We start from the raw sequence: 144,179 nt of genomic DNA on the forward strand, positions 1-144,179 counted from the left end.
CTCCTCCTTTATCTACAAAAGCCCTGTTTCCATTTTATCCTTCCATTCTTTTTCTTTCTTGTTCCCCTTTTCCTTTCCCCCTTTCCCCTCCCTTATTCCCCTTCTCATGTGAATAGTTTCTTCCTATTTCCCAACATCTATTATAAATTTTGGTCCTTATTTATACTTTTGGTTTCTCATACCAGAGAAACCATGTGATATTTACAGATGTGTGTCCGATTTATTTCACTTAAGAGTATGGTCTCAAAAAAAATTAGTCTCAAGGTGCATCCATTTAGCTAGAAATGTCGTGAGGTTATCCTTTCCATGGCAGAATAGTACTCCATTATATAAAAAAACCCACATCTTCTTTATCTATTTGTCAGTTGATGGGCATTTGGGATGTTTCCATGATTTAGCTATTACACACTGTCCTTATATAAACATGGATGTTCATATATTGCTGTGGTATGATGCTTTTAAGTCTTTTGGGAAGATACCAAGAACAGGTATGGCTGGGTCAAATGGAACCTCTAGTTTTAGTTTTTTGAGAAATCTCTACACTGATTTCCACAGTGCTTGCACCAGTCTACACTCCCACTAACATTGGAGAAGGATTTCTTTTTCCCCACAGCCCCACCAGAATTTCTTATTGGTTGACTTCTTGGTAGCAGCCATTCTTTTTGGAGTGAGATGGAACCTCAGTGTTGTTTTAATTTGCATTTCACAAATGACCAGTGATGTTGAACATTTTTTCATATGTTTATTTGCCATTTCTAATTCTTCATCTGAGAAATGTCTGTTCATTTCAGATGCCCATCTTTGCATTGGGTCTTTAAATTTGGGGGGGGGGCTCTGATTTTTTTGAGTTCTTTATATATGCTAGATAGTAGGCCTTTATCTGAATAGCTGGTAAATATATTTTCCTACTCTGTAGATTGTCTCTTCTCTCAGTTGGTGGTTTCTCCTTATTGAAGCACTTCTGAGCTCTAATGCCCACAATCTGCAGTCTCTGGGTTGGGGAGCCATGCTAGCTAGAAAACAGAAGTAATAATATGTCTAAGTTCAGCATAGGTCACAGGTGAATTCCTAAGTGAGCTAATTATCTTCTGAAAATGGAAATACACTTTTAGGAGGCTGAGGGTATAGCCTGCAAAACCAGTCATTTATCGGTTTTGGAAAGGAGAATGCCAAAGTGAACAATGAGGGGGCTGAAACCAACAGCAGGAAAAGGTAACACCCCAGAGGGAGTCAGGCTTGCTGCCCCTTGCTGACCGAGCAGTAATGCTCACTTGGATCCTCCATGGGGTAGACGCTCTCCTTGATGGTGTAGATGTTCTCCTCTGAGCAAATCCCCTCTGCTCCTGCATTTGCTGATCCTGAGGGAGGAAGGTTGGCCAGACTGACGAAGCTGTGAAAACAAAATGCTGAGGTGGAGTTAAGCATTTCTTAAGTGCTATACTGCAGAATAGGGCTAGAAGAACAGACCTTCTGAGAAGGCAGCAACCAAAGGCAGTGAGCCTTGGTGGGACGCTGACTGGGGGAAATCCATAAAGTAATTTGGTGAACGGCTAAGGAAATTTGAACTAATCTTAATTTTCTTAGATATAAAAGCTGCATGTTTTCTCTTAGCAATCACTGGACAAAGAGTCCAGGTGGAGTGTCAAGATGTCTGTGCCTTCCTTAGATATGGTTCAGAAAAAATCATGGTGCATATCGGGAAACAGATAAAGCCAATGTGGCACAGGCGGAGTGAGGAGTCCAGGTGAAGGGTCACTGGGTCTTGTACTGTTATTGTTCTCTTACTGTTACTGCAATTCTTCCATGGCCATGAGCAATTTCAAAAGGAAAAAGAAAAAAAATGAATGGTATAGATCTACTCAGACTTGAGTTTGAATACTGACTTCTTTACCATTCTATGGCTAGGGGAAATGGAGTTATTTTCTATTTTCATTCAAGAAATATTTAGTATGTTACACACTGTTCTATATACCTAGAGGTACAGCAGTGAACAGAACACAAATATCCCATGAAGACTGTATATTAGTAAATTGTGTGTCTCAGCATCCTTATCTATAACATGGGAAAAATGAGAGACCTACCTCACAGATCTACTGTGAGAAATACTCACTCATTCATTCATATACTAATATTGGTTACTCTCAAGTTGGTGGTCCATGCTCCTAATTGCATCTGCTTGGGAGTTTGAGGTAGGAGGATCAAAAGTTTTGGCCCATCCTCAAAATTAAAAAAAAAGAAAGACTTAAAAGGACTGGGGTTGGAGCTCAGTGGTAGAGCTCTTGTCTAACATGTGCAAAGCCATGCGATCAATTCTCTCTCTCTCTCTCTCTATATATATGTATATGCATAATTTATATTATTAATAATATATATAATATGATATTTATATATAATTTATAGGTATACTGTTGTCAATAGAGCAAACAAATTCCTATTTGTATACAGAGTTTAAAAGTTACAGGTAGAGATGAACATAAACTACATAACTTTAAAAATGACAGATGAATGGATAGCTATCAATGTTACCTATGAATATTATCATATTTCCATGTTTCACCTCTGATAATACTGACAGTATAGTTCAGTATTTTATTTAACTTTGACTTTTTTGCTGCACATATTTTGTGTTTGTAATATACCATATTTTACTTAGTTTAAAATGTTTTATATAGGATTGAAGTTTCTTTTTTTCCAAAATATATTGCATTCTCATGTATTAAATTTCAGAAAAATGAAAAATATAGTGATTATTATGTAAGAGCTGCTTATTGGAAATGATTGTATGTGCAGAGGGGGAATGGAGATTAAGCCAAGAGATATAACAGACCTGTATTTCTCAGCCCTGATTGCATATTACCATCATCTGGACAGTCAGGCTCTGTGGCACATGTCTGTAATCCCAGCTACGCAGGAAGCTGAGGCAGGAGGATCACAAGTTCAAAGCTTCCCTGGGAAAATGAGTAGGATTTTATCTCAAAATAAAATTAAAAGAACTGAGGATGTAGCTTGGTGGCAAAACACTTGCTTAGCCACATGTAAAGCCCTAGGTTTAATCTCCAGTACCACACACACACACACACACACACACACACACAGACACACGAATCATCTGGAGAACTTCTAGAAAACTATTTGGTCAGGTCTTAGCCCACAGATTCTGATTCATTTGCTCTGGGTTGGTCCTGCATACTGTGTATAAATGCTCAGATGATCCCAATATTCATTCAGGGCAGAAATTAACTGAGGTAGGCATAAAAACCCTGAGAGTAGATTCTGGTATTCTTTTTTTGTTCACTTTGGTGACCCCAATGTACAGCCCAAACCTGGAAATAGTAGGCAATCAGTTCAAATTCAGTGAACCCCCCAAAAAGCATTAATATAGAGATAAAAATGATTTCTCACTAATAGGGAGATAATTATTATACCTTAAGAACTAAGGAAGGTGGACGCATAGAGAATAAACAGAGAAACATGCTGAATTTTCATTTCACAATTAGGCCGTTTTGGTCTGGATCTAGAACATCCCCTGAGAGCTCATGTGTGCAGAGGTCGGGCTGTTGGAAGGATCATGGGGGAGCCATAGCTGACTCTGTTGTAGGATGCAGAAGAGGGGTCCCTAGGGTGAGATCTGGGCAGGCATCTCCTTCCCGGCTCCCCCATTTGCTCCATTTCCTGGCAGGTGACCTGAGCAGCTTTCCTACACGAGTCAGATCTTTCCTCCTTTAAGTACCTGATGTAGGGTGTTGTGTATCAACAAGGACAAAAGTGACTAAGACACAGGCACAGTGATGGCGAACCTTTTAGACTTTTCAGCGATGCAAACAGCCCTCTGTGGCACATGTGCCACAGGTTTGCCACCACTGACCTAGGCACAAAGGAAGTGTAAGTTTAGTTCCCAAAGCCCAGGTCAGAGCTTCTCAGAGCAAACATCAGAGCCTTATTAGAACAGGGGCCTCTAAGACCTCCTCCTCCTCATCCCATCATTCTTACCTTGCATTCTGTAACTTCCGTTTCCTGTGAGAGTACCCTAGGGAAAAGGGGAAGAAAGGTTAATCAAAGTGCTTTTACAAAATAACCGAGAAATAAAATAGTAATGCTTCCAGTGATGGAAGCAAGAGCTTTGTAGAAAAGTACATCCCAAATTGAATTAAAGCACACTCTCAATATGCATCTTAGTTTATTATATGTCCTATACTTTTTAAAAAGGAATAAATATGTGTTGTTCTTATTTAACAAATACTATGGGGCACCTTCCATGTGTCTGACAGCTTCCTGCCTGGGGACACAAAGGTGAATTGTAAGACCTAACTTCATGAGCCTTACTTTTTACAGAGATTTTTTTTAAAAAGAAGAGAAAAAAGAACTGGGCAAGACGGTGCATGCTTGCAATCCAAGCACTGGAGAGGCTAAGAGGATGCAGAGTTTGAGGCCAAGCTGGGCAACTTAGCAAGACCTTATCGCAAAATAAAATAAAGCTGCAGTACTCCAATAAATAAATAAATGACAGAAATACAAGTGATAAATAGGGTGTAGGTCAGTAGGCAAATGAAATCATTTCAAATTGTGATGTGTCATGAAAGAAACAAATTCCACAATGAAACAGATAATATAGAAGGTGGCCAGGTAATTACTCAGAGACAACCTTTAACCTCATTTCTGAGACCTAGAATAAGTCAGCTATGTCCAGAGCCAGGGGCAGCAGGCCAAGAAGAGAGAAAGCCTGCCAAAGATCTTGACCGTTGCCTGAAACAAACAAACAAACAAACAAAAAGGCTAGAACAAGAGAGTGGCTCCAGTCTAAGAGATAAGCTGGGACCAAACCCTATATCAAGGGTCCCAGCCCATAGCCAGGCATGGTAAACCTTTTAGAGCTTTGAACAATAACAAACAGCCCATTGCAGCACATGTGCCATAGGTTCACCACCACTACTCCAGAACATGGAGCAGTACCAGCCAAGGGCTGCTAGGAACTGGGCCACAGAGCAGGAGCTGAGCAGCAGGCTGGAAGTGAAGCTTCATCTTTAGCCACAGCTGCTCCCCATCACTCAAATTACCACCTGAGCTGTGCCTCTTGTCAGGTCAGTAATGGTATTAGATTCTCACAGCACAAACACTACTGAGTGCTGTGCATGTGCGGGCTGTAGGTTGGAGCTCCTTAGGAGAATCTAACACCTGATGGTCTGAGGTGGAGCTGAGGCACCGATGGTAGCACTGGGAAGCAGTTGCAAATACAGATTAACTTCAGCAGACAAGTTTGACTGCAAAGAGACCATAAGAAATCAATTGCTTACAGATTTACATCAAAACTCTATCAGTAAATAGTGACTGTTAAACTGTGTCTGGTGTCAGGCTTTACAGTGGCAAGTGAGTTGATGTCCCATTGTTCTATTAACTACTTTATCAATATCTCTTTTCCACACTACACACTTGCCTCAGTCACAGTTGTGGTAAGCCCATAGTCAAACCCTAGTCAAAATGAGCAAACAACAAACATCACCAGACAGCTTCTTTGAAAGGGGGGAAAGACCCAATGATGAGACAACAGAAGACTCTAAAACTGCCAAAAAAGAAAATTGCATTTAAGGAAAATACCAAGGACCCTAATTAAATTATGAACATATTACAACAGATGATTCACATACTCCAAGCCTGTTTTGTATAATTTGTGGTGATCAGCTAACCACCAAAGCCATGAAATCTTCAAAACTGCTTCTCCACATAGACACCAAGCATCCTGATTCAGAAGTCATGCCTTTGAAGTTTTTCCAAAGAAAAGAGTGTAAACAGAAACAACGGAAGTGGTTATTGAAGGCCACCAATGCATCCGATGTGTCTGCACTGAGAGCAGCGTTCTCAATGCCACCCACGCGGCTAAAGCTAAGCCTCCACTGCTGGTGCAGAGTTGATCCTGCCTGCTGTGAAGAACACTCCTCATGAAGCCTTAGGAGAAGATTCGGTTCGCAGTGTGGCACATGTTCCTCTTTTGGTCAGCACCATAACTAGATGAATTAATGAAATACCAAGGACATCGAGGCACTGTTGAAGAGGAGTAATGAATCACTCTGGCACGGAGTCAGTTTGGACAAGTTCACTGATGCTGACAACAGGGCAGCAGTGCGTGTTCTGTGTGATCTCCTTTTCAGGCAGATGTGCATGAAGAAATGCTATACACATTTTTGTTCCCAACCAACGCTACAGCTTGTGAAACTATTCAAGTCTTTGAATGATTCCATATCAGGAAAACTGAATTGGTCATTTTATGTCTGTATATGTGCAGCAAAAGCAGCTGCCATGACTCGATGGCTTTCCGCTTTCACTACTGGGTCAAAGAGCTCACTTCTGTGTTAGTCTATACACTGTGTCATCCATCGAGAAATGCTGGCTAGCTTAAACTTAGTATCATTTTTCAGGATGTCATTAGGATCACCAACCACATTAAAGTACAGGCCCTTAACTCACACCTGTTTGTGCAACTCTGTGAGGAGATGGACACAGAGCACACAGGTCTTCTCTTATACACAGGAGTAAGGTGGCTTTCTAAAGGTAGGTGGATCAGTGGCCAGAGTTTTTGAAATACAAGATTTGCCCAGAGATTGCTTTTATAAATCAGCACCATTGGCTGCACGTTTCAGTGACACGGAATGGGTCACATAACATGCTTATTTATGAGATATATCCAACCTGCTCGATAAATTCAATCTGCCACTTGAGGGGAGAACAGCAGCAGATAAAGTGGATGCATTCAAAGCTAAACTGGAACTACTGGGGCAACCTTTGGGTCTTGGGATTTGGGGCATGTTTCAAACATTAGCAAAGATTTTGAAAGAGAATGGGCCAGGAACTTCTTTCTGCCAGCTGGTGCATGATCACCTATTGTAACCTTCAAAAGAGTTGAAGCATTACTTGCCAACCAAAAAATAACCCAAAATTGAGAAGGGATGGATCTGTGAGCCACATGTGAATTAACGAGGTCAGTGGACTTTGTCTGTGGTAGAAGAGCACAAACTGATCGAAATTGGAAATAACAGAAGCCTTAAAAGAAAGTTTGAGACAACTTCAAATCTCCATACATTCTGAATTAAATTCAAAGTGGAATATCCTGAGATTGTCACAAAAGCTCAGACAAGCCTGCTCCCATTTCTAACGCCCTATCTCTGTGAAGCAGGGTTTTCTGTGGTGACAGCAACCAAAACAAGACTGGGGAGCAGACTGGACAAGGGCCACACACAGGTGTCACATTTCCATTTCCTCCCCTTGGGACTATCTAGGTGCAGAGAAACAAGCTTAGGGCTCTCACTGATGGCTCATCGTGGTCAGTTGTATAATTACCTCACTGTATTTTATAATATATAATAATAGAAGGATTGAATAAATTCTTGAACCATCCCAGGTCCCCAAGCCATTAATTGTCCTCCAGGAAACTGGCCCCTGGTGCCAGAAAGGTTGGGGTCGTTGTCCTTTAGGACCTTCGCAGCCATCACTGAGAGTCTGGCTTTTATTCTAAGGACTGAAAGAAATGGAAGGACAGAAATATGATGATTTCAGTTTTAATTTCACTTCAGGTGCTAAGTGGAGAGCAGATTAGAAAGAGGAATAAGGAAATAAGGAGACAAATAAAGATGATGTTGCTTTGGAGAGAGATACGGAATAACGAAGGGATTTTAGATTTATTTTCTTTTATTTGTTTTGAGACAAGGACTCAATATGTAGCTCACACTGGCCTACAGAGCCCAGCTGGCCTCAAACCTGCAGTGACCCTCCTGTCTCAGCTTCCTGAATGCCGGGATTACAGGCGTGGACCACCAAGCCCAGCCAGGTTTTATATGTTCTCGAGAAAGATTGCGGGAATTAAAGTCAGACTGTGAATTAAGAGGAAGGAAAGAGGAGATGCAAGGATGGCTTCTGCAATTCTTGCTTAAGCAGTCAGAGAGCCAGTGCTGAGACCATGAGGGAGATGACCGGAGGGAAAGGTGGGGTTGCAGGAAGGAGGAATGTAGCCTTTCAGACGTGATAAATGTATTGAACATCAAAGACGAGCTCTCACCTGGAAAGTTACCCAAGGCGCCAATGCTTTAAGTGTTGAAGAAATGAATGGAAGACGGCATTGAAGTCCATGAAAGTGTATGCCGTTGTTTAGAGGGTTAGGGGACTGGAAAAGGCCCAGTCCTAAGGAATGTCCAGGCCGACCTAAAGGTCAGGCAGAAGAGGAAACAGCTACAGAACTGAACAGGAATTGCCAGTCAAGTAGGACAATGGGGTATAGAAGCCCAAAGAAAGAAGACTTCTCAGATCGGGGAATAAGGGCTCCTCCAAGTGGGAGAACACGGCAGGAGATCGGCCAGTGAGGACAGTGTCAGTGAGAGGCTGAAAAATGCAGGGCAGAGGGGAGCTTGACTAAAAGTATCTAAATAGAGCAGATGTTTGCAGAATAGAAGCAAGATGGTGTGGGTCAGAGTGCAGAGGGGAGGCGTAGGAACAACTCACTGAGGACTGTGGCTGTGAAGGAGAGCGAGAAATGGGAGTAGCTGGAGAAGAAGGTGTGGATCAATGAAAATAGCAAAAATAGAAAAGGAGAGGCAGATGATTCAGATAAGAAGGATTAAAGGAGAGATGAACTCTGGGCAAAGCCAAGGGGCTTTTGCTGTGTCATCAGTCGGGAGAGAGGCGGAGCTGGTTTGAGTAGCACTGAGGGAGGTCCGGATGTCAGTGACTATAACACAGAATTGTTCCCGTGATCGAGCCAGTTTGCCACTGTGAGATCGTGACTTAAAATCCTACCACCTTGCTCGTAAGATTTTCTCCAGAAACTTTAGGGAAAAATTACCAATCAGGACTTTCTTATTTGTTCTTCTAATTAGCCATGTGTGGGAATTACTTACAGTTGGCCTTTTGTATCCAGCATTATGGGTTCCAGAAGCCCTCACGGATTCCACAATCTTAGAGTGCTCAAGTTCCTCAAGTTCCTTGTGACAAATGCCATTTGCACATAACCTAAGTACATGCTTCTATGTACTTTAAACCACCTCTGAATTACTTGCAATACATAATAAAATGGAAATGCTATATATAAATAATTGTTACATTGTATTTAGGGAATACCAAGGAAAAAAGTCTGTGCAATGTTATCTGCAGTTACTTCTGACCTGAGGTTGTTTGAATGCGTGGATGTGGAGGGTTCATGTATGCGTACAGGAAAAAAATGTCAGATTTTTCCCCTTCCTGATTACCCTTACATAAACTACAATAGGCCCTCACTTTTTAATTCAAAAAAGTAGTCGGTTTTATCGTTGTCCCTGAGTAGCCTTTAGATCTTACATTCATGTGATCCATTCCCAAACTTTACTTCTGTCTCTGGGTAAGCACAGGTAAGTGTGGTTGGTGTGGTTTCTTTCTCTGAACAATCCATTTACCAATAAGAGCAGAAGAGGTAGTGATGCGGAATGATAGATTTCCCTCCAATTTAGGGTAGCTGCTGTAGATAATAGCTACCTTCTTCCCAACAGCCCCCTACTCCCACCAAAAGACTAACTTAATACTTGCTCTCCTCCTAGCAACGAGTGACTTCACAGGCTCCTCCAGTCCCCAGCCACTACCTCACTTAACCCCACCCCAGATCCTGTAAGAAGCGCTCCCCAGCCTGGCCATTTTGCTTTTGTCCCTCCTTTATTCAGAGACAGCCCAGCAGATTGTCCCTACAATAAAGGTTTGTTGTGGCCTGGTCTGGTTTTGGTTTTCAGCTTTTTTACCTGACAGGGAACAGTGGAGCCCCTTTTCAACACCTAGATTCGTCAATTAATTTTGCAAATTTGGGCAAATTATTTAAGCTTTCAGCATCCTGGTTCTCCATTAGACTAATAGTAGTATATACTACGTAGGGTCATTACGAGGATTTAACCTGCTTAAAGTAGTTGGCACCTTCAGGCAACACTTAGGGTGAGCGAGCTACCCTGAATTTTCCCAGACTGCCCCAGTTTTGTCATCAGAAGTCCCATATCTTAGGGACCCTCTTCAATCCTGGTAATCCTGGGATGGTTGGCCACACTACACAGAGTCTATATTTTAAGAAATTCCATGTAGGAAGAAAAAAATGTTGTAATGTATTAAACTCTGAAGCATAAAACCTTGACCTCTTCCCTCAGAGAAGAAAGAATATATCACAATTATGAAAGTATATGAGACTTCTAGGGTGATGAGAATATGTGGATCTTCAGTGTAATGATGGTTTCTCAGTATAATCATCAAATTTGAGTACACTGTAAATATGCTGTATATTGTATGTCAACTATACTTTAAAAACTTGTAATTATTAAGGAATTATACTTTTAAAAAGTTCTTTTTTTAAGAGAAGACAAGTAACACAAAAAACTGTATATGCCAAGTGTCATAACAAAGGGGAAAGAATTCTGTGACCTTGGTCATGATCCATTGTTACACAGGGCCGGGAGGCGGGCCTGAGGCTGCCCCTTGTCTTTTCCCTACTCCCTTTCTCCTCCACAGAGTATTGTAGACCCTGGACGGCACAACACCGGAGACAGTGTTACCTTGTATCCTTCCCTGTTCCCTTCCTGGGCATGCCCAGATCACGAAACAGCCACGCTACGTTCTGCCTAGGCCACGTAGGCCACATAGTACTATTTGCCCCTCCTTCTCTTCCTGTTTGCCGTCTTCTATGAGTAAAGAGCGCCTAGTGCTCCAGGGGGCCATTAGCTCCTGACAAGCTCCCATTTAAGAGTAATCTTGGTCATCGCTTCCCAGCCTTTTGGCTAAGATCGAGTGAAGAGTAATCTTGGTCTTTGTCATCTTTCATCTCCCACCCCTTTCCCCAGCTTCAGACCCTTTGCTGTAGGGGTTGAGGCAACACAGTGGGGTGGTTTTTGTTCAGTGTGTTTTCTAATGAACCTAGGCATATTCATAAATTGGAAAGATGAGTTTTCTCAACCAAGGATATGGAGAACAGGCACTGGAATCAGCATGCCTGGATTTCAATGCTAGCTCTGCCTTTTGTTGATTCTGAAACCCAGGAAAGTGTCTGGCTGTCTCTAAGCTTTACTTTCCTCTACCATAGTATGGGGATAATAATACTACCTGTCTTTTAAGATGGTGATAAAAAAAAAAAAAGATGGTGATGAAAATCAAATGTATGTAGAACATTCAGTGCAGTGCCCGACTGACACAGGGAAACACTGATTATTAGCTAGTGTTAGTGTTAGGGTTTACAGGGACAAATGGGTATTCAGGTAATTCCCTTTAGGTATGATGATAAAGTGATATTTCTATCTAGGTGTGTACTGGTTCCTACAGTAACAGTTCCAGAAGGAGAGAGAAGCCAGAAACAATGACTTACACATGAGAATTAATGCACCAAAAATAAGCACAAGGGCCACACCAGCACAGACTCCTGCTCCGATGTAGACACGTATTCTGGTGGTTGCTCCAGAGTCTGGGACCTCATTAGCCAGGGGGAATGTCTGCTATGAAAACACAAACAGAATCGAGGCTGTGAATGTCCAGGAAAATCAGTCATGTGCTCAACCCACCTTACAGTTGGATTGGACCATGCACTGTGCAGCAGCACAGCATTGCATGGACCGGAAACCTTTCATCTGCCTCCTTCTAGACAAGACTCAAACCACCATAGAAATGGATTCGGTTCATCTTTGGATTTAGCAAAGAAATAAAATCTTTCCTTCTGTGCTGTGGATATAGAAGGAGCTCTTTGTAAAGGGCCTCCTCCCCAATCCTCTCTCCTTAAAATGGACGTAAGAGTTCATTTAGTACCCTTATATTCCTCAAGGCATTTCAGAGTGGTCTACATTTGAGGTCTTGCAGTGAATGCCTACTTTATTCTTTCCTACCTTCTGTTTTTAATTTTGCTCTTGAAGTCATTTGTTTTGGGGCTCTCTTATTAGAGCAACTGTGTGATACTTAACCTTCTCTGTCTGACTTATTTCACTTAGTATTATGGTTGCGAGATCCACCCATTTTCCTACAAATGACTCAGATTTATACTGCTTTATGGCTGAGAACTCCATTATGTATGCATACATTTTCTTTATCCATTCATCTGCTGACGGGCAGGTAGGTTCATTTGGCCCCAAAGTCCTGGTTCTAAATCACTGTCTTTCTATGAAAAGTGATTTAAGAGTCAGAGCTCTGCAGCCAGACAGTCCTGGGTTCAAATCTCCCTTCAATACCAAGAGCTCAGGGATGTAGTAGAGTTATTGGGAAATGATGTGACAAAAAAATATAAAATTCTTAGCACTAGGTGAGATGCATGGTATATACTTGCTCAATGGTGGTGATTATTGCTATTTCTCTAATTAATATGATTTTTTTTTTGTACCAGGATCAAACTTAGTACTTTGTGTTTGCAAGGCAGGTGGCTGAACCACTGAGCTAAATCCCCAGCCCTAATTAATATGAGTTTTGAAATGAGAGCTACCTAAAAAAGCTTTTTAGAATTTCAGTCCCTTGAAAAGCAGTAATAGTAAACACTTTTAAAACAAAGAAGTCAAGGAAGTTAAATCTTCCATTTATTCCTTACATGTTTACACTCTTACTGAACACACAATGCTCCCGCAGGGGCACGAGTCCTGTACGAGAGGCGTTGTGCACAAGGCACGGTGGGCACACGGAGGTACTAACCAGACAGTCCTTGGTCACAGAGAGGGGAGGGGCACACACAAGGTGCTGAGCACCAGTTTTCAGTACACAAGCAGGAGCCAGAGTCAAATGAGTGCAGACTCCTAGATATGACCTCAAGGAGTATTAGTCATTGCTGCAGCTCTGTTGTTCTGCTTTTGCTGTCAGACAATGCGGGACACTAAATCTGTGGTCAAATGAAGTATTACTTCATAGGTAAATGTATAAAGTCTTGGCTTGGAATATCACTCACTGATGTCTTGTCTTATATAAATAAATAAGTGTATACAAACAAATAACTTTTCCCCCTAGGATTGCGATGGAAACAAGGTGTGTCGGGGGACCCCTGTCCTAAAAAGACAAGAGTCTTTTAGTGATGCACAGTTGTGCTCAGTTGTGAGACTCAGGAAAGGAACAAGACCCAGAGCCTTCTGTTTGGTTTCCAGCATGCGCCAGGCCCTCTGCACTCCCACGCCCATTCCACTCCTGCAGCAGCCCGTGGGGCAGTCCTGTCATCATCTCCCAGCCCAAGACAGCAAGGGAGGTTAAGGCTCTTCCCCAAGGAAGGGTGGGCATGGAGGAAATCTGGGGCCAAGCTTTCTTTACTCTGAGTTGAGCGTGATGTTAGGGCACAAAACATACTTACTGTTTGATTTTTGTCACGCAGTGTCCTCAGGGTCTGTGTTTCTACCACACACACACACACACACACACACACACACACAGATACAAATGGAGGGAAAATGGACAATGGTTTAGAATTATTTTTTTACAATCTGAGTTAAAGAAAAAATAAAGTTTTCTGTAATTCTATTTAAAACTAATTCTCCATACTCTTCCCAATAATAGGAAGATCAACAAAATTCACTGAATGCTTATGAATCAACTTCAAGGTATCTACATTTTTCACCTAGATAATGATTCCCTCCTACCTATACTTTATGACCTAGAGACTTCTGCCAGTAAGACTTATGTTAAAAAAGTAGTTTGTTTTGTCTTCGGGATTTCAAAGACTGCTACAATAATCGAGTAACATGGTTAACACAGCCCTTGTATTCTAACCAGACTTTGAAAGACAACAAAAATTAATTGTCTTGGAAAAGTTTGCTATTTACTCAGTAAGAGGAAGACAGGGTATTTGGTTGCCTTCAAAGAAAATAATACTACAGCTACAATTCACCAGACATTGCGCCAAACTCTATTAAAGAAGGAACTATCTCATCTGTCATCCAAAATCACTGTCTTGAAGTGGGACTAGTGTTCCCCTAGACAGATGAAGACACAGAATTCAGCAAGTGACTTACACACGGTCACACGGGTTAGTGAGCAATAGAAATGGCCTCCAACTCGGGTCCACATGGCCCTGAACACACATTCTTACCCAGTCAAACTGAGCAACCTTCCCCTGGCACTGCCACCACTGTGAGGCGGGCACAGTGCTTGGCTGCTGGCTCACCAGCTTTCCCTGTGTTTATTTGTTTACTTCTTCACCTGCTTATTTAGCCAATGAGTATGGACTGCTCTACACCAGGTACATAGGGCAGAGCAGCGACCAAGATGCCCGCAGGCCCCGATCTCACGAACACGGCGTTGTGAACACAACCACCGTAGATCCCTTCCATCAGGAAGACCAAGCTGGCCGGCTCGTGTTTATGGCTGAGTCACACACTTTGAAACTCCTTAAATGTCACGGTCACCTTGTGGGAGCCTTAAAGTCTACACCTTGTAAGGTGCAGAAAAGGTTTACTGGCTAACAGTTTAATAGACTATGGTATAAATATTATCAAGTGGCAGGCTCAGCCTAGAATAATTTAAGAAAAAAAAGGGAAAGACATTATGTTTCACTTAGCTTTTATTACCTAAGCAGGAATTTAAGTATAAAAACCACAGTGGTGGAACTACTAAGTAAACATGAATCATAACCACGTGCAGGGTTTTCAAATGAAAATTCATTTTCCACTTCCCTATAATTATTACACTCTAAATGTTGAGACTGACGTTTTTCCTTTTTTTGTTTTTTTTTTAAATTTTTGTGCACTGAGGATTGAACTCAGGGCTTTTAAACTGAGCTATATGCTCAGCCTCATTTATTTATTTATTTATTCATTCATTCATTCATTCATTTCCGACATGGTCTTGCTAAGTTCCTCAGGCTGGGCTCAGACTTGGAATCTTACTGTTTTAGTCTTCCAGAGTGCTGGGATCACAGGTGTGTTTCATGAAACCCAACTGACTCTTTAACTTTTTTTTTTTTGTACCAGGGGTCAAACCCAGGACCTTGGTTTTGTGAGGCAGGCAGCAGCACCACTGAACTAAATCCCCAGCTCCTCTTTAACTTTATTTTGCTATGAAAATGATCAGTAAAATGAACACTGCTGCATTATCATAGCTTTCCTCACAAAGATTTTGCCATCGGCCAACATGGGTAGAACAGCTAGATGAAGTTGCAGTCTTATTCCTGGAAAACACAATGTGGCTGGGGTGGAGGTAGCAGTGGGGTGGAGTGAGATAGTCTTAAAAGTATATAAGTGCATGTATATATGCACATGATCCAGAAGACATCATGGTTAGTGCTATTACACACAATTTAATGCTGATGACAATAGATAGGTACCATTATTTCTCCCATTCTTCAGATGAAGAAATTAAGTCTTAGAGAGGTACTTTAAACATGATCACAAAGCAACTAATTGAGAAAGGTGGATTCAAACTAGGTCCCACCTCCTTAAGGAAGGAGAGATATTGCATTTGTTCTATATTCACTGTGGGTTAAGGAAGTTCCGCAGCTCTTGGAACTCATTATTTAAAGCTCTACTCCATTTTACATCAAATGTATTAAATGCAACTGCATTCACATTAAACAGAAGGTATGTATAACTGCATAAGAGTTAACTCAACAATGATTGGCATATATATTATAGACAAGCCATCTATTATACATTAATTTCACTTTTTTAAAAAAAAATTATTTTATTTTTGGTACTGGGGATCGAACTCGGGTCCTTGCGCTTGCAAGGCAGGCGCCAGAACCACTGAGCTAAATCCTTGACACAGTTTCACTTTTTAATTTACTGTACTACTTGAAGCCCTTATCTTATTTGTTTGTTTAAGTATTTTCTCAGACAGGCTCTTAAAATGCTCAGAGGTATACCAATATTCTCTGATGTAAGAAATGGCCCCATTTTTCCTGCTCTAGGAAGAACTAAGCAATAATCAAACACTAAATGGAAGGAGACTTCTGTTCATGGCACAGGCAAGAACAAAGGAATGAAAGTCTTGAGCAAAGGTCTTGTGGGGAAGTGAACTCCCATCCACTGTCTGCCCGCATGTGTGGCGTTCGGTAAATGCCAACTCAGCGGTGCTGCTGTGAAGGGCACTGAAGCACAGGATGCAGGAGTGGGATGAAGTGTGCCCCCAAGTCCCATCTATGTCTGTGCTGATGAGTTCTGTAACATGACGCAATGGCACACTATAGCGTCTGGTATGACTTGATTAACCTACATGGGGGCAATCATCTGTTCCCACCACATTGAATTTCCTCACCACTCACATGAGAAATGTTAGCTACCAATTGCTAGAGGACCGAAACCTTAGAGAGCTGAAGCTAATAACTGTAGTGTTAGCAACTAATATGTGAGTGACCTATTGGACAAAGTGCCATGCTGATCACTTTCTATACATCATTATGTTTAATTTTTACAACTTATGAAACAGGCACTGGAATTGCTCTCATCCTACAGATGAAAAATCTGAGATTCAGAAAGCTGGAACAACTTTACTGAGTTCTCGAAGCTAGAAAGAACTGATTTCCAAACCTATTCTACCTGTCACTGAAGTACTTGACCATAATCTGATTCTGCCTTCTGATCTTACTGACAAAATTAATGACAATAGCTAACCTACAGTAAGTACATACTATGATCAGACCCTGAGCTACGCATTTGGGTATACTTTCTTATTTAAATTTGATAAGGTTTGATTATGAGATTGATAACATTGTGTGGTGGGACTTACCTGTTTTTATTTCATTTCAGAGAAAGAAGAGCTCTATAGAATTTCAGAGAGATGCTAGGATTCTGACCCAAAAAAACAAAATGTAAGATTAACTTCCTGGATTGATGTGACTCTTTCCGTCCTGTCTTCTCTTCTGGGGCATGCTGGGAAAGTCCTCAATGAATTACATGAAGAATTTAGCTGGAATCTGAGAAAGCTGGTGGGCTATATTTCAGCTGAAAGAAATTTCCAATCACCTAATCCAACCCATTAGTCCCTGAACATGGACTTGGGTTAATTCTTGCAGAAACATCACTGGTGCATGTTACTCAGAATAACGAGCACAAAGTGATGAGTTTCTCATCAGACCAAAATTACCTAATATTTAAGTAAAATACAAGGATCATTTCTTATTAAACTCCTAAAGTTTAAAATTTAGGCAGATAAGGCTGAGGATTTAGCTCAGTGGTTCCACCACCTGCAAGTGCAAGGTCCCAAGTTCAATCCCCAGTACCAAAAAAAAAAAAAATGTAGGCAGAATAAAGTCTAAAATACTGTCTTTTAACAATGACAGCAACATCAAACTTTTTTCATGTTTTATTTGGCAAAATGCATAGCTCGCCAAAATTCTTTCTGGGGAAGGGGATGGGAAATTTTACTGGGCCACGAAACTCAAAAGTCTCTAAACTTACTTTTTAGAAGAGGAAGCTGAGATGAGAGAAGTGAAAGACCTTGGTCCAGGGCTCATGGCTAGCTTGTGGCTAACCCAGAACCCTAACCCAGGCTGCCAGCACAAGTGTGTCTCCACCTTCCTCATCCTGAACACCATTTTTGGTATGCAGCGGCTCCTCATTCCTCTACTCTTACACTGTTCTATCCACCTTTTCCACATTCTGCACCCTCTGAATTCAGACACCAACCAAAGGCTCCCGCCTGTGCCCCGTGAGTTACCTGAGCCACGTCCTCTGGTGGTGAGCATCCTTGGAAGGGCTGCAGTCCCCTCTCTCTGTGCCGTCGGAGCAGGAGTGACCTTGGCTAATGCCAGAAACCAACATTAAGGATGAGGCTTCTTTGAGAACAAGGAAGTTCTTGCAGGGAATCAAAGGGGCAGCAGGAAAAATGTGAAACACAATAAATGAAGAGAGAAACATCCTCAGCTTCCAAACTTACCGTACTGACACCTTCAGTGAGGATCTAGTCAACTCTGCAAATTCAGTTACCATTGTTACAACCTAATTAACAACAGAACTAACAGCCATTCATGTGGCTACACTGAAAGGTTCCCATGAAATATTATCTCATGAATGTCTTCCATTGACCTATGGTAGGAATCATATTTTACAGAAGAGGAGGTCACAGAGTTTAAATAATTTGTTCTTGATCACACAATTGGTAAGATGTCAGGAGCAATGCTACATAATTTTAGGGAAAAATCATTTGGTTAGCCTAGTTCTCCTGTCTACAGCCCAGCTATGGAATTCTGAGACATAACTGCATTTGGGCCTCCGGTCACAACTGAGACCTCAATGATCCGGTGATGCTGTCTGTGATTCTCCAGGACAAGAAACATCCTGGGAGCTGAGAACATCCTGGGAGGAACAAACATCTACTCAGTTCCTCATTGTTCTTGTACTGTTACCATCATGTTTACACGGATGTACTGAACTCTCTGCAAGTCATTTGTTAACATTTATTTCTCCCGATGTACTGAGTACTGAATAAAAGGTGCGGTAAGCTGGGGACTTTCGTCTTTGCTGCCCAGAGCAGCACTGATCAGACCCAAAGCTCAGCTTCTTCTCAGTCTCATTTTTCTACCTTTCCTGTAATTCGCCGTGTGCTGTCATGGCTTGCAGGAGACTAGGACTTAACTGCAGAGGTTCTAGTAACGTCCCCTTTCCCTGTTCCCTACAGTAAGAGGCAGAGTTGGATTTGAATTTGGCCCCCATCTGGCAACAAAGAACATTCCCTGTGACTCTTGAAACATTCAAGAATACACACACTCCTCCAACACACGTGCACTGCCCGGTGACTCACCGTCCTGGCTGTACCTGGAGTAAACTTTGTAAAAAGCTGATGCTCAGACTCTATCTTCAGAGATGCTGATGTCTCTGCTGTGTGGGTAGTGACTGAGCATATGTAGTTGTTCAGAAAAAAAGAAAAGGAAAAAAAACCTTTCCAGGCAATTCTAGAAAGCCTCTGGTCTACGCCTTTCTTCCTATTCTGTCGATTCTATTGAGTTCCAAAACATATGGAGGGTATTATACATCACTAGGCATTACGGGTAGGTCTCTGGGGCCCTGTAATTAGGGATACACTTAGGGAGGGCAGACGTGGAAAGATCAGTGTGTCTCTTATGATCTACAGGTGAGTCTTAAGCACAAAGAAGACATTCAAAGGTCTACTCACATGGTGTGATAACCAGCTCGACGTTGAATTTGCCGTCATTCATCAGGCCAGGGAATTGGACCCGGCAGCAGTAGGTTCCGCTGTCACCTAGAGTCACATGCGTTATGGTCAGGGACACATCTCCTTTGTGGAAATCTCTCTGTAGCTGGTATCTTCCAGATGTCGTATATGTCACATCCCTTTCATCAGTTCTGAGCAGCACATTGGGACAGTTAAACATGGGACAGGCACCCTTGCCCCAGCACACAGGCACAAGAGCCCCTGAGGAGTCAGGCTGGTAGGTGCAGGGCAGCTGGGCATTCTGGCCCAACTCCACTGTGTACGCCACTTCCAAAGACCCTGGAGAGGGAAAGAGCGTGACACCTGAAGTCAGCACATTTCAGAAGACTGCAAGGATACTTTACAGCATAAGGATGAAACCACTGCTGCTGTCCTGCTTGAAGGATGAGTAGCTATGTCAGTGACTCTCAGATGGAAGAGGCATCAAAACCACCAGGAGGCCCTGCCTCACATGAATTGTGAGGTTTGGCCTCTAGAGTTTCTAGCTCAGCTAGTCAGGGGTGCAGCCGTAAACCTTGTGTTTCTAACAATTCCCAGGGTGAGAGTCCCACCTCCTCACTCTGAGAACCACCGTCCTCAGAGAGAGCTGTGGACTAGTTCTGTAAACATCAGAGGACACAGCTGACAGAAACTAGAAGTAAGGAAAGGTCATTGTCAACAAGGAACATTTTACACACACCATCAAAGGATGGCTATGCTAACATAAATCACCCTCTCCCTCTCTCCCTCTCTCTCTCTCTGTCTCTCACTCTCTCTCTGTCTTCCTCTCTCTCACTCAACCATCAGGAGGAAGTTGGATATGGTGGTACATGCCTATAGTCCCTGTACTCTAGGAACTTGAGGTAAAAGAATTGCAGGTTTGAGCCCAGCATGAGCAACTAGCAACTTAGTGTTTGGGGGTTTCTGTGTGTGTTGTTTGCTTTCTTGTGCGTTGTTTGTTTTTTAGAGACAAGGTCTTGTTATATAGCTCAGGTTGGCCTTGAACTCACCATGCAGTCCAGGCTGCCCTTGAACTCCAGGTATCCTCCTGCCTTGGCCTCCTGAGTGGTGGGCTCATAGGCATTTGCCGCCACACCCAACAATTTAGTGAGTTTACAAGACCCGGTTTCCAAATTTAAAAAGCTCAGGATATAGCTCACTGAGAATGCCCTGTGTTCCATTCTGAGAACCAAGATAGAAAGACAGAGAGTGAGAGAAAAAGACACACACACAGAGACAGAGACAGAGGAAAGATAAAGACAGAGAGATACAGAGACAGAGATGGAGAAATGAAAAGAAATGCACTAGAGACAAAATGAATAAAAACCTAAAACCCTTGGCCAAAGAAGAAGCTTGCATATGTGAAACCACTTCCAAGTTGTGTTGAAGTTTAAAATACTCCTTCATCATATGTGTACATACACACAGATCTTCCCGGTAAACATTCAAACAGTAAAGATGGCATATGAAAAGCACAACTTCCTCTCCGAATCTCTCCGTTTCCGAGCTCCCCTTCCTAGAATCCATATATTAGGAAATGTCTAAGCAGTCCTTCTCCCTTACAATCCCCGCACGTGCACACTTCTGTCTAGTATCTGGTGAGTGCACTGTTCTGTCCCTTGATGTTTTTCATAGCATGATAACTTACAGGCTTTCTGTATCAGCTTGTTCAGTCAGGCTCACTGTATCACGGATATACCACATATATCTACCTACTCCCCACTGATGGTCACTTAGGTGCCTTCCAAACTTGTGCAAACAACACTGCAATGACCATCTCTGTATTGGTCTCTTGTGCTCCCTACCACACCATTCTCCAACTTCAAATGTCCATGCCCACTTGCACTTACTTGTCAGCAGTAGTAGCAACAGCAACAAGACACACTCCAAAGAAAGATGTGAAAACATGGGTTCTTCAGATGGAAGCTCAAAGGATGACTGCACAAGCAGTTTTAACTCTCCGGTTGAACTGGGTACTTCTCCAAGTATCTACATCACCACAGTCACAGGAGTGGTGGCCACACCCACTGAGCCCCAGCCAGCACAGTGTGCTGTCCAACCACCAGTGATTTCTATATTAAGGCTGCTAAGTCTACACTCACATCAAAGGAAGCCTCAATCTTTGTCATGCGCCACCACACATATCCGGTAACATTCTGATGTGTAACCTGTTACATCAACAAAGAGGAAGCAATACTACAGGACAAGAAAAGTGTTCGTCATGGCGAGTAGAGAGAACCCTTTAATATCTCAGATGAAACAGGTCTGAAATGGACCATGTGCTTGTCTGGCTGGTTATAAGGGAACATAAAACTCAAACATATTCTTCAGGCATCCATTCAGTCCAGTCCATCCTGCCCAGTATTCATGGAGCATCTCCTTTGAGGCTGGGTCCAGACCAGTTGCTGGAGAACAGAATAATGAATGGTGCAGTCTTTAGCCTCACATTAAGGATCATTTCCACTCCAATCACAGCCCTAATTCTTACCCTTGTTCTACCCCAGGTTAGGCTGTGTCCTATAACCTTGTGAGATCTCAGTTTTCTCATTTGCAAAATTTACAAAAGGAGGAAACTGTGTTAGTTAATATATGCACAGCTCCGTGTTCTAATGTTCTGACTTTGATCTTCACACTTTCAATCTCTCCCATTTAGGAAAGGTGCGTTCCTTCCTGCAATGCTTCTTTTCTCCTACGTTGGGAAGAATGGAAAATTCCATATTCAATTTTCTGTTTCATCTCATATACAAGGTATCTCCTCTCTCCTCACCTCAGGGGGTTTGTGCAGGAATTGTCACCAAATGTTGAGTTCTAGCCACACCATCCATTATTGAGCTAACATGTCAGACCCAAATACCCTGGGTCCTGGGAATGTAACTGTTATCAGGATACTTTAAAAACCAAAGCTTCTCTGCAAAAGGGAAGTGAGCTCAGCTCACCAACTAAGTAGTTTTTGGGGAAAAAAATGGGCTTCCTCTTTGTTTTGTCTTCCTGAGTTTCCTTGTCATCTTTATGCCATTAAATGCACCTAAAATAAATATCCAACTCATTCGAAGTATGTACTTCCATAGCGTCAGAGATCGGTAGTTACCCAAGAGATCATAGTTAATTTTTTCATTTTACAGACAAGGAAAATGAAACTCAGGTAGACCCATTTCTCTGAAGGCACATGTTTGGCAGTTCAGAATAAGAATACAAGTTTCCTAAACTCCAGACATTTCCCACTGTAAACTATGTTGCATGAATCTGTTTGTGGTGTCTGCTTGCACAACTAGTAACCCAGCAAATGTTCATTTTCAAGTGTAAGGTGGAGTGGATTAAACATGGATCAGGAGTCGTATTTCCTACCAGCATGACTTGGATATGTCTCTTAAAAGCATCAGCCTGCAGTTATTTTGCTTTGCTTTCTTTCTTATTACTGTTTTCTGCCTAACTTGAGAATTGTTGCTGAGACAAGCTTTATAAAACATCAGTAATGTATCAGTTTATTAAAATCTACACATGAAGAACCTTAGAGATCTACTGTAACCCTTTCTTCTCTGTGTTAGGCCCTGTTGCTGAAATTCTTAATCCCTGTTTAACGTTTTAGACTTAAATGTTTTTTCAGACTTGTAAACTGAGGCTAAGAGATAGGTTAAATCACTTGCACGTGGTAACACGGATAATAAAAGAAATTTGAACAGAATAGTGAATGGCTCAATACGAAACTTCATTACAACCATTCTGAGAAAAAAAGGAACATATTAACATCTTATTTGAAAACAAAACTCTCAAATGAGTGGGCTTCTATCCAGAAATCAAGGAGAAATAATAATAGCACTCTATCTTCTGAGTGGGTATATTTTAAAACTCATCTTACATGTGTTGATTCATTAGTGAATTCATAGACACCAAGACTCATGTGTCTCTCCTTCCAAAACAAAATCAGTTCTGAAATGAGTCAATTCAACATACAATCTTTGGCAGTCTTAGAATTTTAAAGCTGACATCTGCAAGCCGGTAGACACTTTCTTTTTCATGGGTAGCCTGGGCTTATGCTGCCCTCTCTGGGTCATGGGTGGTGTGGTCTTCTGAAATCCAAAAAAATTAAGATGTGCTAGGTACATGTACCAAGTTGCCTCGATAAAGGTAATTGTAAAGAACTGCAAATATGTACTAAGAAGAATTTTTAAATTAAAAAACAAAAGATAGAAAGTGGATCCAAAAAATTGCAATCTGAATATTTTAGAGTTAGGAGGGATTCAAAAGTGCTTCCTCCAATTCAATTCTTTCTTTCATCAAGAGAGAGGGGCTGGGATCTAGAAAGGTGTTTTGCTCCAGTTTTCACCATAGTGAGTGACAAAGGAAGTGCCCGGAACCTAGATTTGCTGGCTTCCACTCAGAGCTCAATTTGCTGACCTTGCCTAGCAGTGCTAGCACAGATACGGAATTTCCAAACTCCTTTTGAAAGCGAAGACACGGATTTATTGAATTCTCATACTTTCTTTAAATTCTGGAGGCTTCTACATGTTTTAATACATGGAGTGAACACACAGAGCACAGCTCGCTTAAATGAATAAATCCACAGGGGAGAACATTCATGAGACAGAAGTTCCTTAGCTCCCAGGGCAAACTTGGGCGAGGTCCATTCATTTAACCATGAAAGAGAAGATCCAGGCATGGTGGTGCACGCCTAGCAACACATGAGAGGCTGAGGCAGGAGCATCACAAGTTTGAGGCTGGCCTGAACTGTAGAGTGAAACTCATCTCAGAGAATAAAGGAAGAGAACAGACAGCAAATTGTGTTGAACATGAACTGGTTTACAAAGCATGGTGGGATACCAGCACGTTTCACATAAATAAGGCAGAGAGAGGAAACACCTCACAATGATTCAAGGCACCTAGGCCATTCCTTTGCCTCGACCTTTCCCTGCCCTGAGATGCCCAGGAACAATCTCATCATCCAGAATTTTTGCCTCTCACACACCAGTATGCAAGGGTCTTCATTCTCCACCACCGGACACCTCTCTGAGGGCAGCGGGTAGCATCCTGCTCTGCCCCCCACCAGTGTAGAATTCAATCTTATTATTGTACTGATTAGTATTTTTCTGATTCTAGAGTTGCACACTTTTCCTTGTGCTGTACTGGCTATTTATCATCTCTTACGTCTACATTTTAATTGAGTTGTCTATTAATGAGCTCTAAGAATTCTTTATATATTCTGGTCATAGGTTATATGCATTGTAAATATGGTCTATTTAAGGACTACTTTTCATTTTAATGATGTCATTTAAAGTTCTAAATTTTGATGGAATCTCAGTTATCATTTTTTTTCTTTTATACATCATGTTTTTTGTATCCTAGGTAGTTCTTGCCTACCCTGAATTCATAAATATTTTCCATTATAATTTCTTCTTAAAGTTTTATACTTTTAGGCTTTCTTATTTAGGATCATAGATCCCTTCAAGTTATTTTCATGTATGGAAATAAAGGGTTGAGGTTAATTTTTTATATACAGATACCAGGTGTTCTAGTGCCATTTGCTGAAAACACTATCTCTTCCTCGGCTCTTGAATCGAGTTTATATTCTATAAAATGCTAATGTTAAATAATCTTTCAAACCTCAGTGGACCATATATGTGTGGTTCTATTTCTAGATTCTCTGTTTTATTTAAATGATCTATATGTCTTTCCTTACACCAACACTGCTTTGATTACTGTAGCTTTAGAAGAAGTCTTAAAATTAGGTACTAAACATCTTCCAACACTGTTTTTATTTTTGTTTTTAACTTTTCTAGGTCCTTTGTACTCCTACATAACTTTTAAATTACAATATCCAATTCTTCATTTATAGCAAGTATACACAGACCTGCATTTTTATATATACCTTGTGTTTTCTAATCCTGCTAAATTCAAATACAAGTTCTAGGGGCTCCTAGAGATTTCTTAGTATTTTCTCTGTAGATGATCATTTCATCTACATAGAAAGATTTTGCTTCTACCTTGCCAATCCTATCCTAATTGTGTCATTTTATTGCCAGACTGTTTTGGTGGGGCGTAGGTTTCAAAGTTTAATGGACAGATGAAGAGTAAGCATATCTGCCCTTGTTCCCCACTTTAAGGAGAAAGCATTGTATCTTCTCCATTCATATAAGGCATTTTTGCTGGAAGTATGGATTACATGTCTTTAATCTGTTGAGAAGTTTCTGTTCTACTTCTAGTCTCCTCATAGCTTTTACCATGAACAGCTGTGGAATTTAGTCTGATACTTTTTCTCCAACTACTGACAGGATCATATGGCTTTTTCCTTTCCTCTATTAAAATGATGACTTTTGGGGGTGAATCTTCCAATGCTGAACCAACACTGCCATCCCTATAATAAAACTACTTTCTACATACTGCCAGATCTGACTTCTAATTGTTTGTTTTGTTAAACAAATTTCTATCTATATTCATACTTTTTTCTTCTATTATCTTTATCCAGTTTTGGGATTAGTACAATGTTGATTTCCTAAAATGAAGGGAGAAGTGTTCCTTTTCTTTTTTTCTTCTTTAAATGTTTGATATAATTTATCAGTTAAAATGTATAGGAGCCTGTTGTTGTCATATAGATAGGTTTTCAAGCTAGGAATATACTTTCTTTAATAGGTGCTATTCAAATTTTATATTTCCTCCAGAGTTAGTTTCATTAATTTGTCTTCCAATGTACTTCTTAGAAGTTGTCAAATTTATTTCAAAACAGATTTTTGAAATATGCTTTCTATATCCTTTTAAATTCTGTAAAATCTGTGGTAATGTCTCCTAGATCTTGATATTATAATTTTAAAAATGTATAATCAATATTGTGTAATAGGTTGTAAAGGTCTAAAGGAGCAGGGGAAATGGGAGGGGTAGGGGAAAGGAAAGAAGGGAAAAGAAGAAATATGAGAAAAGGAAAAAAATGGAAACAAAGTCTTTGCAAATAGGGAAGGGTGGAGGGGGTGAAGGGAGGTCAGGGGAAGGGGAAAAAAATAAGAACCAAGATACTCATGTAATGGTATAAGATCTCAATGATGTACGTAAATGTACTTTATACCTAAAATGTACCAATAAACTTAATGGGGGGAAAAATAAAAAAGAATAAATTAGGTTGTCTTATTTGGCCCAAACAAGGCTGCCTGACAAGATCTGCATTGCAGCCTTGGCTGATGAATGAGTTTCTTTGCCAGGATGAATTATTGATTAGACCCTTGTAACACCTACCTGGCGGATGATGGAGAACTATTTAATTGAAAAGATGTTCATATTCAGATATACATGCACAAAAGAAGTTTTGAATACTGTACTTTAATGCTACGTCACTTAGTCATCCCATGAATTTTATGGAAACTCAACCTGAACTATATCACAATATAAGGTTATTTTTAGGCTAAAATAAGTAATATTCTCCATTTGTGGACTTAAATATTTTCCCTTCTTTTGTTATACTTATATATATTTTAGGCTCAAATATTGAACTTTTAAAATAGGAAAATGTATTTTCAAATTAACTGAAATACATACTCAGTACCTAATGATGATGACATATATATCTGTGATATGTTTAATTTTATAAAATGTTTTCAGCTCAATTTCTTTAATGTTAACTAGCTAACTAGTTAATGTTAATGAGTTAACTAACACTTAGGTTGTACCAAGTACTTTGGTACAAATGTTAATGTGGATTGCATTATTCAGTTCTACAAACAAGGTACTGTTATTATCCCCATTTTATGAATGAAGAAACTGAGGCATTAGAAAGGTAACTAACTTTTACCAGGACATACAGAGATAGAATTTAAACACATACTTGGGCCTGCAGCCCAAGCCTTTGACCCGTTTTCTAAACAACGTTTAGAAATCCTATGGTTAGTTAAAAGTCTCATATGGTTATCTCCATAAAAATGGGGAATCCTATCAGGAATTTGTAAAGTCATTGGATCTATTAGAGGAGGAATGTAAGACATAGAAAGACATAAGGTATGACAAAGGTCACTTTGCTTTATATTGGGCTACAGTTCTTTTCACCACCAAGTGACATTAGAGTATCTCCAGATCAGATAGCACTTTTATTGATGCAAGAAACCTTTCTTTTGAATGCTTTCACAATATTTCAGTTACAAAGGAAATAACTTTTATATAATAAGGGCAAGTATAAAAATACAAAGTACTTCATTGTATCTAAATCAGACTGTGAATCTACAAATTGGTGGGCTGTGAAGGCTTTCCTCTACTCTCCTAGGATCACATCCAAATTGTAGAGACGTAACTAGTGGCCAGAAAATGGAGGAAAGCCTCCTTCATCACCAACCCATCACAGAAGTCTCCACTAGGAAGCCTTAGATGGGAGAGCACATTTCCTTAAGGACAAATGTCTTAGTTTTGTGCCAAACTCAAGCCCAGGAAAATTCATCCAAGAGAAAGCCCCAGTAACTACGATCCAGCCTGCTTGGTTTTCAGACAGCTGGTCTCCTCTTCAATATCAGATCATGACTAAGCACACATGACAAAGGTCTCTGCCATTTTGTCAGCTCCATCTCCTTCCCATTCTCGAGGCATGTCCTCTTTTTCCTCTTCCTTCAAAGGCATTCTCTTCTCTGCTTTGTCTGCCACTGTACCCTGACCCCAAGCTGGCCAAGCAGGAGAAGATCCTGGAACACAGAAGCTAAGAACACCATTGGCATGAGGACCAATGTGCACTTGACTTTGTAGCAGAAATTCCCAGAGGAATGGGAACAGAAAAGTTCCCCTAGCTGGCCTGGAAGATAGGGTAACACAAACAGAAAGAGTGAACATGAGCTAATATCTCAATAAATCATCCCACTACAGAGTTCTTTCCCTTTGGTTTCTTTGAAAAGAGAATAAACAAAACACCCATGATTGAGTTCTGTGTCTTCCATGCCTGGAATACTGATTTTAAGTGTAGGTTCTGCTTTTCAAAACAGATGTGAATCCATGAGGAGATTTTTTTTGGGGGGGTACCAGGGATCAAACTCGGGGCCTTCTGCTTTCGAGGCAGGCGGCAGAACCACTGAGCTAAATCCCCTGCCCCATGAGAAGATTTTTTTAATATCAGAGGGACTTGTGATCCTTAATTAAAGACTAAAAATCAGAAGGCTCCTCTTAAGTAGGGCACTGTGGGGCTTTATGGAGTAGAAGTGTTCGGAAGGCAGACCTGTGATCCCAAAACCAAGAAATTTCTAGCAAGCACATGGATTGGTAGGAGCTTCTGTGAAAGTGATTAGTTTTCCTGACAATGGGAGTGTCAGAAACAGAAAGATAATGTGTCAGGGGATTGTAATTTGTATTTACACATAATTTGGGTATAAATAAAGATCAAGATAAAAGATAGATAATAGGAAGTATGGGAGATCTTTTGCAAATAGGGAAGGGACCAAGAGATAGAGGGAGAGGGGAAGGAGGAGAGGGGAAGTGGAGGAAAAAAGAACTGAGACAGGGTATGTATGTGTACCAACTCCCCATGAGGATTGTAATCATTATGTACTACAAACACATACTAATAGAAAAAAATGAAGAAAAAATAAATATAATTTGGGGTATTTGATCTTTTTCAGTGCTGGGGAAAAAAATCCAGGGCCTTGGCACGTGCTAGGCAAGCACTCGATCACTGAGGAACTTCCCCAGCTGGGTACTTGAGCTTTCAGGAGACTTTTACCCTGGTATTTTAAGTTAAGAATAATGACCAGGGCTTATAACAGGAAGGAAGGAGGAGGAGTTAGTGAGCCAGCTGAGAGCAGAGCCTTCAGTGGAGCCCAGCGTCAACTGGGGGTGCCTTCCCTCTCTGAAGGAATATTTTCCTAAAGCACCAATGCCACGCCAAGGTTTGAGAAAATGGACAGTTTTGAACATTTTTCAAGGCTAAGCTGAAAAGGGTAAGATTCCTCTTTCCTGGTTATTTCTGTGTACACATTCTATGCAGCAAACATTTCTTATTCCTGCTACACAGCATCAGCACTGTTCAGATTGTGTGTGCCTATGAATCACCCACAGACACTGATTCTGTAGCTCTGAGGTTGGGTTCATGATTCTGCATTTCTAACAACTTTCTAGATGCTGCTAGGGCACAAGTATGACTTATTGGGGTGGGGTAGCTATGATCAGAGCCTGGGCTCAGAATTCAGCCTCCCCACCTGCAACCAATCCTAGGTGGTGCAGTATTACTTTGTGCCTTTAAATGAGGGGCACCTGGTGGGCTCTCGTGACACAGGGACTCACAGATTCCCCATGGCCTCTTTTTAAAAAATTTAATATTATTCGTGCATTTTAGGTATACAATATAATGACATTCATCATTGGAAATTTGCACCTTTACATAGTCTCTCTTGGTTCTTATTTTTTTCCCCACTCCCCTGCCCTCCCGTCAACCCCTCCATCCCTCCCTATTTACAAAGACTTTGTTTCCATTTTCTCATATTAGTTCCATTTCCTTCTTTCCTTTCCCCTACCCCTCCCACTTCCCATTTCCATTTGGCCCTTTTCTTCCTATTTCATATTATGCATTATACCTTTTAGTCCTTATTTACACTGTCAGTTTCTCACAGTAGAGAAACTATTTGGTATTTACACGTGTGTCCTATTTATTTCACATAAGAGTATCTCCTCAATATGCATCCATTTAGCTATAAATGTCTCTAATTTCTCATTTTTTATGACTGAGTAGTGCCCTATTTTATAAAGAAGAACCACATTTGCTTTATCCAGTCTCCAGGTGATGGGCATTTGGGCTGTTTCCAAGTTTTAGCTATTACAAATTGTGCTGCTATGAACATGGGTGCACATATATCACTGTGGTATGGATTTTTAAAATTCTCTTGGGAAGATACCCATCAAGGGAATAGCTGGGTCAAATGGGACTTCCAGTCCTAGTTCTTTGAGGTATCTCCATACTGATTTCCACAGTGGTTGCACCAGTCTACTGTCCCACCAGCAGGGGAGCAGGGTTCCTCTTTCCCCACAGCCCCACCAGCATTTGTTATTAGTTGATTTCATGATAACAGCCATTCTTTCTGGAGTGAGGTAGAATCTCAGCATTTTAATTTGCATCTCTCCAATGATCAGTGATGTGGAACATTTTTTCATATGTTTCTTTGGTATTTCTACTTCTTTGAGAAATGTCTGTTCATTTCAGATGCCCATTTTTGGATTGGGTCTTTAAATTTGAGAGGTCTGATTTTTTTAAGTTCTTTATAGATTCTAGGTAGTAGACCTTTGTCTGAGGGACAGCAGGTGAAGATGTTTTTCCCACATTGTGGGTTGTCTTTTCACTCTGTTGGTGATTTCTCTTGCTGTGCGGAAGCTTTTTAGTAAGAAGAGATCCCATTTGTTGATTGTTTGTGCTAGTTCACAGACAACTGAGGTTTTGTTCATAAAATCTTTTCCTACACCAATGTCTTCAAGAGTTCTACCTAACCTCTTCTACCCAGTTCAGTGTTTCTCTTTTAATATTTAGATCTTTAATCCATTTTGACTTTAGTTGAGTGCATGGTGAGAAATATAGGTCTAGTTTTAATCTTTGACAAGTTGGAACCCAATTTTCCCAGCACCGTTTATTAAAGAGGCTATCTTTCCTCCAGTGAGGGTGTTTGGCTCCTTTGTCAAAGATGAGGTAGCTGAGTGTGTCTGGAGTTGTTTCTGCATCTTCTAATCTGTTCCACTGGTTCTCAGGTCTTTTTCTTTGCCAGTACCATGATGTTTTTATCACAGTAGGTTTGTATTATAGTTTCAAGTAGGGAATTGTGATATTCCTGCCATGTCTCTGTTGCCTAGAATTGCTTTTGCTCTTCTGAGTCTCTTCTTCTTCCAAATGAATTTTTGGATTGTTTTCTCAAGGTCCGTGAAGTATGCTGCTGGGATTTCAATTGAGATTGCATTGAATCTATATAGCAGTTTTGGAAGTATGGCCATTTTCACTATGTTGATTCTTCCCACCAGGCAGCAAGGGATATCTTTGCATTTTTTGATATTGTCTTCAATCTCTTTTTTCAGAGTGCTATAGTTTTCAGAGAAGAGGACTTTGATTTCTTTTGTTAGGTTGATTCCTAGGTATTTCAGTTTTTTGGATGCTATTGTGAAAGGAATTGTTCATCCTATTTCTGTCTCAGTAAGGCTGTTGTTTGTGTAGAGGAAAGCTATTGATTTTTGTGTGTTGACCTTGTATCCAGCTACTCTACTGAATTTGGTTATTAAGTCTAGAAGACTTTTGGTGGCGTTCTTGGGGTCTTCTATATAGAGTATCATGTCATCTGCAAATAATGACAATTTGACTTCTTCATTACCTATCTTTATTCCTTTTATTTCTTTCTCTTGTCTAATTGCCATGGCTAATGTTTCCAGAGCTATATTGAACAAGAGTGGTGATAGTGGACATCCTTGTCTTGTTCCTGATTTTAGTGTGAAGGATTTCAGTTTTTGACCATTTAGTATGATATTGGCTGTTGGTTTTCCATAGATGGCTCTTATCATTTTGAGGTAGAGACCAACTATTCCAATTTTTTGCAGGTTTTTTTTTTATCATAAATGCATGTTGAATTTTTTCAAATGCTTTTTCTGCATCTAAGGAGATAATCATATGGTTTTTGTGCTTGGCTGTATTGATATAGTGTATTATGTTGATTGATTTTCATATGTTGAACCATCTATGCATCCCTGGGTTGAATCCCATTGGTCATGGTGTATGATCTTCTTGATGATCTTCTGCATTCTATTTGCCAGTATCTTATTAAGGATTTTTGCATCCAGGTTCAATAGTGAGATTGGCCTATAGTTCTCCTTTTCAGTTGGGTCTTTCTCTGCTTTGGGGATCAAGTTGATGCTTGCTTCCGGGAATGAATTTGGGAGTATTGGTTTCCTTTCAGTTTCACTGAAGAGTTTAAACAGTAGTGGCAATAGTTCCTCTCTAAATGTCTTGTAGAATTCAGCAGTGAAGCCATCAGGACCTGGGCTTTTCTTAGTTGGTAAGATTTTAATTATGTTTTCAATTTCATTGATTGATATTGGGTTGTTTAGAATTTTTAGGTCTTTGTTCAACTTTAGTAATTCATATGTATCTAGGAATCTGTTCATTTCTTCTGTGTTTTCCATCTTATTGGCTCATAGGTTCTCAAAGTAGGTATTGATGATCCTCTGGATTTCTGCTGGGTCTGTTGTCATTTCACTCTTTCATTCCTAATTGCATGGATTTGGGCCTTTTCTTTCCTTTTTCTGATAAGTTTGGCTAAGGGTTTGTCAATTTTGTTGATTCTTTGAAAGAACCAACTCTTAGCCTCATTGATTTTTTGTATCATTCTCTTAGTTTCCATTGCACTGATTTCTGCTCTGATCTTTATAATTTCCTCCCTTGTATGAGCTTTGGGGTTGTCCTTCTCTTTTTTAAAAGCTTGAGGTTCCGCATCAGGTTGTTTAATTGGGTTTGCTCTGTTTTCCTAATATGCGTATTCACTGCTATGAATTTCCCTCATAAGATGCTTTCATTGTGTCCCATAGATTCTGATATGTTGTATTGTCATTGTCATTTAATTAGAAGAACTGTCTGATTCCTTCTTTAATTTCCTCTGTGACCCATTGGTTATTCAGAAGTGTGTTGTTCAGTTTCCATGTGTTTATGAAATTTTCGTGGTTTCTTTTGCTATGGATCTCCAATTTCATCACACTATGGCCTGATAATACACAGGGTATAACTTCAATTTCTTTGCACTTACTTAAACATGTTCTATGAGCGAGTATGTGGTCTATATTGGAGAATGACCCATGTGCAGCTGAAAAGAATGTGTATTCTGATTTTGTGGGGTGGACCACTCTGTAAACATCGGTTAAGTTCATTTGTTCAAGAGTTTGATTAAGTTCTAGTATTTTGTGACAGTGGGGTATTGAAGTCCCCCGCTACTATTGTATTAGTGTTTATATGATTTTTCATGTCCATTAGTATTTGTTTTATATAGTTGGGCACACTAGTGTTTGGTGCATATATATTTATGATTGTTATATCTTCCTCTTGAATTGTTACCTTTACAAGGATGTAGTATCCTTCTTTGTCTCTCTTAATCAGTGTTGGTTTGAAATCCACTTTATTTGCAAAAAGGATAGCTACTCCTGCTTTTTTTTTGGTTCCTGTCACAGGAAGTATTGTTTTCCACCCTTTAACTTTCAGTCTATAAGTTTCTTTTTTAACTACATGTGTTTCTTGTGTGTAGCATATTGTTGGATCTTGTTTCTTGACCCATTCTGCCAGTCTATTTCTTTTGATTGGTGAATTGAGACCATTAACATTGATGGTTATAACTGATATGTATTGACTTATCCTTGTCATGACTTTTTCTTTTTGTTGGGTTCTCCTCCTTTGTGTTTAATTTCTTGTCCTACCCGATGGATACATTGTGCTAGGCTTGCTGGGTTTGTTATCCTTGTTGTCTTTTCCTAGGATTTTGTCTAAAATTTTTTGGAGTGCTGGTTTGATATTCATGAAGTTCCTAAGGTGCTCTTTGTCATGAAAGTATCTTATTTCACCATCAATTTTGAGAGATAATTTTGTATCAGTCAATCTGGGTTCATCCATCTGGGTTGGAGGCTGTTTTCCTTTAGGGCTTGAAATACATCACTCCAAGCTCTTATTGCCCTGAGTGTTTGCCTTGAGAAGTCTGTTGTGATTCTGATGGGTTTGCCTTTGTATGTGATTTGTTTCTTTTCTCTAACTGCTTGCAGAATTTTGTTCTTTTGTTGAGTTTATGGAATCTTAACTATTATATGCCTATGTGTAGTTTTTTTTGGATCAAGGGTAGCTGGAGTCCTATATGCCTCCCTTATCTGTATGTCAAGATCTTTTCCCCTGCTTGGGAAGTTTTCTGCCATCATTTCTGTGAAGATTTTTTTTAATGTTGTCTGCACTCTCTCCTGTGTCTTCATTGACTCCGTTCAGTCTTATGTCATTCTTTTTTGCATTGTCTAGCAGCTGCTGGATTGATTGATTTTTCTTGGTCACTTACAATTTAAAAAGAAATTTTCTTTTCCTCATCACCAATTGCAGTCTTATCTGCTATATGTGAAATTCTGTCCTCACATTGGCTCATTCTGTGCTGCATAGATTTTCAATGGATTTTTTAATCCCCTGGAAATCTGTTTGTATCTGTTTTATGGATTCCATTTGTTTCCTATGTTGGGATTCCATCATGTTCCTCAGCTCCTCTAATTTTTTCTGTGTTCTCTCTAGATTTATTAATCATGTCTTGCCCTATGGGGACAATCTCTGCTGTTATCTAAGAAATTATTTCTCATTTCATTGTTTCCAGATCCCCTTTTGTTGCCAGTTCAGGGAGTCCAGGTGGTTGAGAATCAGAGTATTCCATCTCATTTCCCTTTGGGGTTGCTGTAGGTGATCTGGAAGTCTGGTTCTGTAGCTTGTTTACCTGTCTTTTCATTTTGACCAGGGGGAGAGTGCTGCTTGCCCCCACACTGCTCACCTCCTCTCCACTCGGAGTGGTGCTAAGGCGGCCAGGAAGCCTCCTCCTCTGTGCTGGGAGTGGTGGTACAGTCCCCATGCCCTTTTTATAGGGAGCGCTGCTCAGAGAGATCCCCCAGGTCAGTTTGCTTATGAATTTTATTTGGGTGGGAATTCCACGATCGTCCAGGTAAGGTAATTTGTAGTGGGGACCCTTGGAAAGGATTCCTATTGCATTTAATTCCAAAATCTCCATGACACTGAGGCTGGAGGATTTTTGTTTTTTTGTGTGTGTCAGGAATGAAACTCAGGGCCTCGTGCTTGCTAGGCAGGCACTGTGCCACTGAGGTACATTCCTGGCCCTGAGTGATAATTTGTTGAATGAAATTTGAGTAAATTCCAAGATAGATGCTTTGGGGGCTTCCTCATTAATTTGTAAAATCAGGTTGAGTCCATCAGGTCCTCGCATTATGAATGCTTGTCTTCCTTTTCCTTGACCCTCTCCACCGTACTGAGAAAACTCATTTGGCACTTATGGAAGTTCATTCTGAGAATTTCATTATCATTGTGTCATTCATAATTCAGTACTTAACTTCTGTGGTTGGCAGGAAGTGCAACTTTTAATAGCCTCACTGGAATAAAATCACAGGGTTAGTAATCTCTGCTCTTCTTGAGTAAGTGGAAAAATGGTATCCTGGTAACGAGGCATTAACAGAACACTGGATTTTATCAATTTCCATAGGATAGACGAGCAGAAGTAGAGATTGGAATAACTTCCTCCTTTCCCTTGACTCATACAGGACTGGGGCAAGCCTTTGGGCACTGCATTCTGAAGTTGACCTCAGAATTTAAAACCAGTACCTTTCCAGAGCTGTTTGCTACAAACATGAGCATGGAAACCCCCTTTCCTGGCTAGAATGATAGAGTGTGACGCACAGTGGTTTGCATCTTGTGGCTTCATTAAACAGTAAGTACAGATTGCTTTCTAAGTACATATGTAGATCCACCTTGTTGATTTTAAGTGTTGGGTGAGGCTCAGTTACAGGGAACATTCATAGTTCATGAACTGATTACGAGTTAATGAGCATTTAGGACATTTCTCAGTATCTTGCAGTTTTAAGAAGCAGAGTGAGGTTGGAGGACAAGAAACCTCATTGTTCCCTGATGTTGGATATGAGGCAGTACCCTGGTGTCTCTTGAATTTTCTAGAAATCCTTATTAAGAAGATATTTCTCCCAAATTGGGGGCCATGAAGGTGAAGGAGAACTAAGATTATTGTCTCTGTAGGGGAATGAAGAAGCAGTGCTCAAATGTGACAAAGAGGGGCTGGCATATCTCTGAGGTCAAGGAAAGGCCACACCTCTTCAGCAGTGGCATTCATGAGCTCAGTCCCTTCACATAGGGAGGGAGGCCATGGGTTAGTGGGGGCAACCTAGCACTTGGCCAGGCACTGTTGCTGAGGAACCCGATGTAAGGAAAAAATAGTGCTAACCGAAAAGGGCTGAGGCTTATGGGGAGACACTTATATGTCTGGCTGACAGGGGATGCTTCGAAGAACCACTTGTCCTTTCTTGGTTTTTGTTTATGGAGCATTTGGTCATGTGGATGAATTTGCTGTTTCAGTATCATATATACAGTGGACCCTTGACTTACAAACTCAATCATTCCCAAGGCTTGGTTGTAATTCAAAGTTAAGTCAATACAGCTGAGATCTGAATGTTTACCTGGCACCTAACCCTATAGATAACAAGGCAACTAAATCTTCCCTTAACCTAATTAACCCAAGTTGTTTGTAAGTCAGGCCAGTAACTTGAGGGTCTACTGTAGCATTACTGGAGTCTGAGCCTGGCAGGAATTTGATGAAATTTCTCTGGTTCTCTGAATATTTGCAACTGTCCAGTAGCCATTTCCACCCTCCCATCCTGGTGGCGCTTGGAAGCCTGTATGTTCCACGCAGAGAATCTTGTTGTCTTGCCTGTCTTTGCAGGCTTCCTTGTGTCCTTCCCTCCCATCCTTGCTGGCTTGTCTGGCTTGGGCCCTCACTATCACCTGGGTGTATTCTTACTGTAGCCTCTCTCTGCCTGTGACGCTTCTACTTGTAGACTGATCGAGGACCAAGCTTCCAGGAACTTTCTAAATCACAGCCCCAGGCAAGCATGGCCTCATGTACTCCAAAACCTTAGGTGGCTCCTTTGGGGCCAGAGGACACTGCCACTATTCTAGCTGGGCATTTAACAGGCCCCTGAGCTGCCTTACCCCAATCCAGCCACCCCTTCCCAACTCTTACCGTTTCCCAGAAGCGGCCTCTCTTCTGTCAGCATGGTCCCTACAGAGGCTCACATCCAGATCCTCTTCACTGCCCGTTGAGTTTATTTCAGTGCTCTTCATCCTTAATACAAAACAAGCAATTCCCCAAACAAGCGCCGTATCCTGCTTGAACCATGTTTAGGTAAACTACAAATGTACCAACGGAGCATTCACAAAAACCTTGCTGTGAGAACTGATCATCCTCAGAGGGGAAATAATTGAGTTGAAGGTCAGTCTTACTGATTTTTGTCTGATGCAGTTACTTGATTTGGTCCCTAGTTTTTTGCTCTTTATTTTTTTTAACCACCAGAAAGTTTACTTTGCCACTGTGCTTCCTAGGAAGCAATTTAAGGTAGATTGGAAGGTAGGGAAGGGAGTTCGTGCCCTTCTTTGGTGGGTAACTCTACCATGATAGCAGATTTATAACTCAATCACTCCTGAACATTTCCCTTTGGGTTTTACACTTTCCTTTGAGCATAACAGATATTTACACGCAAAGTAATTTAAAATAGTTCTGACTAACGTTAAGTCAGGCCAGATAATCACTTTTTTAGGGTGTCCCTCCATGAATGATGGTTATTTTCAAATTTGTTTCTGTTCACAATAAATTTCTATATCCTACTTCCTCATTTGCAGCAAATATTTGTTGAAGAATGGAGTTGGGTAAACGTTTGCAGTAGCTCTCAGCTTTATAAAGGAAGGGAAGAGGGAGAGGGCATCGCCCTGTGCTCAGCTGCTGGCCTTTCTAGAGGAGGCAGGTGCATTTCTGTGGTTCCCCTGGGAGATTCTCAAAAGTAGAAAGTCAGCTTTAGGGATTGGAAGTCCACACACAACCTTCTTTTGGTAGGATAAGAAAAGGCTGACTTTTAGATTCGTTTGACGTGACCCACACGATATGAAGAAACATTTTTTAAAAATGTATTTTTGGACAATGAAACCAGCACTGGTTATTTGGATAAATTAAATGGAAATTAACTTCCAAAGAGTTCCTAACAAGGCTGCTACAAATTTAAAAAAAGAAAATACTCTGCTGTGATCACATTGTTTCCTTTGAGATGTTCATATATTTTTATTCAGTTTCACCTGTTATTAGCTATAAATTGGCATCTCTGTGAAATTGTTTTTATTGCTTTAAATGCTTCATTTAAGTAGTATTCAAATTTAGGATGTTAGTTTTGTTCTTTGTACATCATTTTCAACTTCTGAATCAATTTGTCCTGTTTTCAGTATTTGTATGCAGACGAAAGAGTCTCTGGGTTACCAGGGAGTCTTGCTATTAAAATGCAACTCCAGGCCGGTTGGTCTTTCAAAAGTCAGAAAGAATGGCTGGGCATGGCTTGGTCATTGCTCTTGTGGGCTTGTCTGAGGCGCATCTTGGAGGAGGAAATGCATTCAAAGAGCTTCCTGAACTGCTCTGAAAACGCCACAAGAACATGGAGACCTGAAGGCTCTGTCCTTTCTCACCTCTGTTCACTGTTGATGGATCAGGTGCGTGTAAGTGTGACACGGAGTCAGAGCCAGATTCTGAGTAGGTGACTTCTGTGTCCTTGTTGCCTGTAGCAGGAGAGTATGGCGCAAATACTAACTCAAAGACAGTGTCCTTTGCATATCGATTTACCTCTTCCACTAGCATCTAGCCACAGGATGGAATTTGAAGAGCTGTAATAGGCATAAGATGAGCAGATTTAGCCACAGTACTTTATGATTGCTAAAAACCTAGACTCATTCCACTGTAGTTAGTAGGGTCTCCCAAAAGGGGACACTCACAAGAAAACACCAGAACAGAGCTCCAAATGTCAGCAATGCTAGGATTTTTAGAAGCAAAGGAGCTTCCTGAGTTGCTGAATGCTTTTGATCTCTGCCTTCAGGGTACTCTCTCGCCATCTCCTCTCTGCTCCTGGAGAACCAATGGGCAAGAATGCTGCTTCTGGATTTGTTAGGCCATCCCTTGTCCACTAACAAACACAAGTGTGATGAGCTATTTATGGGAATGCAGACCCCCGTGAACATGGGAAAGTTGCAAACTACCGTATGAAACTGAATTGAATGCAAATGGGCATTAATATTACTAACTTGGATCTCATTTTATAACAGCACTGGGCTATAGAATTGAAATCCACATGTAATCAGAGATGAAGTAAGTTGTATAAAAATCACTAGGATTAAATGTCAAAATATGTGGCTTCAGATCCAGCCTTCAGCCATATTCAGTGGAACAGTGAATGTCTTGCAATGCAGTGGATATTGAAACCCAAGAAGATTTATTTAAAATGCTAATGGTGCCTCAGCTGAGAAACAGTGTGATGATCTTGACCTGTATTGTAGCTGTGATGCGCCATGAATGACAGAGGTCATGAAAAATGAGGATACGGGTAGGAAGCAAGCAAACATTGCCAGAGAATTTTGTCAGCTATTTTTTCCCTACAAAAAGCAGCTAACTGTTGCTTTTACAACAAAGAAGAAAATAACATGTTTACAGCCAGTTTTGGAATTCCACACAGGTCGTGCTGGCCTCTAACATGTGTAAATCTTCATATATCCTTGCTACATTTTTCAAGAAGCACTTTCCTGGGGACACATAACCATGGTCAAAAACAAGTATGTTCATCCTCTGAGCCCACCCCTGTCTGGCGAGCAGAGGCTGCCCAGCGTGGGGGGGAAGGAGAAGTAGAGTGTAAATAGCACACTCTGATTCTGCCTGTGGCCCAGGGATTAACTTCTCCAGAACAAATCAAACAGTGCCCTGTGAAAACAGTCACCTTGGCCCCAGAGTGATGGGATCAAAAATGTTCATTTTCATGGAAGAATTGACAGTGAGATAAATGCCGGGATCAGAGAAAGGAAATGCTGCTTAGGAAGGCCAGTCTTCTCATTTTATAGGTAGGGAAGTCAAGGAAGTGTTCAAAGATCACACAGCAGGTAAGTGGCTAGGCGCCCCCACAGCTGTCAGAGGGTAGGAGGTCTTGGCTTTGCAGGTAACCGTTGCCAGGTTTCTTCCACTGTTTACAGATGCAGCCCTAATGGCCAAGACAGTGTGAGAGGCCTGTGTATCACTGCCTTGTGTGCCTGTGATGTGCATTTCCCTGGTACAGGGGGAGAGTAAACCCCATCGATTCTTAAGTGGAATGGACCCCTAAGAATCTAACAAAAGCCAGACTGACAAGTGAAAAACTAGTAGAAATTTATTAACATATAGATTTCAACTATGCAAGGGAGACGCTCAGGGAATGAGTAGTTCTCAAAAGGGGTGGCTTGGAGTTCGAATTTCTTTAGCATCCTTAACAAAGAATAGCAGTGGCACCTTGGTTCATGAACTTAATTCTTTCCTCAATTCTGGCCGCAAACTGAATTGGATAAGAACTGAAGCAAATTCAGTGGTTAGGGTCATTGTTGGCCTTATGGGGAAATTTGATCCAGTTCTCATACAGTTCAGTTTGTGACCAGAATTGTGGTAAGAAGTTCATGAACCGAGGCACCACTGTACATTTTAAGAAAAATGACAAGACAAAGGAAAAGTACTTTGAATCTCATTGGAGGAAGGCGGTTACAGGACAGAGAAGGGCTGGTTAGTGGACTATGTGGCTGTCTCAGGAAGCATCTCCAAGCAGAGAAGGTCCTGGTTGGTGGCCTGTGGTTAGCATTTGTTTTCACAGTTGGAGGGAGGGGAGCAGGATACCTTTTGTCTCTGTGAATCTCTGTCCTATTTTTAGGCAAATAGGAGGCAGAACATTTTCCCAGACCTGCTGTTGCTTTTCTTGGGCTCAACAATCCTTCACATCATGGGGCAGCCTAAGGTAACATGGTCTCCCATATGGGCACCACTCTTAAGAGTGCAGAGATCTCCAATGGCCCAGTTGGGTCTGCTTTTTGCAGGGCTGGGGGACCCATTGGTGAAGGCTGGTATGTTGGGCAGGACTTCTTCTGTTTTACGTGACAGAAAATCAGCCAGAACAGTAGGGTCTGTTGGCATCTGCATGAGGAAAGACAGAGGTACTGTGAAAGGCGGGTTCCAGGAAACCCCCTCCCCTAGCCCTGGGAAGATTCTATAAGGGCCTTCGTCCATCTCTGAATGACTTCTCTTACAGACACTCTCCTCTCACTGGGCAGCCTTAAGTGCTACCTCAGAGATTAGTGACCATGTTGGGAGGGCTTTTTTATGGAGTAAAATAGTTGGGTTTATTTTGGCTCACAGTCTGTAGAAGTTTCAGTCCATAGTCTGCTCGCTCCAAAGGCAACATGGCCCTGTATTGGGGCACGGCGGAGGAGAACCTCTCATGGCATAGTGGCAGGGAAGCAGAGCTCAAGGGAAGAGCCAGGGAGGAAGACAAATCCTTTCAGCAGCCCACCTCTTCCAAGCAGACCCCATGTCCCAACAGCAAGCCAGCTATACTTCCCCCTTAACCCCATCACCCCCATACCCCATCTATGACCACAAGGGGCTTGGGGGGACATCTAGATATAAACCATATCAGCCATAGTCTGATATCTCCTATCACACAGGAGATATTTATGGTTGGATTTCAAAACTCTAGAGCTTGGTAAAACTCCCAGAAAACTTCGCAGAAAGGGTAAGACCTCACACAGGCTTGAGGGCTTATTTGGAAGGTAAAGTTTGAGGCATTGGAAGAGAAGGATTTTGGATGTGTGAGGGAATGGATCTTACAGGATTGAGAGTTCTGGAATGGAGCCTTGTCTTACATAGTAGTTGTATGAAGTGATTATAGGGACCTGGCTTTCTCCCAAGAACACTGTAAGTGGTCAATAATTTTTATTTGATAAATGTTGATTAGCTATTATTGTATAGTACCCTAGTTACTCTTACAGCTTTTAAACTCAGGAATTGGCACACTCTTTTGAAAAGGACTAGATAATGCTTTTGGATTTACCAGATGATCCCTGTTACAACTTCAGACACTCCTGACTTAAAATGAGGTTACATCCTGATAAACCATCATTAATTGAAAAAATATTTGATTTTTGATAATAATATACCTAACTTACGGAATGTCACATTAGCGACCCAGTATCCTGTGGAGTATCCGTTCTTTACTCTTCCTGACTGTGCAGTTGACCGGGAGCGGCCACTACTCAGCAGCACGAGAGTTTCAGATCACATACTACAAGCCCAGGAAAAAAACTAAAATTCCAAGTTTAAGTACAGTTTCTGCTGAATGTGTATCATTTCACCCCACTGTGAAGTTGAAACACCATCAGCTGAACCATTGTAAGCTCAGGGCCTTCTGTCATAAACTCCACTGCCGTGTATGAGAGCAGCCACAACATATAAAAAAGAGTGCAGCACTGCAGTAAAACTTCATTTACAAAATCAGGCAGTGCTCCCCATCGGGCTTACGGACTGCAGTGGCAGATCCCTGTTCTCATGCATATTCTTGCTTTTACTCTGACCTCCTCCCAAGTCAGTTCTACATACAGGACCCAGAGTGATCCTTTTCAAACTGATCTGGAATGTGTCCTCCCCTTGCACTAAGATGGTTTACTGGCTGCCATCTTTCTTTTAGATAAAATGCCACCTCTATCTTGTATGTCCAAGGCCCTGCCTGGTCTGGTCCCTCCCTATTTCTTGGACCTCATCTGGAGCCCCTTTCCTCAGTGATGTGTGCCAGTTCTTAGCCAAATACAACTTCATTAGAAGGATCCGTAGTCACCTACTGGAATAGGGCCATGCCTCCTCACTGCTCTTTTCTATCTGTACGATCGGTTTTTGTTTGCTGGCCCCAGAGCGTTTATTACAATGTGTAACCATCCATTCATTTGCCTTTTGTCTTTTCATTAGATTAGAAAGTCAAGAAAGGCAAGGACTGCTGTATATCCGCTTGGGTCACCTGTCTGTCCTTAGGGCCTGCACATCTGTCAGGTCTACGAGGAGCTCTACAAATGAATTATTGAACAAACATGGAAATTAAGTGTTTTGCTCATTGCCTTAATCTTGTGCAACTTCAAATAAAAAAGCTATTTACATCACAGAAATCAGGGCCCATTCAGGATATCTAGTCCTTTTAACTCCCTGCCAGCTGGTCATCTCTCTGAGAAATTTGGGTTTTCAAAATTATGAGATATTTCAAATGTACAGAAAAAGATAACTAGGTGCCTACCATCCCTATGTTATTCCCATGTTTATTTTAGATTCTTGCTGCATTACAGACACTGTAAGTAATTTAAGTATTGAAAACATTTATAAATGTAAAATATCTTAACAGCAATGTATTTTCTTCCCAGGCTTTGTCTCCCAGAGTGGAGATTGTTTCTGAACAAATCCTGGTTGAGAAAGGACTCCATGTTCTTTAGCAGTTTCCCGGGTGATACAGCTTCTCTTCCGCTTTTGGAATAATAATTAATTACTTAGCTTCCTGCCCACTTCTGAAAAAGAAAACGAAGCCAGACCATACCATGGCATGGTTACCTCATTTTGGATAATTTTAATTTTTATTGTAAGGAAGAGGCTGGTTGCCAAAACCTGAAGCTGTGGAGATAGACTGCCATCAAACATAAAATGTACAAGAGTTATCTTGACAGGCAAGGTAGAAAAAAAATAGTTGTTTTCCATGGTCTCATAAAAGCAAACAGTGCTTCTCTGGGAGACAAACCATTGCCTTCTTTCGTGTGAAAGATAACAGTCCTTTGTGCCTGTCCTGGCCTTTCTCAGCACTTCTCCGGTTTACTCTGCCAGCCCTGCCTTTCTCCCACTCTGATGCTGGGCTCGAGGGGAGCAGGGCTGGATGAGGTCCCCACTCCTTCATGGGCTCTGGGTGCATGAAAGAGAAGAAGAATGGTGTCCACACGAGGGTCACAGCAGCGTCCCCAGTGTAATCAGAGGAGGTGATTTTCAGATATTAAATCCTTAAAAACTCACAAAGCCTGCCTGAGCCACAGGAGGTCAGTATTTAATAGTCTCCTCGTTCTAACAGATGGCAGAGTGAACTGCAGAGCAGCTGTGACTCAGAGAGTTTGGTAAGCCCTGGGATGTCAGTCTTAAGGTTGCTGTCTATGACTCGGGCATCCTAGATAAATCCTCTACTGTGTCCTTGCAGCAAACCCTTCCATCAGAGGAAATCTTACCGAGGACCCTGTATAACACAGTAATGAGGAGCTGGGGTTAAGTCTCACTACCAATTACTGGATGTGTGACCCTGACCAGTTACTTAACCTCTTTGTGCTTTAGTTTCCTTGCCTGGACCATAGGAATATTAATAGCAGCTCTTCACTCAGTTATTCTGAGAACGAAGTGCGAAAACATGGAAAATGCTTAGTACAGATTCGACCCATTGAAAGCCCTCTGAGGTACATGTTAGTTGCAACTTGAAACCCCTGGAGGTAAAGCTACTCTGTTTGGAGTACTATCTCTGTTTATCTTAGGCCCCTGTGCCCAAACTACTTGTGTCCCTCAAACATTTTCACCCTTGGGACTTTGTAGAACATAATGAGGGAACAGTAGACTTAGTAGTTTTGCCCTGAAGTTTTCAGATCCCTTGCTTTACCAGGGACTCGCAGGCCTGTCTTTCCAGAGTATATTAGAAGATGAAGCTAATGAAGCTAGTGTGTCTCAGTTTCCAGGAGCTGCCTTCAGCCTTCCCAGGTGGAATGGGGTGCACAGGCCAGCAGTCCTGGCCCATCTGTGGCTGTTCAGTTCCTAAAGAGAAAGCTCTAGGGGCATCTTATCTTCTGGAGCACCCCCTCTGCATCCCCAAGGTTTGGTGAAAGGTGGGGACTCGTGGCTGGGCTCCCTTTTGCTGGCAGACCTCATACTGCAGAGAACCATGTACTCTGGAAGGCAATGAAATGGCCCGTTTGCAAACTCATCATTGTAATGACATCACATGCCCCCAATTTTCTCTCTGGAGTCTTTGGAGATTGTTTAAAAACCTCATCCACCACCACCCCACACCACCTTCCTTTTCTCTTTACTCTTCATTCAAGTCCAGTCCTCTTTGCTGCATATACTGTGGCAAGTTGATGGCATCCTCTAACTTCTTGTTTCTCTCTCTGGTTTACTGTCTACTTTGAACAATCTGGTTTTTATCACACTCATACCCCCAGCACTAGGATGTTTCATCTCTGTCCAAATGGCCAAGTTCATCTCTTTCTTCTGGAAGTTTTTCTATGCCACACTGATACTCCTGTCTTCACTGTCTAACCTTAAGTCACCTTGGGTTGTTGACATCACTAATGCACTCTTCAGGGAAGCCATGGTGTCTTGCATGTGCAATGAGGATGCCAGAACTGCTGTGTTTCCTGGGAAATTCCAAGTTATTTACATAGAGTTAAGTTACATACATTAAGTTATTTACAAAGAAACAGCCTAAATCCTCACTGCAATAGACTGTTGATGGTAGACAGTGGGTCCCGAGAATTCTGCAGTTTTTCATTTCCTGTATAGTTTGTAGAGAAGAAGATATCTAGACAAATACTCTCAACTCTTCTTGGTACCTGAATCTATTTGCAATGATATTTTTTTCCTGGCCTGATAAAATAAAGAAGCAGGTCTGGGTTGAAGAATGGTTGAAGAATGTCTGAAGATGAGGATGAAGTTGGAGCTTGACCACCTATATTCACAGGTGACTATACCAAGTCTCCTAGTCTCTAGGCTGTTGCGTCATTCTGGGAAGTCCTGAGACTTCATAGAAGGATCGATCTGACGTTGTACTTAGCTCAGTACTTGACATTTAGGAGGCAGCCACCTTGTGCCTATGAAGACCAGCCTAAGTAGCAGAGGCACCATACTAAGAATGGCACATAGAGGGATAAACCAGTTTGCTTGATGGCCCTGTCAAGCCACAAAATTAATCCTAAAAATAGCTCTACATTTAGATTTCCTATTAAATTATTGTTTAAGCCATTTGACTCACAGTTTTCTCTTTATTTGTAGCCAAGATCATCTACTTGATACAATAATTACTAACATTTGCTCTGTCTAGCCCTGCACCAAATTACACATTGTGTTAGTTGCTATGGCTTCATAGTCAAACCTGATTGCTGATAAAGCAAATCCCTTTATTCTTTTTAGGGGATGCTATGATAATTCTTGGTTCTTTGCTCCTTTGTATAAATTTAAGAATCACCCTGTCCTGTTACACACACATGTACACACAGAAACATAGTGACTCTTAAAAAGCAAAAACAATGAGAACATTAACAGCCTTGTCAGGATAATTTGGAGGAGAACTAATATCTTTATAATAAGACATATAATGTTCTTTAGTCTTCAGTGATTCATAAACTTTTAAAAAATCTTATCACATATTTTGTACTTTAAAAAATGCTGTATATATATATATATATATATATATATATATGTTGCTATTATGAATGGGATTCTTAACAATTTTCTAGCAGTTGTCTATGTATAGAAATGGAGATGACGCCTGTGGGTTGACTTATACCTCCAACCTTTTTGAAATTCTGTTTTGATCATTGTTGCTTAGATATTGACTTTATATATAAACAACATCATGAGAATGTGTTTTTTTTCTTCCTAGATAAATTTTATAAATGTACCAAAAGAGAGAAGGGGGAGATTTTTAATGTGTTTCTGGAAAATTTACAGAAAAGCTGCAAAATAAACAGTCCAAGGCAAAATAAACGGTACAAAGTATACTTACATACTGTAATGTAAGAAAGAATTGGGCTGGTGTTTTTCCCTAGTTCCTGGGAGGTAAATTCTAAATGCTTTGTGCTAGCTTTTCATCTCTGTGACAGAATACCTGACATAAACAACTCGAAGAAAGAAAAGTTTATTTGTATTCATGGTTTCAAAGATTTCAGTCCATGGCCACTGTTGAGGACCTTAACAGAAGAAGAGCATCATGGCACCAGGGTGTGGGAGAGGAGAGCTGCTCCCCTCACAAAGCCAGGAAGGCGGGGGGGGGGGGGACAGGACAGAGGGCGGGGCCAGGGACAAGGTATCCTTGCCGAGATAATCTGCCACCATCCACTCCCTTCAACAAGGCCCGGCCTCCTGTGTTTTTATCACCTTCCAATAAAGCAATCAAATCATCTCACCAGTGGATTATTCCACTCGTGAAATCAGATCCCTCGTGATCCAAACAGCTTCCAAATACTCCACATTTGAACGCAGGACACTTTTGGGGGACCCTTTATGTCTTAACAGTGTTGGAGTCTTCTGAGTGATGGGACTGTCTTTGCTATTCCTGGCGAGTCCCTTGGACTATACCTAAGAATATACAAATGAGCTAGCTCAAGGTGAGGATGGGCTATACCAGTAAGACCTGCATATTATCAGATGGCTGGAACATTAAGCCAAGTAATATCAGCCTGATCTTCCGGCTGGAGATTGAGTTCAATAATGCAGTCCATGACTGAATCAGTTATACCTATGTAATAGAACCCCAGTAAGAACTCTGGGCACTAAGCTTGGGAGAGCCTTCCTGCCTAGTGACCAACATTAGTGTGCCAGGAGGCTGATATGGCCCGAGGACATGGAAGCTTCACATCTGGTGCCCTCCCAGACTGCCTACCCATCTCTTCATTCAGCTGGTCCTGGTTTGTATCATTTGGAGTAAAACTATAGTTGTATGTGTAGTCTTTTCCTAAGTTTTCTGAGTTATTCTGGCAAGTTATCAAACTGGAAGAAATAATAAGAACCCTTGGTTTTATAGCCAGTTGGCCAGAAGTGTGGTTGGCCTAGGAACCCCAGAACATATGGCTGGGCTCGGGAGTGACGGTGATCTTGCCAAAGACTATGCTGTTAACCAGTGAAATTTGACCCATCTTTGGGTAGTGAGTGCCAGAATTACAGGTCGTACCCCTTACACAGATGGTAACATCTTTCCCTGTTTGTCTTAGCATTTATATACGTCTCTCTTCTTGTACTTCTCTCCCTCCCTCCCTCCCTCTCTTCTTCCCCCTTTCTCCCTCTCCCTCAATACTTTAGTGGTAATTCTTACATAACCACAGTGTAGTTATCCACATTAGTGAATTTAACTTTGATATACTTCATAATTCCTTTTCCAGTGTTAGCACTTGACCCAATTTCTTGGATAGTAATTTCATCACACCAGCATAGAATCCCATCTAAGGTCAGGTATTGGAGTTAGTTTTATTGTTCTATAGCCGACTAATCAGCAACATTCTCACAGACTTTCCTTATCTTTAATAACATTGGTGATTTTGAAATCACAGCCCATTCTCATTTTTTTAAAAAAAACTTTTACTTTAAAAAATTATTTTAGATTTACAGACTGGTTGTGAAGATAGTACAGAGAATGCTCATATATCCTTTAGCTATACTTTGACATGTGTCAAAACTAAGGAATTCAGAGGGGATGGTGGGGCATACCTGTGATCCTAGCTACTCAAGAGGCTAAGGCATGGGAGCATGTGTTTGAGGTCAGTGTGGGCAACTTAACAAGACCCTGTCTCAAAATAAAATTGAATAAAAAAGGGCTGGGCATATAGTTTAGGTTAGAGCACCCCCAGGTTAAATCCTCAGAATCAGAAAAGAAAGGAAAAAGGAAAAGAAAGGAAGAGGAAGGAAAGTAATTGACATACATGTGATTCTACTAACCGAATTATAGACTTTATTCAGATTCACCATTATTCTACTGATTATTTTTGTTCCGAGGTCCAATCTAGGATACCATATCGTATGTAGGGTCCTTCTACTGCACATGCATTCTTAAGAGAAGGTTTTTCTTTTCGGGTTTATGATTGTAGTTAGTTTACACATTTTTGGCCAGAGAACCAGATACTTTGAAGGGTATCACATCTGGAGATCTGTGATGTCCATCTGTCCCTAATTGCTGTTGTGATTTCTCCACTGTTTATTTTTCTCTCTTGTAATTGATAATAAGTAAAAACTGCAAATATCCTGTTTCTCATCAAAATTTCTATAGACTTAACATTCATTGCTCCTTCTTGCCTTCTACAATTCATTCATCAGCCCTTAGCATATGACTCTGATTACTGTATTGTGATGTATTTACTCACCTATGTACTTTTTATAGAAAAGAACTCATGAATTTCTTTTCTTCCCATGGTTTATAATTCATTACTTTCTGCAATGATTTCTTGCCCAGAGCTAGCTCCTATTTCCTTGTGACATGCCATCATCTTATTTTGAGCATTCCTTTCTTTCTGGGGTATTCTGCACTATTCCAGGTGTCTGTTGTCTCAGTCTGGCCTGACTCCTGGAATCACTGTGTCATTCACTTCTATGAGGAGCCCTGGCCTCTTGGAGTGGAGAACTCCCTGGAGACCAATGTCTGGTCTGGTGCCCACTTCTGATGGATGCCTTTGAATCTTTATCTTTCAGTGAACACAGTAGACTTCTTTGCTTTTGTTCTGCTCTTCCAGCTAAAATCTCCTGTGTAATGTGGAATCAGCAGCGATTAATCTTATTTCTAACCTTAAAGCAAGAATCTCTGTCCTTTTACTACGAAGCATAATACTTGTTAGAAGCTTTTGGTATATTTTTTGTCCAGTTGAAAAGTTTCTGTGCCTATTTTGCTTATTATTTTTATAAACACTTATTTTCATTAACTTTTTCCTGTATATAGTTAATGCTCCCTCTGTACTCTGTCAACCAACTTTGTGTTCATACAGGCATGTTTGATTAATTGATAAAAATCACCTCAATAATAATATTTAATTTAGGAGTTTTGCATCTTACAATTTTGTTCTTACAACCTTTCACTTGGGAATTTTTATTTCCATTTCACATTGCAAGTAATTTCTTTAGATCTCTCTTCCAATGCAAGTTTTTCATTAGGGATGTTTAAATTTTATTTGTCTCATCCAGTGATAATAAAGTATAGTAAGTATATATTTCTATTATAAATGTTATATACAACAACAATGTATTTTATTGATGGGCTTCTGACTCCATTTTTTATCTTTAAAATCATTTTATATACTGTCGTTTTAAGTTCTCCATCTGACAATGCTAATATCTTAAGACCTTGGGGGGAGAGAAGTCTAACTCTATTAGCATTTTTTCCCTGATGTTTCTCAGTCATGATGGTTTATTTCCTGGCATGTCTGGTGATTTTCTTTTAGGTCCGAGATGGCCTCCTAGAGAGAGATGTTTTACTTGAGGCTGTGAATCAGAGTGCTACCAGTGGAGGACCACTGGTAGTTTTATCTAGGATCCTTGGGTTATTTTATAGAACTCAGATTTAGCCTTCACCCCCAGTTTGCTAATGACTTAAGGTTTAGTTATAAAAACAAAACACTGCTGAAGGGCTTACAGTTCTAGTTGAGGTTCACTTTGGGATGCCGGGAGTGGGGCTATACATGTGTTGGCTTCCTTTATGAATTATTCTTATTTCCTGTGAGTTCAGCAGTATATCTAAAAGTATGCCTTACACAGGATATAGTTGTTTTAAAAGAGTGGGCCAGGCTGGGGAATTTAGCTCAGTGGTTTTACCTGCTGCGCAAGCGCAAGGACCTGAGTTTGATCCCCGGTACCAAAAAAAAAAAAAAAAAAAAAAAGAATGGGCCTTTATAATGCTGCTGGAATCAGAAGATTTTTACTCCTTTTGATTCTATGTTGGTGACTTAAGCCCTGAATTCCAGTAATCTGCATCTACAATATGTATGATGGGAGAAGGAGGGGAAGAATGATTTTAATTGTCATTCCATTTGGAATGGGTAAGAAGTCACTGGTTTTGAGCAATTCTGACCATATTCCAAGGGCCTTCTGGCTTGTTAATGGCGTATTTTCCTTCATGAGGCTTCCCTTCTGCCCCTGGGAGTATTTGTGTTCTAACTCGGTCTTCAGGGACTCTGCTTTTTGAGAAATTCTCCTGTTTGCATTATTCTCCTTGGTCACAAGGATTGTTGACAAGAAATTTATACTTTACTCAATCTTCCTGATCAGTGATGTCAAGTCTTGAATGGTCAGTTACTTTTAGGCTGGGGTCTTGTCGATAAAATGCTCCTACAAACTTAGTGGCCTCCCCCAAATGATCAAGTTATGTTAAATGCATGCATCAATTTCATAAAACGAACCTCACCATTCTGTATCCCATTCACAAAAAATGACAAAAACAAAACAAAATTCTGGTGCTCTCCTTAGCCACTGGATTCCACTAGTTCCATGTACCAGTGGCCCCTCCTGCCTTTTAGTGAGGTCCTTTATGAGAACATTATCATGCATTTGAGCCAAGATGCCTAAAAGGCTGGGCTCTGGAGCTAGATGGGATTGTGTCGGTATCCCGTGTCTACCACTCCATGGCTCTGTCGTGCTAGAGAAATTAACTTCTTGCAGCTTCAATTTCTTTATTTATAGAATGGGGATGATAAAAGTACTTTGCTTTTTGTGGCCTTCCTGCCTTCCTTCCTTGTACTGAGAATTTATGGAGAAAATGCATACACAAACACTGGAGCTGGTAAGTCCCCTTAAAATGACAGCTTTTGTTATTAGGAAATGTTTAGATGGTCCTAGAAGATGAGAAACTCTCTTCAGCATGCCTACCAGTCTTTGTTCATGCTCTGTGCCTGGCCTGTAGGCCCTTCTTATCAAATTATCCTTCAAGGTCCACATCAGTTACCACCTTTGGTGTTGAATTTTCCCTCCTCTGTCAGTCAGATTTTATCTTTTTCTATTTTGTTTCTGTAGTAGTTGTTTGTACAATAGTTCCCCACTTATCTGCAAACACATTCAAAAATCTCTAGTGGTTGCCTGAAACTCAAGATATTACTATTTCTATAATATGGTATACATACATAGCTATGATAAAGTTTAATTTATAAATTAGGCAAACAAGTGATTAATAAAATAGAGCAATTATAACAATATACTGTAATAAAAGCTACGTGCACGTTGTCTCTCACAAACATGTTACTGTACTCTCGCTTTTTCACTTAAAAGCAGCACTTTTGGCTTCTTTTGGTCTATCTGCACTGCCTGCAATATTCTGCTTGAGGCTATCATAATTAGGGTTACTTGAATACATCCCCTGGGATTCAGCAAGAGTTTGATAATCAACTCAGCTACTAAGTGACTAAGAGGTGGGTAGCAAGCATATCAAGCACAGGTATGCTGGACAAAGGGATGATGAATGCTCAGGGCCAGATGGTGTGAAATTTCATCTCACTGCACAGAATGGCGTGCAATTAAAAACTTAAGAATTCTGTTTATAGAATTTTCCACTCAATATTTTCAGTCACCAGTGACTGTAGGTAACTGAGACTACAGAAAACAAAATCACTGATAAGGGGTATTATACTGTATTTCTGTTTATCACCTATTCTGTTTGGGTGGGTTATATACTGCAGTTGTGTATTTTAGCCACAAGAGAGCAGACCTGTCCTTACTTTTCATTATTTCCTTCTCACCTCAACTCATAATAGATTCTCTCCCTGTACTTTGAGTTGAAAACATAGACTTCACGAAAGGACAGGTGGTGCATCTTTGGGGATTATGTTCAGTTGTTTATTTCAGAAACTTGTCCAAACTGCTAAACCAAATGGGATTTGCTTTTCTCACATAGAAGTCAGAAAGTAGGGCAGGTACAGATATTCAAGGACGTCTTGAAGATGAGCTCTTTTTCTGTTCCTCTTCTAAATCCTTAGCGTGTGGCTGTCAATCTCAGTGTTACGAGATGGTGGCTCCATCTTTCTCCATCACATCTGCCTTCAAGTCAAAAAAGCAGGTGAGTGCAAAGGGCAAAGTATAAAAGTCTCTGGTATCTAGACATATCGAAGGGGGTTCTCAGGAAGAATCCTCAGTGACTTCTGCTCATCTCATTGGTTATGACTGGGTCACATGATTATCTTGCTGCTAGGGATGATGGGAGATTGAATATTCAATATGAATATTGTTACAATGAACAAAATCAAAGTTGTGTTAGAAAGGGAAAATGGGAAATGCATACAGTATTGAGTAAATAACAAACAGGGGTGTTCATACTGTTTGTTAATACTGTTTTGTTGTTGAAAGTACCCAAACAATCTAGACAGCTCAATGCAAAGCTCACTGAGATAGCTCATAGAATGGAAGAAATTTGGGGGGAGACAAAGTCAGGGGAATTCTGGGAACTTCAAGAGCAGGAATCCAGGGACTTTCTCTTTAGGAAACAACCCTTTATCAGACTCAGTACGGAATAGGCACGGAGTCACTTCACTCTCAACTTCAGACTCTTGAATTTGATTGGCCAAGCTGAGACCCCTTGCTTACCCTGGCTCTGTGGGCTTCGTCCTCGTGGATCAAGAAGCACGGAGATGGCTTTTGGTCTCTATCCTGACCCAGATCTTAGGGTTTGTGCCCAAAGAAAGGTAAAAATTTGAGACAGGGCAACTATTTTTATTATTATTATTTTTTTGCTTAAATTCTTTTATTGGTATATTTTAGGTATACAATACATTTACATTTATCACTGGGTGCTGTACATGATGTACCTTGGTTCTTATTTTTTCTCCATTCCCTGTGCTCCCTTCCCTATTTACAAAGACTTTGTTTCCATTTTTTCCTTTTCTCATAATTTTTCCTTTCCCTTATTTCCTTTCCCCTTCCCCTCCCACTTCCCCTACCCCTTTGGACCTTTTCTTCCTATTTTAAATTATCAATTATTCATTTTAATCGTTATTTGTGCTCGGGGCAGCTATTATTAATGGCTTTGACCTAGAACAACTTAATGCAAAGTTTAGAATGCAGTTTTTTCAGGTTCTAAGACTGCACATTTTAGAACTCATTTGAGAATTCTCATCTCTCTTCAGTAAGTTCACAGTGTGTGATAGAATATTCATGTCCAGCTGTAGATAAATATGTTTAATGCACAATGATTTCAAAAAAGCTGGAGATTTATTTAATTTTTAAGCCCATTAGAATTTAATTAAAGCCAGTAAGAGAAATACTGGGTTTCATGTATGGTCAGAAGTTAGGAACTCCAATGATAAATTTTACATCTAAATATTGACAAATTCTGCTCATCTTTTTGGATCATCCTTGGGAAGGGAAGACAGCTAAAAATTCTTCTGCTGTACCAGCCTTTTACTCTCAAGGACTTAAAGATGAATACATCTTTCTTTTGTAAAATTCCATGATTTCCTTTATTACAAGTCTGTTCATCTTTACACAAGGTTGTTGGGGAAATCACAAGTAGGAAAAGTCTTATTTGTTTTCTTGCTAGTTTTATCCTTTTGGTACCATCAAATAGAGCTCAGCGATTAACAGAGTGAATTCAGAGTCTGACAGATGTGTGTACAAGTCTTCATTTTGTTACTCATTGGCAGTATGATCATGGGCTGATGAAGCCAGGAAATTTCATCACACTGAGCCTGAGAGATTTCTTTCCAGGGTTAGTCCTTGCTAGTGTATTCCTCTTGTGTGTGTGAGTATGTACACAGAGCATTCATAATGCCTTTGTCCTGCTTTTATTACTTAACATTATATCTTATAGAAGCCCTTTTGTATCACACCATATGTCAGGTGCAGTCTTTTTAATGGCTATAGAGTAGTACAACAGTACGATTGTGGTGTCTTTATTTAAATCATGGTTTTTTCAGATTCTCATTATTATGAATCACCTTGGAGCCTTAGATTTTTCTCTTTATATATGTATGAAATGTATCTATTGAGATAAATTGCTTGAAGTATAATTTCTTGCAGTATAATTTTCAAAGGGCCTGCAACATTCAGTTTGTTACATATGTAGCCAAATTGTCTATCAAACAGGTACCAATTTTATATCTCCACTAAGAATGGTATAGGAAAGTCTGATTCCTACATCCTCATCAATGCCTCTGAACTGTTTAGAATTTGTTACTATGACAACAAGCGAGTTTCATTTATTACATTGCTTTAATTTTAAATGTGCATCTGCACATATATTTAAAAGCTGCTTGTATTTCTTTTCTTGCTAAGTGTCTCTTTTAGAGGAGTGGGTGGTAGATTGCCTTCCAAATTTAACTTGTCCAAACTTTTTATGAATTGAGTAATTTGTTTTCTGTTATATTTTCCTACCATATTTTTCTCTTTACTGCTTTATGGATGTGAAGTTTTTATGTAGTCATAGTAATTTTTTTCTTCTAGAAAAATTTATCCTTTATCAGTTTTACTTTAGCTTTCTTTAGTCCTCTGTGTATGTTTATATATCGATGTTTTCTTGGATTTTTACAGTTTTTATTTTTTTTACGTTCTGATCCACCGGAATTTATTTTGACATGGGTAGTGGTGATTCATCTTCATTTTCCTCCCATAATGTCTGGCCAGCCATCCTGACACCATTTGTTGAAGACTCCACATTTTTCACTGCTTTCAAATGCTACCTTTGTGAGAAATTATGTATATGTGTGTGAGTGTGTATGTGTGTGAGTGTGTGTGGGGAGTGGCTACTTGGCTATCAGTTCTGCTCCATTGATCTGCCTGCCTTTTCTTATAGAAGTGACAGTTGAAAAGTTACGTGTGCTGGTTAGTCCTGGTCCTGAGTTTAGATTCTAAATTTTGTTTATAACCCTAATGCCTCTGATTTGATTTAGACTACTTTATTATTGTTTTGTGGCCTGTGGTTACTGTGTATCAAGTCAAGAAGTACTATGCTTATCTAACAAATTTTGTATTGAACCTGGCAGGTCAAATAGGTTGGGCAAAATGAAAAAAAATATTGTACTTCCCAAAAATAACATTTTACTTCCAAATTATTTTTCAATAATAAATTGCCTTGGGGCTTTGATGAAAAGTGATGAAACACATAGACCCTGAGGGGATTTATGAAGATGGGTGAAGTGCTAAGGACTCAGAAGCAGTTGCTCAGCATCTGGGGTGTGCCTTGCTCTCACCATTAAGGCTGCCTATGTTTTCTGTGTGGCATTATGTCCTGTCCGTGGGTACTGGCTTGTTGGTAATGTCCTTCCTGAGGACCTTTGCACATATGGTTCACCCCTCCCTGTCATGCTGTCCCAGGGCAGCTATTCCCTCCTTTCCTCCATGCCTTTTCCACACATCCCCCACCAGAGGATTCTTCCCCTCCTCCCATACCTCAAATGCAGTTTCACCTGGTGTTCTTTTTCTTCAGAGAGTGCGCTGCTTCCTGGTATATATTTATTCTGACCTTTCCCATGAGCTGAGCACCTAGCATATGGCCTGGCATAAACATACTCAAATATTAATTGAATGAACACATGCACATTGCTGTGTTTTTGTTTTGACTGTTTATTACTGGCGTGCAACTAAGAAGCTGCTGAACAGGAATGAGGTGTGAAATTCTTTCATTTCAAACAAAAATACTTAACTACTTTTTTCTGCTTTCCTGTCTTAAAAATGTGTGATCCAGACATGTTTCTCAAGCATTTAGCTACTGCACAGCTGAGTGTTTGTATCTGAGACATTTTACTTCCAGGAGGGAGTGCAGAACTACAAAGCTCAGAGGGTCACTGTCCCTCTGACAACCTGGTGACAGCCAGCTCTTAGTGCTGATGAGTTCATGTCCAAAATGATGTATTCAGAAGCTGACATGTTTTCCCTAATATATGAAGGAGCTCATGTCCCAGAATTCCAGGTCTCTCCTTGTCTGAAGACCATATTTCCTGGATAATTCTTTGAGACTGCCTTCTAATGACGGAAAATTTGCTACTACAGGAATTTATATATTGAGAGTTTGGTATATGTGCTGCCGAAGCAAGCACTATATTGAAAGAGTTTGGGGTAAAAATTTACTTGTGTCGATTAGGAGACTCTCAAGGCTGTATTTACAAAGCAAGCTTGATGTTAATTTTAGGAATGATGATTGATAATGGTTTTAGCACCTCGGAATTACACACTGCCTCGACATCAGCTGGGAGAGGTGAAGGAAGGGAGTCATGAACATGCTATCTCAAGGGGATTTGCACTGCACAGCTCCCAGGCAGAGGGGTGGGTGCATCAAGACCCTTGGAGTCTGGTTCCTAGTGACTTTCTATTTAGCATGTAGTTTTCTGAGTTCTCAGCTTCCATTGGTACCCTCTCTGGTCTCTTGAATTGCACTTTGTATATTCTTCTGCAATACTGGCCTTAGTTATGGTTATTATGGCTGCAAGAGAAATTCCTCAGACTGAAGAAAGTAAATTCTGTGGACAGTATCAGGGTTGTCTCATGGAACCAGGGGCAATACCCTATGATTGGTGTTTACAGGGACTGAAAACTACAGTGCACAGGCTAAGTAGAAATCAGCTAGGGCCAGGGATTTAGCTCAGTGGTGCTGCTGCCTGCCTCACAAGTGCAAGGTCCTGAATTCGATCCCTGGTACCATAAAAAAAAAAAAGAAAAAGAAAAGAAAGAAAGAAAGAAAGAAAGAAAGAAAGAAAGAAAGAAAGAAAGAAAAAATCAACTAGTCACCGCCTGATGCCTCTTTGGGGGCCCATTTGACTCTTATCTGTACTTCTCTCTGCATAGCCCCCATGCCCTTCTCTCTTTCAGTGGACCAGCTATCTTTGTTCCTTGCTTACATGTGGTAAAAACAGCATCTCCATAGTTCCTGAGCTTGAATGTTCTCTCTGGTTCAGCTAGCAAAAATTAATAAGTGGATATTGATCTAATTCTGCACTCATGGGAGAGTGAATCTGATTAAGCCATCTGGGTTCACTTCATCTCTTAGTGCGTTTAGCCACAGCTAGAGGTCTGGGGTTCAGTGGAAGAAGTATGGCCCTGGCGCTGCCACGCTTTGGGAGTCCTCAGGGAAAGGTCTTTTGACTGGGCAGGCATTCCACAGCTCCCCATGCCAACCCACTGCATTGCAAAACACCAGCATGCATATCTAGGTGTCTGAATTTTCTCTCTTTGGAAGTACTATGGGAACTTCTCTTTCTCATGGTTTCATTATACCCCAGATCCCAGTAGAGAATTAATTTTAATGCCAAAAAATATATTCTTCTCAGTATCCTGACAGAGAGGCAGAATCAAGGGAAGGGCCTAATGTTTCTGTTTGAGTTATAAAGGGCAGAGCATCCATACGTGCTTGCTTTGTGTTTCAACACACATATCATAACATTCAGCAATGACCTTGCTTTTGGCTGTTGGGAGTCCTTGCTTCCTCTGCTTTGTAATTTTATTTTTGACAGAATTACCATTTCTAAACTTTGTTTTCCCCCTATCACAAACTGAAAACTGGGGCAGGGGATTTAGCTCAGTGCTTCTACTCCCTGCCCCGCAAGCACAAGGACCCGAGTTCAATCGCCGGTACCAAAAAAAAAAGGAATCTACTGATAAGATGTATACAGTAAGCCTAAAATTACTTTTTAAAAAAAAATTAATTTTATTGATACATTTTATTGGTACATTTTAGGTATACAATTCGTTTACATTTATCATTGGGTGCTTTTACCTGTACATGATATATCTTGGTTCTTATTTTTTTTCCCCATTAACTGTGTGCCCTTCACCCCCTCCACCCTTCCCTATTTACATAGATTTCATTTTCCATTTTTTTTTCTTTTCTCATAGTTTTTCCTTTCTCTCTTTTCCTTTCCCCTTCCCCTCCCTTCACTCTTTCATCTTTGGACCTTTTTTCCTATTTCAAATTATCAATTATTCATTTTAATCATTTTAACTCTTGTTTACACTATCAGTTTCTCACACTAGAAAAACTATTCGGTATTTGCACATGTGTGTCCTATTTATTTCACTTAAGAGTATGGCCTCGATATGCATCCATTTAGCTATAAATGACTCTAGTTTTTTGTTCTTTATGGCTGAGTAGTACTCCATTTTATTAAAAAATCCACATTTTCTTTATCCAGTTTCCAGTTGATGGACACTTGGGCTGCTTCCAAGCTTTAGCTATTACAAACTGGGCCGCTATGAACATGGGTGCACATAAATCACTGTGGTATGATTCTTTTAATTCTTTTGGGAAGATACCCAGCAGGGGAATAGCTGGGTCAAATGGGACCTCTAGTCCTAGTTCTTTGAGGTATCTCCATACTGATTTCCACAGTGGTTGCACCAGTCTGCACTCCCACCAGCAATGGAGAAGGGTTCCTTTCTCCCCACAACCCTGCCAGCATTTGTTTTTTGTTGATTTCTTGATAGCAGCCATTCTTTCTGGGGTGAGGTGAAATCTCAGTATTGTTTTCATCTGCATCTCTCGAATGATGAGTGATGTTGAACATTTTTTTCATATATTTGTTTACTGCTTTTACTTCCTTGTCTGAGAAATGTCTGTTCATTTCAGATGCCCATTTTCGGATTGGGTCTTTAAATTTGGGAGGTCTGATCTTTTTAAGTTCTTTATAAATTTGAGATAGCAGACTTTTGTCTGAGGAAGAGCATGTGAAGATTTTTTCCCACATTGTAGGTTGTCTCTTCACACTGCTGGTGGTTTCTCTTGCTTGCAGAAGCCTTTTAATGAGAAGAAATCCCACTTGTTGATTGTTTGTGCTAGTTCATGGGCAACTGAGGTTTTGTTCATAAAACCTTTTCCTACACTGATGTCTTCAAGAGTTCTACCTAAGCTCTGTTCCAACTGGTTCAGAGTTTCTATTTTAATATTTAGATCTTTAATCCATTTTGATTTTAGTTTAGTGCATGGTGAGAGATATAGGTCTAGTTTTAATCTTTGGCAAGTTGAAGCCCAATTTTTCCAGCACCATTTATTAAAGAGGCTATCTTTCCTCCAGTGAGGGTGTTTGGCTCCTTTGTCGAAGATGAGATGGCTGAGTGTGTTTGGTGTTGTTTCTGCATCTTCTAATCTGTTCCACTGGTCCTCAGGTCTGTTTCTTTGCCAGTACCATGCTGTTTTTATCACAGTAGCTTTGTAGTAGAGTTGCAGGTTGGGGCTTGTGATACCCCCTGCCATGTCTCTGTTACCTAGAATTGCTTTTGCTATTTTGGGTCTCTTCTTGCTCCAAATGAATTTTTGGATTATTTTCTCAAGGTCCATGAAGTATGCTGCTGGGATCTCCATTGGAATTGCATTAAATCTATATAGCAGTTTTGGAAGTATGGCCATTTCCACTCTATTAATCCTTCCTACCCAGGAGCAGGGGATGTCTGTCCATTTTCTGATATCATCTTCAATCTCTCTTTTCAGAATGCCATAGTTTTCAGAGAAGAGGTCTTTGATTTCTTTTGTTAGGTTGATTCCTAGGTATTTCAGTTCTTTGGATGCTATTGTGAAAGGAATTATTTGCCCTATTTCTCTCTCAGTGAGTCTGTCATTGGTGTAGAGGAAAGCTATTGATTTTTGTGTGTTGACCTTGTAACCAGCTACTTGACTGAATTTGGTGATTAAGTCTAGAAGACTTTTGGTGGAGTTCTTGGGGTCTTCTATAGAGAGTATCATGTCATCTGCCAATAATGACAATTTGACTTCTTCATTTCCTATCTTTATTCCTTTTATTTCTTTCTCTTGTCTAATTTCCGTGGCTGATGTTTTCAGAACTATATTGAACAAGAGTGGTGATAGTGGACATCCTTGTCTTGTTCCTGATTTTAGTGTGAAGGATTTCAGTTTTTGACCATTTAGTATGATATTGGCTGTTGGTTTTTCTTAGATGGCTTCTGTAAGTTTGAGGTAGAGACCATCTATTCCAATTTTTTGTAGGGTTTTTATCATAAATGCATGTTGGATTTTGTCAAATGCCTTTTCTGCGTCTATGGAGATAATCATATGGTTTTTGTCCTTGGCTGTATTGATATAGTGTATTACATTGATTGATTTGCATATATTGAACCATCCCTGCATCCCTGGGATGAATCCCACTTGATCAGGGTGTATGATAATCTTGATGATCTTCTGCGTTGTTTGCCATTATCTTATTAAGGATTTTTGCATCTATGTTCATTAGTGAGATTGGCCTATAGTTCTCTTTTTCAGTTGGGTCTTTCTCTGCTTTGGGGATCAAGGTGATGCTTGCTTCCAGGAATGAATTTGGAAGTATTGGTTCCCTTTCAGTTTCATTGAAGAGTTTAAACAGTAGTGGCAGCAGTTCCTCTCTAAATGTCTTGTAGAATTCCGCAGTGAAGCCATCAGGGCCCGGGCTTTTCTTAGTTGATAAGTTGTTAATTACATTTTCAATTTCATTGGTTGATATTGAGTTGTTCAGAACTTTTAGGTCTTCTTCATTCCACTTTGGTAATTCATATGTATTTAGGAATCTGTCCATTTCTTCTGTGTTGTCCATCTTATTGGCATATAGGTTCTGGAAGTAGGTATTGATGATCCTCTGGATTTCTGCTGGGTCTGTTGTAATTTCACCCTTTTCATTCCTAATTGCATGGATTTGGGCCTTTTCTTTCCTTTTTCTCATAAGGTTGGCTAAGGGTTTGTCAATTTTGTTGATTCTTTTGAAGAACCAACTCCTGGCTTCATTGATTTTTTGTATTGTTCTCTTAGTCTCCATTGCATTGATTTCTCCTCTGATCTTTATAATTTCCTCCCTTGTATGAGCTCTGGGGTTGTCCTGTTCTTCTTTTTCTAGAAGCTTGAGGTTCAGCATCAGGTTGTTTAATTGGGCTTGTACTGTTTTCCTGATATGTGTATTCACTGCTATGAATTTCCCTCATAAGACTGCTTTCATTGTGTCCCATAGATTTCGATATGTTGTATTGTCATTGTCATTTAATTGAAGGAGCTGTCTGATTTCTTCTTTAATTTCCTCTGTGACCCATTGGTTATTCAGAAGTGTGTTGTTCAATTTCCACGTGTTTATGAAATGTTTTGAGTTTCTTTTGCTATGGTTCTCCAATTTCATCACGCTATGGTCTGATAATATCCAGGGGATAACTTCAATTCCTTTGCACTTACTTAAACATGTTCTATGTGTGAGTATGTGGTCTATTTTTGAGAATGACCCATGTGCAGCTGAGAAGAATGTGTACTCTGATTTTGTGGGGTGGAAGACTCTGTAAACATCTATTAAGTTCATTTGTTCAAGAGTTCGATTGAGTTCTAGTATTTCATTACTTATTTTTTGTCTAGTTGATCTATCTATTTGTGACAGTGGGGTGTTGAGGTCCCCCACTACAATTGTATTAGTGCATATATGACTTTTCACTTCCATTAGTATTTGTTTTATATAGTTGGGTGCACTAGTGTTTGGTGCATAGATATTTATGATTGTCATCTCTTCCTCTTGGATTGTTCCCTTTACAAGGATGTAGTGTCCTTCTTCATCTCTCTTAATCAGTGTTGGTTTGAAATCTACTTGATCTGCCAAGAGGATAGCTACTCCTGCTTTTTTTTTGGGTTCCTGTCCCATGGAGTATTGTTTTCCACCCTTTAACTTTCAGTCTATGAGTTTCCTTTTGAATGAAGTGTGTTTCTTGTATGCAGCACATTGTTGGATTTTGCTTCTTGACCCATTCTGCCAGTCTATTTCTTTTGATTGGTGAATTGAGACCATTAACATTGATGGTTATAACTGAAACGTATTGACTTGTCATTGCCATGACTTCTTCTTTTTGTTGGGTTCTCCCCCTTTCCATTTAATTTCTTGTCATGCCAGATGGGTACATTCTGCTTTGCTTCCTGGGGTTGTGATCCTCAATGTCTGTTCCTAAGATATTGTGTAAACTTCTTTGGACTGCTGGTTTGGTATTCACAAAGTTCCTAAGGTGCTCTTTGTCATGAAAGTATCTTATTTCTCCATCCATTTTGAAAGATAGTTTTGCAGGGTACATCAATCTGGGTGGGAGGCTGTTTTCTTTTAGGGCTTGGAATATGTCACTCCAAGCTCTTCTTGCCTTGATGGTTTGTGTTGAGAAGTCTGCTGTGATTCTGATGGGCTTTCCTTTGTATGTGATTTGTTTCTTTTCTCTGACTGCTTGGAGAACTTTGTTCTTCTGTTGAGTTTCTGGAATCTTAACAATTATATGCCTATGTGTAGATTTTTTTTGATCAAGGCTATTTGGAGTCCCATATGCCTCACTTATCTGTATGTCAAGCTTTTTTGCCCTGCTTGGGAAGTTTTCTGCCATTATTTCTGTGAAGAGATTTTTTATGTGATCTGCACTCTCTCCTGTTTCTTCATTGAGCCCAATCAGTCTTATGTTATTCTTCTTTGCATCATCTAGCAGCTGCTGGATTGATTTCTCATATTCCCTTACAATTTTGAAGCAATTTTTCTTTTCCTGGTCATTAATTGCAATCTTATCTTCTATATCTGAAATTCTGTCCTCACATTGGCTCATTCTGCTGTGTAGACTTTCAGTGGAGTTTTTCATGTCCTGGAAATCTATTTGCATCTGTTTTATGGATTCCATTTGTTTCCTATGTTGGGATTCCATCATGTTTCTGAGCTCCTCTCTAGATTTATTAATCATGTCTTGCACTAGGGGCACAATTTCTCCTGTTATCTGAGAAATTATTTCTGATTTCATTTTTTCCAGATGCCCTTTTGTTGCCAGTTCAGTGGGTCCAGGTGGTTGAGTATCAGAATGTTCCATCTCATTTCCCTTTGGGGTTGCTGTTGGTGATGTGGCAGTCTGGTTTTCAGACTTATTTATGTGTTTTCCCATTTCAACTGGGCGGGGTTCTGTTGGCACCTGCAGGGATTACCTCCTCTGAGCTGGGAGAGGTGGGACAGGGACTGGGAGCAACAGTAGGAGTGGTGGCCCAGAAGCCCTTTCCTGTGGGCTGGGAGCAGTGGGAGGGATGGTGGCCTGGAAGTCCCTTCCTCTGGTCCAGGAGCAGTGGGATGGCGGCTCAGCAGCCCCAACCTGTGGGCCGGAGCGGTGGGAGGGATGGTGGCCCAGAAGCCCCTTCCTCTGGGCCAGGAGCAGGGGAACAGAAGGTGGCCCAAAAGCCCTATCCTCTGGGCTGGGAGCAGCAGGAGAGGGATGGTGGCTGGGAAGCCCCTTCCTCTGGACCAGGAGCAGTGGGACGGTTGCTTAGAAGCCCCTACCTCTCGGCCGGGAGCAGCGGGATTCAGCACCGTGGTCTGGTGGTCCGGTGTCCTCTGTGTTTTTGTAGTGTGGAACCAGGTGGCTATACAGAGGAGCGGGGGTGGGGGCCCAGTGGATTGTTGCCGGGGCGCAGGCTGATTCTCTTCAATTCTTTATATATTCTGGATAGTAGTCCTTTGTCTGAGGTAAAGCTGCTAAAAATATTTTTCCATATTGTAGGTTGTCTGTTAGCTCTGTTGGTGGTTTTTTTTGCAGTGCAGAAGCTTTTTAAAAAGATGAGATCCCAGTTGTTGATTCTTTCTGCTAGTTCCTGTGCTGCTGAGGTTTTGTTCATGTAGTCTTTTCCTATGCCAATGTCTTCAGGAGTTCCTCCTAACTTATCTTCCAGCAAGTTTAGTGTTTCTGTCTTAATATTTATATCTTTAATCCACTTCGATCTTAGTTTAGTGCATGGTGATAGGTATGGGTCTAGTTTCAATCGTTGGCAGGTTGAAATCCAGTTTTTCCAACACCATTTATTAAATAGGCTATTTTTCCTCCAATGATGGTGGTTGGCTCCTTTGTCAAAGATGAGGTGGCTGAGCATGTTTGCAGTTGTTTCTGCATCTTCTAATCTATCCCACTGATCTTCAGGTCTGTTCCTTTGCCAGTACCATGCTGATTTTATCACAGTACCTTTGTAGTATAGTTTCAAGTTGGGCATTGTGATACCCCCAGCCATGTCTCTGTTGCTTAGAATTGTTTTAGCTATTCTAGGTCTCTTATGGTTCCAAATGAACTTTTGGATTGTTTTTTCTAGTTCTGTGAAGTATATTGTTGGAATTTCAATTGGCATTGCATTGAATCTATATAGTGGTTTTGGAAGTATGGCCATTTTCACTATATTGGTTCTTCCTACCCAGGAGCAAGAGATGTCTTTCATTTTCTTGTATCCTCTTCGATCTCTTTTTTCAGAGTGCTGTAGTTTTCAGTGTAGAGGTCTTTTGCTTCCTTTGTTAGATTGATTCCTAGATATTTCATTTTTTTGGATGCTGTTGTAAAAGGAATTGTTTCCCTAATTTCTCTCTCAGTGAGTCTGTTATTTGTGTACAAGAAGGCTATTGTTTTTTGAGTGTTGACCTTGTATCTACTGAATCTGTCAATTAAGTGTAGAAGTCTTTTGGCAGAGTTTTTTGGGTCTTCTATGTAAAGTATCATATCTTCAGCAAATAATGACAGTTTAACTTCTTCTTTTCCTATCTTTATTCCTTTTATTTCTTTCTCTTTTCTAATTTCTATGGCTAATGTTTCCAGAACTATGTTGAACAGGAGTGGTGATAGTGGGCATCCTTGTCTTGTTCCTGACTTTAGCATGAAAGTATTCAGTTTTTGACCATTTAGTATGATGTTGGCTGTTGGTTTTTCATAGATAGCCTTAATCAGGTTGAGATAAAGACCTTCTCTTCCAATTTTCTGTAGGGTTTTTATCATGAATGGGTGCTGGATTTTGTTGAATGCTTTTTCTGCATCTATTGAGATGATCATATGGCTTTTGTCCTTGACTCTGTTAATATGGTGCATTACATTTATTGATTTATGGATGTTGAACCATCCTTGCATCCCTGGGATAAATCCAACTTGGTCAGGGTGTATGATCTTCTTGATGACCCTCTGTATTCTGATTGCCAGTATCTTGTTGAGGATTTTTTCATTTATGTTCATTAGGGAGATTGGCCTATAGCTCTCTTTTTGGGTTGGGTCTCACCCTGGTTTTGGAATCAAAGTAACACTTGCTTCCAGGAATGAATTTGGAAGTATTGCTTCCCTTTCAATTTCCTTGATGAGTTTAAAGAGTAATGGTAATAGTTCTTCTTTAAATGTCTTGTAAAATTCTGCAGTGAACTCATCAGGACCTGGGCTTTTCTTTGTTGGTAAATTTTTTACTACATTTTCAATTTCACTCATTGTTATTGGGGTGTTTAGAATTTCTATATCTTCATTTAATTTTGGCATTTCGTATGTATCTAGGAATCTGCCCATTTTTTCTGTGTTTTCCATTTTATTGGAGTAGAGGTTCTCGAAGTAGGTATTGATGATCCTCTGGATTTCTATTGGATCTGTTGTGACTTCATCTTTTTCATTCTTAATTGCATGTATTTGTGCCTTTTCTTTCCTTTTTTTGATAAGGTTGGCTACAGGTTTATCAATTTTATTTATTCTTTCAAAAAACCGACTCTTTGATTCATTGACATTTTTTGTATTGCTCTCTTAGTCTCCATTGCATTGATTTCTGTCCTAATCTTTATAATTTCCTCTCTTGTCCAAGCTTTGTATCCCTTATGCTCTTCTTTTTCTGGGAGCTTGAGGTTCTGCATTAGGTTATTTATCTGAGTTTTCTCTGTTTTCCTAATATGGGCATTCGCTGGTATGAATTTCCCGTGTAGAACTGCTTTCATTGTGTTCCATAGATTCCTGTATGTTGTACTGGCATTTTCATTTACTTGCAGAAACTGTTTAATTTCTTCTTTAATTACTTCTGTGACCCATTAGTTGTTCAAGAGGGTGTTATTCAGTTTCCATGTGTTTGCTGGGGTTTTGCGGTTTCTTATGTTATTGATCTCCAATTTTATTGCACTATGGTCTGATAATATATTGGGGGTAACTTCAGTACTTTTACATTTACTTAGATATGCCCTATGAGCAAGCATGTGGTCTATTCTGGAGAATGACCCATGTGTAGCCGAAAAAATTGTGTATTCCGATTTTGTGGAGTAGAACACTCTATAAACATCTATTAAGTCTATTTGTTCAATAGCTTGGTTTAGTTCTAGAATTTCCATGTTAACTTTTTGTCTAGATGATCTGTCTATTTGTGATAGTGGGATATTGAGGTCCCCTACTACAATTGTGTTAGTGTTTATTTGGTTTTTCATGTCTATTAATATTTGTTTTGTATAGTTGAGGACATTCGTATTTGGTGCATATATATTTAGGATTGTCATGTCTTCCTCTTAGATTGTTCCCTTCACAAGGATGTAGTGACCATCTTTGTCTCTCTTAATTAGTCTTGGTTTGAAATCTACTTTGTCTGGAAATAAGATTGCTACCCCTGCTTTCTTCTGGGTTCCTATGAGGTGGAGAACTGTTTTAATCCTTTTACTTTTAGTCTATGAGTTTCTTTTTGAGTTCTGAGTGTTTCTTGTATACAGCATATTGTTGGATTTTGCTTCTTAATCCATTCTGTCAGTCTATTTCTTTTGATTGGTGAATTGAGGCCATTAATATTGATGGTTATAATTGATACTGATTTATCCTTGTCATGATGTTTTACTTTTGCTGGCTCTTTTATTTCTTATTTTTTCCCCCTTTCCCTTTAGTGTCTTACCTTGCCTGGTGGCTTCCGTCTGTTGGGCCTCATAGAGTTGTAACTTTCATTGTCTTTTTCTAGGATATCGTTTAGAATTGCTTGTAGTGCTGGTTTGATGTTCATGAAATTTCTCAGGTGTTCTTTGTCGTGGAAGTATCTAATTTCCCCATCGATTTTGAAAGATAATTTTGCAGGATACAACAGTCTAGGTTGGAAGTTATTTTCTTTTCAGGCTTGACATACTTCACTCCAGGCTCTCCTTGATTTGAGGGTTTGTGTTGAGAAGTCTGCTGTGATTCTGATGGGCTTTCCTTTGTAGGTGATTTGTTTCTTTTCTCTAACTGCTTGTAGGATTTTGTTTTTCTGTTAGGTTTCTGGGACCTTGACTATTATATGCCTAGATGTAGATTTTTTTTTTGATCATGGCTAGTTGGAGTTCTATGTGCCTCACTTATGTGTATGTCCAATTCTCTACCTCTGTCTGGGAAGTTTTCTACTATTACTTCTGTGAACAGTTTTTTTACGTCAGTTGTGCTTTCTCCTGTTTTTTTGTGGACTCCTATCAGTCTTATGTTATTCTTCTTTGCATCATCTAGCAGCTGTTGGATTGATTTCTCATGGTCCCTTACTATTTTTAAGAAATCTCTATTTTCATGGTCTCTAACTGCGATCCTGTCTTCTATATCTGATATTCTATCTTCAGATTCCCTTAATCTGCTGTGGATACTTTCAGTGGAGTTTTTGATCTCCCGAATATCTGTTTGAATCTGTTTCATGGATTCCATTTCTTTCTTATGGTGGGTATTCATGGCTTCCAGCATGTTTCTGAGCTCATCTATTTTTTTTTTATCTGTTTCTGTTCTAGATCCTCTAATCATGTCTTTCACTCTGCTCACCATCTCTGTGGATATCTGGGAGATTATTTCTGCTTTGAATTTTTCTAGAGCCTCATTCATCTGTTTTGTTACTTCCTGTGCTATCAGTTCAGGCTATCCAGGTGGTTGGTTATTGGAACTTTTCCATCTCATTTCCCCCAGGATTTACCCTTGGTGGGGTGGAAGTCTGAGTTTGTGCCTTGCTTAAGTGTCTTCTCATTTTTGTTTTTGGTACTGTCCTTGCTTTAACTCCTGGGTTGATAGTTTGAAATTGCTTATTGTGGGTATCTTTGTTGCTTGTAATTAGAACCCTTATGGAATGATTGCTTCTCAGAGGTGTCTTCCAGATATAGCTGGTCTTTAAGTTTTGAGTCTCTAATGACTCTAAGGCTATCTCATTTTCCTTACACTAGCAAGGTTCATTGACTAGATCAATACCAACACCTTAGCCCAAGTGATACAATCAGCAACACCATTGCATCAAGTACATCTTTGAAAATGACATTTTGTGGTAGTTATTAATCTATCACCTTTAGCTGTGTGACTTAAATCAAGATTGAGGACCAACCCAACATATAGTGAATAAACTCTTCAATATAACAACTTTACCCTTTGGGATGGGGAGTTAGAAGGGGTTCTGGAGGGAGGGATAGATGGGAAGAAGGATAGGGGAAGGTTAGCAGTGTGGTCAGAGGACACAGGTGAGAAGGAAAAAGAGAGTACTAGGAAAATAAAGAAGAACTCCAAATGAGGACCAAAACGGACAAAAAGGGAAGATGAACAATGTGGGAGAGCAAGAGAGTGAGTGTAAGAGAGAGAGAAAGGAGAGAGAAAAGAAAAAAGAAAAGAAAAAAAGGAGAGAAAAACAAATATTTGCAAACAGTAGGGGAAAAAATAAAGATAAGAGGAGCAAAAGAAAAGAAAACGGAAAAAAACCAAAATAATAAAACTAATTTTGGGAATAAAAAATAACCATGAAGATGAAGGGCCTCTTTCAGGCTATGTCTCTGCTGTCACAATAGACAACGTGGGTTGCAGTGTGCAGATATAAGTCAATGAGTCTCAGCACGCTAGTCACAGACCCATGAGATTCAGGCAGATTTCTGGCTGCAAGTCCCAAGCTGAGCTCCCTGTCCTCCTGTAGGGTTGAACTCTGCAGATTTGTATTGCAGGTTCCAGCTGCCCTTCCCCTGAAGAGAGTCCCCATCCTGATGGGAGGTGAAGATGACTCCAACTTACCCAGTACAGTGGTCTGGTGGTCCACTGTCCTCTGCATCTTCGTAGTGTGGAACCAGGTGGCTGCACAGAGGAGTGGGGGGTGTGGGGTGTTCAGTGGATTGCTGCAGGGGCGTGGGCTGATTCGGCGCATTCTGCACGTCTAGTGATGTTGCTACGGCATCCACAGACCTGCCTGTCTGCAGCGGGCTGATTTGGCGTCTCCTAAAATTACTTTTTATTTTGGTACTGGTGATTAAAATGTGGCCCTTATAAATGCTGAGCACTTCTTATACCATTGAGCTCCATTGCTAGCCCTGTGTTCAAGGGGCCTCTGAAATGTCCTAGTAGCTTATGTTTGAATCTTCCCAGACAGAAGCCTCATTCATTCCTGTTATATTCCATTCCAGTGTTGTGTAGTTGTTTTTTTGGTTTTGTTTTGTTTTTGTAATAATGCTCTCAATTGTTTTTACCCATATTTTCTCCCTGTAGATTTCTTTTTCTCCAATAGTTTGTAAATTCTGTCTTTTGGGGCTACATGAAAGTAAGTATAAACTCTTTCCTATCTAATGATTTCACAACATTTAACGATGAAAAATCATGATCTCAGGTTTTCTTAAGAGTGAATGATTCTAATTACTTTAATCTTACTGCTTCTGGGCACAGAAATGCAGTTTAATATGGAATTACTTTATAGGGATCAGCCTTTGTGCTTATTTTCTTAGTGGTACTATTTTTTAACTGGTTGGTTATCTCCTGGAAGAATATTCTAGGTAACATAGCTTTCTTAGAGATGCTTACCTGCTTTATTGAACAAAATATAGACAAATATTTTATAAAACCAAAGTTTAGCTTTTAGGATTCTACTTGTTTATGTGCATGGTATAATCCCATGTGAGCCCTAGAAAACTTGTAACTTTATAAGTTTAGAATCTGAATACAATTTTGGCTCTTTATCTTTAAAAGTGCCTCCATTTGAGTGTTTTACTAGAATGTCCAAACTAAGAAGGTATGAGTAGACAAGACAACAGAGTAATAATAATGACTTATAATCAAAAGAAGCCAATAAACATGTTAGGTTTTTATATTCACTGTGGAGATCAATGTGGGCTAGAGCTGAATTTTTTTTTTAACTTCAGCTGTTTTTGTTTTTTTTTTTTAACTTTTCATGGTGTTCTCAATCACTTTCCTTGTCCACTGTAAGAGGTTTTATTTGCTGATAAGGGTTGTTAACCAGTTTCAAAACTGGAGAAATAAAGATACCATTGCAAAATGGCTGTATGTTTTCCTGCTGGACTAAACTGATCCTGCCTTTAGCAAAATGAGTAGAGAAAGAACAAAGCCGAGCTATTAAAGGAAAGTATCCCATAAGTCAAGTCCTGTAGAGGGATAGAATAGCAAACTAAACAAGGGAATTTTTTTTTGAACAAGTGAAAGACTTGAATTTTTTGCATCATTTCTTAACTCCAGAGAAAACCCAGTAAAACCACAATTAAATGATAATTTGTAATAAACACAAACATTAAAACTTAGTGCAAACTATTCTTTTGGCCTGCTGACCCTAGAGCTATCCAGGAAGTTAAGAGCTTGCGTGTGTCAGGATTACCAGCTTGGTTCATTGCTGAAAACTGTTTCTTCTGGAAGTACCTTTATCTTTTCCTGTGTTTACTTAGTCATGAGTCTTTAGGTTCTTCCATGGTGGCCTCATCCCCCAGCTGCCATCTCTGCTGCAGGTGACCCTGAAGGTATTCCCGGGACAGCTGGCACTATACTCCTCTGCCACCTCCCCTGCTACTATTGCCATTCAGCCTCAGAAGTGGGGTGACTGCTCTTCTGCCCCCACTGTGGGCTGAGCCTCTCCTAACATCCTCTAACTATGAGACAGGAATCTATGGTGTACAGCGAAGGGATTTATAAAATACTCAGAGAAAAAACAACGTGTCTGTGTAGTGGCAGCTTGCATGAGTCCTTGACACATTCCTAACTCCACACTATGTGCCCGGAGCCGTTTTGTTCCCATGGTCCTGATCAAAAATGCTGCAACCATATGCTTAAGAGGCAAGCAAGGCCAAAATGATACTCTGCTCTTCTTTTCATTTCTTTCCTTTCTTCTTCTTTTTTCTTTGTACCGGGGATCAAACTCGAGACCTTGCGCTTTCGAGGCAGGCACTGGAACCACTGAGCTAAACCCCCGCCCTCTGTTCTTCTTTTCTTCTCTTCTTACACTCCAGAGAGAAGAGAAGAAATGCCATTACTGTCTGCCCTATGATGAGTGTAGTAGAATTGGCAGAGAGAACTTCCAGGTCATGAGTACTTTTTCTACAATCTGAATTTTTCCAAGCACCCTATGGGCCCTAAGAAAGACTTTCCCAAATCAGTCTAGTTTCTTTGTAGCATCATCTGTCCAAAGATAGGAATCTTACCTCTAATAACCTTATTGTGTGGCTAGGACATGACAAAGGCAGTAGAAGAAGGGACTTTGTCAGGCTGGAGTGATAGGATCCACTGCAAGATGGAATTCTATATAAATGCCTTCTCAACATGGATCAGTTAATCATTTATGAATCTTTGTTCACTTTTAATCTTCATTTCAAATTTATCTCCTTTTATCCACTCATATCTCTTTTTCCTTTCATTTGTAATTGTATGCATTTTCATAGTCTATCAAATTACATTTTAGACATGCAAGAAATATAAGTAATGTATTTGTATACTCCTCCTTATAGGAAATAGTATCTGTAATTTAAAAATGAAAAAGGTCTCTCTTCCCTTTTATTTTGGCAGTATCTCAAACCAAGTTTATCTCTTCTATTTATAACTCCTTGAAGTCATGCTCTGAATATTATCATATTCTACATTAAAATGTGTAAATGGACAATCTATAAGCTACTTAATTTCTCTCTTGATGGAATTAATTTGGAGATAATATAAGAGTGGTTAATTAAGGACATTAACAAAAATAAGAGATTTACTAAAAATGACCAGGAATTAAAAACAAGGCATGCATTTGGCTTCTGTTTATATATTTATAGCTTATTAAAGTCCTGAGGAGGCAACACTTAGAAAAAATTTAGAAACATTACCTCTATGAATGTATAACATACAAACATAATGAAATTTATATGAAAAATACAGATACAATTCAAGGCAGAAATTAAATTCTTGGGTATGTTAGGCAATGGAAACTATTTTGTAACCCCCGGAGGACATCCTTAGAATTCCTACACTTGAATATCATTGATATTTTATTTTCTACAGTGCTTGAGATTTGTGCTGGTCATGAAAAAGCAGTGGTAGATTAAACTGCCAGTGCCTTAGAAGAAAGCGAAGCAGTAGAACTAAATTCCTATTAGTAATCACTGAATTATTTACCTTCACACACAATTATTTACTTATCCATATGATATGCATTACACATAGATATGGACATATGTGTGCACATAATTGATTCTTGTTTTTCTTAGCAGTTATAGTCTATGAACTCAAACCCTGAATTATTGAATGCTGAACCACAGCTCTTGGGGAAATAGAGTAGAAGCCTGTGACCCTCCAGTCAAGTTTTCATCCATCATTCAAAGTGTGACTTTGTTTTAATCATGTTTGTGTTTAGAGATACCTTATTTAAAATAGATTGTTGATTTACTAACCGTGAACTGATGGTCAAAGCATTATAATTGCCAATTCTAAAGGAAATTTACCCAATACACATTTCCCTGTAACACACATCATAATTTTTTTGTCTAGGAACCTGAGACAGCACTTCAGTATGGTGTGTAGAGGAAATTTTGTTTGTTTGTTTGTTTGGTACCAGGGATTGAACTCCAGTCCTTGCACTTGCAAAGCAGGTGGTGGAACCACTGAGCTAAATTCTCGGCCCGAGAGGCGATTTTATAGAGCAAAGTCATTCCCAAGAATCATAAAAGTACCAAAGCATGGCACTAAAGAGGTTTGAAAATGGTCACTTTTGTATATTGTAGGATTTGAAACAAGCTGTTAGGACATCACCCTTCCTCACTGGGGAATGACACATGTCAGAGTGCTGGTGTTTCAGCACTCTGTGTGTGTCCTGAATGCCAAAGCACAATAAATAGTAATTTGGGGTTACAGATAAACTTTGGCAAATGGAGAAATTTATGAATAAGCCTCCATGAATAATGAGAATTTATTACCTATCTGTATGAATATGCACATATGTATACCAAATTTACTTAAGAATGTTTTTTTGCCTTCATCCTGTGCTCCTCTCAGTGGGTCAGCCAAGCAGTGTGAAGCACCTCGGCTGTGTTCTGGTTCCTGCCCACAGCAAGGTGAGGTCCTGGAAGCAGCTTGGAGCCCCGCCTTCATCTGGTGCTCCACTTAGCCGAGCAGGCACCTGCAAGGCCCAATTCCATTCCACCCCCCCTCCCTGCCTTCCGGTTCTTCTGCTACCTGGTCCCACACTACAGAGGCACAGGTGATTATACTTCACATAGTTAAATGTGATAGATTAATAACTATGACAAATTGTCATTTTCTAAGCTGCGCTTGATGCTATGGTATTGCTGATTGTAACATTTGGCCTAACATGTTGTGATTGATCTAATCAGTTTTCCTTCCTGGTATAAGGAAAATAAAATAGCCTCAGAGTCATTACAGCCTCAAAATCTAAACACAAGCCATATCTGGAAGACACCTCTGAAAAGCAATCATTCCACAAGGGTTTTAAACACAAGCAACAAAGATACCTGCATTAAGCAATTTTGAAATATCAACCCAAGAATTAAACCAAGGACAGTACCAATAACAAAAATGAGACATTTAAGCAAGGCACAAATGCAGGCTTCTGTGCCACAAAAAGAAAATTCTGGGGGAAATGAGGTGGAAAAGTCAGATGATCAAAAACCTGGACACCCTGAACTGATAACACAGGAAGTAACAAAGCAGATACATGAGGCTCTAGAAATAATCTCCTAGATAAATACAGAGATGGTGAGTAGAGTGAAAGACATGATTAGAGGCTCTAGAGCAGAAACAGATAAGAAAATAGATGAGATCAGAAACATGCTGGAAGCCATGAATGCCCAGCATAAGAAAGAAATGGAATCCATGAAACAGATTCAAACAGATATTCAGCAGATTAAAAACTCCATTGAAAGCATGCAGAGCAGACTAAGAGAAACTGAAGACAGAATATCAGACATAGAAGGCAGGATCGCAGTTAAGGACCATGAAAACAGAGATTTCTTAAAAATAGTAAGCAACCATGGGAAATCAATCCAACAGCTGTTACATGATGCAAAGAAGAATGACATAAGACTGATAGGAGTCCACGCAAAAACAGGAGAAAGTGCAATTGACATAAAAAAAACTGTTCACAGAAGTAATAGAAAACTTCCCAGACAGAGGTAGAGAATTGGACACACAGATAAGTGAGGCATATAGAACTCCATCCAGCCATGATAAAAAAAAAATCTACACCTAGACATATAATAGTCAAGATCCCAGAAACCTAACAGAAGAACAAAATTCTACAGGCAGTTAGAGAAAAGAAACAAATCACCTACAAAGGAAAGCCCATCAGAATCATGGCAGATTTCTCAACACAAACCCTCAAATCAAGGAGAGCCTGGAGTGAAGTATTTCAAGCCCTAAAAGAAAATAACTTCCAATCTAGACTGTTGAATCCTGCAAAATTATCTTTCAAAATCGATGGGGAAATTAGATACTTCCACGACAAAGAACACCTGAGAAATTTCATGAACACCAAACCAGCACTTCAAACAATTTTACGCAATATCCTAGAAAAAGACAATGAAGGTCACAACTCCATGAGGGCCAACAGAGAGAAGGCACCATGCAAGGTAAGGCATTAAAGGGAAAGAGGGAAAAATAAGAAAAGAGCCAACAACAATAAAGCATCATGGCAAGAATGAGTCAATGTCTCTCAATTATAACCATCAGTGTTAATGGCCTTAATTCACCAATCAAAAGAAACAGACTGACAGAATGGATTAAGAGCAAACCCCAGCAATATGCTGTATAGAAGAAACACACCTAACTCAAAAGGAAATTCATTGTTTTTTTTGGATAGATATTTTTAAACTCTAAAAATGAGAGAGAACGTGCAGTACTTGTCTTTCTATGGGGTATTTTACTTAAAATAATATTCTCCAGTTCTATCCATTTTGGTGTAAATGACAGGATTTCATTTTTTTTTGAAATGAAGTCTTGTTATGATGTTCAGGTTGATTTTGTGCTTTGATCTTCCTGCCTCAGTCTCCCACGTAGCTGGGATTATAGGTGTGTTCCACAGCACTCTGTTGGGATTTCATTCTTCTTCAGGACTTAAAAACACTCCATTGTATATATACTTCATTTCCTATATACAGCTATTATCAATAGTGCTACAATAAAAATGAGCATGCAGGTATCTTCTTGGTATGCTGAACTTATTTCCTTTGGATATATATCTAGGCATGGGATAACTGGATTACATGATAGACCCTTTTTTAGTTTTTTGAGGAGCATCCACAGTGTTCTCCAGGATGGCTGTACTAATTAACATTCCCAACAGTGTAGATGACTACCTTTTTCTTCATATGCTTGCTGGTGTTTATTTTCTTTATAATCATTATTACTGGAATTAGATGGTATCTCGTTGTAGGTTTGATTTGCATTTCCTCATAACTAATTATATTGGGCATTTTTTTCATTTGTCTGTTCACCATTTGTATTTCTTTTTGGGGGGGAAGGTGTCAATTTAATGAAACTATTTTTGTTTGGCTAAGCTTTTTAGTTCTTCATATATTCTAGGTACTAACCCTTTATCAGATGAATATTGACAAATATTTTCTGACACTTCTTTGCAAGTTGTTTCTTCACTCTGTTGTTCCGTTTATTGGGTAGAAATTTGTTATGACACTTAGTTTTGGGGAGCTTGTGCAGAAAATCATTGTTTGTACCAATGTTCTGCAGTGTTTCCCCTATGTTTTCTTCTAAGTTTTGGTATTTCAGATCTTACATTTAGGTCTTTGATCCACCTTAAATTAATATTTTACAGGGAGATAGTGAGCAAGTTTTAGTCTGCATATGGATATCCAGTTTTTTCCAACTTCATTTTCTGAACCTACTTTCTCTATTGTTTGTTTTTGATTCCTTTCTCAAGAATCAATTAGCAGAAGATGGGCTTATTGATTGGATCTCTATTCTGTTGCATTGGTCTGGATGTCTGTTTTCATGCCAACACCATATTGTTTGGGTTTTGATGGCTTTGCCCTATATCTTAACAAGGTCAGGTATTGTGATGCCCCAAGGTTTGTTCTTTTTTAAAAAAATTATTAGTACATTCTTGTACTGCATAATGATTACATTCATCCTGAGGAATTGGTACAAGTGCAAAACACATATTACTTCTTTTTGCAAGTCTTTTCCCTCTCCTCCCTCCTCCCTCCATCCCTCTCTTGATCCCCTTTCCATTTGCAAAAGATCTATCTCCTTGTTTCCTATTATCTGTCTTTTATTTTGCTGCTTAGTTTATTTATACTTTGTGTTTCTCATATAAGAAAAAAACATGCAATATTTATAATTGTGTGTCTGAATTATTTCTCTTAATATTTTGGTCTCAAGGTGCAACTATTTTATTACAAATGACTCAAATTTATTCTTCTTTGCAGCAGAGTAGTACTCCATTGTGTACAAATACCACTCTATTCATGTGTTGATGGACATATAGGCCACTTGCATTATTTAGCCACAGTGTTATGAATTCCACTGCTATAAATATGGGTATGCATGTATCACTATAATATGATATCCTTAACTCTTTTTTTTTTTTTTTTTTTGCATATCCTTAACTCTTTTAAGAAAATACCTAGATGGGGAAGAGCTGTGTCAAATGGAATTTCTGGTTTTAGTTTTTTGAGAAATCTCCATACTGATTTCTATAGTGGCTTTACTAGTTTACTTTCCCACCGACAGTGTAGAGGTGTTTCTTTTTTACTGCAGCCTTGCCAGTATTTGTTATTTGTCTTCTTGATGGTAGCCATTCTTTCTGAAGTAAGTTGGAACCTCAGTTTGTTTTTCTCTAATGGTCACATATTGAAAATGTTTTCCCATTTTCAATGTCCATTTGTTCTTCTGAGAAGTGTCTGTTCATTTATTCCTGAGTATAGCATTTTATTTTTTTGTAGCTCTTGTGAATAGGATTGCTTTTGTGATTTATTGTAATTTGTTTCAAATATTTAGAAAATCACTTTTTTTTTTATATTGAGTTTTTATCCTGCTACTTTTCTGAGTTCATTTACCCATTCTAGTATCTTTTGTGGAGTCCTTAGGTTTTTCTGTATATGGAGTCATTTCATCTGCAAACAGGGATAGTTTGATGACTCTGTATTTGTATGCCTTTTATTTCTTTTATCTAATTGCTCAGGATAATAATTCTAATATTTTATTGTGTAAGAGCACTGACCATAGATACCTTTGTCTTGTTCCTGATCTGAGAAGAAATAATGTTTCCTTATTCAGTGTAATGTTTGCTATGGGTTTGTCATAAATAGCCTCTTTTATGTTGAAGTAGAATCTTTCTATATTTAAATTGCTGAGGATCTTTATTAGGAAGCAATATTGAATTTTGTCAGATGCTTTCTCTACACTTGTTGTGATGATTATATGATTTTTATTCTTCATTCTATTGGTTTGATATATAATATATTACATTTATTGGTTTGTGGGTATTGAAACATCCTTCCAACCCTCAGATGGCACTAACTTGATCATGTTGTATGGTCTTTTTGATGCTCTGTTGAATTCAATTTGCCTGTATTTCATTGAGTATTTTGTCATCTACGTTCATGAATGATATTGTTCCATAGTTACATTTTTGTTCTGTCCTCCTCTGGTTTTGGCAACAGGGAAATGCTGGCCTCAGAGAATGAATTGGGAAGGGTTTTTTCCCTTTCAATTCTTTGGAAAAGTTTGAGATGAATTGGCATTAATTCTTTAAAAGTTTGGTAAAATTCAGCAATGAAGCCATTCAGTCCTGGATTTTAATTTGTTGGAAGACTTTATCACTGATTCAATCTCATTATTTTTAGTCTGTTCAGGTTTGTTTCTGTCTTCATAATTCAGTTTTGGTAGGTCATATGTATACAGAAATGTGTTCATTCCTTCTAGATTTTCCAATTTGTTAGAATATAATGGTTTACAATAACACTTAATTGTATTTCTGAGGTATTAATTGGAATGCCTTTTTTTCACCTCAGATTTTTTTAAACTTGGGCCTTCTCTCCTTTTTTCTTAGTTTTTCTAACTAAAGTGTTACCGATCTCGTTAATCTTTTTAAAAAGCAACTCTGTTCTATTCATCTTTTGCATTCTTTAAGTCTCTATTTTATTTCTACTGTGACCTTTGTTATTTCTTTCCTTCTGCCAATTTTGGATTTGCTTTTCTTTTTTTCTATGTCCTTAGGATGAGTCATTAGGTTGTTTATTCAAGATGTCTAATTTATTTTTGTGTACTTATTGGGTATAAACCTCTCAGAATTATTTTTGTTGTATCCTATGAGTTTGGTATGTTGTATTTCCATTTTCATTTGTTTGGAAAATTTTTAATTTATCTTTTGATTTTATGTAAAATTATTCATATGTGCATGATATGTAATTAATGCAATAATTATGGAGTATTGGTCCATACACATATCACATCTTGATCCTTTTGACTTCCTTCCCCTCTGCTTCATTTTTCCCCATCCTCAGTCCTTGACCCACTTCTGGAAAGCCTATCTCCCTATTTTTTTATCATCTTTTAAAAATTTTGCTCCTTAAATTATTTATTTGCTGTGGTTCTCATACAAGAGAAATCATGTAATATTTAACCTTCTGTGTCTGATTAATTTTGCTTAGCATGATGTTATTTTCATTCAAAAGTGTGTTTTTTTCTTATATATTTGTATAATTTTAGAAATTATACCCTGTGATTATAAAACATACAAGACATCATTTCAGTTTTTTTGGATTTAAGACTTGTTGCATAGTGTATGGTTTATGAATGAAATGTCCTATAAATGTTTGTGAATTACAACAATGTAGTTTAATTCTAATGTTTCCTTGTTGATTTTTTTGTCTGAATAATTTATCCATTGTTGAGAGTCAAATATTGCAATCCCTAAGTATTACTGTATTAAGCCTATCTCTCCTTTTATGTCTAACAATTCTTTTTCTAAAATTGGGAGCTCCAACATTAGTCAATATAGACTTTACAATTGGTATAGCTTCATGTTATATTGATCCCCTGATCTTTGTTGTAGACACTTTGTCTCTTCCTACACTTTTTGTTTCAAAATCTATTTTGTCAGTTGCAAGGATAGATGGTCTTGCTTGCTTAACTTTTCCATTTGCTTGAAATAGCATTTTCTGTTCTTTTAATTTTCAGTTGGAGTGTGTCTTTGTGTATGAGTTTCTTGCAGGAAGACTATCGTTTTTTTAAATCCATTCAGGCAATCTGTATCTTTTAATTGGAAAATTTAGCCCTTTTACATTCAATTATTATTGACAAATAAGAATTTACTCCTGTTATTTTGTTAATTTTCTTCTGTTTTGAGTATTTTTTCCCCTCTATTGTATATCTTTGTGGTTTGATGGTTTACTATATTGACGTGGTTATATTCTTTTTAATTTCTCTTTTGTGTCATTAGTCTCCTAGTGGTATTTACACTTTCACATGCTTCTCTGATAATAGTTATATCTTTCACTTCTCCATGTGGAACTACCTTAAGCATTTTTATAAGGCTGGTCTGATGGTCATGAATTCTCTTAGTATTTGGTTTTCTTGGAAGAACTTAATTTTTCCTTCATTTCTGAAGGATACCTTTGCTGGATATAGTATCCTTGATTGGTAATAATTTTTTGAGGACTGATTCCATTCTTTCATGGCCTGTGAGGTTTCTGTTGAGAAGTTTGCCTATTAAAGGTGGCTTGGTGTTTTGCTCTAGCAGATTTTAGATTTTTTCTTCATGTTGTATGTTTGATCATTTGACTATAGTGCGGTATGAAGATCATTTCTGGCCATGTCTGCTTGTGGTCCTATGGCTGTTCTGTACATGGATATCCATGTCTTTTTTAAGATTAGAGAAGTTTTCTATTATTTTATTATATAGGTTATCTGTGGGAAATTGTAGAATTTAGTTATCTAGTTGTAAGAATTGATCACAAGAAGTTTGTTAACTGAGAAAATTAAGAAGTCATTTCTGGGAATTTCCACTAGTCTGTTTGTTAAAAGAATTCCAGGAAACTTTAAGAGATGTTGTAAAAGTTTTATGGGAGAAAAACAGGTTTTCCTAGTTTTCTTATTAACCATTGTCCGGGATCAAAGAACCGCAACCCAATGACTCTATGGGTGGTGAGAGAGATATGATTCACTATGTACATCTGTGATATTTGCGGTGGGCTGGTGGGCTTGACTTTAGCTGAAGTCGCCCTGCCTTCTTGATACCATCTGATAAGAAGAGGGCTGTGGTGTGCTCTGTGATGTACAGATCGGTGAATGGAAACAAGGGATGTGTAAATTTGCCTGTAGCTTTTACGAGTCACTTAAAGTCACTTGTTATCACCAGATGTTAAAACCAGAAAGACAATAGCCAGAATAACTAAGCTGCTTTCCTACATGTATAAAAGCCTTACTTCTTTCCTTTGTGATTGTCTAACAGTTCCAGGAGAATAAAGTGCTGTTCATCTCCCAGGCTGTCCCCTTTTCTTTCTTTAAAGGTTGGTGCTCTCTGGGGTCTCTGGTCTCCCGCTAGAGAGACCACAGACAGTTATCTATAGTATTAACTTTTTTCCTAAGTATTCCAAGAATTCAGATGTTTGTTCATTTAATAGTACATTTTTGAATGCTGGATTCATTCTGCATATGTATTTTTTCTTTTTTGATTTTCCTTTTTTTAACTTCTTGGTTTGACTGGAATATTTCAAAAGACCTGTTTTAAAGTTCAGATATTCTTTCGTCTACTTGATCCAATTCATTGTGGCTTTCAACTATATTTTTTACTTCACATATTGAGCTCTTTGTTTCTAAGATTTTTGTTTGGTTTTTATTTGAAATTTCTATTGCTTTGCTGAATTTCCCATTCATATACTGCCTTATCTTCTTAATTTCATTTAGTTTTATTTATATTCTCTTACATATGATTGAGCTTTTTAATAATTATTCTTTTAAATTCTTTATGATGCATTTCTTCCATGTTTCTTTGGAATCTGTTGCTAGAATTATTATGTTCTTTGGAAGGTGTTATAGTATCTTGTTTTTTCATATTTCTTGTGTTTCTATATTGAGACTTGTACATCAGGTGGATTAGATATCTTAACCATTTTTTAAAGTGATGGTCTTCTTAGTAAGCAGTTTCCCTAAAGATATGTGTTTTGTAGACTTTATTTCCATTTGGACTATTTCCAGTGTGGTCTCTATGTGACTATGATTCATGATTTGGGGTACAGTTCATACCATGGAGCACTCAGAGAGACCTACTGTCTCTGTGAGCTATGCAAGAGTGGGTGTACTCTAGCAATTCAGGCAGTTGTGGTGAAATGAACAGTGGGTTTGCTTGCTCCCTGTGTTGTTATCCCTGCAGTGGGAGTGGTGACCCCTGTGGAATAATGAAGTTTTCTCAGACACTGTTGATGCTATCTCTGCTACTAGTGTGGGTGTCTGGCACTGGCTGTTCAACAATGCTGGGAATCTTAAGCACATGTCTTCCAACCAGTCAGGGGTGCAGGCCCAGATGCTTCATGAGAAGAAAGCATGGCAGGAACCAGACCACCCGCTCTGTGGTGCTCACAGGCAGTCCTGACAGCAGTGTAGTCAGGAAAGGTGAAGGGTACCCAGCATATAGTTTTTTAAGTACCCAGCATATAGTTTTCAACCAGATCTCATAAGTATTTATAGGTCTGGCTCAAGTCATTTTAGGGTGCCCACCTCATGCACAATATTATTAGCAAACATGCTATCTGTGTGTACTTAAAGGTGAGGGGGTATTAGCAGGTGATATGGTTGTTGTACCTGGATATAGGTACTTGACTTCAGAGAACAACTTCAGGACTAGTTAGATGTTACTTAGGAGCAAACAGTTAGAGAAGATAAATTATTGCATAAAGAGACTTTGAAGGAGATAGTTAAACCCCGTATATTATCTAACATTCAAACCTTTATTTGTAGCATCCAGTCTTCTCAGTTGTCTTCATAACTCTGATATATTGAGGATGACTGGAAAAATTAATCTGTGGCCATTTCATCTGTCTTCTTTTAAAAAGAAAGGCCATTGAACCTTAAACTATATTAAGCATTAAATTTTTATGGTCAAATTGAGATTCTGCACAAATACAGTTAATTAAATTTGTAGATGATCTACTGTCTGGATTTATATGAGAGCCCTTGATTGAAAATGAGCTATAAAACACATATTGAGCGAACACCCCCAGCCTCCACCTTCCAAGCCACTATTTCTGGAACCAATGCTCTTTATGTCCGCTGTCAGTGTAGCAGTGTGTGTTATCCACTCAGCAGGAAGCCTGCAGCTCCTCCTCCCTGCCTGGTCTCCAGATGTTGCCACTCTCCAATAGGCTTGAGCTTGCTCTCCTCTTTTTTAACCCACCCATGTGATTGTGCATAGGTTGCCTATTTGAATAGATGACACTGTAGATTGACCTGTTTGAAGTAACACTTCTGGTTTTCTAGTCCTATACATCTATTCCCCTCCAGTCTTCCCCATCTCAGGAAAAGGATCATTTATTATGATGCTGAAGCCCAAAAGCTGAGTGTTGCTCTTTTCTCCACTTACTCCAAGCAGATCTGTCTGCAGGTCCTGTTATGGGGTCATTCTCCATGGCATTGCCTCCCTCATGGGTTTTCTCTGCATCACTCTGGGGCTGTCCGAGTCTAGGAAGCGCCCTGAGCAGATCAGTCACCTTTATGTAGAAGGTGAAATGTGTTCCTTTGAGGACAGTGGGTAATCAGAAGACCCCTTCGCAGTCTGAGTCAGTCTCTTTGTCAGGTTGGGCCAGATGCTTAGCAAAACAGGTGAGGACTCCCCTGGATCAGGCTGACTGCCCAGTACCACAACCCTACCCCTGCCAGTCCCTCTCTTCCAGTCCACGCCCTCCAGTCTTCCCCCAGATGTCTCCTGTTCTCCAATCTCGCTTTATAATCCTTTCTCCATGTCATAACACTGTTAACCTTCCCAAACATAGATCAGATAATTATACTGAATCAAATCTTTACTTCCTTCCTCGTTACACATAATATAAAACCCAGAATCAAACAGGGGATGTTGATTTAAGCCTGTAATCCCAGCACTCTGGGGAGGTTGAGGGAGGGCAATTACAAGTCCGAGTCCAGCCTTGGCAGCTTAGTGAGTTGGAGAGACCCTGTTTCAAAAGGTGGGGAGCTGGGGATGTAGCTCAGTGTAGAGGGCCTGAGTTCAATCCCTGGCACCAGAAAATACAGACAAATTCCTTACTACGATTACAAGTTCCCACAGGACCCGCCCCTGTCCCCCACTTGTCCCTGCCCTTCCTCTGCTCTGCCCACTCCTGCCTCCTTCCAGAGATGTGAATTTCTTCCTGCCTGGGGCTTTCTATGTCTCTCTAGATGGTTTATTCCTCCTCATCCCCGTCCCAGTTTAAATGTTCCTTTCTTACAGAGGCCTCGCGTGACCCCCCTGTCTAAAATCTGTCCATCCAATGAGCCTCTGCCATCATTTTCCAATTACACCATCACCCCCAGGTTTATTTTTCTCCACAATCTGCAATTAGCATAGTGTCTGCCTCTCCCTGAACACGAGCCTCTTGGGAGGCAAAGCAGTTACCAAATTCCTCAACTTTGTGCCCCTAGCAACTAAAGGTACACAGTGGGTACTGAACAAGCGCTAGTGACTGAATGAGAGAGGCTGGAGTCAGAGCACCTAAGGATCAGTGACAGGGAATAATGATGTTCAGCAAGGACTTGGAAGAGTTATTTAAGAGCATGTTTTCATGGAGCAAACCTGAAATGTTTTCATCTTTCCTTTTCTCTTATCCTTTACGCGTGGACTTGTGTTACTTAGTTAAGAAAGTTGGGTAGGACTTGTTTGTGTGTGCTGAATTATTAGTGTCTGGGATATTCTGACTGTTAAAGGTCGTTGAACATCTCTCCCAAGCAAAAAACAAGGCTGTGTTATTGAGAGAACTTTCTGCATAAGGACAGCCTGGTGCAAGGTTGAGTCTTTCTGTCATTTGCTTTCGAGGCACAGTAGAGCTAAGCAGCATTGTTTAACCTTTTGGAAGCTGTGTATGAAATTTACATTAGCAGGGTCTTGCTGTTCAGTTACAAATGGTTTACCTGATGAATAACAATGTGGCCCTTTGCTCTGAGAAATTATCTTCTTTTTGCTGAGAAGAGCCAAGGAATCCATAAAAATGCGAGGAAGATGGGAGAGAGAATCTTGTCCTCTAAGATTGTTAGAGAGAATGATTTGGGACCAAAGTGGTCTGTGTACCCCAAAGAAAGCTGCTGGGAAAGTCCCACAGGAATCTTTTCTTTTCCATCCCCAAGGATGATTTGGAATAAATATTGTGCTTTCTCTAGTTAAAAGTATATACATACCCATCACAGAACGGGCACTTTATAAATATGATCCCCAACTGTTTAGTATTTAAGAATACTCATTAAGTAGAAAACTCACCCATGAATTGAGAGGCAATAAGACTATGTAATTAAGACAATGCCACTCTAAATTTATAAATTTCATTGATGATTTTTTAAAAAAATTCTGTTTGTTTGAGTTGACACTGATGACCCTGAAAGGAACTGTATTTTTCTCCTCTCCTTCCTCCTTTCCTCCTTCATCTTTTCTCTACCCTCTCCTTCTCTTCCTTTTTTCTCAGCAGTTTTAGATTACAGAAAATTGAGCAGAAAGTACAATGTTCCTACCTGCTTTATTTCCCCACCTCCCCTTAGATCACTTTGTTAGTAACATCTTGCATTAGTAAGGTACATTTGTAACAGCTGAAAGTGTGCTGACCCATTCTTATTAACTGAAGTCCATAGTAGACATTAGAGTTCCCTTTCGAGTTTGACAGCTCTGTGGGTTTTGACACATGCATGATGTGTCTATGGCTATGCTATGGTTCAGAAGCATTTCACTACCCTAAAAACTTCCTGTGATTTATTCACCCTTCCCTTTTTATCTCTCCACCCAAACCTCTGGCCGCCACTCCTTTTTACCCATTTTAGAAACTATGGTATAATACACACATAAATTAAAACTTACCATTTTGAGTATGTTTTAGTGTCAAATTCAATGGAGTTGTATACAGTTATCTATCTTTTTACTGACTCAGCTTTTGCCATTTCCAGAATGTCATATAGTTGGAATCATACAGTGTGTAGGCTTTTCAGACTGCCTTCTTTCACTAAAAGATGCACATTAAGTAAACTCTGAAGTGGTGGTGCTGATGAAAATTTTACTCACCAGAAATTCCAACATGGACAGAGACCTTGATTTATTACCTGGAATGAGGACAACTTTGGAAGGTGTCTTAGTCTGTTATCTGTTGCTATAACAGAACACCTGAGACTGAAAAATTTACAAAGAAGAGAGGTTTATTTTGGCTCACCATTCTGGAGGCTGGAAAATCCAGAGCTTTATCTTCTCAGCTTCTGGCAAAGGGCGTGTTATGGTTTGAATAAGAAATGTCCCCAAAAGTCTTGGTCCCCAGTGCAGTAGTATCCAGAGATGATTGGATCTTGAGAATGTCCATCTTGGCCATGGCTTAGTCCATTGGTGGGTTCATAACAGAATAACCTATTGGGAGGTGGTGGAAACAGTTGGAGGAGGAGCCTAGTGGAGGAAGTAGGTTAGTATTTGGGTCATGGCCTGGAAGTGAATATCTTGTTCCCAGGCCCCAGGGCCTAGTCCCTTGCCAATCACCCTTCTCTGCTTCCTGGCTGCCAGGTGTTGAGCAGCCTTCCTCTGCCAGGCCCCTTTCTGCCACAATGTTCCTGCCTCACCACAGGCCTAAAAGCAATGGAGACAGCTGACCACGAGTTGAAACCTCAGAAACCATGAGCCAAAACAAACCTTTGCCCTTTAAGTTGTTGTTCTCAAGTATTTTATTGCAGTAATAGAAAGCTGACTTAGGCCTCAGGCAGAAAAGTGGAAGGATGAGCAGACATATGTGGAAGCAAGGAGGGGAAAAGTAGGCTGGATGCTTTATAACAACCTGCTTGCCAGACGACCAACCTATGTTCTCAGGAACTACAGCAACCCCTGCTGAAGGGCCCTGCCCTTATGACCCACTAGGTACCGCCTCCTAACCTCAAGGAATTAAGCTGCAACAAAGCATAACATGGAGGGAGACTACTCTCAGGAAGTGTAGAAACTTAGACTTGAGTTTTCTAGTGGAAATAGTTCAAAGTAGTTAACTAATACTGATACATACAGACCTGTGGTTGCTACATCCAATCCTTTAAATATTATTATTGTTTCTGTTTGTTTAGATTTTAAAGTTTATTTTTTTCTATATTTTAAAATGTGCTTAGGGATCTTTGTAAGGATTCAAAATGACTTTGTTTCCTCTAGTAAAATGGAAAAATAAAATTTTGCCTTCTCTGATGAATAAACATATTAAAATGCTATAAACATTAGAATAAAAAACTACTTAAAGCATAAATCCTGACTAAATGGAAAAAACAGATACTAAGTTATTACTTTTGTGTGAAATAATAATTAACTATTGGTAAAGGGAAATTTTTGTTGGCAAAATCACAGATTAAGCAAGGGATTCCTGAAAAACTTAAAATGAAACTTGAAATAGAAATGTTCATTTATTTTACCAGTCTTTCCATGTTTGGAACTTTGTAACAGGGACATAAGTTGAAAGCATGAATGCAGGAGTAGGCAGAGTTGGAGAAAAGATTAACTGTGAGGTCAGGTTGCAAATGCCCACTTACGGGTAATGGTGAAATAGGTACACAAATTATAAGCACACAGAACAAGTTTGGGCATGCTAACAAGAAGGCAGGCACTGTGGGGGCTGCTGGAAATACAGTGAAGACCAGAACCCGCCTGTGTCCTGAAGGAGCTGGTGTGTCAGTGAGGATGGAGTCCTGTGGTAAACAGAAATTAAAATACACATAAGCCCAGGTAGGGATTGATGCTATGAAGGAAAACAAAGCACAGTAAAGATTATCACATTTGGGTATCTATTTCAGACAAGGTGGCTGGGGCAGGCCTGTCTGAGCAGGTGACATTTGAGCAAGATGTCAAAGTAACCAGGGAACCAGCTATGAATAGATTTTGCAGGCGATCATTCTAGGCAGAGGGAACATCAAGTGCAAAAGTCCCCAGGCTGGAATTAGGTTGGCATATTCAAGGAAAGGAATGCTAGCCTGACTGCATTCTAGTGAATGAGTGGAAGGGATAAAAATTGAGCTTGGAGGGGCAGGCCAGGACCACATTCCAGATGGGCTGGTAGTCCAGGGAGAATAATTTGGATTTTATTCTAAGTGTGTTGGGAAGCCATCTGGAAGGTTTTAGCCAGGAAATGATATGATCTGACAGTATTTTTATAAAGATTATTCTGGTGTCTGTGTTAGAAATTGACGGAAGGGAGGGAGGTAAGAATAAAGAGGCCAGGCGGAGGCTGTTCTGGATCTGCAGTGAGAGCCTCAGTGGCCTGCAGCTGGGTAGAACCAGTGATCATTGCTGGACGGGGTGGAGCGGGGTGGAGCAGAACAGATCCGAAAAGACTTGCCATGGGTTGCATATTGGTGATACATGGATGCAAACAGAGCTTTTGAATGTTGGAGAGTTTTTAACCTCTTGCTAGGGCTATTTGGAGTCTTCCCTGGAGAGATGGGCTGAAGGGTAGTAATGGAGGTAGTCGGGCAGGACATGCTATGTAGGTACAACTGGGAGGAAAGACAAGATGCAGGAAGGAGACCGTTCTGCTTAGACAAGGGCAAGCTTGGTGTCAGGAATTCATAGGAAAAAAGTGGGAGGTAAATCTGCAAAGAGACTGGGAAGAGCCTCAAATGCCAGGCTAATATTTGATTTTCTGAAGCAAAGGAAGTGTAGCTTTCAGAAGTGAATGTAAGAATGGCAAGAAACTGGAAAGCCACCAAGTACCTTAAACAAGGAGGACTGTTTTTTCTCCCCAATGAGAGACCAGATAGGGATAATCAGTTGGCTGTGAGGCTTTTCATGCTCATAGGGACCTCAAACTGAATCTTTATGCTTTATCATCTCTAATATGTTCATTTTTGTCCTCATGCCTATTACTGCAAAGTTCGTACTCTGAACAGGAAGAGGGGCCAAGGGGACAAAAATAACAAAGCTTTATGTTTTTCCTTCCCTTTTGTTAATTGTGGAAAAACTATATAAAACACAAAATTTACCAACCTAAACATTTTTAAGTGTACATTTCAGTAGCCTTAATAACATGCATAACATGGTGCAACACTGCCACTATTTCTTTCCAAAGCTTTCTCTTTCTCAGCATCCAAAACTTGTTTGTCATCCAAAAACAAAAGCTCTGTAACCACTAAGCAGTCACCGTTCCTCACTTTGCCCTGCCCTTGGCTCCTAACCTAATCCCCTCTCTCTCTCTCTCCCTCTCTCTCTCTCTTTCTCCACTCCCACATGACCAGGAAAATGAGGATTTCTATGAATCTCCGTTCAGTGGATTTATACCTCAGTAATATTCTTATACTTCCCCCGGAGAATTTCCTTGTTACCCTGTTTCTTATCCCTTCTCTCACCTCTTGGTGAATCACTGATGACCATGGCTGGCTTGCAAGACATTGACTGTAAAAATAGTGGAGGAAAGAGAATATAAGTGAGAGACTTTGGTGGATGCTGAAGCATGAGGAGTGGAAAGAGATGAAGGATTTTGTGTGACATCAGGTTGTGAGATTCGAGAAATCAGCCTGAAAGAGTCCGCTGGTGTGTAAGAAGGGTTGTTGAGGTTGCCCATTGGAACTCCTTTCAACCCAAGCAAGGATTTAGTCCTACTTTCAGGACTGTTTCTTTCATTTTAGCTTTTTCTCTTTTTAATTTAATAGATGGTTTTAAGATAAGTTTTTCTCTGATTATGATATATGGTAAGATTTGGCAATGGAATTTACTCAAATTACTAATTCATTGATCTGTGCAAAAATGGGAAAATCCTCTAGTACTTTTTTATGGTCTAGAGGCTTTCTCATTTTATATAACTGTGTTCATATAAACACAGTGTATATATATTTATATATTGACATTTGTCCATGTCAGTAAATATATCTTTATATTATCATTTTTATTTTCTCAGTAGTATTTCCATATCTGTATGTGTTTTGCCTAGTTTTAAAAATCAGTCCATTAACCATTGATACATAGTTTTCAGTTATGTTATGACAACCATCCTTATATGAACATGTTGGGACTCAGGTCTGATTTTTTTTTTAGGAGAAACATTTTGAAGTAGGAGTTCTGGGAAAGGAGTCCTTTTTAAAAGGATCTTGATACCCAATGTTAAACTGCTTTCCATAATAATTTTATAAATTTATACTCCCAAAGCAACCCGGGTGTGCCCCTTTCCTCACATATTTGTCAGCAGTGAGTATGCCTGATCTTTATAATCTTTCAAAGTTTGAAGAATTAAAGCTTTGTCATTGTTTGCCTTTATTTTGAGTGCTAATAAGGCTGCCTGTCCGCATGTATAGTTCTGTTTGTATTGGATATCTGTGTATGGTAATGAAATGCTAGTTTCTTTCCTGTGTCCCTAAAACCCATGGTCTTGTGTGGTATGTGGGTTTGAGGAAGGTGGGCTGAACATTGTTGGCTGGATATTGTCTTATCCAAACTTGAAAGGGGACATGGGTGTGCCCAAGATCCAGCAATGGGAATAAGAAGAATCATAGATATCAGACAATTTCACAAGATGTGGTTAGGAGTTGACAATACAGGTGATTTTAAGAGTTGGAGCATGAATTGCAAAGACAGGGGCTGGACCAGAGAAGCAGGGAAAATAATATGCATGTCCGGGGAGATTCATTTCACGTCTTCAAACGAGGAGGCCAGCAAGCAGAGATGCCATTTCAAGTCACATCTTTCTTCCCTCCACCTCTCTGGTTCTAATCCCAGTCACAGTGCTAATGCTCATCCACCCAACAATGTTGTGCTTAGTTCTCTCAACACAGAGAGCATTTCCTTCCCATGTATGGGGCTTCTATTAAGCATACTCCTCCATCTACTTCCTCCTTCATCTTCTCTGGGTGCTTCCATCTGCTCCTCTGCTTTCCCCCATGCTAGCGCTTGTCACCCTGTACAGCTGAAGACAAGGGTTAAGTTGGAGTTCAGTTTACCTGGGCTCATGTTTGAGTTTTAATACCTGTAAGACTTTCAATCATTTTATTTCTCATATCTTTTTATAAGATATTTCTCTTGCTAACATTTTATCAGTTTACATTGGACTTTTGTGAGTCTTGAATGAGAGCATATACAACTTGCTGTATAACCTTGAGTAGTAATCTTATTGCTATCTGTAAAATGAGGATAATATTCTTTTCTTATAGATTTCTTGTATGGAACCCATATTGTCTTTCAAAATCACCTTGATCCATACCTATTTCATACTAGAATGTGAGCAGCTATGATGGTGGCGATAATGTAGAGAAATATGATAATTATTTTTAAAGGTATTATAAACCTTTTGAAGGCAAGGACTATGTCTTACTCATATTGGATTCCTAGTATCTGGCAGAGCAGTTCCCATGTAGATCTTAGCTATCATTTGTTGAATGGATGCCTTTGAGTTTGCATCTCCCTAGAGCTGGGGAGAGACAGGACAGGAGCCTGGTGGGTGAAAAGCAGCTGGGAGCTATCTGGAGTAGGGAAAGTGAAATCTGGAGGGAGCCTGCTCACTGGATGTTAGCTCCTCTCCTCTGTTTTCTTCCTTGGTCATAAATTGTGTGCAGCTTGTAAAACAGGTATCCATTGTCTCATTGGGCTTTTTCATTCCTGCGCAATTGAAATATTTCGTCAGTTCACAGTTGCTAAAGGATAAAACTGCTTTCACTTGAGCAGAGAAGGACTGTGGAAGAAGGTGTATGGGGTCCACAGGAAATGAATGCAAAGGGATAACCTTGTGCTGGCAGGAAGAGTGCAGGTGTTAGGACAACCCAGGCTCCATCAGATCTGAGCTTGTTCTTTGCTATAAGTGGTTTCTCCTTCCTGAGCAGCGCCTTCTCACTGGTACAGCATGGCTTCGTCTCTTGTCCTGACTTCAATCACAGAGTTACCTGGTGACTGAATATGGATGAAGGGCTTCTGCTGCTTTAAAAAATACAAAGCAAAGGCATCTGCATCCACAAAGATTAGAATTAACTATGGCTAAAATGCAAGAACAATGAGAAATCAGACAGGCATTTGTTTCTGTCTCCTGTAAAGCCCAGACTTAGGCAGGGCGGAGCTGGCGTGGCAGCTGCATGTGTATCTGAGACCAGCTGTTCAGCTTTCTGTGGTGCCTGCATAGAACGCAGCTCTGCGGTCCCAAGGAGAAGGAGATGCAGGCATCATGGGGCCATTGCCTGGGGTGCGGTGGCTGGACACACCCTGTCACCCCTGCACTTCCCAGAAATTGCACAGAGTCTGCTTACAACCCTCTCGGTTGCAGTGTAGTCACTCCGCCACACCCGCTGCCAAGGAGCCTAGGAAATGTGGTCATCCTCTGGGTGGTCACGTGGCCACCAATAATCCCTGGATTCTAAAATTAGAAGAGAAAAAGAGGAACTAATATGGGAACAACTAGCACCATTCCTCTGGTCTGAGATGCAGAAAGTTAAAGGCTGTCTAAGGGCGCAGAGTTCATAACTGTGGAGCTGAAATTGGATCCTGTTTTTTGTTCTTTCCTTCCTCCCTTGCTTTTGGTTTTTTTCTTTCACAGAAGAAACTTAAATTTGACTTTACTTTGAATTGAACGCACAAAAAGAATAGAAGTAAAGTTGAATTTCATAAACTTTAGATAAATGCTTATTCCTCATAAAATGTAACATGAAGACAGAAAACTACCTGTGGAGAATTCATGAGACACGTGTAATCACCTTGATTGATGCCTATTTCATTCTAGGATGCACATGGCTATAACACTAATGTAAAACATCTAATAAAACATTCAAATATAATAGTTACTTTTTCAAGAAATTATAAGCCTTTGGAAGGTAGGGACTATGTTTTACTTACATTGGATTCCCAGTGTCTACCACAGTGTCTCCCATGCAGATCTATTGTACTCATTAGTTTCAAAATCACGTCTTTAAATTTTATCTAGCATTTATTGGCTCCAGCCTATTTTTAAAAATATCGTGAGTTGCATTTTTATAAATCAAGATTCATAATATTTATATTTTGTCTCCCTATCCTCATTCCCGGTGCTATTTTTATTACTACTGTATTTAAATTGATTCAGTGCTCATTCTACATTGCTTCATCTTAGCTTCTCCGTAATTAGGGGCTTTATTTTGATTTCTACCTTGATTGGCTGGATTTATCAATTCATCAAAAATAATTTTTGTTTTTTCCCCTTTCTTTTCTTTCTTTTTAAAGATGGGATCCTAGATTACAACAGCCCATGAGTTCCTTTTCTGCCTCCAAGCTTGGTGACATTTTTATTCTTGAAATTCAGTTGTTGACATCACAGTGTTCATTGTCAATCAGGTCAGGTCTTGCAAATTTTGCTGGAACATGATTTTTCCTGTTAAGGTATAGATTTCTTGTTTCATTAGTTTCATTTTTACTCTCTGGTTAGTACACATTTCAATGATTTGTTCTTTGTTTCACTTGTAGACATGCTGCTTGTGTTAGTTTCTTAGGGAAGCCACTGTGAAGTGCCGCAGACTGGCTTGAATGACAGAAATGCATTCCTTGCAGTTCTGGTGCCACTATCTCCAATCAGTGCAGGAGCAGTGCTGAGTGCCCCCGACAGCTCCGAGAGAGTCTGCTCCATGCTTCCTACTTCTGGTGGTGGCTGGCAATCCTTGGTGTCCTTGGCTTGTAGATGCCTCAGGCTACTTGGCCTCTGTCTTCACCTGGTCACCTCCTCTTTGTATGACTCTTTGTCTTCCCATGGTGAGCTCTTCACTGAGTCTGTTTCCTTTTATGAGGACAGCAGCCATGTTGGATAAGGTCCACCAAATGGGTGTCACCATATTTATTACATCTGCAAAGGCCCCATTTCCAAATGAGATTCCATTCACAGGCACTCAGCACATCTTGTTGAGGGATACCGTTCAATCCATGATAGTACTTCAGAGATTTTTTTCTCTTTTGAATAACATAACAATTTATTCTTTGATATCTATGATCTGCTCTTTGCTAGCTACTTCCCCTCTGAATCTACTGTAATTGTCTCAAGTCTGTCCTCTGTGTCTGTAATTTCATTTGCTAGTCTATCTCTTCTCTTCTTTGCTATTTCTAATTTATTCATTTCTAAAATGGTAGCATTTTAATCTGATTCCTAATTTGTTCCTATTGGCCTACCATGCCCCTTTATAGTTCTGTAGTATACTGGCTAGACTTTGAGAGGTTTAATTTTTGTGTTTATTCCTTTTAAATAACCTTATTCTCGATGGCTGCCTAGAAACAGAGGTGTGCAAAGGAAGTAAGGAGGAGAGCACCAGCTAATGCAGCTATTCTGAAACGAGGGAGGCAAACATACTTAGATACAGAGAATCAATGAGAAGGAAAAACCACTGGATCCAATCAAATGCCAGGGTGCTTGGAAAGAGGAAAGCAGGGCTGCTGCGGGTCCTTAGCACTGTTACACCTTTCCCTGGGAAACGCACGGTCCTGAGACTGGCTCTGACATCCTGAGGGAGGGAGTGTCACGGAGGCCGGACTCACTCCGGGGCTGGGCTCCCCACCTCCTCTGCCCCCACCTGGAAGAGGAAAGCCAGTGTGGGAGATCACTGCACTTGGTGCCCTCTGTGGACTACAAGTGGTAGGCAGCTGTGGACTGCAGCCCCTGAGACACGGGGGGAAAGAGAGCCCGCAGCCCTGAAACAATCTCCCCACCAGGTCCCATCACCTTCCCCCAAACTGGGGAGTTGTGTGTCCCACAGCATCCTCCACACCAGTCACAATTCTCTTGCATTGGCAAGGGAAGCTTCTAGGCCTAAGCACAGAGTGTTGAACACCATGGGCCTTTGACAACACCTACAGGGAGCCTCCCACTGCTCCCTGGGAGACAGGGAGAAAGGGTGATACAGCAGAGCCAGCCCAGAGCAGGCCTCTCCTACTGTTCACCCCAGCACCAGAAAGATCTGAGACCGAGCGATACCCTGCCTGACCCTGTCCCACCCCTCTTTGACAGGCGGATTAAATACTCTCTGGCTCCCTGACTGCCATCGTTGGAGACTTCTCATCCTCCAGCTGCAGCTGCAAGTCTCAGGGGCTGTTCCACATCATCTACTGAGCTAGTGGGTGGGATGTGGGAGGAAGAATTCAGCTGGGGTTGGGGCCTATCCATCTTTATTGGACAACTGATTTTCTGTTTCCCTTTGTTAGATTTTGTTTTCTACCCTGCGCCTGGAATTGCTGTACTTAATGAAGCATAGTATAATTTTTCTACAAGCTTTCCCAATTTAGCATGGTGTCCGATAGCCAGTGCTTTTAGACAAGCAGGGCAATTTGACTATTTACTTCTATTTTCATTTCTCCACCCCAGGCCAATCTTTGTGCTCCCCTGAGGTTAAACAAGATGGAAAGTATACATCCCCTTGTCTTTCTTGTCCAATTTGGCAGCGTTAAGGAATATTCCCAGGAGTGTCAACACACTCTGGAGGGTGGAAAAGGAGCTGATAGCCTGATATCCTCTCTGGTGACCATCCTTTGGATATTATGGCATTCACTTCCCTTCTTTGGTTCTGGCTGATTTATTTTTTAATGTTTCCCTTTATTTCATTGTTAATGAGAAGGGAAGAGCCTATGATACTGTTTAATTTTTCTTTACCTGAATCTCTCCTATATCATGATACCACGGTTGCCTTTTCCACAAACAGAACAGCACGAGCTACAGATGTTTTTGAAGTAGCATTAAGTTCTCTCCCCTTTTTTATCAATGCCATTTTTCTGATGTCTGACTTGAGGTTTTGCATTGAGATCTCAGCATATGTTAGAATTGGAAAACCAGGCCATTGTCTTTTTTTCTCAAAATCAGAGGACCTGTATGTGAAATAAGTTATTAAAATATATTTTTATTCCTCTGTTTTCATTCAATCTACAGTCAGAATAAATGTCACCAAAAGTTGTATTTTAAAACACTGGTATTAGCCCTTTGGAAGTGCAGTTCTCAAAATGTATTTCTTCTGCCAGTCCTTCCTCTACTTTCAGGCTCATGGTCCCCAAATTTAAGAGTTGGAGGTTTTACCAGGAGATTCACAAAACTAGTCAAACAGGGTCCTTGTCCTTTTCACGTCAGAAATTTATGACTCAGAAATTTATTCAAGGTTCAGAAAACTAAATAAATCAAATAAGTCATTATAGGACAGTGCAGGGTATTTGGAATTGCATGTCCTGGGAAATAAGTCTTGTGTCTTGAAAAGCATTATTTGTTTCCATATTGTAAGAGAAATACATTGTTTGAATACAAATGCCTTGATGTAATAGATATATTTAAGTCAAACCACTTTAAGGCAGATCTTCACCAGAGACTTCAAAAACAAACCAGTGCATGCTAATTTTCTTTCCCATACCACTGACTTTTGGCAAGCATTTGTTTCTTGCATATTTAGGACATGAAAGAGGGGTTGCCTGTGGCTGGACTCAGCTCGCAGTCCCTGGCAATTTTACAGCATCAGATGGGAGCTGGCTAACAGGCCACTGGGTGTCAGTATTGTCTTTCCTACCCAGGCAGGAGCTGATTTGAAATGCCTTGTCCTTTTCAGACACTTTATGGTTTCATTGCAATGCAGGATTTTAGACTTTCTGGCCAAACCTGGAGGGACCATCTTGTCCATCCAGCTTCCTTCACAGGCAGGGCCCTGAATTATGAAGCTAGGGCAGCTGATTTATGTTCTGGATGGATTCCACCCTTTCTTTCCCCAAGCTTCCCACGTCGCTCGGGTAGGATTTCAAACTTAAATGTCCACAAGGTCAGGCAGATAGAAGAGCAAGTGGACTCTGCCTAATAAACAATGGTTGCTTCTCTCTTCTCTCTTTTCTCTTCCCTATAGAAATATGCTGTTCTGGTTTTCTTGGTCAGTCCACTTGGTATCTTTTATTTTCCTAGAATTGATTTAAAGAAAATTTCTTCTATGGTAAAAAAAAAAATTACAAAAGCATAATGATGAAAGGTAACTGACTTTGGTCACTCTCAGAGAAACAATAGGAATGTATAAAAATCTGCACTATCCCATGCCAATGAGAAGATGGGATCCTCACATACATAGATCCTCAGATTTTTCAAGCAAAATAGGAAACCTGAATTTGTATGTAAATTCTCATTTACGTAAGCTGACTCAAACCTAAAAAATATAAATAAAAGCTCATCTGTGGACCAGCTATGGGACTTCTAGGAGAATGAGCTATCGTCTCTATTTTACAAATTGGATGTTTTCTCTCCTGACTTGAATTTTTTGCCTACGTGTCCTGGATTGAACAAATTGATTGGTTCCAGCAAGATAAGGGGAGGTGACTTGGAAGATTCACAGGGTCATGGGTCATGGGTCACAGTGTCACTTCTTTATCCAGGGAAAATAAATGATTTTGTACATGTGTGTGAGAAGATAGTAGTCCCTAAAAGTTAAATATCCAATTCTTTTGGCCTAGGGGAGGTTGGAAAAGGTAGATTGCTACCACTTTTCAGTGCTGGGTAATTTTCTGCTGTAATGTACGTGGAAGGGAGCCATGGAAAGGAGACATCTACAGGTCTCTCCCAATCCAGAGAACTGGCCTCCTTTATAGATGGGGAAGGTTATGTCTGAGAGAGCAGGTCTCAGACTCAGCCATGCAGCCATCTGCTGAGGCATTGTGCTCTAAGGACTTGGACTGGGCTGATGGGGGGAAGAAAAAGGCTCTGGAAGAAGAATATTCACATCTAGGAAGGAATTAGACTGAAAAAATGCATTGCAAGCTGAATTGTTCATTGTCAAGAAACATACTTGAGTTTGGAAATCATCTGATTTGTAGTTCACCATCTGCATTTTTGTGGTGTACTGTTACTTAGTCAAGAGTTCTTCTAGAGTTAGCAAAGAAAGAAAATGATTATCAAAATGTGCATGGAGAATAATGTTAATCATGAGGGAAGATGCAGGGATGATCCAGGGAAATAATTTACAGCAATAAAGACTCAAGTCCAATAAACTGAAGAATTTCTTGATAGAGTTTTTAAGATTCGAATGTGTTTGCAGCCAGGCAGGCCCTGTGGTGTGCAGGCCTGGAATCCTAGCTATTTGGAAGACTGAGGCAGGATTGAAAGTCCAATGCCAACCTGGGCAACTTAGCAAGACCCAGTCTCAAACTGAAATAGGAGGGCTGGAGATGTAGCTCATTGGTAGAGTACTTGTCTGATGCATAGAAGGTTCTGGGTTCAAACCTAGTACCATCACCACCACCACAACAAAAGCAGTGTTCTTGAAGAGAGTATGAGATCTTTTAAAATTTCACTATTATACCTATCATAGGTGAAACAAACCCCGTGCTTTTAGAATTAGCTTTGTAAAAACCCTAGTATAACCATATTTATAGCCTTTTCCAAAAAAAGTTGATTCTTTACTCTTTGATTCCTGGGTTTGGCACACAGGTTGCCTCACAATGTGGTTGGAAGTCATATTCTTTTCTGGAGGCTGTCTACTAATATTTGTAATTATAGGATTAAACAGCAATATCTGTGGTCAAATAAGTAAATAAAAACAAATGTTGTGTCTTTCTCACAGAGAATCACAAAGGACACATTAAAGGCTTCAGGGTGTCATGAACACTCCCCGAGCCAGGGCTCTGCCCTTCTCCCATCACTTGCTGGGCTCCTGTCCTTTCCTCAGATAAATGATATTCTTCCTATTTTCCTTGCTTAACAAATTTTTAACCTTCAACTCATATCTCTGTTTTTAAACTTTTTGCAATTCCCATGAAAAGGACTAGATACTTCTTTCAGTAGTTGTGTACCAGCCCCCTCGTTCATGGTGTGCATATCACACTTGTGATGTGGAATAATACTATCCAGAACTGTTTCCCTCTGTGATTTTATTTTGCCCATCTTGGAATCTCCAGTGCCTAGCACAGTGCCTGCCCATAGTCGGTTCCTAATGTTTGTAAATGAATGAAAATCAAAATCCAAGAACACAGAGCCAGGGAGTGGGTTATGGAATGCCTTAGATCTCTTTGCTTCTCTCTGATCATTACCAGATTTTAGACAGGGAACTATTACCAAGTGTTTAGCCTATGCCAGGTGGATATATAAGGGCCAAACATTCTTGGGTGTAGTCACGAGCTTATGCGTCCTTAGTGCAGACATGTCAGAGAGAGGTAAGACTGGAGAACATAGTTAATTCTAAGGCATTGTTCAAAAGTTCATTGTGCTCATGAATATTTTTCTTATATCTTCAAGTCAGATTTTGCATCAGTCAAGAGTCTTTCACCCCTCTCTGTGACTCTTTGCTAACATGACTCCCACCTGATTCTTCTAAGCCACAAGCATCTTTCAGCTGTACTGGTGCAGTTGGAGTCGAGTCTTCCTCTTCTACTCTCCTACTTTTCTCTCCAGTCTCTATACAGTTCCTACTTGCTCTTTCAGTGGCCTCAGTTTTGTTCCTCAAGCCTGTACATGTTTTCTAGCCTCAGGGCCTTTGCACTGACTGTTGCCTGTCCCTGAGGGAAACGCTTCTGCGCATTCTGCAGGTGGTTGGTTCCTCTTGATCTTCGTTCCTAGCTCACATATCTCCTCTTCAGAGGGACCTTCTGTCTTCTGAGAACCCTGAGATACACAAGAAAATGGCACTAGTTTTTGAGAGGTGCAGAGGAAAGGAGCTGACAGAGTTCATGAGCTGCCACAGTGGACCACTGAGCCTAATCCCATGGGACGCTTTGGGAAAGTGTCCCCTGCTCCCTTGTGCCCCTGGTGTACTGGGTGGTGTTGGGGCACTTCCATATTGCTCCTTTTGCAGCTGTCAGAAGCAGTCCTGAAGAGCAAAACCCGAGCACTCGCACAGATCCTGGGGACCTTGTTAATTTGCGGATGGGTTCAGAGGCCTGAGGTTCTGCAGCTCTGAGAAGCCACCAGATGAGGTCCTTGCCGCTGTTCTGAGGATCACGCCACACAGCAAGTGAACAGAGTGGATGAGTCAGAGGGAGCAGAGAGCTATTGGCATTTACTCACCCTTCCTCCATGAACGTCCGCATCCTGGCATCCCCAGGTTCACCAGTTCCTTTCCTGTGCGTTGTGAATCACAGTCTGGGCGACTGCATCTGTGGTCTGAGTGACTGGATTGTGGGAACGGAAGCAGCTCTCTCTCATTTGCGCAGGGATTCAGGCAGTGCCCGGTGCAGAGGGGTGCCCAGGAGGTTCTCTAGTGCTTCAGTAGCTTTTCATAGATAATCTTCTCTTACCTGCATTTATACTAGGGCTATATTTAGACCTTAAAACTTGTTTTTTTTTTCTCTGAAACTTTTTCTATGCTTAACCCAAAAGATGCAGTAAAGTTACAAGTGCCATTTTTAATTATTCTTTTCTGTAGGTTTTGTAGCGGATAGAGGTGGCTGACATTTCTAAATAGCTTACGTATTCTTTCAAGGATATTTGACTGATACACGTGTAAATACATACATATCTAATATGTATACATCTATCTGCATACCTATTCATAGAATGTGTATATTATGTATATAAATACACATGCAAATGACCATTTATATGTTATACATGTATGCATGCATATGTTCCTAAACCTGTATTTGAAAGAAAAGTTCAAGATTATACAAGGACTCTCTCAAGTATTTTTCCAGTTGCTGGATTGCTCCAGGTATCTGCAGTACTCACAAAAATCAAATAAAGCTTTAAGGATGGTATGTCAACAGAAAAAAATCAACATGATCAAGAACAAAGAAAATCATTTACTTTGTGCTGATGAAGATTGCAATCTGGGAACTCACAAATTGAAGCAGCTTTGAAAATGCACCTGGAGGTTTTTAAAAATGGCAACTATATGTACATGGAGCATTAAACCTTAAGATGTCTGGAAATTACATTCCTTATTAGCCAGGAATTATTATTGGTGCTGGCAGAATCATCAATTACTATTAAGCCATCTTATGAGAAAGAGATTGGGTGTGGTCTCCGTTTCTGGTTTCTGGGTACTTTGGGGAAAGGAATCCATTGTACTGTGTAGCAGAGGTTAACAGTGAGTGTTTCAGAGGTTAACCTGTATCTGGCAGGGGTCATTTCTGCAGCTAAGTTCCCAGTTCAGATGCAGAACTTTCTGGAACCTGATTAACAATAGCTCCCTGAACTCCATTTTAAGTGCCCTGAACCAGTGCTATTCCATTTTAGTATTTGTCCCTTGATAAGTAAGTTGCTTCTCTATTTTAACTTTGAGTATCCCATGATCAATTAGGCAGTACTAAACATCTTCTAAACTATTCTGATAAATACTTTACCTTTTTTCCCATTGTAGTAACTATGTCTATCTTGTGGCTAAAAGTGTACACTGTAGATTCAGAAGAATGTAGAAGCAAATCCTAGTTTTGGAGGTGTATTGATTTCTTAGGGTTGTAACAATATACCAACGACTTAGTGGCTTGAAAACACATTTTTATTCCTTTAAAATTCTGACAGTCAGAGCCCAAAATGGTTATAAATGAGCCAACATCTAGTTGTTGGCAGAGCTGCTACCTCTAGAACCTCTACAGAAGAACGGTTTCCTTGATGTGTCCAATTTCTGGAGGCTGCCTGCACCCGTCAGTTTAGGCTCCTTCCTTCACCTTCGGAACTAGCAATGTGACATTCAGATCTCACTGATATTCATTCTCCTCCTGTCTCTTTCTTTCCCCTTTTCTCTCTCCCCTCTTCTCCCATCATAATATCTCCTCTCTGAATGGGTCCTCCATGCCTCCCTCTTAGAAGGGCCCGTGTAATCACATTAGTTCTCCAGGGTAATCCAAGATAATTTTCCCATTTTAAGATCCTTCCCATATCTGCCAAGGCCTATTAGCCAGGTAACCACCCACACATTCTGGGGATTAGGAGGTGGACATATTTGAGCAGCTACTATTCAGCTTTTCACAAGCAATCTTCTGAAGGTTTCTTAACATACAGAAATCTCTTATCTTAGCTACAAAATTTTCACAAAAACATGGCCTATTCTCAGTAAATGAGAGTAGGAGCTATCCCTGGTACTATTTTGCTACTTAATGAACAAGAGTATGATTCCATTTCATCTCTCTCCAGTCCATTGTGTTATTGATATCTATAGGGATGTTTCACTCTCTTCCTTCCGAAGATTTGATAATTTTAGTCTATGAAATAAACTGACAATTGACAGACAACAGGTAGAAGAACCTACAAATTTTATTATATGCCTGATATGCACAGGAGTATGAGACTCACAGAGGGGCAAGATGGCTGCACCTTGCGTAGAACTTAACAAAGAGGTAAGGGCCTCTGCTTCTGCAGGTGTTGCAGACTATGGGCTTTGGGGAGGATGTTTTTGTGGGAGGGTCATCTTGTGATGTAGGTAAAGCCTTTCAGATTACAGCCACCTCTGGTCAGCCCATCGGGGCCAAGGTCGAGATCCTAGTCTCTTTTTCCTGAAAAGTGGAGCAGTTAGTAGACAAAAAACAAAAACAAACAAGCCCCCAAACAAAGTCCGTGACTGCTTTTAGTACTTTAATATAGATAGATCTAAATTTCTTTTTGTAAAAGCACAACTCTTCAGAGCTATGCCTATGTCTGCAGTGGTCTACAATTTCTCATTAATTAACTCAAAACACACCAAAGTAATATATTTGGGATGGAATATTTTGATCCTTCTCATGTCATATTTTTATTTCCCCATATATTATGAATCCCTAGAGGCACTACTTCGATATTGGTTTTTAATAGTCAATACTTTTAGATTTTAAAAATATGCCTTTACGTTTATGCACGTATTGGGCCTCCTGGGGTTCACTCCTTCCTGGGAATTTGTGCTGCCAGCTTGGCTTCTTCCCATTTAGCCGGAACAGCTGGTGACATATTTTGTCTAAAATCATCCTTATATACACTTCATTTCTTTTTAATACAACTTTTGTTAATGATGCTTGTGTTACACATAAAGAATCTGAGAATTTGACTATTTTATATGAGCTCACAGGAAACTGTCATGATACACATGGCATTCAAGGTTTTCAAAACATAACAAAAATTTTGTGCTTAATGTTTTCAAAAGGCAAGCATGTATATTTAACATGTGCTTGGTTATAACTATTTTTGCTCAAGAGTTTGCTTAGGCCACAGCACATTTATCAAAAAGAAGTAACAGTTTGAGTTACTTCGGTATGATTTTGAAGGTCCGCATAGTCTAATACCCTCTCTGAACACTTTAACTTCTCCAGCTTTAGTCCCTAGAAAAATGACACTGATCAGTGTCAGTTTACTGAAATCTTTAAGGCAAAATAGAAAACTTATAATTTTTGCTTCTCTTTTGGAGATCAAAGACATTCGGTATTCAAAAATCTCTAAATATTGAATCTATAGCTTTAATTACAGCAAATAACTAAGGCCTCATATACATTGATCTATAGAGTATTGTGACTCATTTATAATGTAAAGTGATGCACTATTTCTATTAGATATTATAAATAATCACTATTTGAACAGATTTATTTAGTTTTTAAAGAAATAGTTTGCAACAGTTTCAGTCTCATTTTACACATAGTTAATTGCAATGTGGCTTGACCTAGAAAGAAACTCTCCTCAGTTTTGCTTTCTCTACCTATAAAAATCTTTATTATTGGCCTGGGGATGTAGCGCAGTGGCACAGCGCCTGCCCAGCAAGTGTGAGGCCCTGAGTTCAATTCGCAGTACCAAGAAAGAAAGAAAGAAAGAAAGAAAGAAAAAAAAGACCTCCCTCCAAAAACTTTATTTAGCAAAATAAATCTTTTTTTCCCATTAAGATTATTGGTACATCAGATGTGAGGGCGGTCTGGCTGTGACATCTGTCACCCACTGATCGCCAGGGTTGATTCGGCTGATCTGGTTGGCTAGGTGGGGGTCCCCTTTCTCCCTCACTGCTCCATGTGCGTCCCTCCCAAAGCTGCACGCTCAGTCGAAGAGGACGACCACCCCCGATAGAGGAGGACCGTTTCCTCGGTCAAGGGTGTATGAGTAGCTGCGCTCCCCTGCTAGAACCTCCACACAAGCTCTCAAGTTTATTGGTACATTTAGGTGTGCGATACAGTTACATTCATCATTGGGATCTTGTACCTTTACATGAGTATCTTGGTTCTTATTTTTTTCCCCTTCCCCTCTGCCCTCCCCTCACCCCCTATTTACAGAGACATTTTTTCCATTTTTTTCCTTTTCTCATATTTTTTCTTTTCCTTTCTTTCCTTTCCCCTCCCCCTCTCACTTCCCCTGGTCCTTTAGACATTTTCTTCCTATTTCACAATATCAATTATACCTTTTGATCCCTATGAACACTTTTAGTTTTTCACACCAGAGAAACTATTCAGTATTTACACATGTGTGTCCTATTTATTTCACTTAAGAGTATCGCCTCAATGTGCATCCACTTAGCTATAAATGTCTCTGGTTTCTCATTCTTTATGGCTGAGTAGTACTCCATTTTATAAAAAAAACACATCTTCTTTATCCATTCTCCTGTTGATGGGCACTTGGACTGTTTCTAAGTTCAGCTATTACAAACTCTGCTGCTATGAACGTGGGTGCACATATATCACTGTGGTATGATTCTTTTAATTCTTTTGGGAAGATACAGTTCATTTTTAGAATTCTGAGTAATTTTCTTCTAACATTTTAAAGTTATTGTCTTTATCTTTTACTGCTTTTGATGAAAAATTAGACATCATTTGTGCTGCTTTTTTTTTTTTTGAATCAAGAATGTAGTCTTTATTTTCATGGCATTGATATATTGGGTGAATGTGACCTGTATAATAATTAGCCACTTTCATGTGAACCTCAGAAGGGGCAGTTATCAAACAGCCAATGTTACCAGCCCTGCTCAAAGGAAGCCTGAGAAGGGACAGAGAGACCCTGACCAGAAATATTCTCCTGCTTCAAAGCCCCGAAGACTGAGACCCTGAGAAATCCCAGCTGAGTTGTTCAAGGCCCGGACTTGCTCATAAGAAGTGGATCTGATTGGTCTCAGCCTTCCTGCCTGGGCAGCCCTTCCTGTGAGAGTCTCACCTCTGGGGTCATCTGCTGGGATTTCCATCAGTGTCAGCACTCAGTAACAACCTTTAAGAACCAAACTAAATATCCAGCAATTCTGAGCAGCCAGAGGCCCAGTCCTGTCCACTCCACCTACCCCATGGTCAGGACCCACCCAGTCTGAGCCCTACATTCTGTCTGCCTCGTGATGGGGGACGCTGCCCTGTAAGAGGCCACTGTCAGCTCTTCTGGGGAAGGGGAGGTGGACCTGGTCACTGGGGGGAAAAGTTCCCCCATGTGGTGCGAGGCCATCTGGGCCTGATGTAATACAGGTTTCCTTAGCAAAGACATCATAAATAAAGGGCGGGGCAGCACGTTCCGGGTTCCCAAGGCTCAAAGGCAAGTGGCTGCCAGAAGGGTTCTACCCCATGGGCAGAGCAGCTGCACTCCACTGACCTGGGTGGCTATGTCCCACTCATTCTGGTCCACCTCCATCATGTTCCTGTGGTGCCCCTGGGTTCCTGCTCTCCTCACCTGGCAGCAGTTGTGGTTCCTTGTCCTGGCAGCCCCACTTCCAGAAAGGCACTGGGTCCTGCCAACCACCAAGCCACAGGTGTCCAGTGAGCCCCAGTCTTTGCCTAATCTCCTGCCAGAATTGCCCGATGCCCTTACTCCGCAGCTACAGCCGGAGGGCTTTGATGACCTAGTGTCTTCTGCTCCCTCCCAGGAGTTGGCCCTAATTCTAGAATCCTCTGAACAAATTAGATTTTCTCAGGGCCAGCCGGAGGCCCAAACTCGAAATCCAAAGCCTGCAAAGGTCCAGTCCTCTTTACCTCAGCAAGAAGTCAAAGATCAACTCTCACAGCCCCCTGAGGAAGGTGAACCTTCTATAACCCAGCAGGATGCCCACGCTCAGTATGAACTTGGTACTGAAGAGAATATAGGTCAGCTGTCGATGCACCAGGAGGCAAATGCACCATCTGGAAGTAGGAGTGAAGCTCATCATTCAAACATGGCATTTGTCACAGTGAGACCTATGTCCCCAGGCTCTTCTGGTGTAGCAGTTTCACCAGTGCAGTAAGAGCTCACAGCTCAGTCTTCAGGACTCCCCGGGAAGGTTACTCTTTCTCTTGTGTTGATGGAGAGATTAACATTTTCAGCCCAGCCTTCAGAGCCACCCTCCACCCCTTTCTGAGACGACAGTTCCAACTCGAGCTCAGGGTCAAGCTCAGCAGCCAAGAGTCACACTTCATCCTTCGGACCTGGAAGCCACCATTCCAGAATGTACTACAGATGGTGAATTTTCTACAGCCTTGAAGAAGGCTACAGCTCTTCCTCCGAAGCACCACGAAGTGACACTTCCACCTCCAGACTGGGTTCAGACTCAGCATTCAAAACTCAGTCTGCTCACAGTTCGACCTTTGCAGCAGAAGCTTATCAGCACTCCAGGAATTAGTGCAAAAGTTAGATCTTTTCCAACTATGCCCAAGACCCCATCTCAGCCTCTAGAACCACCTAAGGTGGTTCCAACTCCGGTGTCTCATGAGGTGAAAGTTGAAACTCCGGGTCTGGAGCCAGCTCAGCATCCAACATCACTCACAGTCACAGACCAACCTTTGAACTCGGAGCTCACAACTGCAGTACTCACCATAGAGACTCAGGTTTCTGTACCTCTGCAGGAAGCTGCATCTTCTCCAGAGCAGCCTGAGGTGATGCTTACACACCCACAGCAGGGGCAGGCTCGGCATCCAAACCTGGCTGAAGTCACTGTTCAGCCTTTGGATGTGGAATTTGTGGTCACTGAGTATTCTGTGAGTCACTCTCCAGGACAGTCTTGCACGGTGCAAGAGAAGCAGAATGCCAGGACAAACATGGACATATGTGAGCTCTGTACCTGCCAGGATGAGACCTTGTCATGTAGTGGTCTCAGCCCAAAGCACAAGCTCCACCAAGTGCCTGTATCAGAGCCCAACAACACCTTTACCACCTTCAATTTCCAAGAAAATACTAATTTTTAACCTTGGTGAGAATATCTGGACAACATACAGGTGGGCTGAGAAACTAAATCTCAGTGAAAATGACCTGACTGGATTACATAAAAATTCCTTTAAAGGTCTGCTGTCCCTCTGGTATTTAGATTTATCTTGCAATAAAATACAGTTTATTGAAGCACAAACATTTGAAGCACTACCTTTTTTGAGGTTATAAATCTTTGCTGTAACTTAGTTAAACAGATTAGCTTTGGGACGTTTAGAGCACGGCATGGAACACAGTTTTTGCACAAAGTCATCCTCAATCACAATCCTCTGTCAAGTGTTGAAGATTCCCATCTTTTTAAATTGCCAGCATTGAGATATCTAGACTTGGGGACAACACACCCCCCACTTCCGGCGGTCGAGAAGATCCTCATGTTGACACTTGAATTGAAAACACTGATCATACTGAGGCACATGGCCTGCTTCCTCTGACAATTTAAAAGTGATATTGAGGTTGTCTGCAAGACAGTCAAGCTGCACTGTGACAGTGAGTGTGTGACCAATCCCACGCAGTGTCTTGAGGAAGCCCATGTAGGGAACACAGAAGGAGCCTTCGTGAAGGTGTTGCACGCACGGAAAAAGAACACTAAGACCAAGCTGGTGATCGAGTCTGGAAAGTCATGTTCCAAACAAGGTGATGTCAGCTGGTCAGACTTCATGGACGAGGAACTTGACTCTAAGGATGAAAATGATGTGGTTGGAGCACTCAATTACATCCTGCCATATTTCTCAGAGGTAAATCTAGAAGATGTAGACTCATTATTGCCATTCATTCAACTCTTTTTCTCAAATATCCCAAATGAAGCTAATCCTCAGGGTTACATGAAAAGCAATATGTAAAACCCCTCTCATCAACCTGTGCCCAGCATTTCAGCTTACAGAAATGAACTGAAGAAGCTGTATTTTCTACAGAGTTGGTTAGATGCAGAAATTCTGGGAAAAATTGAGGAGGTTAAGAAAAAAGAGAAAACAGGCATGCTTATGCAGTCCAGCCTTTCAAGTCCCAAATTTCACATCATTCCTGATGTTCCTGAGAAATTGGCAAGTGCTCAAGCACAGGAAAACAGCCTGGTGGAAGAGCAGCATGAAAGGAGAAGGCTGCGGACATTGGACAGGGTGCTCAAGGGCCCGAAGGGCATATGGAAAAGACTGTTCAAAGAGAGGCAGAAACAGAAGGTCAGGGAGAAGCAGAGCACCCAGCCACTGGCCAAAAACACCATAAATGGACGGAGCCTCAGGAGCCCCAGCACAGGGAAGCCAGGGAGGAATGAGGGGGTGCTGGGGCCCAGGAACCCGGTCTATACAGAACAGAAGGTGCCTGTGTCTTCCGCCCTGCAGGATCCCCTGCTGGGCTGGTCGGCCACCTCTGCCTTGGCCAAAGCCCCACATGGGGCGAGGAACGGAGCAAAAGACCTCCTCAACAGCATTTTGCTTTTAAAACATGCTGGTGCTAGAGTAAAAAGCATGAAAGCTATTAAACCAATCTTAGGTTCCAAAAAAGGTCATGGCTTTCATAAAACTGCCTCTCTCTCGAGGCCCACAGAACACTCGAGGCCAACCCCAGGGAGCAGCTCATGAAGGAAGATGCATGTAGGAGCCTGAAGATTGCAGAGGGGCCTCTGTTCTCAGCACTGAGGAGCCTCATCCATTCCCCTTCTCAAGGGCTCCTCTCGTCCTCTGGAGACCCACGTGTTCAGGAGCATCCTTTCCCCGAATTATACGATCCTGCCGAAACCTCTATAGGAAGCGCTGCTGTAGAAAACCAAACTGCAAAAAACACCTCTGAAAAACATGTTTTTACCACACACTCTCCCGTTTCTGCCACAGATTCTGCCCTCACCCTGATATCCACTGATGACCACACCAATGAGAGGCACTGGGAGTACATCAGCACTGGCACTGAGATGCCCCCTCCAGAAACCTCTGTCCTCTTGCTGTCATCCCCCAGAGATGAGTTCAAAAGCCAGCTAAACCAGCAGCTTCACATCCTCATTCCCAACAAGAAGGCGAGGAGGCTCATTTCTTAGGTTATTCACACTCTGACAATGGATTGCTCTGAGCCCCACATGCAGCTGGCCTGTGCCAAGCTCATCTCCGGAACAGGCCTCCTGATGAAGCTGCTCAGTGAGCAGCAGGAAGAGAAGGTGGCCCAGGCCCAGTGGGACACAGAGTAGTGGAAGAGTGAGACCTACATCAACAAGAGCATGGGGGCCTCGAGCAATCAGGAGGTGCAGGGTGAGCCAAGGGATCACACACAGGAAGTTCCAGGACATGGCTACAACAAGCTCATCCTGGCCATATCAGTGACGGTGACCGTGATGCTTCTGATCATCATCTTCTGTCGTATCAAGATTTGCTCCTACAGAACAGCTTATTTTTCCTTTTGGATTTACCTCTCCAGACTTAAAGATGTTGCTTAAATGTCTCTTCTTTCTTTTCTCTGGTGTAGATCATGGACCCTCCTCTAGCTACTGAGTTTGACACCCAAGGCCTCAATGAAGAAAACCCCAAGATAGGCACTAGGGGAGGCGCTGGCAGCTTCGGCCCAGAGCGCAGCTCTTGTGCTGTTTTTTATAAAATACAATCTGTTTCCTATGACTGGATTTAAGAATTTAGTTTATATTTACATTGAAACTCTTTTGGTTTTCATGCAGTTTGATTGTGATTATTTGGTAGAAATAACTAATACTCTGCTGTATCCATTTGGCTTTATGTTCATTAAGAAAATCTTCCTTTCATGGATTTTATTGTTTGAAATCTAGAATTTTCACTTGGTGTTTTTTAAGAGGTTTCATTTTTCTTTTATGATTCTCATTCTCATATTTTCTTATTTTGTCCCTCGTTTTTCCTAGTTAATTTAGTATATTTTAATAGTTATTTTAAAGTATTTGCTAATTCTGACATGGTTACCATTTCTAGGTCTTCCATTAACAGGTTTTTTTTCCTCTTATTTGATAATATTCTACTCCTTATTCTCTTGTTTCATAACGTTTTTATGCAGGGTGGAGATTTTGTAATGAAAGAGCTGAAGCCCCGGAGAAGACATCATCTTCTCGGAAGACAGCCTGTCCTTCCCTCTGCCAGTAGCTCAGTTAGAAGATTCAGTCTCGACCGTCCATTCAGGATTTGAGCTGGTTTGGGGCTGGGTTACAGCTTTAATTAGATTTACTCACTTGTTTTCAAACGTCTTTAGGGCTAACCCGGCCTGCTCTGCACACACACAGGCCACTCCCTCTGGTGGGACTTTAGGATCTAAGCACCAAAGGGTTACGTAGTCCCTGTTGCTAGGTCGGCGTTCATGACACTTCCACACTGTCAGCCGGAGTCCCGTGGGCACGGGGGCAGGCAGGAATGGGTTCTCTGCCTTTAGAGCTTCTGCAGGTCTCAGGCCTTCATGTCAGCCCACCAGGCGTGCAGGCCTCGCGGTGCCCCAGCAGTGTTCCGGTGCCTGGGCGAACTATGAAAACGCTACTATTGAGAACCTGGCCCGGGTATCTGCTCACATGGGAAGATCTTATCCTCTGTCATTTAATTTCTTTAGACCATTTTGTGTCTGCAACTCACTAATCTCTTCAATAAGATATGAGGTGGTGGGGAAGAATCAATATTTTTCTCTAGTTTGTAGGGCAGCAGCAAGGGTCTCTCAAGACCTTCCTCTTGCCTGGAAGTTATTCTTTTAAATATCTCTAAAATTTATAATGAGCCCGCTTTTTAATGTACTACCATTTGCCCAGAACTGTGAATTGCTCTCAAGTTATGAAGGTGTAGTTTTGTTTCTCCTTATAGTTTTTTCTGTTTGTGATTTATATATTTTGACACATACACATTTATATTTGACTAGGATTTTTTTGGTATTATGTTCTTTTTAATCACTAATAATATTTTTCATCTTGAAAGTGCCTTAGTTTTATATTAGTGTATCTATGCTAGTTTTCTTTTAATTATGGTTTATTTACAAGCTATACTTTTTACTTGTTCACCCTTTCTGGTTTTTATCTTTTAAATATGTCTCCTAGAAGCAACTTGTGGTAGAGTTTTGTTCTTTATTTCCCAGTTTGATTATGCTCGTATTTTTATAGGCTATTGCATCCATTTACATTTAATGTAATTAATGATACATTTGGGTTTACATCTATTATCTTACTGTGTTTTCCATTTGTTTCAGCTATTTTTCTTTTTTCCTCCCTGGTTTTATGGTCTTGAGTTACAGAAATACTTTTATATCATACTCTTTTTCCTATATTTTCTTTTTAACTTTACAATCTTTTATTGTGTCTTAGATTTTATCCTAAAGATTAAAAAAATTATTCATTGGATTATTTTACCTTAAATTGTATGTGTATTGTTTTCAGGATAGATAAAAGCCGTATATGTTTAATTTATTTTCATGAGTTTTATTACATAGTCTTCATTTGTATTCATCCACACAGTTTCCCTTTCCAGTGGTCTTCATTTCTTTCTGCATTAGTGTTCTTCTCTCAGGGATCATCTTGCATCTACCCAAAGAATTCCCTTTAGTATTTCTTGAAATCATTCTGCTAGAGGCAAGTTGTCTCACTTTTAGCGGGGGTTATCCGGAAATAGTTTTATTTTTCCCTAAAATTCTGCCACCTTGGTAGTGCATATTTCATTTATTTTGGTCTTCTCAGCCCAGGTTGATTGCCAGAACTCCTCCGTTGCTGCTTCCTGATCTGCCTCTGTGTTCTTTAAAACCTGGCAAGGACACTGTGAAGGAACATAGTAGCAAATATGTGGATTCTCTCAATATATTTCCTTCCTCTTTAGGATCTTGAGCTACTAAGTCCTGGCTACCTTAACTGTACACTGATGAATATAGACAGGCTTTCTAAATTTTTATTTATTTGACCTAGCTTTTATGGTTGTTTTCATTAGAAAGTTTGCTATGAATCAGGCTTCTTTTTTTTTTTTTCCTTTGCCTTAAATTCTTTTATTGGTACATTTTAGGTGTATAATACATTTACATTTATCATTGGGTGCTTGTACCTGTACATGATGTATCTTGGTTCTTATTTTTTTCCCCATTTCCTGTCCTTCCTTCACCCCTCCACCCTTCCCTATTTACATAGACTTCGTTTCCATTTTTTTTCTTTTCTCATAATTTTTCCTTTCCCTTCATTCCTTTCCCCTTCCACTCCCACAGAATCAGGCTTCTTTGTCAAAGATAAAGGTAGGACCTCCAGATTGTTTGTTTTCAATAAAACACATCAATTGCAAGGAAGTCTCTCCTTACAGGGACCTTTTGGATGTTTTCCCACCGATCTGATCTCATCCTGTCTCTTTTCTCTAGACTAGATGGCTAAAGTTTCTCCTCCCTTCATGTGATGTGATCTCCAGACCCTTCATCATTCTGGTTTCCTAGTTCATCTTTTTTTGTTTATTTTTAAGTGGCAAACACAATTGTGGGCTATTGGTTTTATAGTCAGAAAAGGTTGCTTTTAAATCTTCGATTTCTCATATTAATTGCTTGACCATGGTAAAATTAATATTGTATTTAAGCCTTTGATTTTTCACCTGCAAGATGAAGGCTATTACCAAGCTTGCAGAATTATTGTCAGTGTCAATGACTGGATTATAGTAGGACTCAGTGAAAGTCAGATGCTGGAGTTGCTTTTGTATTTGTCTACTTGTTTTCCCCTTGAAAGGGCTTCTAGCAGGATGAATTCACAGTGGTGTTCTCATAGGTTTGGTTTTGGTGAAATCTTTTTCTTTGCATGTATCTGGTTCCATTGTATGATCCCACTAACAACCATAGAATCATCCTCAAAGAAGGTATAAATCAAGTTATGTCTTGCTTCCTCCGTAGCACCTCCCTCTTCATGGCTGAAAAAATGAGAGGAAAGGTGTTTCTAGAACCGTTTAATTTAGCTGCAGGAATGCCATTTAAACAGTAAAGCTTTCCCCTTCTCTCCAGGATGACTCTTTAACAGGATTTCACTTGGCTTCCTTCTGTTTTACAGTGGAAAATTAGGAAACGTTTTGGATGCAATCTTAAGCCAAGGTTGGCAGCTGCTTCTGTGCCCTTATTTAAAATGCCTATTTTCTCCCACTCGTTTCTGACCCTTCTGAAGCCTGTTATCAGTGCCTGCACATTTTTGGTAACTGATTGTCATTACATCGTGAGAATACTGGCTGGATGACTGCTCCTCAACCAGAGACATCAGACAGCTGAAACACACCAGGAGACAACAAAGGACATTCCTGACTTGGGGAAAAATGGATCAGGAGAAATTTACATGTGTTTGACATTTATATTCTTTTGAGTAGCTTTTGTCTCTTTGAACATTCCCTGAACCCACTGTCCCAAGCAGAAGACTGGAGCCTAAATGCAAGGGAGAAAAAGCCTACTTTGAAGATGGGAGAGGGATGCAGAATGAGAGGCCTTCTCTCTTTATTAGTCCTTTTTGGTGATAGAAAAGGACAAAATTATAAAGTGAACAAGGTGGCGATAACTTTAGTTTGGGATGTGTCAGAGGATGGTTCTATTCAAAATGCAATGTCTTCAGGGTTTGCTACACCATTGCTTCCTATTAGCATCTTCCTCTCTGTTTTGTACCAGGGCCTAGCCCAGGTGGGTTCTGCATTATTGATCACATGTAAAGTGCACGTCTGGAAGAAAGGCTACTTATGTACAAGGGTCTCTGTGGCAGGAAAAACAGAGTTACCACACGCTGAACTTCTGATCTCAAGTCAGAGAATTTTACATCAAGACTGATAAGCCCAAGCAATTAAACCCCAGAGGCAGCGCCTGTGCCCTGTCTCCACCTTTACTTTACTTCCTAACAAATGCAGAACTTATCATTTGGTGTATGCTCTGGAGAGCAAGATGAACAAAGTTTTATTTTCAAATAAAGAGTTGACAAGGTGGGGGGTGATCGTCTTAGGTGAACATATTGAACACAGTGTACAGGCCAGAGAGACCTTGCACTGAATGAAACTAGTAGTAGTTCCTTCTTCCATTGTTTAAGGCCCTCAATATCTGAGGTATCTAAGAACTCAGTTTCTGGATTTATGTAATTTGTAGAGTTGAAGCAGCTAGTTTTTAATTTGTTAAGCAATTGAAATCCTTTTCATAAAAACTTACGGTGCAATATATAGAGAATAAACTTTTAAAACAGATGTTCTGGTTGATTCAAAGTGGCAAGAAGGTCTATCCTCTTGCTTTTCTCTTCATCTGGACAAGGTTTTGCTGCATCTCCATAGAGCCCACGGGCTCTATGAAACAGGATTTGCGAAACACTTGTCTAAAGAAGCAAGAGAAACATATGTGTTATTAAAAGGGGATCATGTCAGCTAGACATGACCTGTAGAAGTGAATTAAATTAATGCCATCGATGGATGGAACAGGCTTTTGCTGTTGTCTCCATGTTTGAGAAACTGTTTTAAAGAAAGATTTTACAGTTTTTAAGATTTTTTTCATTTCAATGACTGTATAGCACCAGAACATTTTTTGCCATCTGAAAGAGATGGCTAAAGGTCATATAAATATCTATTTCAATTTTCTCACCTCCCAACATGGTTTAGTATGATTGGCTACTATGATAAAAATAGCATGGTACTGACAAACAGACACGAGGATCAGTGGAACAGATTAGAAGATGCAGAAACAATGCCAGACACGCTCAGCCACCTCATCTTTGACAAAGGAGCCAACCACCCTCACTGGAGGAAAGATAGCCTCTTTAATAAATGGTGCTGGAAAAATTGGGTTTCAACTTGCCAAAGATTAAAACTAGACCTATATCTCTCACCATGCACTTAACTAAAATGGAAATGGATCAAAGGACTAAATATTAAAGCAGAAACACTAGGGCCAGGGATTTAGCTTAGTGGTGCCGATGCCTGTCTCGAAAGGGCAAGGTCCTGAGTTTGATCCCAGGTACCAAACAGAAACACTAAACCAGCTGGAGAAGAGCTTAGGCAGAACTCTTGAAGACTTTGGAGAGGGAGAAGATTTCATGAACTAGTCGCACGTGAGCTAGCTCAAAGAATCAACAAGTGGGATCTCATCTTATTAAAAAGCTTCTGCACAGCAAGAGAAACCACCAACAGAGTGAAGAGACAACACACATGTGGAAAAATTTTTACCAGCTGTCCCTCAGACAAAGGTCTACTATCTAGAATATATCAAGAACTTAAAAAAAATCAGACCTCTTCTATCTGCCCTTTGGCAGTCATCGCTAAAGGACATATTTGACCTTTTCTGAATTTCTGTAAATTTTAATCTGAATGCTGAACAGTAAAAGATATAGCTGAGTGGCATAGAATCTTTGCAAGGTGAAGTGAAAAACTTTGTTTCCAGTGTGTGAAGTCTAAGGCAACGGGTGGAGGACTGCAGAATCAACATGGGTTCCTAGAAAATCGAACAGATACTAGAATGTGAAATTGGTCATTAGATGGGAGCTTAAATGTATCAGAATATATTGAGCTTGACATGATAGAAGCTGGGGTAAGCAAAAGAGATTTTCCATGACAAAAGCTTTTGGGAATAGAGCGATAATCGAGGTGTGTGGGTGTCATGCAATCTCTGTCACCCTTTCTGTACCACATGTCTCCATCTGGGCTAGTCCCAATTTTTCCTTCCTTAGATTAGATTTTCCCTTGTGTTAGGTGCAGGACCAAGTATGGAGTAGTGTGTCACTGCTGTGGTTTCAGGCTTAAATGAACCCATTTAGCACCACAGACATGGTTCCTTTTTCTAGGATCGGATCACAAAATCCTAGGGAAGGATTCACTTGGTGAGCTGGAGTCATGTTTCTATTTGTGTGCCAATAAGCGATCAGGGTGGCTTGGGATATTATTTTTATTCCTGTATTCTAATCAGAATATTCTTGGCTTTTTTCCCCCAATTTCTTCAAGATTCTGCTCAGCTGATCTATTCCAGCTTTCACTTGAGAATGTTGCACGTCTTATGTTACTCCTCTGAAATAATACCGACATTCTTAAGGAACCCTCTAGAGCATCCATGCAGACTTTTTGCCTATAAAGACATGGTGGCTGCTTGGGCTTGTTACAGCTCTAGCTGGAAGAAAGGCTGGCAAATTCTTAATGATGTTGAGAAAGAAACATCTACACCAAACTCAGAGCTTCACATTGACATGCCTTTACTACGATTGTACTGCTTTCATCAATACAGGTTTTTTGGAGGGCCCCGGTGCCTCATGCATGCAGGGCAAGTACTCTATCACTAAGCTGTGTCCCCAGCCCCATCAATACAAACTTATTCTTCCAAGAAACACTTGCCCAAGAAGATACATATTGCCAATAATGTTACTATTTTTAAAAGATCTATCAACTCTCCAATAGAAAATCAAAGCAATTTTGTACCGTAAAACTACTGGAACATACCTCCTCCAAACTTTTTCCATAGTATGTCTACTAATCCTAAATATTGACTGGTGCCCAATCCTAATCAAGCTCTTCACATAGAGACCTTCCTAAAAATAGACTTCAAATCTAATAACGCCTCAACTTTTCCCCTTCCCATTTTTGAGAATATGGAAACTGTCAAGGTGATGCTCTTCCTTAGTGAGAAGAAACTCGGCTTTTTCTTAGATGTTTGGGTGCTATTCCTTGGAATCATCTATTTGACAGTGCTCATATAAGTCCAAGTGGGTATAGACTTGCATGTACCTCAAGATCTTTAAGTCCTCACAGATTAATGCAAGCATGTGAGGCACTGGAGTGCCACAATAAAATAATCTCATCAGGTAGTTTTGAGAGGTTAAATCCAATGAGAACATCTCAGAAGGCTTCTTGGAGGTGGTGTGTTTGAACTTGCACTAAAGTGTGGCTAATACATCAGGCAGGGAATGGGTAGAGCAGAGCATTCTACACTGAGGATACAGCATAAGCCAAGACAATGAAGAAAAAGTGTGTGTGCCAGAAACTCAAGTAGCTATGTGGGCTGGTACAAATCCCGAGAAATGAGGCTGAAGAATTGGGTACAGATTGAAGCACTATACACATGAATGGCAGAAGAGAGTTGCAGGTTTTATTTTGTGTGCAATGAATGGGCATGTGAGACTTTTGCTCTCATTCTACTTCCTCGCTCTCCCTGTTCTTTTCTCTTTTCTTTCTTATCTCTCAGCTTATCGGCCTCTGTCCATCTTTTCGTCCCCTTCTTCCACCACTCCCCCATCGGAGGAGCGATCCCTCCTCTCTCTGCCCCTCCTTTCTCCTTAATTTAGTCCTCGTCAACTCTCTCACCTGTTCAGCTCACAAACCCTTGTGCCATTTGGTATCCATTCTTACTCATTCTTTCTCGCTGTCTCTCCTCCTCCTGGTAGCTTGCTTCCTCTCACTTTCTTCTTACCTTTACTTTCATAGGTTTTCTTACATACTCCTAAAATGATTGCTCAGGAGAAGGAATTCAACTCATTCTTATTTGATTCTATTTGAAAATGGTTTCCTTCTACTTCTTTTTAGAAGCATAACATCCTAATGTTCCCAACTGATGGTTATTTAACACTGAGGTACCCACTTGTCAGGGTACCAGAGACTAGTCGGGGAGCTTGGTGAAGACTCTGATGATCAGACAAGAGCGTGGCTGTCTGAAATGGAACATGGGGTGATGCCACAGGGTGTGCATTCTAACGTCTAAGGAAACATGCAGAATGTCTTATGTTTTTCAAATCCAGATTAAAACTTTAAGCAGACTGAGCATGTATCAAGACAGAAGGGAAAATATCAGTTAATGTCTAGGATAGAATCGCCTTGGGTAAACTATAATTTCTTTTTACATTAGAGAAGAGGTATATTGCTTTTCTCCATTTTAATGTGTCCTTAATGGATTTATTTTTAGATGTAAAAAGAATAAATGCACATTTTAAAACTTTTGGAAAGTATATAACAGTACGGAGAAAAAGAGAGGAAAAGACTTAGAATTTGAGGACTCTTTCTAGCCCTTTTCTCTTAGTTATGGTTTTACACGATTCAAAAAATGCCTGCATAGAAGGCATCATGTCTGCTGTGGTTTGGACCTGGGGTGTCCCCGAATCTCTCACGTGCTCAGAGGCAGGCTTTGGAGGGTGGTTGGGCCGTGGGGGTGCAGCTGTTGGGAGGTGGACCTGTTCCAAAGAGGGATCACCGGTGGTGTGACTTTCCAGGCTTCTCCTGTGGTTCTCCCTGCTTCCTGACCACCATGATGTCCGCAGCCTTTCATCTGCCATTCCCCTCCACCATGCCACTGCTGCCTTGGGACCTGCCAGCTTTGAACTGTAACCGTGAGCTAAGAGAAACCTCTTTTCTTAAATTAGGGCTATCAGGTATTGCATCTCAGCGATGAGAATGTGACTAAGACAGTCCATAATGTGATTCTGTAAAACATATTTTCAAATGTCATTGAAATGAACTTAATTCTAACTCTGAGGCCCTCTTCCTTTAGGGCTAGTGTAAAATTTACTATCACCTATGATCAGCATCCCTTCAGTCTGCTAGGAAGTCCCAGAAGCAGGAAGTTCATGCTTGTTACTAGAACTTGATTATGGAGACCCAGGGAAATATTGTTTTAACAAATTTACCTTTATGAAATGTTTAAAAATTTTCTCTAAATTTCAGAGGATATGTAACAAACACCTGCTCATACTTAACAAACATTTTTGTTATAGTTGTTTTAAATATTTAGTTTAAGAAGCTAAACCATACAAATACAGTATCATCCAACTTCCCTAGAAGTAATCAGAATTCTGACATTAGTGAGAATCCTTCCTACCTGTGTTTTTCTAAAAAATGTGGGTCTTCAAAAATGATAACTAATGTTGTTTCTGTATTTAAAATTTTATTTTAGTATTGTCATATTGTATCACAGAGACAATGGAAATTTTTATTTTACCCTCTGAAGATTCAGTATTTACACTCATGAAAAAACTGACAATAGATTAACATGAGAAGAGGTGTATACATTTATTACATGCATGCACATGGGAGCCACACAGATATGAGGTTCCTAAAAAGCCAGGGGCTGAAGCTCAAATAGCATTTTGAGCTACTGGGCCTTGGGGCTTCTGGGGAGGAGGTGTTGAAACACACTATGGGAATAAAGGCATGAGGAAAAGATTGTCTTACTGTGCAGATAAAGTACCTCAGGTTGCAGCCTTCAGTACAATAAGTGGTGCTGTACTGACCTTTAGTCTCCTTCCCTATGATAATCTTCCCAGTTTGAGGAGGGGATGGGAGAAATTTCACGGCAATCACGCTCCTTCTAGAGGAACTTCCCGTAGTGTCAGGTAAGAGAACTTCAGAGAAGAGAGAGCTTCCTTGTGCTTCAGGAGGTAAAGAGGGCCAGGAACAAGACGGGGCGGGAGAGAGGCAGAGAGACCTTGGTTTTGAGACCGTTTTTAAAAAAGTTCTCCGCTTTCTGACCCCCACTAATATAAATCATTCCTGTTTCTGTGTAACAATAAGTTTTCTAAATTGTTTCAGTTTGCATTAGTTAACTGATGTCTTATTTAATTTCTGTGTAAATCCTTATTGTATAAAAATACTACCATCTGTCCACCCATCATCCCTTTGAGAGTTATGTTTACCAAGTGATGTCCTCACTTGTTATTAAGTTTCTTATTCCCATCCAGACTGAGTGATGCAGTTCTATTTATTGCATATTTAATTTGCATTTCTTATTAGTGTAGTGAGCATCTGGCCATACACAGTATTTATCAGTTATTCCAGTTTACTCTTCAGTGTATTAGCTTTGTCCTCTCTCTTTTGTTGGGTTGTCTTTTACTTAATAATTTGTAAGATTTGTTTACATATTCTTGAGAATGGTCTTTTGTGAAGTAAAGGCTTTATAATATCTCTTTTTGGCCTGTGGATTGTCATTTTACTTATGGTGATAGTTATTATATAGAAGTTTTATTTTTAAGGTAATCATATTTATCTTTCCATTTGATATTAATATTTTATTATGTCTTTGAAAATCATAAAATCATATTCCTATAATTTCTGCTAAATATTTTAAAGTTTACCATTCTATTTACATATTCATTTATCTAGAATTTATCTCAGGAAATATTTTGAAGTAAGAATCTGAACTGATTTCATTTTTCCACATAGGAAATGATTTTTTCATCATTATTTGTTTAACACACCATCTTTTTCCACTAGTTTGAAATTCCATTCCTCCCATTTTCAGTTTTCTATGTGTGTATATATTTATTTCTTGGTGCTCTGTCCAGTTTTTTTGACCTATTTCTTGTCTCTGCTGGAATAATAAAATAATAGTATTTTAATCATAGTAGCTTCATTATACTGCTATTGTCACATAGAGTTCCCTTGCATTATTCTTCTTAAAAATTGTTTTAAATATTTTTATGATTTCACTCTAAAATGTTCCCCCAAAATCTCACGTTTGGAGGTAAGACCAGGGCGGAAGGGGCTGATCGCTGGGGGCTTGACTAGGGAGGGTGTTCTTTTGTCCCCAGTGCTTGCCTCCTCTCTGCTTTCTGGCCACCGTGCAGTGAACAGCTTCCCTCTGCCATGCTGTCTCTGTGGTGGAGCCTGGTGACATCCTGAAAGTTGCAGTTGTTGGGCATTTTGTCCCAGTGACATGAAAGTGACAGATGCAATATTCTTAGCCCATTAATCTTTTATAAAAATTCTAGCATCAGCTTATTGATGAGAAATCTCAAGATTTTTATTAAAAATGCATTGAGCGTACATAGAATACTTTGAGATTAGACATTTTTCTGCCCGTGTATCCAAATGGAATATTGTATCTCTCAATTTGTTCACATTTCTTACATTCTATAACAACATTTGGTGATTTTCTTTAGATAACCTAACATACTTTAGGTTAAATTTATATTTAAGTGTTCCACGGATGTTACTTGCTTAAATGGGTCCTAATTATCTTTTGGTAATGTGCAAAACACTATTGATTTGGACTTTAGAGCATGTATTCAGCTAACTTGCTAATCATTCTTATTAGCTTTATCAAACAGTATGTGAAATTTAAAAATAACTTTCAAGTCTTTCAGTTGACCAAATACTTTTTATCTAATTTTTGTTCAGTGTGGTATGACACATTTTTTTCTGTTTTACAATACAATCATATTTACACCCCTGGAATAAGCTCCATTTGATGGTAATATATTTGTCTTTTTATATATTAATGGAATCAATTTGCTGTTTTTTTATTGAGGTAAAATTCACCTAAGAGTCAAGGGAATTTTATGCATTCACAACATTGTGGAACCATCCGCATGACCTAGTTCCAGAACATTTTTATCAGTTCCAGAGCATCTTCATCAGCACCAAAAGAACTGTATACCCTTTATGCAGTTACTCCCTCTACCCCTCCTCATAAACCCCTGCAGCCACTCTTCTACTTTCTTTTTTTTTTTTCACTTAAATTCTTCTGTTGGTACATTTTAGGTATACAACACATTTACATTTCTCATTGAAAACTTGTACCTTTACATGATGCATCTTGGTTCTTATTTTTTCCCCATTCCTAGCCCACCCTTCCCTATTTACAAAGACTTTGTTTCCATTTTTTCCATTTCTCTTCATTTTTCCTTTCCCTTCTTTCCTTTCCCCTGCCCCTCCCACTATCTTCTACTTTCCGTACAGATTTAACTATCTGGGAATTTTATATGAATGGAGAGATGCAGAATGTCACCCTTTGTGTCTGGGTACTGTCACAGCCTTCTGCCTTCAAGGTGTTTGGTTTTGATGTTTGCCCATATTGTGCTGTCAAGATTTAGCCATATTGTAGTGTCTTCTTTTTTATGGGTGCATAACATTCCATCATATGTGTATATCAAATTTTATCCATTCATCAACTGCTGGACACCTGAATTGTTCCATGTTTTGCTTATTGTGAATACTATTGCTATTAACATTTATGTACAAGTTTTAGTTAAAAGTTGTTTTTAGTTTGTTTAGGTAATACCTAGGAATGCCATGGCTGGCCCATATGATAGTTCCATGTTTAAACTAATGAGGATCCACCAAGCTGCTTTTCACAGTGGCTGTACAATTTTATTTTCTTACCATGAGTGTGTGAGGTTAATGAAGGTACAGGATTTTTAAAATTATTTATTTATTTATTTTGCTTTCTCACCAATGCCTTTTCTGTTTCCTTGATCATAGTCATTGTGGTGTGTGTGAAGTGATATTTCATTTTTACAGTCTGCATATTCCTACTGACTATGGTGTTTAACATCTTTGCATGAGTTCGTTCATCATCTGCACATCGTATTTGTAGAAATGTCTATTCAGATCCTTTGCCCCACACCCCCACCTCCACGGCACTGGGGATTGAGCCCAGTGCCTCCTGCATGCTAGGCAAGCACTCTGTTACTTAGCTACATCCTCAGCCCTTTGCATTTTATTTTGAGACAAGGTTGCACTAAGTTGCCCAGGCTAGACTAGAACTTGAGACTTTCCTGCCTCAGACTCCTGAGTAGCAAGGATTACAGGTGTGCCACCAGTCTCAGCTTTTTAAAGTGGTTTGTTCCATTTTAAAAGTAGTTTGTTTATGTTTTTGTTACTTAGGTGTAAGTAATCTTTATATATTCAAGATACTATGTTGCTATCAGATAGATGGTTTAAATATTTTTTCCATTCTTTGAGTTTTCTCTTTATTTTCCTTGATAGTGACCTTTAATGCACAAATATTTTTAATTTTGGTGAAATCTAATTTATATTTTCTTCTATTATTTATGCATGGGTGACATTAAATGTAAGGTTTTTTTAAAAAAACCAAAATCATGGAAGGAGATTGGTCTGTAATTATTTTCTTTGTAAACTACTTGTTATATTTGGAATCCAGATTATATTGGACTCCTAAAAAAGTTAGATTTGCTCTTCTTTATTCTCTGGAGTGGTTTATAAAAAATTGGTATTTGAAAGAATTTTCCAGTAAAATCTTTATGGTTTGGTTGTTCCTGCCAAGAAATTTTCGGGTAATGAACTAAGTTCAAGAGGCATTGGGATATTCAGAATTTGTATTTCTTTCTTTTTGCAAGCTTTGATAAGTTGCTCTTTTGAGGAATTTTCTATTTCATCCAGGGTATCAAATTTATTGATATGGTAGTTTATAATACCCTCTTATTAATTTTATCTTGTTTATAGTCTCTGTAGTAATGAGTATTTTCATTTTAGAAATTGTTAATTTGTGTTTCTTCTCTCCACTCCTACCAATTGATTTTGTAAGGGGTTATCAATTTATTAATTTTCACAAAGAAATAATTCTGCTAGTTTTTTTTCCTATGTATGCTTATTTTCTATTTCAATAACTTGTACTTTTGTCTTTATTTAAGTTTGATTTGTTGTTCTTGTTCTAGCTTCTTGAGGTGGACACTAACATAATTAGATTTCAAACTTTTTTCTTTTTGATATATATACTTGGGGTTATAAATTTCCATCTACTGTTTCAAAAGTAGCCCATGATCTCTAACTATTTAAGTAAAGTTTTACTGAGAGATAGTTCACTATTTTCAAATGTGCCATTTAGCAGTTTTTAGTATATTCAATGTTGTGCAAAATCAATCACATCTAATTTCAGAATAATTTCTTTATCCTGAAAAAGAGATTTCATACACATAGAGAGTCCTCTGTTCTCCATCACCTCAAGTACCTGGAAACCAGTAACCTACTTTCTGTTTCTCTACATTTTCCAATACTAAGAATTTCATATAAATATATGGCCTGTTATGTCTGGTGACTTTCACTTAACATAATACTTTGAAAGTACACCTACTCTGAAGCATATATGAGAAATTCATTCTTTTTAAATTTCCATCATACTTTATACTATTGACACCCCATATTCATTTATCCTTTCATAATTAGTGGAGATTTGCAGTTTCTATTTTTTGTCTATTATGAATAATACTGCTATGAATATTTGTGTATGTTTTCAGATAGACATGTTCTCATTTCTCGTAGGTATATACCTAAGAGTAGAATTGCTGCGATATATGGTAACTCTATTGAGAAATTGCCCATATAATTTAGAAAGTACTTATGCTATCTCTGTGTAGCAATATGAAGATTTAAATTTTTATGTATCCTCATCACTTGTTGTTGTCTGTATTTTTTTTATTATTGCCATTGTATTAGGTGCAAAGGAGTACCTCTTTGTGCATTTGATTTGCATTTCCTTGATGACTAATTATACTGAGTATATTCTCAAGTGCTAATTGATCATTTGTATATGTTATTTGGAAAAATGTCTGTTGAAATCAGCCACTTTGTAACTGGGTTGTTTGTCTTTATTTTTTAGTGTTTTATGGTTCAGTTCTTTATATAAGTATCTTTTTATCAGTAAATTCACTATTTTTTGGGTTTATATCACATATGATTTACAAATATTTCTTTGTGTGGCTTGTCCTTCACTTTCTTAATGATGATTCTGATATACAAAAATTTTTAATTTTGACATAGTCCAGTTTCTTTTTTTTTTAATTACATGTAGCTCTAGTGTCCAATCTAAGAAATCATCGCTCGTCCATGATTGCAAAGATTTACTCCTCTGTTTTCTTCTAAGTGTTTTATCATTTTAACTCTTCATTTAAGTCTCTGATACATTTGGAGTTAATATTTGTATATGGTGTGAAGTAGTGTCCATTTTTACTGTTTTGAATCAGGATATCTAGTTATTCCTGCACCATTTACTGATATTCATATCCTTATTACCAATTAGATAAAAATATTTTCTAGTTTCTGTTTTGGTTTCCCCTTTGAATCATGATTATCAAAAATATATTCAATTTCTATGAAGTTGAGGATTTTATTTATGCAATTATATAGACTATATATAAACATAGTCTTTGTTTGTGTACAGAAAATTTATACTTTGGCTTTTTTTAGTCAATAAATATTTACTTTTTCCAATCATTATTAGTGCTATTAATTTTAAAAAATATTGGTTTCTAATATTCATATAATATTCATTTTGGGCATATTAATTCCCCATTATCCTTTCTTATTATATCCTGGCTTTCTTCATGGGCAGCAAATGGTTGTCTTTTGTAAATGCTCCACGTAGATTTGAAAAGAAAGTATATTCTGTGATTTCTGGGTGAAATATTTCATCTCTGTGAAATACATGTAGTTTATTAATTATGCTATTCAGATCTTTTTTATCCTTATTGACTTAAAAATTTGTCATTTCAGTTTCTTTCTTCATTTTTTTGGTAGTGGGGATTGAACTGAGGACCTCATGCATGCAAGGCAGGCCTGATGCCACTGGGCTCAATCCCTGCTGCTTGTCATTTCCGTTTCTGAGAGAGATGTCTTTACATTTCTTCGGTTATGATTCTTTCTGTCTTTCTTCCATACTGGCAATTATTTTTTGCTTTATAGATTTTGAAACCAAATCATTAGAGAAATTTTACATTGCTGTCTTATGCTCATTAACCCATTTATCACCATGCACTGTTGTGGGTGGTCTCTTTAGAGGGAGACTGGAGACCCTGGAGAACACTGACCTTTAAAGAAAGAAAAGAAGACAGCCTGGGGGACGAACAGCAGTTTATTCTCCTGGAACTGTTCAACAATCACAAAGGAAAGAAGTAAGGCTTTTATACATGTAGGAAAGCAGCTTAGTTATTCTGGGTATTGTCTTTTTGGTTTTAACCTCTGGAGTAAACCAGTGACTTTATGTGACTCATAAAAGCTACAGGCGAATTTACAAGTCCCTCGTTTCCGTTCACCAATCCCTTACATCTAAGAGCACACTGCAGCCCTTTTCTTATCAGATGGTATCAAGAAAGCAGGGCGACTTCAGCAGAAATCAAGCCCACTGGCCCACTGCAAACATCACAGATGTGCACAGTGAGTCGTATCTCTCTCACCACCCGTAGCATCATTGGGTTGCAGTCCTCTGACCCCGGACAATGGTTAATAAGAAAACTAGGAAAACCTGTTTTTCTCCCGTAAAACTTTTACAGCATCTCTTAAAGTTTCCTGGAATTCTTTTAACAAACAGACTTGTGGAAATTCCCAGAAACGACTTCTTAATTTTCTCAGTTAACTAACTTCTTGTGATCAATTCTTACAACTAGATAACTAAATTCTACAATTTCCCACACACTGTCTCTCCTTGTGTGAAATCATATTTCTTTTTTTAAAGTATGGTTTATCTTGAGATGATGCTGTTTTCTTTTTGGAAAGTTTGTACATAAGATACCCTTCTCCAGCCTTTTACTTGGTACTTTACCTATTCTTATATTTCAAATATATATCTTATGAGCAGCATATATGTTCTAGAAAAATTTCAGCTAAAAGTCATAATTTTTCATTGGAATAATGTTTTTAATTTAATGCTGGTATAATTGGATTTTAATTGACAATCTATTTTCCTTTATTCATCTGTTCTTTACTCTCATTTTCAAATTTCTTATTCACTGTTTTTCAGATAAATCTTCTTCTATGAATTTATGTGGTAGTTTGTTAATAGAGGTATACTAGAGTTTCCCATCCTCCTAGGCATTGTACATGTAAACATTTGTGCTTTGTTTTTTTTTTTTGGTACCGGGGAATTGAACTCAGGTTCTTGCGCTTATGCAGCAGGCGGCAAAACCACTGAGCTAAATCCCCGGCCCAAACATTTGTGTTTTGTCCTGACTTAACTTTAACACTAATGATAGTTTTTTGTGTTTTTTTGGAACCGGGGATCGAACTCAGGTCCTTGCACTTGTGAGGCAGGCAGTGGATCCACTGAGCTAAATCCCCAGCCCCTCTAATGATAGTTTAAATGTATAGTTTTATATTGATTGTTATGTGTATCAGTCTTTTAAAGTACAGGAGCTGGTGATGTTTATCCTTGTTATTTTCTTGATTTAATCCCTTCAGGTAACTTTTTAAAATTTTTAATTTTTTTAGTACATGCTTGCAGTACATAATGATTACATTCATCATAGGGGTTGGGTACATATCTTAATTTATTTTTCATCCTCTTCCTCTCCCCCACCTCCCCTTTCCTTCCATGTCTTGGTCCCCTTCTCATTTGCAAAATATCTAACTTTTAAGATTTTTCTCTTTATCATGATATCTTCCATTTTACTGTAATGTTCCTATGTACAAATAAATTTTCAATTATCTTGCTCAGTGAATTTTCAGATTGAGAATTCTTGTACAGTACCTTTTTATTTTAGAAAACACTTCATGTGTATCCTTTTGAATATTGCTTCCTCAGTGTTTCCTTGTATTCTTCTGAAGCTCCAGTCAGACACATGTGAGAACCTCTGAGTCTAATCTGCATCTCAATAGTTTAATAATTGCTATTGCTTTTCTTATGCTGCGCTATAGCCAGATTCTTTGGTATTATTCTCTAATTCAGTGACTTTTTGTCTGTGCCCATGTATATATTTTTTATTTTCCATAATTTTATCTGATCCTTTTAAACTTATTACATATAAAATATACACATATACATAAGAATATGTGTGTGTGTGTGTGTGTGTGTGTGTGTGTGTATGTGTAGTGCGAGTTAGGGAAAAGTTTTTTGTTTCACATGTTTGCTGTTTTTAAGCATTGTCTTTCATTTTTTTCCTTTAAGGATACTGGAACTATTTATTTTGAAGTCTTTTCTTTTTAGATTTTTCTATCATATTAATTTATTAGGGTTGTATTTTTTAAGTTGTTGACTTCTGCTTGCATATATTAGTGTTCTTCATATGTTTTAGATTTTTTTTCTGTCAGTTTCAAATATTTCCTTTGATGAGTTCCTCTAATTGTAATGATTTTTATCTGTTTTTTTCTAGATTCTCCAAAAGTTCTTAGCCCAGAAGTAGATTTTACATAGCCTGCTAAGGCTCTTCCCCAGAGCAGTATCGGAAATTCTGTAAGTGTCCAGGTGCTGGTAATGAGGCTGTGTCTCCTCTCCTTTCTGCTGTAAATGGGAACTTCTTTTGAGCTATTGTAGAGGCAGCAGCCAGCTGCTGCAGGCTTCTTGCTCCTACTCTGCTCGCTGTCCTCAATTGAGAGCAGTGAGCATATTACCCTCAGGCAACCTGTCTCCTCGGTCCCGGGGCCCCCAAAGTCCCAAACCTTTAGCCTTACACTCTTTCCATTTTTATCAGTTTCTACTTTACACTGTTTATCTTATTTTAGAGGCCCTGGTATATTTTCATTTTTGATGTAATTTTGATGCATGTTTAGATCAGAAAGCGGACATTGTGTGCAATCTTATTATGTCACGTTTTCTGGACTTTGAAGCCCGGGACTGTGTCTCCAAGTGGAGGAGCATGGTCTCTGGGGCCCAGCCTCCTTTGATATCCATGGTGTCCCATCTCTTGTCTCCTGACATTTTGGCCTCCACCATGGTGTGGTGTGAAGTGTCTGACACTAGTGACTTCCGGCTTCTGTTTTTAATATGACAGGATCTCTGTACTTTTCCTTTCTTATTAGCCTCAAAGGCATTCCCTGTATCTGCTGGTTCTTTCATTCCAGTCCTTGATGGTCAGTTATAGAAGCCATCCTTAGCACCTACAAAGTCATCTTCCTGGAGCCCAGGTTAATACTCATATAAACCCAGCAGGTGAAAGGCAATAATTGCATTCCATGTCTGATTCACAGAAGAAAGTGAAGATGAGCAAACCAGTTGAATATGCAGTCTTCCTAAGTAACAAAACTAATGACCTACACTTTCCTGGAAACTATCTCTTTCCTCTGCTGGAACACTCTTCTAAAACTTTGTGTGCCTGATTTCATATCATAGCTCAGGGGTCACTTCCTTTGGGGAGGATTTAATTCTATTACTAAACATTGTACTGTTAGGAAATGATCTTGTTTGTTTGCATATTTTGGCATGGCTACTTCCCAATGGATTGTAAATTCCATACCTTCTTGTTCAGTTTTAAAAATTTTTATTTTAAAATTTTTATGTTAACTTAATTTTTTGCACTGCTGGGGAATGAACCGAAGCCTTTGTAATGTTTGAACCAAAGCCCTTTTGTTATGTTTGATACAGAGACTTGATAAATTTTGCAAGAGTTGAACCTGTGATCCTCCTGCCCCGCCCCTCAAGGTAGCTCCGATTATAGGCATAAACCACCACACTTGGCTTTTGTTGTGTAATTCCTAAACACACAGAAGCAGAGTCAGCACCGAGCACATGTTTATGAAGTAGTGGGACAATGAATGAATAGATAGGTTCAGCCAGGATTCAGCAGCACTCACTCTGATGAGGATTTCCAGAGCACTATGTAAAATCACGAGATACAAGGACTGGTGAAGCTCACTCATCTGAGGCCTTCATTTTGCAGAAATGAGGGAACTGAGGCTCCAGGCCTTTCATATTCACGTTACTAACTAACGACCAGATGGCAAACAAGGTTCACTCTCTTCTATCCATGCCACATGAACAGTTTTTGAAGGACAATTGACCCTCGAGGCCTACCATTGGCTGGAGCTAAGTAAACACAGACGCTCTGAGCAAATCCCAGTTCTTCACTTGCAGCTTTTTACATGTGTCAACTTACATAGTCACTAAGTCTCTCTAGGGCTCAATTTCCCTATTTGTAGGATGATATAGGTGACTTCCTTATAATATGGATTTACTGTGGCAATTAAGTGAGATAATTTAAAAGGTTATTTGGTGATGCATGTGAAAATTGAGTGAGACAGAAGCAATAAAAAAAAGCATAAAAGGAGTGTCACTCCGTTGTGCTAGTGACAAATATTGTACAGAGATAGATTGATGGCTGTAAGCTGGGAAAGCTATTATAGAGGGCCCAAGCCCCAAAGAAGGAGTTGATAGGTAAAGAGAAAAGCATGAGGAAAGGTTGGTGGTGTAAACCTACCACAGTGACTGAAGGAGTCAGGAGCTGGGCCCCTGCTGTTTCTCTCACAGAATGTGTTTGTCACTACCAGAATCTCCATAGAGCTGTCAGGTGGAGTGAAATAAACTATGCAAATTATAAGACATGTCAGAGTTCTTTCTGCCATGTCACAGAACCAGTACATTTTCATCAAAGTGAGAAATAAAAGCCAAGGCACTCTGCCTGAATCACACTTACTTATTATTTATGAATAATATCTTATACTTTTCTGAGTTCTGTGGATGCTATGGGAGTTGGATAGGTGCCTGATCCAGGTGGGTCTGTAGAGAAATAGGGCGGGTACAAAGACCCTAACAGGCCACCAACCAAGTGAGCTACAAACTGGATTTGGGACCAGATTGTGTCAAAAGGAAAAATGAACCTTGGAAAGGCCTCTGGCTTGACCACAAGTGGGACAGTGGTGACCTTTAGTGAACAGTATCATATTAGAGATAGGTGGAAAGTTAGATGGGAGGATATTTTTAGCCTTCTGATCCTAAGGAGGACTAAGTAGAAGAACTGAATGGGGATGGTTGTGTGGGGTGTCAGGAGCCTGATCATTGAGATCAGAATTGAAGGGACTTAGTCCTAAACATCGTTGGCCCTGGATTGAATATTGTTTGGGTGTGTTCCCTAAGCCTTCATGTGTTGGAAGCTTAGTCTGTAATGTGGCAATGTTGGGAGACACTAGGAACTTTAAGCACTGGGCTTTGATGTAAGGAATCAGACTGTTGGGGCCACTGACCTCAGAAGGAATTAACAGTTTTCTGGTTAGTTCTCCCTAGCGGGTTGTTATAGAAGAGCAAGACTAGCTCCTTCCTATCTCACCATGTGATTTTCCCCTCCATGTGCATTCTTGTCACATTGCTGCCTATCATGGTCTGGAACCAGAGGGGTCCATGTCAGAGCTGAATAAATGGGGCCATCCGATCTTGGACTTTTTAACTTCCACATCAGTGGGCTAAGTACATCTCTTTCCCTTTAAAATACCCTGTCTTGGCTCTTTTGTTATAGCAATAGAAAAAAAAAATCTAATGCACTAGTGTAGCATAGACACAAGTCTAGTTGACATTAAAACCCATGTCCTTTTCAGTGTCCATATCCACTTCTCTGTGCTAAGCCTCTTTCCAGTTAAGATCATTAAGAGACATAATTTGGGGCCAGGGATTTAGCTCAGTGGTTTTGCCACCTGCTGCACAAGTGCAGGGACCCGAGTTTGATGCCCAGTACCAAAAAAAAAAAAAAGATACATAATTTGATTGTAGAATTATCAACCATTAGGGTGCAGAATGAAGGATTAAAGAAAGATAAGCTAGTTGGACCAGATTACAGTGCACCGGCTGCATCTCTCTCTTTTAAAATGCTTGGGACCACAAGAGTTTTGGATTTGGACTATTTGGAACTGTTCTTCAAATATTTGTGTGTGTGTATGTGCGTGTGTGTGTGTGTGTGTGTGTGTGTGTGTTTGAGAGAGATCAAGATCTTGGGGATGAGATACAAGTGTAAACACAAAAAGCATTTATTTATGTTTCTTATACACGGATATACATAGCCTGAAATAATTTTAAACATTTTAAATAATTTTGTGTATAAAACAAGGATGGATATTATGAAATTTTGCACTTGTGATGTCATATGAGCTCTCAAAAAGTTTCAGATTTTAGGGTATTTCAGAATTTGCATTTTCAGACTAGTGTTGCTCAATCTGTATCGGCTATTTACCTTTTCAAGAGTAGAGGAAGATGCCTGTGGTAACCATGGAACTAGAGAAGGGGTTAATTACTGACTTCTGGGGACCTCGGTCCATTGTCTATTATATGGTATTTCATTAAGAGGTGAAAGAGTTATGCATAATGATGTGTTCCTATAATCCTAGCATTCTTGGAAGCTGAGACAAGAAGATCCCATGTTTCAGCCCAGCAATGGTAACTTAGTGACTTAGCGAGATCCTGTCTCAAAATTAAGAAAAATAAGAAAATAAAAAAGGGTTGGGAATGTAGCTCAGAGGTAAGGCCCTGTGTTCAATCCCCAGTACCATACACAAGCAAGTAGTTGAAAGGTTAATCAGACGTTGGAGGAGGAGCTGTGAGCTGAAGCATCATGGGAACTAAGAAAGGAGGTTATGATGCCAGAAAAAGACAGGAGGGGTAGATTCAACATGTACCACTTTGTAGGAAACCATTTGAGATAAGAAAAGGTCTAACTTGACAAACCTGAAGTGTTGAAGCACAAAGGGGTTGTGGAACACTAAGCAATGACAGTGAATGAAGGCTAACAGTGATCAGCAGGGTTCCCTAAGGCTGGAATACTTCAGTTATTATTGTCACAACCTAGACATTTCAAGTTGTGGTGACAGTTTTCTTTGGTTCCTCATCAAGTGTCTTAGAAGGGAGCAGGACGGGGCCCTTCCTCACCTTGTCCTTGCTCGGAATCCAACAGGGGAGCAATCTCCTACAACCTTGGTGCCCAAATAGTATTTAGATGTGTGATTTATTCTATGCTGCCACATTTGTAGTAGAGCTTTGCATCCATCAGACACGAGAAGAACACTTTCAAAGGTCTTTCTTCTGTGGAAGTGAGGGAGAGGCGACCTTAAATCCTGAGGTAGTCTTTGCATTCAGAGGTCTTTTTCAATTAGACCCATTGGTAGCCTTGAATAACTGGATTGAAAGTTGAAAATTACATAATTTTTAAGCATAACCTAAAAATTATCTTGTTCATTTGCTTCACAAAACTAATGATTATACTTATGAAAATTTAGGAAAACAGCCTTTTTTTTTAACCTAACAACATTTATCAGCAATTCCTCTTCATCCTTAAAAATACATATTTTTCCTACTTGCAATATACTCAATGCTTATATCCTCCAAAGAGTATGTGTTGAAATCCTAACCCCTAATATGATGGATTTAGAAGGCAGAGATTTAGGGAGGTGATTAGATTGTAAGCATGGGGCCCTGAAGAATGGGATTAGTGCCTGTATTAAGGGACCTCAGGTAGATCTCTTGCCCAGTTTCTCCCACAAGAAGATAGAATGAGAAGTTTGTAGTCTGCAACCTTGAAGAAGACACCCATCAGAACCCAACTCTGTAGGCACCCTGATCTCTGACTTCCCGCCTCCAGCACAGTGACAAATAAATTTCTGTTGTTTTCAAGCTACCCATTTTATAGTACTTTTCTGTAGCAGCCCAAACTAAGACTTAACTGCAATTGGCTTTCATGTAATTCTAGGTCTTTTGAACTTGTTTTAAGCATGTGACCTTGTTCTGTGGTCTCTAAAATCATTTCAATATTTATATTATTCCACTAATTATATATGCAGATTATTTACCTATTTCTTTTATTGTTGAGAAAAATGGAAAATTCCTAATTTTTTCTTTCTAGCACAGCAATACATAATTTGGGGCCTATGTACATTTGTTTCTTATAGATTATTTGTGGGATCAAAATCTGTGCTATTAACGCTGTTACATAAAAAAAGAACAGATACTAGTCTTTTTTTGGAAAGGTTTTATTTTACAAATATTATAAACACAAAAATGGTAAGAAATACATATAATACCATCATCCAAAATAAATCAACTTACTTTATCTGTTTCCCTAGAAATCTTGATTCATGTGTATAGATCACTTTTACATATTTACATCGTTTGGTTGTATTGAAATAAAATCCTCCCAATCTTTGTAAAGGCCACATGATATTCCATAAATATGAAAAGACCATAACTCATGAAGCTTCCCTTTTCGGTTATGTAGCCTTGCTACATTTTCCTGTCTTTAAGTTCCACTTCAAAACATATTGTTGTTATTGACAACTCTTTCTTTTTCAAATATTGTTGCCTAGATGAATCTTGAAAATGGGTTTTCTGGATATGAATATTTGGATGACTCTTTAAAAAGACTGACTAGTTACTTTTTGGCAGAAAATACCCCCCATCAGTACACAGCCCTACATTTTTCTGTTTTGTTTGACAGGATAGGTGGGGAAACTCATAGTGGAAGAAATTGTGCTGGAAGTTACCACTTAGCTCTGCCATTTGCTACTAGAAGTACTGTAGGCAAATTTCTTAATTTCTTTGAGTAATATTTCTGTTAAATGGGGATAATAATACACACCTTAAAATGAATTATTTTTAGGGTTAAACAGTATAAAATAGCCTTATGGCATGACCCTCAGTAGCAGTCATTATTTCACAGTTACCTTTTAACCAGTCTGGTAGGATAGAAGAAGTGAGGGGAGGTACATAAAAAGAAAACAACTTGCTTTAATTTTCTTTTTTGCTTTCGCTCCCAAGGATGTAACCATGTTAAACCACACCTAGGTGGTAAGTTTAATCACATTTTACTTAGTAGGTTCTGTAGTGTACTTTTTATCATTTCAGTATTTCTAAAATCAGATTGTATCTTAAGGCAAATATTTAATGTGGTAGTATATCTTGGCTTTCTTTGGAAAATGGCTATTAATTTTGTTTTATCTTCCTATGTCTTAGAATGGAGAAAAAAATGAACATTTTCATTTGTGTGAATTATGTGCTTATTATTTCTTGGTTCATTTATTTATTGACATCTTGATGGTTTTCTTATTATTTTATATGAGCTCCTCCAAGCTCATAATTTTTCACCATTTCTTCTATTGACTGCTATTATTTTATTTTTTATAAAAGTCCTGCTGTGCATAGCAGGGGACTGGGAAAGAAATAACTTCAGAATTATAGATTCTTGAAAGGGCTCATCTTTCCTCTTTGAGATTTCATCATTTTTCCACACATCATAGGTATTTCCTGTCATTTTGTTTTCCCTTTTGCAGACCAGCTGACCATTTTAGATCCTTGTCCATTCATTAGATGATGAGACATTCCAGAGCAAGGAGAGTATCTTATTTATTTACAAGAATGTAAGCATTCCCTAGATTGCAGGTGAGCAAATGTGTTTGACTATGGTCCACTGGAGTTAATTTAAGATGTGCCTCTGTAGCTTTTTTAACCTCACCAAAAAAAATCAGTTTTTCTGATATTAGTCAAATAGTCATTTCCTGTCCATTGTGATGACATTCTAGCCATCTGCTACCCTGGCATTATGTTCTCTCCCATTATTGCTAATGTCATAACTGGCTATTGGTTTCACTGTCCAGATTGCCCATTTGCAAACTGAATGAACAGGAGACCACCATGTTGTTTTTATCTGTAGTTTGCAGTGTAACAGAAATGTAGACTGAACTGATAAACTGATGTAAGCCAAAGTCTTGGGTTAGATCTTGAGTTTTCTGGCCTGTTCAATTATTTCCCTTCAGGTGCCTGGCCAAACGTAATAGGTTTGTATTTGTTATCTTCCCTGTTGCTGCTTTGCAATTTTAAACAGTCGGTTAGGTTTTTGTCATTTTAGCATTTTTCAGTAGAGAATATTATCTTTTTTTTTCTATTTTGCTGATAAATTTTAGATTTTGCTTACTTTCCAAAATAAGTGCGTTTGGATTTTGAATGGCATTTTGTAAGTGTATAAAATTAATTTGAGGGAAAACAAAATATCAATTTTGGTCTGCACAACTAAAAATTGGTATTTTCATCAAAATTTTATATTTTTCTTAGCATAGGTTAAAGCAGATTTCTTTTTCTTTTTTTTTTTTTTGGTACCACTGAGCTAAATCCCCAGCCCATAAAGCAGATTTCTTATTACATCTTTTCATACATATATATTTGAATTTATATATGCATGTAAATTATATTTAATATTTTTAGTATTTGTATTGGAAAACATTTTTTGGTAGAATTTTCTAAACAAAAATTATTTTCAGTTTTCTTAAAAAACATTTTCTTAAAAAACATTATTTTCACTGTTTGTATGCTTATATATTTTTTTCCCTTAAATTATTTTATTGACACATTTTAAGTATACAATACATTCACATTTATCACTGGGTGCCTGCACCCAATGATAAATTTATTTTTTTTAATTGAATATTTTATTGAGGTTTTCTATTTTTTAAATAAGGCAATAACAAGCTATAACATACTTAACTTTATGTTTTTAAGCTTATTTTTATGATTTTAAAGATTTGTCAGCAATTTTGTATGGTGCACATTGTTGGTTTCAATTATAAAAGATGTAATATTTTGGATCACTTATTTTTGTTTTATTGTTGATTTTCTTTTGTTGTGTGTTCTAGAATCTTAAGCTGAGTGCTGTACTTACTCATTCCTCTGTTGATAAGCTTAAATGCTTTTATTATGTTGGAAGACTTCTTTGGCCAAATAATATAATTTGTAGCATTTACAATTATTAATATTCTGGTTCCTTTTTCAAATCAATAGGGAAATATCCAGTTCTTAAATTCTTGGGACTTTATGTTAATATAAAAAACATCATTTATTTTGAGACAGTAGTCTGAAAAGTTTTTTTTCATTTTGAGGTTATACTTATTTCTTTTATATGATCATCAATAATAATTTCTTTTTTTGCTATTATGTAGCAGTGTGAATGTGTGTGTGTGTGTGGTATGAATTCATTTTTCATGATTTGATAATTGGTAAGTTATAAGATACAGAGTGGTAAAAATTTTCCCTTACAGTTATGTTTCTCTCCTCATTCTTATTTTTAATAATTCTAATTTGTTTTTTGTTACTTGTCTGCTTGATGTAGTGGTTTAACCATGAATAATCAGCAAGGTGGGACATGGTAACATTATATATTATTAAACTGAATCTTAATATTTTTACTTTAAATTCTACTTTAAAATACTAATTTATTTTAACTCAGATTTTATAGGTTAATTTTTGTCTACATGTTTTTAAGCATAACCCTTGATTTGGTCTCAGATTAAAATTGATTATTTAGTGTTACAGTTTCAACTATTGATCTAATACCTATTATCCTCTACTCTACTTTGCTGTCACAAAATGCTTATTGTCTTGTTCAAATAAGCTATTCTTTGGAGGAGTCTCTTCTTACATTTTATGTAGAATTCTATTTATTTTCAATTCTAGTAAGAGTTATCTTGAACAACTGGCATCTCATTGATATTCTTTGATTTTGTTTATCTGCCCACTGACAAGTAATAAGGTTCTTCATTGGGGGCTGTAAGTTGGTTCTCAGCTGCATGTGTTGAGAGGAATTAAAATCTGATTTTCAGAAACTAAAATTAGCTTACTATTTTACTTACTTGGAGGTGCTACTTCATCCATGTCGCTATTAAGGTTTTCTGAAACGTGGTTCATTTATTCCTTTGCATTCTGATCCCCACTCCCTACCCCTTTATCTTGGTTTCTTTTCCCAGGATAAGGTGGCACTGTATCATCAAGTGAAATACAAACTCTTACATTTATTTTGAAGGGTCAAGATTGGAAGAAATCTAAACATTACTGATTCATGTCTATTTGCTACTTTTAAAAATTCCCTTCCTCAGAAAAAAGGGATAGTACCTTTTAGCTTCTTGGTGCATATTTCCACCTGCTCTCTAAGTTTGTATCAACAATGACATCAAAAAGTTTGACTTGTCAGTGACAGGCTTTTTATTAGTATTTCTCTCTTTAGCTAAGATTCAACCTTTTTTTCTCTTGAATTGTGATTTCATTCTGAGTTTTTTCTTTTGATACGTTTTCCCCAGAGAGAAGCCAGATAATAACATTACTGGATCTTTAGACAGAAATTATACCCTGCCTGAGAATGAAGTTTTTATTATAGTCTCTTACTTAGAGAATTCTGTTATGTCCTTTCAGTGTCACTTGGAGTCAGGGGGTAAACTTAACAAGATGTAGCCTTTGATGAAAATGGTTCTGCAAAGTACTGGATATGTAAAATTTATCTTAGATTTTTTTAGATGAGGAAATTACCTATGTACTTTATAAAATTATTGTGAAGGTCAATTTAGATATATGACTACTTATATATAAATTTTAAAAATTAATATAAGTATTTTAGGGCTCCAGATAGATAAGACACAGGTACAATATATTAGGGTTACAAAATAAAATAAATTACTGAGGAAATCAAAGGGAAATGATGAAGCCACAGCAAGAAGATATACATGAATGAGATTGATGTTTTGAGGTGGGGTGGCACTAGATATGAGGGCAGTATAGGGAGATGAAATAAATAGTTTGTGCACCAACTTGTTACTGTGGAAGGCCAGGAGATGTGAGATGCTCAAAATGAAGGATTGTGGTGGGTAGGTCAGAGTACCGTCCCATGATGCCTTCCACTGTACACGATCTCACACATGGCTCCATCTAGGGAAGTGGCACTGAGATAGTCTTTTGTAAGAGCCTGAAAACTGATAGGACCATGGATGAGCAGCTGATTTAAAGACAGTGTATCCACCGGCTAACCAGGAATGCAGGTTGAGAAGGTTCTAACCAGTAGGAGCCATTTAGACTGGGTTCTTCAAAGATTTAGAGAGGGATGTAGTATGCTGCAGCCAGAGGTTATAGAGGTCCTTAGGAGAACAGAATAGTTGTTCTTTTGACCTGTTCCAGAGCCCATGGATCCCCAAATTCCAGGGATCACCTTATAATAAGATCTTTTCATAAGGCAGCCTCTGTGAGTTTCTTTCTGAGAGCTAAAACTGCTTAACCAACATGGTGGGCCACTGATCAAAGATATGCAGAAGAGAAGTTAATCTGAAAATTTCTTTCTGAGATAGAGTCCATAGGATTGGCTGATGTATTAACTGTGAGAGAGGAGTTCCCTAAAAAAGTGGACAAGGGTGCTTTCCTTCTTACCAATCATTATTTTTATTAATATATTTTACAAGACTGAAGTCGAAATAATATTAAATGCAAATTTTTATACAGAAAGTGTAATAAAGTTAAAATAGTTCCTTGTAATTCATAGCATTATTGCAATGCTTACAAAATTTTTGCATAGTGTGTGCAAGGATCGATGTTATTTGAAACAAAACTAAAAAGCTCTTCTTCTCACATCACACTCAAACCCAGAGGAAAAAAGAAAACAAAACCAAAAATAACACAAAGGCTGAACTAAATTGTTTCATGGGAATGGGGCTGCTTTTTCAAAATTGAAAATCTACACACAAATGGGACTTCTGTGACCTCATCTTTTCTGTGAAAAGCACCAGACTCTGGCTTCTCCAGAGAAAAGAACATGTAGCCACATCATCATAGATGTTCTGTCTTTGCTTTCTAAAACATGACCCCCTTAGGAGGTGTTTCTGCTGCTTCATGGACTCCAAGAGGGAAAATCTTAACTGGGTAGTGAGGTGGTTAATGTATGGAAACCTTCATCTCATTCCCTAACAAAAACACTGGATGAAACTGATTTTGTGTCACTGAAATTTAAGTGTGCCAGTAGTTTGCTCATCTTGCTGGAGTCTCCCCTCTCTTCCAGTGAGCCAGATTTCTGGCTCTGGTAAGGTTAGTTTCATGAGATTTTTTTTAAAGGTACACTTTGTTGTCTTGCCATTTGGACATCTGCATCACTAGAAAGGAAATCTCTGACTGACTCGCCCTGAAATAAGGTCTTTAGCATTTTTAGCCCATTTCTGTTTGATAAGGTTTTACGGGGAGGTTGAGCCAGAGAAGCACTAACCCTCAGGCTGCATGTTTGGGGCAGTGAGTATATCCACATTCTCCCCAGAGGATCAGGTATGTGCTGTGTGGACAGCACATAAAGCAGGATGGACTGCCATCTCTTTCTCTGTCCTGGTGAGGACAGATTGACAGCAGGACCTTAACAAGGACATCCTGGTATATAATCTACTCAAATGGTTGTTGGCTGAGTAAATTCAGCAAAAATCCCCCTGTCCTTTAACAGATCAAAGCCCAATGTCTTTGCTCAGAGGATCGAAGTGCCCCAAGCTACCCAGTTGTAGTAACCTTTAGACACACTCATTATTTCCTGACCTAGTTGGAACACCACCATCCTCATTGCTGAATCTAGAACATCATTTTAAAGTGTACACTGGTGAAAAGGTGCCATTGTTGGGATAAAATTTGGCAAATGGATCTCATTTCCAACTCAGATCAATTGGTAGTGATGGGGAGAGCCTGGAGCATCATCAGTGGCTTACAAGCTGTGGGCTGAAGCCATCAGAGACAAAGTGGCCAGCTCAGCTCTAGCTGGTATCGAATGTCTGGTGCTGATTGGATCCTCCGTAGTCTTATCTTGTTGTAGGCACAGGGACAGTGATAGAGGCCGAGTGCTCTTTTATTTTATTTATTTTTGCCACAAGTAGAAAATAATGGTAACCTTTGAGTGCCAAAAACCTCACCCAAAATTAGATATCTGTCTTTTGAAGGGAGGCAGAAGAGAAGCAAGTAGATGTTTATGAGAACAAAACTCTGTTTAGCTATACCTGTAGGTTACAGGGTATTAAAATTCTTTGTAAAATATGAGGCTAGGATATCTTCCAGTGTGAAAAGGCAGGGGCCCTGACTTAAGCATCTAGATCAATTTTCTTGGTTCTAGATTCTATTATTCCGTCAGACTTTCCATATTTTCACGCCACATACTTATACATGGTGAGAAATGACAGAACACAGGAAATAAAGCTTCTATAGTTTCATTCACAAAGAAGATCTGCTTTAAAATTTAGTAGGAGACACTTCCAAACAACTTGAAAAATAGTTTGACGTGCTGGTGACTTCCTAACATAGTGGTCAGGAGTTAGACTCACATTCTAGCTCTTCTGATTTCTAGCTAGTGACTTTGGACAAGTTTCTTAACCTCCCTACACCTCAGTTTCAAATCTGTAAATTGGAACTATAAAGGAACCTAACTCAAAGGACTGAATAAGTGAAAATGAATTTGTGTGAAATATTTGGCACAGTAAATATTCAATGAATGTTAATTATAAACAATTATTAGTACAGAATAGAATCCAACATCTCACACACTTAGGGGTTGAATCCAAGAAAATCTCTTATTTTATGCAGTATCTTGTGAGGGTGATTCTTTTTTCCACAGAAATTTCATAGCTTTGCTCCAATTCTCAATCCGATTCTCAAGATGTTAGAATCTTATGAATTAGATAAGTATGTAGACTGTAGAAGCACCAACGTATTTCTTGTTGACAAATGTCATCTTCCTGCCCTCAATCTGTTGCTGTAGTGCTTCCATGTAAACAGACCAATTTGAAATTTCTCACTTTATGAAATCTGAGTTAGGTCTGACTGCTCGAAGAAAATCCAAATGTAGAACTAGGCTGTGAAGGCATTGGAAGAAGAGGGACCTCTAGATGACTCTAGCCATGCACAGATGATTTTAGATTAAACAAATGCTTTCTTCTCTCTTCTTCCAATGAGGGTAGCTCTGTATTTGTTTTATTGAGCAGATCTTTGCCAAAAACTGTTCATGATGAAGCAAAATACACTCATTTCATAGTGAGGATGTCTATGTGCTTTATGAGGCATTGGGAAAATTCTGACTTCCTATGTGGATTTGGACTCTAAACCTTCTTGCCTGTTGCAAACCTCAAATTGGTTACTGAAGTTATCAATTGCTAGAGTGAAATTAAGGAGTAGCACTGAGCATCTGTGTTGTTGTATATGACACTGTTGATGAGTTTGATGGGATCATTAATACTGTGTTACATTACACTCTCTGTTGCATCAAGGGCTCATAACTTTCTTGCTCTCTTTTTCTCAAAGGAAGATACTAATTTCCTACTCTGTAAATTTCTGCAAAAGGAAGGTGAGGGAGGACCAAATAGCATATTTGAGCATGGGTTGCTCCAAAAGGGGTATTTTCCTTTACACTTGCGCTCTAACAATGCTTCAAAGGAGGACCTCCCACAAGTAATTATTTTCCCTTTGCCATTTAGATCTGCCTTGAGAAATTTCAAGGATTCTATTATGAAGAACGCTTTTAAGAATCATGGAAATCACATTGCTTTTGGAAGTGCTAATGTATGTGGTGTGCTGTGCTGTGCTGGCTGAAGCAGCAGGCTTCGGACTGCTTTATCTCTTATCAGTGGTTTGGCTTTGTGAATGAGAAATTCAGAGGCAACTGTATAATTTTAAATTCCGATTACCACAAAGAAAGAGATCCATCTGACATCCCAATGCAGTAGCTTTGACTATTTTAATGGAAATCTGTTGGAACTGGGGGAACCTTCCACCAAGGAGAAAGTGATGAAAGACCGCAAGAGACATTTTATCTTTGAGATAAAAAGCCTGTTTTCTAAGGTTGTTTCTTTCATTGTAACTCTTTCCCCATCTGCTACTGGTACACCATGCAAATGTATCATTCAAAGAACTGCTTCTTTATCCTCTTTTGTCTAAGATTTCTGGGGGCAGGAAGGAGGACGAGAACTGGCTTTGTTTACAACTTATTTAAAGGAGATTTTTCACTTTTTTTTAGAGCCTTAAAAAAGAGGATCACGGGCTTAAATGGATCCTTTTACCTCGTTGGCCCAAATTTCATGCAACCTTTTGCCTGAAGATAAACAAGAGCAAGATATTCTCATTCTGCACCAACTTAATCTTCTTTCAGCCATGTCCATATTAGGACAACTGATAGAGATTAGGGACTGGTAAATTTAAAAAAATTCTCCCTGCTTACTGTGAATACTTATATTTGGAAAGGGTCACTCTTAACTGATGCTGTTTTAACAACATTGAGTACAAAGCCCTTTTAGCAAAAGGCATCCTGACTGAGGAGAAAAAAAATCCCTGCCAGGACCCTGGCTTAGCACACGAAGCAGAGATGTTGGAGTCCAACACATGTCCTTTTTTGTGATCCCTCTACACCAAGGAACAAAAACCTACATCCTAGGAAATCAAAGCAAATGGGCATTAATCTGGTTCCTCCCAGTGATGACTCTGTACAAAGAATTTTACTACATTTTTCTTCCTACATGTTTTAAGATGTTGCATCACCTAACACTTGCAATTATTCAGTGTTCCAACCCACTCTTTAAGCCTGGTGTGGCTGTAGGAACATATTCACACTCTAAAGATGTAAATACTTGAGGTCACAGAGGCCAAAAATGACATGTAAAGTTCAAAATATGCTCTGAAGGATGTTGGAATGGACATTTTTCTGGGATACAGGAAAGTGAGATGGAAATTTCTGTTACATAGACAGCAGAAAGAATGTTCTCAGCAAAGAGATGAAATTTAAAGCATAGGATACCCTGCTTCACTTCTTCTCACACAATGATTAGGATTTAAGGAACCATCTTTCTAACAAGGTTCCTCAGAAAAGATTCTTGGAGGATCACAGTTTTCCTTTTTTTCTCAAAGCTTCTGCTAATTCCATCCTCCCTATTCCCAATAAATCCTCTGACCCTGTGTTTCCCTGTTGGGTGGGTTACTTCATGTAGTGCAAGTAAAATCTCCTTTCCTAAAATACATTGCCAGATGTTTATATTCCCAAGCCTACCTGGAAACGTAGGTTACTCTTTGCTATGGGGGATCTGCCTTCTTTTTGGCTGTGTGCAACACACACCACAAATGACCCATAGGTCAGGGTCAACAAACTTTCTCTGTAGAGGGCCAGATAGTAATAATTATGCTTGTGGGCCTTGCAGTCTCTGGCACAGCTGCTTTGCCCCAGTGTTGCAGAATGATGCAAGTATGTGGCTGTGCAACAGTAAAATATATTCATGAAATACATTCATGAGGCGGATTTGATGTCCAGCTCCCCACTTGCTGCTCCTTGCTCTAGGGTCAAACTTTCAGCACTCTTTGGTCTGTCATTGCTGGGTGTATGTTGGGAATTATCCCAAGGGAAAATGACCTCAAGGGAGTTAAAAGCAAATTGAAGTTTAAAAACTCTTTCTCTTGGGTAATATAATTATAAAGCCACAGGTCATGTTTCCATCTAGGCAGGCACCACCATAAAGCTTTCAAACACCTTCAACATACTCAAGTAGTTTCCCAAGATGGAAATTTTATCAGTTATTGAGCATATGTCAAATACAACTAAATGCTAAACATATTTGGAGATCAATTTTTAATTTATAAAAAATTTTCTGATGAATATTACCATCCTAAAACTTCTATTATATTGAAGATTCATTTGAACTCTGTTATACCACCAGCTGCTTAATTTACCCAAAGATGTGATTGTCTAGAAGATATCATAGACTGTATAAATATTAGAATCTCCTTTTAAAAAATTAGAGATTAGCAGATTTTAATGTAAAAGGTATTTTTCCAGAATTCAGGTAAAACTCTCATGATCTTCGGCAGATATTCTGATTGGAGAGTACTGGGAGAAAAAAGTGTATAATGAAGAACTTAGAATACATTTTACCAATTTCCAAAGTCTGAACTGAAATCCATAACTTCACCTGTACCAATGTTTCTTATTACCTTATATACTGTGGTCATTTAGAATAAGTGAAAGCCAGAATTTTATATCAGGTGTCCCCCCAAAGGTGTTTCATTTATAATCTTCATTGCTGCTATTATTTTTATTGTATTTATGATGTGACTAATCTTAGGGTTAAAATTTAAAGGTGGGATCATACCCTTTTTAGGAGGGGTCATAAAACTCCCAAGGTACTGATCGCAGACTTTTGTCATGATTAGAACAAAATCAGAGGAAAGTAGTCCAGGGAACTTTCTGTTTTCTCATTGTCCCTATGTGAGATGACAAAATGCAAAGATAGCCTGCTTAAAAAAAAGACCTGTCTTAAGGTATTTAGCCACAAAGGACCTCAGGGTTATTACAGTTGTTTATCAGAATGATATGGGGTAGGTGTTTCTAACAGCCAAGGAAGGGGTCATTTCCTGGCTTGCAAAAAACCTGTGTGTGATGCATGCAGTTTCTGGTAATATGAACCTAAGGATATTAGAAATACCGACCCAGAATAACCGGATGTCTTTTAGGACAGGTGTCCCATATTAGGTCTTAGTGCTGCAAACTAAGAAATCTTACAATCTTGCCTTAAGATTGACCAACCCAGTTCTTCTGCATGAGATATTGGAGAGCCAGCCTGGAGCCTCAAAGCCAGCAAAATCACAGGTTGGGCTAGGACCTTCC

At 39.4% G+C, this 144,179-nt stretch overlaps 3 protein-coding genes and 2 long non-coding RNA genes across 15 annotated transcripts in view; 3 read left to right on the forward strand and 2 right to left on the reverse strand.

Moving 5' to 3' along the window:
• Positions 1 to 722: 722 nt before the first annotated feature.
• Positions 723 to 21,140, reverse strand: LOC101701416 (hepatitis A virus cellular receptor 2). Of its 6 annotated transcripts, none has more exons than XR_015444835.1 (8): positions 20,931 to 21,137; positions 19,042 to 19,380; positions 17,587 to 17,670; positions 13,289 to 13,329; positions 11,345 to 11,468; positions 3,991 to 4,027; positions 1,272 to 2,948; positions 723 to 1,013 (listed from the first exon to the last, which is right to left on the reverse strand). XR_015444835.1 is itself a non-coding variant. In XM_087194920.1 (7 exons), exons 1-7 carry the CDS (start codon positions 20,986 to 20,988, stop codon positions 1,231 to 1,233), a joined length of 846 nt encoding a protein of 281 aa, XP_087051046.1. In that variant the 5' UTR covers positions 20,989 to 21,138; the 3' UTR covers positions 723 to 1,230. The 6 variants fall into 6 exon arrangements, 1 of the variants encoding a protein (XP_087051046.1); XR_015444832.1 differs by having other exon boundaries at positions 11,345 to 11,471; positions 20,931 to 21,133; XR_015444834.1 differs by lacking the exon at positions 723 to 1,013 and having other exon boundaries at positions 1,262 to 1,390; positions 2,858 to 2,948; positions 11,345 to 11,471; positions 20,931 to 21,133.
• Positions 11,465 to 17,512, forward strand: LOC147822989 (uncharacterized). Its single transcript, XR_015444837.1, has 3 exons — positions 11,465 to 13,535; positions 16,677 to 16,738; positions 17,335 to 17,512. It is a non-coding gene; the product is annotated as an uncharacterized LOC147822989 (long non-coding RNA).
• A 7,681-nt stretch (positions 21,141 to 28,821) lies between the features above and the next one.
• On the forward strand, positions 28,822 to 76,928 carry LOC147822990 (uncharacterized). The gene is made up of 3 exons (XR_015444838.1): positions 28,822 to 28,967; positions 35,326 to 35,492; positions 73,314 to 76,928. It is a non-coding gene; the product is annotated as an uncharacterized LOC147822990 (long non-coding RNA).
• A 26,016-nt stretch (positions 76,929 to 102,944) lies between these two features.
• Positions 102,945 to 109,020, forward strand: LOC147822991 (leucine-rich repeat-containing protein 37A3-like). Its single transcript, XM_087194476.1, is given in 5 exon segments — positions 102,945 to 105,487; positions 105,564 to 106,419; positions 106,421 to 106,610; positions 106,613 to 107,967; positions 107,970 to 109,020. Coding segments are annotated over 5 exon segments (3,909 nt in total). The 5' UTR covers positions 102,945 to 104,876; the 3' UTR covers positions 108,867 to 109,020.
• Positions 109,021 to 137,938: 28,918 nt separating this feature from the next.
• Sgcd (sarcoglycan delta) overlaps positions 137,939 to 144,179 on the reverse strand; it is a 959,917-nt gene continuing 953,676 nt past the window's right edge. For all 6 annotated transcript variants that reach the window (XM_004836500.3, XM_021240731.2, XM_087194525.1 and 3 more), the window contains one exon: positions 137,939 to 144,179. This exon is cut by the window's right edge and continues 2,206 nt beyond it. The gene's annotated coding sequence lies outside the window, so the exon portion shown is untranslated.

Source organism: Heterocephalus glaber, unplaced genomic scaffold (genome assembly GCF_053883595.1).
Source record: "Heterocephalus glaber isolate CG9 unplaced genomic scaffold, H.glaber_assembly_v1.0 deba00001606, whole genome shotgun sequence".
In the NCBI taxonomy this organism is placed as follows: Eukaryota; Metazoa; Chordata; class Mammalia; order Rodentia; family Bathyergidae; genus Heterocephalus; species Heterocephalus glaber.

Bases quoted from the DNA above. Each gene is read 5' to 3' on its own strand.
- LOC101701416 (XM_087194920.1), bottom strand. From the start codon at position 20,988: ATGTTTTCACATCTTTCTTTGGAGTGTGTCTTGTTGCTGTTGCTACTA. The intron at 17,671-19,041 runs GTGAGTAGACCT...TTCTGGCATTAG, and splicing joins CGAGCTGGTTATCACACCAT to CCAAGGTCACTCCTGCTCCG. The intron at 11,472-13,288 runs GTAAGTATGTTT...GTGTTTTCATAG, and splicing joins TGCGTGACAAAAATCAAACA to CAGACATTCCCCCTGGCTAA.